Source organism: Dipteris shenzhenensis, chromosome 1 (genome assembly GCF_047967505.1).
Source record: "Dipteris shenzhenensis isolate YYH24624 ecotype China chromosome 1, Dip_SZ_1.0, whole genome shotgun sequence".
Taxonomy (NCBI): Eukaryota; Viridiplantae; Streptophyta; class Polypodiopsida; order Gleicheniales; family Dipteridaceae; genus Dipteris; species Dipteris shenzhenensis.
In genome coordinates, this window is record NC_141596.1 from 54,853,574 (window position 1) to 54,975,826 (window position 122,253).

At 44.5% G+C, this 122,253-nt stretch overlaps 2 protein-coding genes across 4 annotated transcripts; one reads left to right on the plus strand and one right to left on the minus strand.

Moving 5' to 3' along the window:
* Positions 1-23,245: 23,245 nt before the first annotated feature.
* On the minus strand, positions 23,246-27,858 carry LOC147906052 (pentatricopeptide repeat-containing protein At2g39620-like). 3 transcript variants are annotated; one of them, XR_015541207.1, is made up of 4 exons: positions 27,610-27,858; positions 27,468-27,526; positions 23,851-27,374; positions 23,246-23,714 (listed from the first exon to the last, which is right to left on the minus strand). XR_015541207.1 is itself a non-coding variant. In XM_087376239.1 (3 exons), the coding sequence occupies exons 1-3, from the start codon at positions 27,773-27,775 to the stop codon at positions 24,423-24,425; spliced, it is 3,177 nt and encodes a 1,058-aa protein (XP_087232365.1). In that variant the 5' UTR covers positions 27,776-27,858; the 3' UTR covers positions 23,246-24,422. The 3 variants fall into 3 exon arrangements, 1 of the variants encoding a protein (XP_087232365.1); XR_015541208.1 differs by having other exon boundaries at positions 23,246-23,499; positions 23,594-27,374; XM_087376239.1 differs by having other exon boundaries at positions 23,246-27,374.
* A 14,737-nt stretch (positions 27,859-42,595) lies between these two features.
* PRMT6 (protein arginine methyltransferase 6) lies at positions 42,596-118,776 on the plus strand. The gene is made up of 13 exons (XM_087376260.1): positions 42,596-43,600; positions 52,411-52,476; positions 69,526-69,594; positions 69,891-69,926; positions 96,463-96,528; positions 96,914-96,982; positions 97,191-97,268; positions 97,478-97,556; positions 97,716-97,810; positions 113,539-113,623; positions 117,313-117,524; positions 117,646-117,764; positions 117,875-118,776. Exons 1-13 carry the CDS (start codon positions 43,352-43,354, stop codon positions 117,915-117,917), a joined length of 1,266 nt encoding a protein of 421 aa, XP_087232386.1. The 5' UTR covers positions 42,596-43,351; the 3' UTR covers positions 117,918-118,776.
* Positions 118,777-122,253: the final 3,477 nt, after the last annotated feature.

Sequence of the window (122,253 nt, forward strand, 5' to 3'; positions counted from 1 at the left end):
CTGCATAGAACTTGGGATGGGTTCTGAGACATGGAGGTGCATGTAGGTACTCTTTCAAGAAGATTACATCAAAGAGCTTGGGACAGTGCCAATCAGGTTGTGGATCATACTTGCTTATCCAATCTTCACTAATTTGACGCTGACAAAGGTTGGTAGGGAAGTTGTCCAAGGTCCATCCACCTCGAGTTTTCATATTAGGACATTTGCTCCAAAATTCCTTGATGGGGTTACTGGGAAGTGGTATCTCATCAAAATCATACCCATCATTGGAACTTGGCATGGGAGTATAAATTGGATTATCTAGATCCTAATATTCAAAATCAAATACTGTGTCATTTTTTGCCGATGGCAGCACAAGTAGTGTCAGAGGTGATGACGGGGCAGGGAGAGAATCTAGGAACATGGAGGAGAAATATGGAAGAGTATTAGTTGCAGAAGGGGGAGTAGAGGGGAGGGGGGGAAGAACTGGGCAAATGGTTTGAGCAGCTTGGTAATCCTCGAGGGTAGGATTAGCAAGGGAAAGGAAGAAGCTAGGTGTGAGGGGGGGCTCATAAGTTTGTGACTGTTGGGTTAGTTAAAAATGGTGAGAGGCATGAGCAAAGAGACGATGGAGGGAATAGATGTTAGGATGGAGCTCGAGGAAGGTTAAGAGGGTGGTAGCAGCAAGGGTAAGTGAGCTTATGAGGTTGGCAGAGAGATTGGTTAGATATGGGAAGTTGGATGTGAGATATGCCCTGTCATCTTTCAACACTTCTTTTTGCTGGTGCGATGGGATCATCAACTGCATGGGTGGGATGTCAGTTATGTCATGCCTTGCAAATAATAGTGATGGCCTTTGTAGCAATGGCAACAAACCAGCAATAACCGTGAGGGGAGGATAACCTGTGAGGCATACATATGCAATGAAAGCATTCGTCCTGAGTCCTATAAACCCAGCATGTGTAGACAGGAAGAAGATATTTTTCTCATCTTTGAACAAGTCTTGGCAAATTATGCGCATAGTTTTGGTCCCTATGGAACGTTCCCATTTGATTGTTGGATGAGCGGATATGATCCTGATTTGGAGTTGCTTCCATTGGATAAGCAGTTGTGCGTTGAGGTGATCTTCCACTTGTAGAGTAGCCACAAGCTCTTGGTACACCACCGTTGTGCATTGTAGTGGGGCTTCATTGGTGTTGTATTCCATTGCCTCATTGTTGTGTACTAGCAATTGGAGTTTAAGCTTGGATATGATTATCTTTTGGGAGTGCATCTCATCCATTTTTTCTTTGTATTTATGGTAGATGGATGTATATGCCTCCTTAAGCTTTCTCATTTGCAAGGTGACCTTCATTTGTTGAGGAATGTCTTCAGTGGTATTAGACCATTGGTTCAAGACTTGTGCTTGTGAAGTGCTAGCCTCTTTAGCGGTAGCAAGTTGGTTCTTTAAGATTCTGCATTCCCTTGTAAGCTCGTTGATGCTGAAGGCATGTACTGCCATTGTTTCATGTCTTCAAGCTTGTCTTTGCAATCCTGGAGCTCTTCTTCTTTGTGAATTAGAGCGAGTCGAGCTTGTGCTAGTGCCTCTGTCTGCTAAGCATGTGCGGAGGTCAAGGAGTTATAGTAGGTCTATAGGATTACCATTGCTTGTACTACTGTTGTTAGCTGTGTTTGGCTTTGGTGGAGATTGGAGGTCACATCCCTCACTACCTTCTCTTGAGCTTGGAGAGCTTGGTTCATGTGCACTTCTTCTGTGCACTTCTTCTACCTCCTTCTCATCATTTGCACCCGAAGTGCCTTGACCTCTATGGCGATTGCTTGGAATTGGTCTTCGATTTCTGTTGCAGTCTGTCTATCCAATTCTCTTGCATATTCTTCCTTGGCCAAGCTAGTGTATAGTTTGGACATTTGGATCATTTGGCTAGCTTGATGTTGGATAATGACATATGATGATGAGGACTGGCGATACTGCTGATACAAGTGGTGCCCTTGTAGCCATCTTGATGATTCTGTAGTGCTTTTGGGAGGTTGTTCCAATGGTATTTCAGTCATTTGTGTACAATAGTCATAATGTTGACTGGCACTAGCTCCCCTTGTGGCTCATGGACTAGCATGGCATCGATGGGCGGTTATGGTGCTGATGTAGCCTCAGATCTGCTAGTGCTGATCTTGCCTCAGGCTCTAGTTACTGCTATTGTTGGAGATATATTGGTTGCAGTTGTGTACCGAGCTGTAGCATCTCATGGGGCAATTCCTCAATTCAAACCTCCAAAAGAGGCATTTCTTCTAAGGTATGTGCACTTGCCAATGTTATAGTAGGAGAAGTTGGTGATGGCTCCCATAAGAGTGAGAAGGGAATGTCCAACTCCTCAATTGGTTTTGGTGACCAGGACAGAGTCATTTCTCATTCCTATGGCTCTTTCTTGATGATTATAGCCAATAAGTGTGGAATTTTACATTTTTGGCATGATGAACCATCTAGTTTTTTTGTGAAGAAGATGACTAAGTTTTGGATCCAGTCTTGCTTTAGTTTCCTACTCAGCAAAACAAATGTGCAGAGTGGAAGGGATCTATTCTTGCCGCACTTAACCCCCAAGATTGTGGATAGGAATTGTGCTGCTTCCTTGAGGCGATGGTTAAGGATGGTGCAATGTAATATGCCATCCTTATGGATCAATGTGCCCTTGGCAAGGAGAGGTTGTACTTTGAGAAATTTAGCATCGACAAGCCATATAGGGTATTTGGCACCTTGTATTGGGAGTGAGAAATCCCTTTGAATGACTATACTATCAAGGATAATGCTAAGTGGGCTCTGATGTACAGTGATGGTACTGTACTTGCCAACCTATGCACTGCTGGAGTGATACGAATGGAGAAAGTCCTTGATGTATGTGGTCATTGTAGCACTTTCCTCCAAGGATTTTAGGCTCTCATACAAACTGCCCAGACCCCTTTGCTCTAAGTAAGATGTTTTTTCCTTGGAAAGAGCATAAGTCGATGTAGGTGGCTACACAAGTTCTAATGACTGGGCCCCGTCAATGGTTGTGTAGGTAGGTGGTGACTAGGGTGGCATCTGTTCTTCTTGGTCATGCAGTGAATCCTCCTTAGAGCTATCACTCTGGACCACAAATGCCTATCACACTAGTGAAATTCCTTCATCTCTTTGTATGACCATGCTAGGCAGTCACACAATTGGTTTTATAGCTCCTGTCCCCACATTCACCCTGACGATAGTGTCGCGATTTTGCATTGTTAGTTTATCAATTCCCTAGTCATGGAGGAATGATGCTTCGCCTACCCAAAGACGTCCCAATAAGATTTGATAGGATTTTTTGGGGAGATCCAAGATTGTGAATTGAAGGGAAACGCGGACTCCTACGACATTTGTTGACACACCATTCACTATTCCCAAGGGTTTAGCCCGTGAATCATCGACAAGGCATATGTTGAAATTAGCCTTTTGCATTGGTGGGAGGCCCCATTCATTGTAGAGCTTCTTTGATAGGACATTTACACCTGCTCCACCATCCACTATGGCTTGGACTTCATTATATGCCTTGTGGATCAAAGACACAATAATGTTGCGTATGTCATCTCTCTCACCCATCCGCACAGAGATATCTTCGATGTCGTCCATAGGTGGAGGGGGATTTACAAGTTCAATCCATCTTTTGAAACTCTCCAAGAGATTGGGACAATTTCATAGGAGGATTCTGATGGGAATCGACACAGGGCAACTTAGGATGCTAGACAGTGCGGCTCCTTCAAGTTGAACTGGTGGTACATTATGTCGTGGAGTCTATTGTTGGAACAGAGGCTCGAGTACAATATCAATACTTTGTGGGGCCAAGTCATGGATTCAATTTGGTGCTTGCTTCTCAACCTCAAATTGAGCTTGTTTCTTAGTCTCAAATTGAGCTTGTTCCTTTTGTACCCATTGTTGAAGTGCTTGAAAATGAACCTTCTCCACCTCTGCATTTGGGTATGGAGATTCTTTTATTTGAGGCTCGGGAATTGATGTGGATGAGCTCGACTGCTCATTGCTTGGCGGAGGTGGAGGCACTTGTGCTTTCTTTTTAAGAAGTCATCTAGGTTGGATTGGAATGTTAGGGTCCTTGGTAGCCTCTTTCTACTAGTGTGTAATTACATTCACAGGTTGTGATATTATGCTTGTCGGCCCCACACATTGATGGTCCACCCCAATGATGCCAATTGGGACGTCAGGCTTAACCTCTGTTTGTTGTGGGACCTTATTTTTCATGGGACAATCCATACAATGCCACAATCTCTGCAGAGTGGTTGGAAAGTAATGGGGCTACCACAATGAGGGTACTCTGTGATCCAGTGATTTTCTCCACACCCGTAGCACTTTATTGGCACTCGATATGTATTGGGTCAAGCTTCATTTGTGTAGACTGGTATTAGACCCTATGCGCCTTCTACATAGTAAACTGGGTACTCTACTTCATACTCGAATGGCGAGTCTACTTCCTTGGCTTGCAGTTGATGTATTGGAACTGCCTGATGAGCTGGATTTGGTGCTCTTGGATATGGTCATGGATTCGGATTCCTGAGTCGTTGTAGGACTTGTGTCCAAACGGGAACATGATTCAACCTCAGAGTTGGGGACACTTGTGCAAGTGCCGGTTGCCTGTACACTGGCATGGGTGCCAGTTGGTATTGTTGAAGTCGAGGTGGGTTGTTGTGTATATTGAAAATGCAACTATTTTCATCATGGCCACCGACTCCACAAATATGGCACCACAACCTTGGTAGTCAATTTGCTTGTGCAATGATCCTGCCTCTTAGGACCATGCATTCATTTGCTGTGTGATTGGCCATGCAATGTGGACACACTAGACATTTTCTCATCGTGGATAAGTCTAAGGTGGCAGCTAAGACAAGTGAAGCTTTTGTTCCATGGCCTACATCATTTCGTCTTTTAGCTTCATGGTCATGGCCTCAAGGTGATCCTCATTTGATGTTTTGGCAGTGGACTTGGATTTGCCCTTTTTAGAGTGCTTATCTCGTGCATTGGATCTTCCATCATCATTGCTGGTATCATAGTCGATCATGCCATCCTCGATGTCAATGGTTGTCGCATGAGTAGCACACTGAGCGTTTCATAGCTGCTAATCGTTTTCATATCCTTGCGGATTTTCTTCCTTACTTTGCATCAGGGCGTGGGTCACATTTGGCAATTAATCTTTTCATCTTGCCCAGATATGTGTGTACATCTTCTCGATAGCCTTGTTTGATCTTGCTTAGTTAGAGAGTAGGATCATCTTATAGTCTCTCCATTTGAAAGTGTCTTTTGAAGCAGGTCCCTTATGGCTTGCTCTTCCACTAGGAGTTCTAGGTACCATTCAAATGCTTCATCGGTTAAGGCCATGGGAAACCAAGCCACCTTGGTTTAATTGGATTGATCTCCACCCGCTCGGCATGTGGCATCAAAATGCTGGCGGAATCGAGCTGGATCTCCCCTACCATTATATTTGGGAAGTTCCAGTTTTCCCAAGGAGCACCTGCCTTGATTGTTATTATTTTTGTGATTAAAGAAATTGTTAGCCTCTCCATCGAGGTCAATATCCCCATCATCGTCGTGACGGCGTCTAGCCATGTTGTGGTGTGGAGTTATCTTGAATTTCAGGGGGGGGAATTGGGGTCGAGGATTTTCAGAGGCGATGGTTGCAATAGAGTTGTATGCGGATTCAGTGAGCATTGGAGTCACAGGCATTGGCCATAGCTGCATGCAGATTGGGTGAGAGTTGCAAAGGGTGTCTCTGCCACAAGTATGGGTGTTGATGTAGTTATGTTAGGAGGGTTAGTGATGTGTTAGTGTTGCAGGGACCATCATGTTAATAATATGCCTAGGATTGTCTCACGTGTATAGGGAAATGTGTCGATGCAGACAGATCATCAATCGGAGGTCACTACGTAAAGATATGAGCGAATTAGTGCCAAACTATGCCCACGGGGCAGCGCGAATGAGGGAGTGCTAGGGATGCCAAAATGGTGTGAAATGGGCTAGAAAAATGCCCCGTAGCGAGATGTTTCTATGTGTGAAATCTTGTTTCAAACCTTGTCCAATTTGGGTCCCAAACGAGCGAGATATAAAGGATTGAAGTAGGGGTTTTTTGTTTTGGGAGGGGGTTTTTGGTCTTAAGGTTTGGTGTGAATGGACTTTAAGTCTAACTGAGGGGTAGTAATTGACCCTTCTCAATTGACCTAACTGGCTCAATTAGTCTAACTAACCTAACTATCCAATTAAATGTCTAACAGTTAGTCTAACCAAACCTAACTATGGTTCAAACTAACTACAGTGGGCTAAACTAACCACAGTTAGTTGAATCAGACTAACCTAACTATCCAGTTAGTTTAACTAAATAGCAGTTAAACTAACCTAATTGTAAATAACTAACTTAGAGTTAACCTAACTAACCAAGTTAAATCTAACCTAACCTAGGTTAACACTAACCTAACTAGAGTTAGTTAGATGGTTAGCTAAGTTAAGGCTTTTTTTAATATAAATTTATTTATTTATTTGTTTATTTATTTATTTTTATTTTTTAAAATTTACTGAGGGGGGGCCATCGCGCGGTGGGGGGGGGCACAAATGGAGGGGGGGCAGGGGGGGTATCTGTAGTGAGGCTTTAGGCCTTTGAAGGCTTGGAGGTTGCTGAAGGCCTGGAGGAGGCATTGAGGCAGGCGGGAGGAGGTGGCGAGGCCGGTGGTCACAAGGAGACGGAGGCGACGATTGAAGGAGGCAACGCGAGCGTCGCAACTAGCTGAGAGAGAGAGAGAGAGAGAGAGAGAGAGAGAGAGAGAGAGAGAGAGAAGAGGGAGGGGGGGTTGGAAAGAGAGAGAGAGAGGGGGGGGGTTGGGGGAGAGAGAGAGAGAGAGGGGGGGGGGGTGGGGAGGGGGGAAGGGGGGGGTTGGAATGGAGGGGGGTTGAAGGGGGGGGGGGTGGAATGGAGGGGGGGTGGAGGGGGGAATGGAGAGCAGGTGGGTGGGGGGCAGGGGTGGGGTAGGGTGGTGGTGGAGGGGGAGGGCGGAGGGGGAAATGGAGAAGGGAGGTGGTGGAGGGGAGAAAGGGGGTGGATGGAGAGGGGGCTTGAAGGGGATGAAGGGAGGGGGGGGGGGGCGGGGGGGCTTGGGGGGGAGAGGGAGAGGGGGGGGGGGGGGGGAGGGAATGGAGAGGGGTGGAGGGGGTGGTTGGGGGAGAAGGAGTGGAGGGGGTGTGGTGGAGGGGGTGGTGGAGAGGGGTATGGAGGAGGTGGAGGGGGTGGAGGGGGGGAAGGGGGGGGGGGGGGTAGGGAAAGCTAAACAGACAGAAATCCAAAGGGAGGAAGAGATGGTCAACTGAATGCCCTCCAAGTCTTTCTCGATGTAATGGGATTGTTGAGGGCGAATGGACGGTGGGCGGATTGCTAGGTTATCGCTGCGAAAAGGGCTTGAAGTAACTCACCGTGTGAGGATGGGAGTACGATAGTGGTCGATGGAGAGGGAGGAGTGTCTTGCATAGGGCTTGGAATGGGGAAGAGGATGGAGGCAAGATGTTAAAGAAGAAGAAGGAGGGGGTGGAGTGAGTTTTTATAGGAAATGGATGTAGGTTTAGGGCTAAACTCTTAGCTCGGATTGTTGTTCTGTAAAAAGCTAAAATGATCAAAATTGCAAGCTCTACACATTTGTGTCCCCTACCTAGCCTAACTTATTTATCAAGTGACTTCTTTTTAAGAAATAAAGAAAAGTTCTCAAGGTAGTAACCCAAGGTTGATGCTTGGGGTTGATATGCTTGGCTAGACTTGAAAAAAAAAATTACTCTCCTTGCCCTTGAGTGTTATGTTCATGAAAGCTCGTAGTAGTTTATTTTTTACACATACCTGCATATGATTACTCATTACTTAAGATGCTAGTCTCCCTGATAGCGGCGCCAAATATTGGGTCTTTCCCACAAGAGCAGGGTATTCTCAGTATGCAAGGTTCCGAGGCTTTTTGTCACCTACAGATATATCGGGGTTGTTGTTTGTAGTATATGTGTAGCTTAGAACCTCGAGTCGTATTCCGGTGAGAGACGTAGGCTTAAGTGTGGGCAAACATAGTGCATGCATGAGTGAAAGGAACATGGATCATCATGGTTGAGGTAATAAAGGCTTTCGCCTTCATTGGGGTTTGCACAATTTAGGAGGAGTTTAAGGGTTAGAGGGAGGTTCGGGGTTTAGAAGGAGGTTCCAAGGTTTAGAAGGAGGTTCTAGAGTTTAGAAGAGGTTTCAAAGTTTAGAAGAGGTTCAAGGGTTAGAAGGAGGATCCAAGGTTCAACGGTAGAGTACATGGTGGAGAACTCGTCTCCCTTGTAGTTCATGGAGGTTAAGGGTTGAGGAACTAAGGGTTTAGGGGGAGCATAGGAGTGGGAGAGGAAGAAGATGTAAGAGCATGGGGGGAAGGAGATAGAGAAGAGGGAGGAGGAGGAGGGAGGAGGAGGAAGGAAGAGGAGGAGGAGGAGGAGGAGGGAGAGGAGGAGGAGGAGGAGGAGGGAGGAGGAGAGGGAGAGGATGGGTTGCAAGGTTGGAGGAGAGGGGAGGAGGAGTTGCAAGGTTAGGACATGCTTTTGGACGTGGAGTGCAAGGAAGCATGGACACTTGAGACAATTGCTTGGAATACCAAAGTAGAACTCAACACAATGCCCCAAAGAGTGTGGGCTTCATTCCCTTATGGGGTATTTATACAAGTTGGAGAGCTTCTCTCTCTGCATGTAGGAATTGTAAGACATTATCTCGATTCTCTCTACATGTAGAACTTGCATATACATGCAACTGTAGGAGTTGCAAGTTGCATGTTGCATGTAGGAGTTGCATGTAGAACTTGCATGTAGAACATGCATGTAGAAATCGCATGTTGCATGCAGGAGTTTCATGTAGAACTCGCATGTAGAACATGCATGTAGGAATCACATGTAGGACTTGCATGTAGGAGTTCCAAGTAGAAGTTGCAAGTAGAGCATGCATGTAGGAATCGCATGTAGGACTTGCATGTAGGAGTTGCATGTAGAACTCGCATATAGGAATTGCAAGTAGAACTTGCATGTTGAGGATTCCTAAGAGAGATTATTCTTAGCCAATGCAAGTATAAGCGGAGCTTTGCCGCTACTCTACACACACATTCTATACTACCTAAGTCCATGTTGGCATAGAGACAACATGCACCCTATTGCAAATTTTGATGCATCAATGTGAACATAAAATTCTAAGTCCCAATTGGGCAAATCATAGAATAGGGGCTGATGCCAAGACCAACTTAAGGGTCTCGTAGGGTAATTGACATTCTTCTGTCAATTTGTACAGGGGAAATCTCTGCATAATTGTAAATAAATTGGCGGTAGCAGTCCATATGCATAGTGAATTGCTATACACCCTTTGCATTTGTGGGTGGGGGTAATTCCACAATTAGTTTGATTTTGTTGTAATTAGTGGAAATCCCATTCTTGGACACTACATGTCTGCGTATCACCCCATGTTTCATGGAATTGAGGGAGATTTTATAGAGACAACATCTTTCAAATACTAATCTCAAATACTTAAGATGATCATCCCAATTACAGTGAACTAGGAAAACTTCTAAAAAATCCCTCAAGTATTCTAGCTTGAACACAGGAATCATTAGCCATTGGAATGTTGTGGGTGCATTAGTGAGTCCAAAGATCATCACTGCTCATTCCATGGCAAAAGCAGTTTTATATTGATCTTGACATGCTATGGATGCCCAGTTATACCCTGAGAACCCATCCAAGAAGCTATAAGCTTCTTTTCCTATGACTCTTTCCAAGACATGCTGTGTAAAGGGCAATGGGTAATGATCGTTATGGGTTGCAACATTTACCTTCTTGAGATCGACACATATTCTAACCTTGCCATTCTTTTTTAGCACTATAACGATGGGTGAACCCCAATCTATATGCTCGATCTCATAAATGAACCGTCCGTTGATCTGCTTTTGTATTTCCTCTCAGACGATCATCGCATATTTTGGGTTCATGGGATAGGTTCATTGCTGTACCAGTCTAATGTCATCCATCATAGGGATGGTATGTTGCAATACTTCCAGAGGCACACCCTTCATGTCTGTGTACTTCCAGGCAAAATAATATTGAAATTCATGCAACAAGGTAAGCAAGGCTTATTCTTGCTCAAAAGTTGGGTCATCAGCTATGTAAACCAACTTTAGGTCCTCTCCTAGACCTCTTGCCATGTTCACTTCCTTGACCTATTAGCATGTTCTATTAATATCCTGTGATCATGTACCATGTAAGCTTTAAAGTGTTTGGGGACCTGACATTGATCAGTTTCTTCCTCATCCCTGTCATCTTCTATAGCTTGTGGAACAATTTTCTTTCCCTTGTAGGGTGTCTTAGGGTCCTTGACCTTTGAGGCCTTGGTTTTGCGGGGTGGTTTATCCTTTATAGGAGGCATCTCTGTAGGGAAAGCCTCCTCTGCTTTAAGGGAACGTAAGGGGCCCTCTAGTCTATTCAATCAGGCTCCATAGTTTGATGAGAACTCATGATGTGCTATAACGGCACCCACATACCTCAACCCATGAAGGTATGTTTTGACTTTCCTTCTTGATCTTCTGTGGGGGCTCTGAAGACATTTATCATATTAAGGGGTACTACCATGTTTGGCCCCTTAGGCTCATGAGCCGCCATATTGGTCCTCATCTTTTCAACCGCATCTATAGTTGCCAAGTCATGCTCTATATTGGTCCCCGTCTTTTCAACCATGTCTATAGTTGCCAAGTCATACATCCAATTCTGGGAGAACACATGCTCTGGCAACAGAGCGTACTAGTGCTCATCTCGGTCCTCACCTTTATCTTTTTCATGCAGGCTTGAAACACATTCATGGGGGTGGTTCTCTTAGTCATATCTAACACTCGGTCACAAATAGATTGCCGGTCATGGGGCCTTGCAAGTTTGTAGGTCAACCCTCACAATTTTCTTGTCCATGCATGGATAAATAAGGCCCATTCATGTACACTTGCAGCGTGCATGAAAGGTATGCCTAGGATAACATCATAGCCATCCGGTTGCCCATAGAAATCCATCACCACAAAAAACCAAACTCAATAGGTCAAACTGAAGGTCTTGATCATTATGTCCCTTAGGACTCCCACTGGCTGGGCTGTCGTACCATCCGCTAATTTCACAATAGATTGGTGCTTTCCATGTCAGGCTTTCCCTATTTTTTCCAGCACTACTTTGTGATGATACGAACACCCGCTTTGTCATCCAAGATAACTATGGCCTTCTTGTTTTAGCAAAAAATTGAAATTATGGTGTTTATGTCATTACTGTCAAAGTACTAGCCCAGCTTATTGACCGGTATGTTTAGCACATTCAGCATTGGTGTCCACGTCTTCTGGGTTGACCATCTACCCATTCATCCAATTGGAGAGATCTCTCCAAAGGATGGGATTTCCTTTTAGCAGGGCTGCTATGGGCACCTTTATCTCTATAGATAGGAACACGGTGAGCCCAACCACATCTCGTGGTTGACCAAGTGGTTCTCTACCCTTGGACTAAGGTTCTTCAAACCCATTAAAAAGATGTTAGTTCGTCATTTACACCTTGAGTCCAAGTCAAGTGCTCTTCAGACATCTTGTGCCGCAGTAGAGACTTTCCCAACAAAGTGTTGTTTGCAAAATTCTTATCCACCTTATCCAAGGTGGGAAGGGGCCTTGTAGCTCCCTTTGGCACTTGATGATTGGGGTGAATGGTGTCCATATTCTTAAGAGTCTTAAGCTATTGCTCAAATCTCTCCTAGTAATCTTGGATTAAATGTTGTGCCTTAGCCAGGTGTTGCTTCTTGGTGGTCGGGTCGGGGTATTCATTTTGGCCCACTAGGCTTGAATCCTATCTTTGCAGCAAGCAACTATGTCTCACTGGCTCTTACTTTAGACCACGGTTTGGTGGGTTCCATGTTTGACTAGCCGAGTCCTGATGATGTCGAGGTGGAGACTCTTGTAGTTTCTTCATCCAAGCCACTTTCGATAATGACTCAATCTGATCCTTCCCCAATTACATTCCCTTGATCCTTTCCCTTAGACTGGGATGTGGCCATCCTCTTCATATTAGCCTGCTTATGAAGCTCCTTACTCATGGATTTGTCCTAGGCCCTCGTGATCACATGCAATGATATTGAGGATATGTGGCCATTTTCAATACTTAGCAAGTTAATACTAGCTTTTGGGTTGGGAATTGGTCTAGGAGTCCTTCTCATAGGGCATTCTTTATAGAGATGATCCACCCCAAAACCAAAACACAATGGGGTATTCGAATTGGTTGCGGTCGGCCCCAGTGTGGGTTGATCATCCTTGTATGGGTAGTCCCTAAGCAAGTGAGGCCCTTGACATTTATAATAGGCTATGGCCTGGTTAGCAGTAGTTTTGTATGCACACTCACTAGCATGGTGTGGACCTTGGAAAGTATAACACTGGATTGCCAGCCTGCAATTCATGATGTTCATGTCCCTTGCTTGCCGCATTGTGGGAACCGTTTGATACACCAGAATGTACTTCTAATCCTGTATCACATAATGAGTAATATGACTAGTCTGACTAGTCATATTAGATTGGATCACATAATGACTAATATGAGTAGTCTGATACACAAGACTCTTGTAGGGCGATGACTCAGGTGCTCGTAAGCCATAGTCAAGGTCCTCTCACTCGCTTTGTGGCTCCTCGATGATTACCTGGTTTATGGACCTAGACCTGGTGGTGGCAATGGCAAATTTTGAGCCCGAATTGGCCCTTGGTTGGATTGGGGGACTCCTTGTAAGGCTAATTGGCCCTGATTGTATTGATTAGGTGGCACTGGTAAAGATAGTGGTTGCCTTTGTTGGTACATGGGTGGGAGCATTGGCTTAGGGTGACAGCATTGGGAAGTTTCATGGCTGCCCCACCTAGCACAATGAGCATAGTAGCTTAGGCAACGGTACTCATCATCGGGTGGTTTCTTGTGCATATCCCACACCACACATTGTCTCGCCTTTGAAACAAGTGTAGATTACTCAAGCCTTCCCTACCCAGCCACCCTTGAGTTGTTAGGCTACTCGATTCAAACGGTCTATGGCCACTTCATCTATGTTTGTGCCCTTAGTCACTTGGATGCCTCAATAGAAATAATGGTCTTACTGGAATGAGACGCTACTGAAGGAGCAACCGGTGACTTCTCGAGCTGGTCCTTATCCTTCATGTTATCATCCAGGAGCACGGCAATCTTGCTACACAGCTCGAAGGATGTGCGATTTAGGGTGAATATATGATCATGCAACTTAGCATCCCTTAATTTGATGAAGAATCGAGGCAGAAGATGCTCGTCACTCATCCTCTTGTGTGGTTCACAATGGGAATTTAGATGTTTGTGATCCTCGCAATATATTCCCAAAGGGTTTCATGCTCCTTTCATACAACTGATTGATCAAGCTCCACTTTGGGCCACTCGGACCTTCCTTAGGGTCTCCCAGTTGATCTTTTCTTTAGGCCATAGGGCTCTATACCACTGGGCTGCCTTGCCATCAAGGCTAAGCCCGAATGCATTCACTTTGTCTAGGTCACCAATGTCTCCAAAGGTCTTGCATATTTGTTCAAGCCTTTCAATGAGGGAGACACGATCCCCTACACCTAAGAACTTAGTGATGAGCTTAGAGATCGTGACTAGGCAACTATGTGAGGCATCAGTATCCCTCTCCATGACTATTGGATGTGTTTCCCCCCTTCTTAGTGCTTGCACTAGGATCCTCATCACCTCATTAGTGAGTAGGCATGGGCAGAGGTGCTTGAAGGACTGGCACAGTGCCAAAGTTGTTTGGTCCTTGGGATCAATTATAAAGGTTTGTTGGCCTGATAGGAAGTGGAATAGATTGTCTTGGCCTCATTGGACCTGGAGCTGGCATACACGATGCATCTATTGGTCTAACCGGTATGGTCCTTTGTATGGGTATATTCATGTTTGGAACCGGCCTATATCATGAAGCCATGGGGAAGGAAGTGCTATCTGGGGCCCCCCCAAGTTGCAAATAGATTGGGATGAGGGACCAAAGTCCATCTGATTGGTCCTCCATCCTTTAGAACTAGAGGCCAATACCTAGGTACCCAAGGCTCAGAAGCTGTTGTGAAGGAGGGTTCCCCCTCATACAATTGTACGTGCTGCCCTGAGAGTCCCTCAATTGATACAGGTACTTTGTTATCAGGGTCACAATATAGAAGCTTAGTCATGAACTTAACCAGCATGATGTAAGACCTTAAGTGTAAAAAGATGGGTTTTGTGAAAATATAATTTCACAAAGCAGGGGGGGAATTAGGGAGGGATGAGGAGGTTAATTAGAAAATGAAAATAGAAGGGGAACTACAAGGGAAAATTATAGAGAAGGGGGAGGGAAGGAGAACTAAAGAAAATAAGTAGAAATAAAGGGGGAAGAAACCTATATAGAGCCGAGGAGGAGGCAAGGAGAAATGTGTATATAGACAAGGAGGCGGGGGGGGAAAGGCGGGTTTAGATATAAATACTTGAGAGGGGGGAAACTTAGAAATACATATATAGAGAGGGGGGGAACTTAGATATTAATATTTAATTGTAAATATCTAGCATAGGGGGGGTATGTATTAGAGGATAGAGGATAGCAATTGTAGGGTGAGTTTTAGATACAATTGTAGTGAAGTAGGAAGGATAGTGAATGGGGGGGTGACAAATACAATACGTAAGAGGGGGACTTTTGGAAGGAGTTTAAACAGAAAGGAGGGGGCGAAAACTAGCAAGAGATATTTTAGAGCATAATGAAATATTGGTCAGAGGGGGGATTTGGGAGATAGATCGATTAGGAAGAAAGTAGAGAGATCTGTTAGGAATTATAAAAAAAGAAGGTACTTTGTAGGAAATTAAGGGTAAGAATGGAGGGTACAAGCTAGAAATATGTAGAAAACGGGGGGGGATTAGAAATAGTAAGGATAATAAAGTGAAAAAAAACATCTTATAGAGAGGGGGTTTGCTTTTGTTAAATGAAGTTAAAAAGGGGTTTTGTCTAAAGATGTAAAGAAGGGGGGGGTCTAATAATTACACATAAAAAGGGCGATAAATGAAGGAAGCAAAAGAAAAGGGCGGAGGGGGGGAAAACCATCAAACAGGTCTGCAAGTCCAGTATTACGAGGTAGAGGAGTCGGTTGTCGTGCCGCGGGCATTGAGACCCAAGGAATACGTGAGGGAAACTTAGAAAACAAGGAAAGAGGAGAGGGAGGGCGAAACCTCTGAGTCCATTGCGCAGCTGCGAGCTTCGAGGACGAGGCGGGAGCGTCAAACTTGACTTGGAAGCAAACACTGTAGAAGCTTAGTCAAGGTCAGACGGTGCCCGGACAGCAGTCTGAGCGCGTTACCAGAGTCCAAAGTCAGACAATCTCGGGTGGCGCACGAAGAGCCGACATCGAGCAATGTGATGGCCTGGGTAATGGGCAGCAAAAAAAGAAACGGGGACTAGACGACGGCATTCTACAGTCAGCGTAGCGATAGGGGGATTGCAAGGTAGATAGTACGGGAGGCGAGGTGACAAGGGCCAGATAGTTGCGGGCAGACAGCCGCACGGAGGACATAGTACAGAGTAGGGTACCTTTTATAGGCCTGGGGTCGGGGAGGGTCGGGAAAATAGGGGGAATAGAGAGCTAGGTTTTTTAGTTAGCGAGCAGTTGTGGTAGTAAATAGGATTAGGGCCTTTACTTAAAGGGGTTAGGAATAAAAAAGATTTAGGAGTAGTTTTAATTAAAGGGGGTTAGGAGTAGATTAAATAAAGGGGGTTAGGACTTAACAAAAAAAATTGGTAAAATAGGTAAAAATAGGGGAATAGTTAGGAAAAGATTTAGAAAAAAATTTAAAAAATAGGAATAAATAGGAAAATTTAGGGAAAATAGGAAATAAATAAAGAGAAAAATTAAAGAGATATTAAGGAAAAAATAATTAAAAACTAGAGAGAGAGAGATGATGTATTGTAGCTAGAATCCAAAAAGCTACAATACATCATCTCTCTCTCTCTCTCTCTCTCTCTCTCTCTCTATGCCTTGCATTCTTGTTTAATAAATTTGCAAAGGAAGACCTTATAAGGAGGCGCCTTCTGCCCCCATTTGCATGGAAATTATATCTTGAAATTTTCATCTCTCCTCCATTCACAGATCCCCCCCTTCTTTGTTACTACCCTCCCTCCTTGTATACTCTACTACATGATCACGGCCCTTGTAATAGTCCCATGCACAATTGCATAGAATTATACCTCTTAGAAGCTACCCTCCTCATTAATTATTGTGCTTTGTTGTCTAACTTTACTACTTTCAAACATCCCCTCTCTCTCCCATCTGCTCTAGCCAAGGCTACTCTTGCTATGCTCCAAATTTTCCCCCTCTTTAGATAATTTGGGCACTTAAATCGACTGGTTTCATGTTGTCCATCAACCATACTGAACTCTTCTTATTTGTGGACATGGTCTTCCTTGGGGCAAAGAGATAGCCTCTTCAAACCCATGGCATTGCTTATATGAACAAACTACCAAATTGATACAAATCATGGATGATTGCACTACGTCTATCCACCCAACCAAATCTTTGGTCAAGCTACCTCAAAAGATTCAATGTCCAGTTTTGCTCATGCATGCTTTTCCAGGGTTATCAGATCCCTAGATGTCCTTTGCCACATGTCACAATTTGTACCTTCACTAAATGCACCATTGTACCCCCCTCTTGGGATCCCTTCTAACCAATTGCCCATAGGCATTTTCATTAAGTAGGTGTAGTTTGGCTTCTAGCCTTGGAACCACCTAGTCAGTGCCAAAACACCCTCATCAAGGACCTTGACATTGACTTCTTTGACCAATATACATGAATCACTATAAATATATTACACAAGATGGTCCTCTAAAGGAGAATATCGACTGACCCTTCCAAGGTCATGTTACCTCAAGTAGAGTATAGCATTCCTTCCCTCTTGAGGCATCAACATCCTCGATAATGAAATCTGGAAATGCTCTCCACATTTGGCACATGGATTCCTAGTAGGTAGCCTTGGATAGAGGTAGACCATGCCATGCAACCACATCTAGGTTATCTTCTGATTGCGTACTTGCATTTTTCCTCAGTCCAAGATTGTTGGTTTGTGTCTTGCATTGTTCTCTATCTCCTAAAGTGAAACAACACACTCAATTTTTTGCAAAAAGTACTTCTATTAAGTATCAAAGAAAATCATAGGAGCAAGCTCAATGCTGGGAGTACATCATAACAAGTTGTGCCATGCATGAGAAAAACCAAAACTCAAAAAGAGCTAGCAAATAACCAGGGTTGAGGTTGAAAATGCCACCTTAACCCTGAAGGAGAATCAAAGAAGAATGGTGATCCCCTCTAAACTCTAAGAAATATATCCCTCCTAACAGAGGCTGCTCTTGATGATCCATGCACGCTCGCCCAGATGGCCATCAAAGTATGTATATTATCAGTCCATGTACTAGCCAATGTCTGAGAAGGGTGAAACTGGGATCCATCCAATGCCTCTGTACATTTAGCTCTCCAAATATGCCATGTTACAATACTAGCCACAATCTCCTATGAGGTGTCTCTACAAAAGCATGTGCAGCTCTGAAAAGGAGTGAATGAAGCATCCTAGAGAGAATATGACTCTACTAGAAGTGTCATCAACCCTCTGTGCACTCCCTATGAGATGACTAACTGATAAAACTCTCTGATCCTCTAGAAGATTTTTGAAAGCTTTAAAGACCCCATAGGGGAGGCAAGGCCCCTCTCCCATCTGGACCACTGCATATAATACAACATGCCCAATGGCCTACCATGCTCATCAAGTATGCTTTCATTCCACATGATGGGATGTTTATCAATTTCTTCACAAGAGGAGGGGGGAACTCTCTGAAGTGTTCCTCTGAAGCTATGCCAAGCTTTTAGAATGGCTGCCATAAGATGGGGAGAAGGAGATCTAAGATGGGCTGAAGTAAAGATCCATCTAATGTTGTCCATCCAGTCTAATTATGTCCACCCTGTATGTGAGAAACCCAAATCTGTAAAATAGCTTCCATAAGGCCCTCCTCTATTTAAAAGGCACCTGGAATTCTGATATCGACAGAGTGGCCTCTCGAACGAGGCTTCAAAATGATCAAAACAACTAGAAAGTGGTCTGAAGTGGACACCCTGGTGCTAATGCATACTGACTCACCTATATCCAGAGCCTAATCATCAACATAGAATCTATCAATCTGTGCATGGATAGGCATCTGCACCCTCCTATTCAACCATGAAAATAGGAGTGACTATTACTGAGTGTGAAAAGCATCATCATACCAAACATCTCTATCATTGAACTAAAATAAGAATGCATCCCAAGCTTATCTCTCTAAAGAGTGAATGCTGTGTTCTCAGCCTCCTTTTTTAGCTGAAGGCACCTCAACGGAGGCCCAACAGAGCAGTTCCTTCCATAGAAGGACACAATCTCTGCAATGGAGGCCCAAGAGAGTAGTTCCTTCCATAAAAGGACACAATCCCTTGTGATGTTAGGGGCATACAAAAACACCCTTAATTAGTGAGTCACCTAGGTGCCAAAGCTTCTTTAAATGAGAAAATGAAACACTAGGTGCACGTTACAACCCTATGGTATTTCCAATTTATAGGCCACCTTTTAAGAATTAACCACGGTCCACAATATTAGGGTAATAACTTAGCACACTCTCCTGTAGTTGTTAAAGATAGTGTAAATTGCACTATCCACATAGGGCATAGGGGCAAACCCTAACCCTAACCCTAAGGGGTTCACATGGATATCTTCATGTTCATTGTCAATACACTTAGTGTACAAGTAGCTATATCATGTGCACTCCTCTCTCTCTCTCTCTCTCACTTCCGCTATCATGGTATCAGAGCCGATGGTGCTCCACTCCCTTCGTGAGTGTCAAGCTCTCCTTCTGTGAGGCATCTTCCATCGAGAGATAGGAAGCCCTTGTCCGTCGAGGCAGCAAGCCCTTTGTTGAGAGGCATCTTCATTTTTGCTCTAGTTCTTCTTGTAGAGCTCCATTCACTCTCCATTTGCTTCAGAAAGCTCGCCATGTTATGTTCATTTTAGTGTTGCTGCTCATTCTTCATGTTCTATAATTTTTGGAAGGTCCATTTCATGATGCCATTTTAGGTTTCTTTCCCATCTCGGGCTGGTTTTCTCGTCCTTTGGCTATAGCCAAATAGCCACAGCAAATGGTCCATAGCAACTCCGAGTAGCCTTGCTCCTCTTCTTCAAGAATCAACTATGAAGATTGCTCAACTAAGGACAAACAGCGAGCTAGGGCGAGCTTCTATGCTACAACGACCTTACTCTTCAACAATCAACTAAAGGCTAATAGCGGGCTAAGGGGCTTAGCACATGGGAAGAAATAGGATGGGAATGGGAAAAGGTGGTCCCATGCATATTTCTATCCTATTACCATCCCACCATGTGCTAACAGAAAAAGAACTAGGTATGGGTTTAGGAGGAAGAGGACACATGGCATCATTTCATGTGTTTAAGAGGTGGGGACCTTGTGGGGACAAGGACACATGTCATCCTTTCATGTTTTTGAATCCCTACAAAAGGGGAACCCATTCTGGCTACCAAGGTCTAGAGGCCATGGTCCAGGATGGGAGAAAAAGTGGCTACTCCCATTCTAGATCCATCCTAGACCACTTGGTGTAGGATGGGAGTAACAATGACAAAAATATTCCCATCCTAAACCCATGCTAGCCCCATCCATGTGCTAAGGCCCTAAGGCAAGCTCCTAAGCTACAGCACACAAGTGCTCCAAAGACGCGAAAAAGAGGCAGACTACTATCCACAAGAGAACTAACTACGTCCAAAGAAAAGCCAGTCTCCCATAGCCAGCTCTATAGCTTCATGGGCAGCAACCTCCAAGACCACAGTGCATTAATGAAAGACCCAACAACCACCAACGAGCCCCAATGGAGCTCCTAGCATGCAACAACGCCCACTACTCCTTCATCAACATAAGCCATGGCTCTCGCGACTTCATAACGACGCTTCTCCAAATGATAAAGCAACGTCCATCCAACTGGCTTGCCAGCAATAATGATTCAAGTGGCGCCTCTTCACGTCCAACGGCCTTCATGCCTCTAATGCAAGACGACAACATACGACTCCTCAGCAACTCACGTTCTAGCCATCGAGCTCTCAATACAGCTAGCCTCATCTCCATAACGGCTCCAAGCCCTCCATCAGTGACCTAGCCAGTCCATAAGCTCTACGCGAACCTCCGAATGAGAGGCAGCTCCCTCATCTCATACAACAGCAGTTCCTAAGCTTGCATGCACGCCTCTAGTGACTATCTCTATGCCCCAACAGCCTGACGACCTCAGCAAACGCGCCTCCTCCTGAAGCAGATGACTCCAGTCACCACTCCAAGCTCCTGTATCCCCATGTTCAGCAACCCAGCTCCACAAAGCCTCAACAGCCATGCTAAGGTGAAGGATGACCCACAACTTAAGAGGGGGAAATCCATATTATGTACAAGATCGTAACTTATACTCATTGTACATGCTTCCGCTACATAGTCACTATGTTAACATACACACATATTACTCTGATTTCTTTTTAGTTTTGGATGCTAGCATACACACCAAATGAAATCCATGAAAAGTTCTTGTACATGCACCCTCTACTTACCCAGTGCAATTTAAGAGGGGGTGTTAAAGATAGTGTAAACTGCACCATCCACATAGGGCATAGGGGCAAACCCCAACCCTAACCCTAATAGATTCATATTAATATCTTCATGTTCATTGTCATTACACTTAGTATACAGGTAGCTATATTGTGTGCACTCCTCTCTCTCTCCCTCTCTTACTTCCGCTATCAGTAGTCAAAAGCTTAGAGTGTGAAAAAATCCTGAGAAATACTTTTTCTCCTTCCTTAAATTCTCTAAAAGATCTATGTTCATCCGCACACACTTTAGCCCTATCCATAGCTTAGCAGATGTTAGATCTCGCAAGTGCTAGCATCTCCCGCATCTGAACGACATGGTTTGCGGCACTAGGCACTTTTCAAGGTATTCCAAGTGTAGTTGGATTTGCTAGTCTATAACCATAGTTCATCTCAAACGGAATCATTCCTATAGAGGAAAGTTTTCTATCTTATAGGCAAATTCCAATAGTGGCAAACATTATGCTCTAAGCACATCCTCTAAAGTCTAATTGAGTATTTCCGTCTGACCATCCATTTCAGGATGATCCCACTACTCATTCCCAACTCAGTCCTTAGTGCCTCAAACACTACAGTCCAAAAAAGAAATGTAAAATCCATGCAGATAAAATATATGTTTAATAAATAAATCCACCACTTGCAGGGCACTAATAGACTCCCTAGTTGGAATAAAGTGAGCCATCTTGGTAAGACGATCAACCACCACAAGGATAGAATCATATACACCTTGTGTCGTCGTAAGCAAACCAACTATAAAGTCCATGGAAATGCTCTCCCACCTACCTAGTGGTATTTCCAAGGTCTGTAAAATGCTAGGTATCTTCACCTGCTCTACCTTTCTGACTTTACAAGAAAAATAACGTGTCACATATCTTTAACCTATTAACCACAGACACTATGAAAAAAATTTGAGGACACGTGGAGGAAAGCATGTAATGTGTCACAAAGAAGAAGCTCTTGGATGGAGGCTTGGAGAGGGTAGGAGGTGGACATACAAGAGGCTTTGAGTGGGAAGGAGGTGGAAAGACAAGAGGCACCTTTGGGAGGAAGGAGGAGATGGAAGTTCAGCTTTGGGAGGAAGGAGGAGATGGAAGGTCAATGGAATGAAAGGAGGAGATGGAAGGTCTCAAAGTCATGGGTTAAGACTTAGCCAACATTTCAAAAGCCAATCCAAGCATGCAAGGTGAATTGATTAGCAATTTAAGAACCGATCAATGCATGTGTCAAAAAGGACTCTCTCTCTCTCTCTCTCTCTCTCTCTCTCTCTCTCTCTCTCTCTATATATATATATATATATATATCTCCCTCTATCTATCTATCTATCTATCTATCTATCTATCTATATCTGTGTGTGTGTGTTCGCGTCGGGGGGAGGGGGGGTGCACTTGCTATATGCATATGTATATATGTGTGTATATAAATATGTATATATGTGTGTATATGCAAATGTATATATGTGTGTATATGCACATATATATACGTTTGTGTATCACATACGTGCACACATGCTTATTTGTATGTATGCTATAGAGAGAGAGAGAGAGAGAGAGAGAGAGAGAGAGAGAGAGTCCTCATCACAATGATGTCCAAAAGAACACAATGATATGAACAAAATTCTTAAAGCCTCCAAAGCCATATACAAAAAGATCCAATAGATCCACATAGAGCTCCCCTAATAAGTTGAATTGTGTTTGTTGAGTATAGAGCAAAGACAACAAATTCAAAAAGATACAATAGATCTGCATAGAGTTCCCGTAATAAATTGATTTGCATTTGTTGAGTAAATTGGGTTACATGAAACTTGAAATTTTATTTATTGACATTTTAAGATCGTACCTTGAGACGTAGCGCAACGGGTCATTCATGAAAATGCTTTTTTATTTTTAGCCAAAAGAAATCTTGCTTCACGAGATCATGTCTTCCGATACGTAGATCCCAGCTATCATGGCACTGTTGAATGACCCTCTTCGTGAGATCATTCTAACGAGGTACTACTACCTTGCTAATTTGTTTCTACATACCATCCGCTATGCAATCTCTTGCATAGGTTTGACCTTTTTTGGATGCAATCCTATTCCCCGGGTTTAAGCACATGGTTTAAGCACATAAGCCTTAGGCCAAAGGCCCTGGATGAACTCATCCACTTTCTTAGTTTCTCTAATCTAGGTCATTAGAGTACTCTCTAATAGCATGAAACTGATATTATGCATAATGCGCGACAACACATCAACAACTTTATTTACCTTCCCTTTTCAATACCGAATCGTCATGTTAAACTCCTACATGAGTTTTGACCACCTAGCTTGGCGGCCTCTCAAGCCAGGTTGTTTACAGAAATGTTCAAGAGTATCATGATCTACATATACATAGAACTCTGAACCATACAAATTATGTCTCCATCTTTTGAAAGCACGGAAAACAGAATACAAGTCTAAAAGGAGTTGGCCAATTTCATCGAGAGGGAGAAAGCTTCTTGCTTTCAAAGTCTAGTATTTCCTGAAGCTTATTGGTTGGCCTCCGAGTTGGTTGTCAGGGGTGTGCACTATGGGATTCACAATAGTTAACAATTGTGGTGTCAGAACTGCCCATACTCCAATTGTTAATTTGTAGTGTTTATGTCTGTTCTATCACATCTCAGAGTGTATCACTCCGGCCTTGTACATGAAAGCTTTTAACCTGCAAACAAACGTGACTCAAAGCAATGCCCTCTAGTTGCCTTTGCTCAAAATAGCTCGATGTATCCTCAGCCTATCCTGCAACACATGCAGTCCATGAGTTTACAGCTAGAACTCAAAGCTTGTCAAGACACTTCCCCATACCTTTGCATGTGAAACACGCTTGACATACATATCAACCAAATCGTTGCTGACAGATTCTCTCTTTTTGGCAATTTTTGGCATGTACTCCTAGTTTGCTGCTGCATCCTTTTAAACCATGATTGCATTTCAGAGCACCCCTTTGGTACCCTCTGTTTACAGAGTATACCCAATTATCAGTGCATTTTAAAAGTCTCTACTGTGAATTGACAGCTTGTCATACACTTCCCTTGCTTTTGCCAAGCGACACTTAGTATACATATCAAACAGAAGGGCTCTTTCCAATACCTATCTAGCGAACTGAACAGGAACTTCTTGACCCCTCTCTATGGCTCATACGTCGCCAGATGCTTTCAGATGCTTTCAAGCTGCGAACACATGAGAACATTTGGAAACATAACCTCCTGCTGCATCTGTTCAAAACAGTTTCATGCTTCATCAGCAAGCCCTTAATATCCTCCTCTGACTACACCTGTTTTTCCATCATTCTAGGAGAAACAAGAGGGGTGCTGGTTATAGTACTGGCTTCCCTTCAAAAACATTTTCCATTTGTTAAGACACGAATATGTTTGCATCTTTGACAAATCATTGCTCTCTCTCTTTGGGGCAAGTGTAATGGCTGCATGACAGTCACCATAAACCTGAAGAATTTTGAAATAAGTTCTCCTTTAGGTGCATTAGGGATAGCCTATCTTTCTTTGCATCATTGCCAAGATGTCCCACGACACACAATGCAAATTAGAACAAATGAGGGATAGCTGTCTTTCTTGGCATCATTGCAGAAATGCTCCATGACACACAATGCAAATTAGGAACACACGGAACATACCCTTCACCTCTTGTTTAGGGCTGAAGACCTTTTAGCGTGTGCATATATGTTTGCTCTGAGAATGCCTTGTATCCGAGACCACATACGTATTCATAACTGTGGCAAAATCAGTCCAACTCTCTCCTGGACTCTTCCATGCTTCTTCTTTCAATCTCATTCCCTCAATCTTCTTCTTGTCCTCCAGCATGTTAGCACCTGCATAAATGTTAGACATCAAAACATAAGCTGAAGCATTCTGGTCATCCAATTGCACTGCATGTTCAAAGGCCTGTCTTCCAAGCCCCACATTACCCCACTTTTGGCAAGCACCCAATATCGTATGCCACACCACAAGATTAGGTTGGAAGGGCATGTTCTCCACCATCGCTACTGCTGCATCTAGTTGGCCTGCACGGCCAAGAAGATCAATCATGCGAGTATAGTGCTCAAGGGTTGGAATGATGTCATATTCTTTGCTCATGGCCTCGAAGTACTTCTGGCCTATATCTACTAGACCCACATGACTGCATACACTAAGAACACTAAGCCAGGTGACCCCATTTGGCCTTATGCCTTCTCCTATCATTCTTTCAAGCATTTGGAAAACAAGGTTACTTTCTCCTTGCTGGGCATATCCTGCAATTAATGCAGTCCATGACCCTACATCTCGAACTGGAAGTTTGTTCAACATGTCCAGTGCTTTTGCAAGCCAGCCACATTTGGCATACATTTCGACCAACGAGTTGCCAATCAAAGCATCCCTTTCCAATCCCTTTCTGGCAATCTCAATGTGTATTTCTTGGCCCCTGTATATGGCCCCTGTTATGCCACAGGCTTTCAAGCCACAAACAAGCGTGACCGCATTCAGAGAGACACCCTCCATTTGCATCTGTTTGAAACACTCCAATGCTTCTTCACCAGACCCTTGTTCTGCATATCCTGAGATTAGTGCAGTCCATGAGACTGTATCTCGAGCTGGAAGCATGTCAAACACTTCCTGTGCTCTTGCAAGCAAGCCACATTTGGCATACATATCCACCAAGATGCTGCCAACAGAAGGAATTTTTTCCAACCCATTTCTGGCAATCTCAGCATGTATTTCTTGGCCCTTGTCTACGACTCCCGCGCTAGCACAAGCTTTCAAGCCACAGACAAATGTAGCAGCATCCAAGGAGACACCCTCCAGTTGCATCTGTTCAAAACAGTTCAGTGCTTCCTCACCAGCCCCCTGTTCTGCATATCCTGCAATTAGTGCAGTCCACGGCACGACATCTCGAACTGGAAGCTTGTTGAACACCTCCTGTGCTTTTGCAAGCAAGCCACATTTGGCATACATATCAACCAAGCTGTTGCCAACGAAAGTATGTCTTTCCAATTCCTGTCTGGCAATCTCAGCGTGTATTTCTCGGCCCCTGTCTACGGCTGCTATGATGGCACAAGCTTTCAAGCCACAAACCAACGTGACAGCATTAGGAGAGAAACCCTCCTGTTGCATCGGTTTGAAAAAGTTTAGTGCTTCCTCACCATGCCCATGTTCGGCATATCCTGCAATTATTATGTTCCAGGAAACCACGTCTCGAACTGGGAGCTTGTCAAATACTTCTCCTGCTTTTACAAATGAGCCACATCTGGCATACATATCAACAAGGGTGTTGCCAACAGAAGGAGCTCTTTCTAACCCCATTCTGACAATGTCAGCATGTAATTTTTGACCCTTGTTTATGTCTCCTGCACTTCCACAAGCTTTCAAGCTGCAAACAAATGTGACAGCATTTGGAGAGACACCCTCCAATTGCATCTGTTCAAAACAATCTAGCGCTTCCTCACCAAGCCCGTGTTCTGAATATGCTGTGATTAGGATGTTCCATGAGATCACATCTTTAACTAGAAGCTTGTCAAATACTTCCTGAGCTTTTGCAAGCGAGCCACATTTGGCATACATATCGACCAAGGTGTTGCCAATAGAAGGAAGTTTTTCCAATCCTTTTCTGGCAATCTCAGCTTGTATTTCTTGGCCTTTGTCTATGGCACCTATGCTTCCACAGGCTTTCAAGCTGCCAACAAACGTGACAGCATTTGGAGACACGCCCTGCAGTTGCATCAATTCGAAACAGTTCAGTGCTTCTTTGCCCAGCCTATGTTTGGCGTATCCTCCTATTAATATATTCCATGGGACTACATCTCGAACAGGCAGCTTGTCAAACACTTCCTGTGCTTTTGCAAGCGAGCCACATTTCACGTACATATCAACCAATGTGTTGCCAACAAAAGGATCTCTCTCCAATCCCTTTCTATCAATAGTAGCAACTATTTCTCCACCTTGTTCCAGATCTTTCAGTCTAGCACAAGCCTTCAGTAAGGCCACAAATGTATACTTGCTAGGGGTTACACATTCTTCTTCCATTTTCTGATATAGGTTGAGGGCATGCTGTGATTCCCCAAGTTCAATATAACCCATGATGAACGAAGTCCAAGAATGCTCATTCCGATCAACCAACTTGTTAAAAACCTCTTGAGCATTGCACATGCTTCCACATTCCATGAACGTTGGAACAAGGTAGTTCCCGAGAGTTACATGAGCTTCGAGCCCATTTCTGCACATGTAAGCATGTAAGCGCTTTGCATAGGCTAAATTTTTCCTTTTCCTGCACTTCTGCAAGATGCATATAAAGCTTTCAATGGAAGGAAGTTGAGGCACTTGTTCCAAAGACGTGAGTGCCTCCTCTAAGGTCAGAATCTCCCAGCCACTTCTCTCTGGTAGTTTTTGTGCTTTAGATGCATTCACCTGTACTCCAGACGAAAAGCTGGCCTTGCAATTGCTGCCACTCTCCGCTAGGTCCTCAAGCAATCCAGCGTTTGACCGGGCCTGACCACTGCATGCTTTGTCCACGTCCATTCTCTTGATTCGTGACTCCGTTTTCTCGCTGTCTCCAACCCAACCTGAATTCATCCATGGCGACCCCTTTGTAATTATATGATTCAATTCTGGAGCCCTTGTATTCCTCTGTAAGACAACGCACAACAGACTCGTCAGGCTACCAATATGACCAGGTAGTCGTATGCCTTGAGCTGTGCAAATCAGGTTGGGCAGACTTACTTTGCTGTGTCGGTCGTCCCACCGATCTGTGGAGTACTCTTGCCGTGAGCGCTGGGCATCTGCGAAGCATGACCACGCTCAAAACGGATTGCCAGAAGTGCAATAGTGCTGCAAACTGAAATTGGGTTATGTCGTGCAGTACCTGAACGCAAAATTTCCGAGGTAGTTGCGAAACAGACATCCTCCACGGGCTTGGAGATTGGAAAGCTAGCATCTTGGCAAACGATTGCCCCGCTGCCGCCCTGGCTCCCCCATGGACAGGCCATGGCGGAGCCTGGAGGCAGGGGCAATGGAGCAATATACTGCATGCTTCAAATTGGAAGCTATCGGAGGCGTTTTATAGTTCAAAGAAAGGTTCCGCCAAGTGGCAAAAATGTGTGGATAAGTTTGGGCCTCTCTTCCGAGGCTTATAGTTGGTGTGGCCGCTCGGTTCACATCACCCGTTGGTCATTAGGCTTTTAATTTATGCCACCTACGTGTGATTGGTGTAACGGTTGTAGGAGATGGAATGGGCCAATCATATATCAGTTGGAAGAAGGACGGCCAGCCTTCATGGGTCGAACACAAATTTTTTGTATCAATGTCTTGGCTCGTCCCTCCTATTGGGCCAACTAGGACGACCCTTCACACGACTTTTAAGAGGATGGCTAGAGGGTAGTGTGAACCTAGCCTCAACTCAAGCCTCAAAGACAGCTCAGGACCTCGTCTTGGTCACCCTGTATGGGACGTTGTTTGCCACTTATAGATCGCCTCCCCCCCAAACAAAAGAAAATGGTGAGGCAAAATTTTACCTATCGAAATGTGGTCGCTTTTCAAAGCATTCCTTAAGATCTCAAGAGTAAAGGAGGTTGGGAGTTTGCTCACATCAGATGGCTACCCGTGTTCAAATCCCTTAGGATACCCCTTGTTGCTTGTCAACATAGACCATGGGCAGATGCGCCCCTCACAAATGGCCATGGGGATGTGAGGCAAAACAAAATCCCGCCTGCTCACACTCCATCGTGCACCAGAGTGCTAAGTTTAACAAATGTGAGGGGGTGGCCTTTGCCCTTTGCTAAACCACACACTTTGATCCTGGGCTGCTTTTGCTTTAGAGAACCATTTCCTCCCCTCTAGGAGTCCCAACTTTGTACCACAAGGAAGGCACCACTCCTAGGCTATGAGACTGGCTACATGTAGAACTAGAGGGCCGTTGGTCCATTACTCTACAAAGAAAAGTTCATTACCTTGCAAACAATGTCACTCAAAATATTTGTTTCACAAACATGTACACCAAACCTACCACCAACCAACAATGCATTATCCCAATGTTATGTTTTATGATCCCAAATACCTACCCATACCCATACATGTATTCCTTTCCTATTTATAATCCTGCAATCCTCAAGTTGATTTTCACCAAAGGTATAGGCCATCCACAAAAGCCAAAGAGCTAATCCAAATGCTTTGGTAAAGAGAGCTATCCCCAATAAAGCTATGGCTTGGTTGCCAAGAGACTCCAACTAGCTTTGCTACCAATCTGTCTAGAACAATCGATTGAGGGATAGGACCTTCATACTTGAGAGCAAAACATCCTGCCATTGGAGTTTACAGGCCTTGATCCCTACAATGCCTTGCTGGCATAACCATACATGAGTAATGATCGCCCAAAGCTGACACATTTTAAGAATCCATTAGAGTATAAGGAGTCAACCTTTGACCTGAGAGAAGGCCCCCTTTACGTTTCATTGTGGTTACCATCGACTAGCTACATGAGTGCCACTGACCTTGCCATAGAAACTACTCGAGCGTTTTGTCAAGCTGATCCATATAGTAATTAGACAAAGGACAGTAGCTACAAAAGCCACGTAAAATATATGCTTTACAATTGTCAGTTTAGTTCGAAAGAAAGGAAAGCCTTTTGTCCTTTCAAATAATGACGTATTTATCCTCCAGTTTTTTAGAGATCTCAACAACGGAAGAAGGTGAGAGAGAGGGAGAGCCACACAAGTTTTGGTGGCTGCAGAACACCCTAATCTTCTCTGTCATCCATATATATATGTGTTTGAGTATTGTACATAACCGAGGTTAAGATACAGTGGTCTTTAACCCCCACAACCTCCCACTTAAAGGCCAATGTGCCTTTAAGGGAGAACAACCAATGGACACACTATCCAATGCCCATCAATACACGAGAATACTTAAACTACTGACTAGGTAGACTCTTCGTTAGCATATCTGTAGGGTTATCATCTGTATGAACCTTAACAAACTCTATGCGCTTGTCCTCAAGTACCTCCTTAATAAAATGGTACCTGACCTCAATGTGTTTGGTCTTTGTATGAAAGACTGAATTTCGTGCTAGCTGAATAGCATTCATAGAATCACTATGCAATGTTGGTACACTTGTATGAATCCCCAAATCTCCCACTAGTCGATCGAGCCATATAGCCTCCTTGCAACCCTCTGTGGCTGCAACATACTCGGCCTCTGTGGTAGACAAAGCAATGCAATTCTGTTCGCGAGACATCCACGACATTGTACCACCTGCAAAGGTGAACACATAACCAGAAGTGGATCTCCTACTATCCACATGCCCTGCATAGTGTGAATCTGTATACCCAAGTACACGCACTCTCCTCTGCCAAAGCAGATACACATCTCCTTGGTACCTTTCATGTACCTCATGATGCACTTAACTGCCTCCTAATGCCTTCTTCTTGGATTAGCCATATACCGGCTAACAACTCCCACTGCAAATGCAATGTCCAATCTAGTAGCTATCATAGCATGCATAAGACTCCCAACCGTTGATGCATAAGGAACCTTGGCCATCATGGCCCTCTCCTCATCTAATTTGGGACTATCTGCCTGACTTAGTTTCACATATGGAGGCAATGGAGTACTTACTGCCTTCCCCTCCTCCATATTGAAATGCTGCAACACTTTTGTAACATACTCCTTCTGTGAAAGCCAAAGGAGTTTCCTACTTCGGTCACGTGTGATGCGCATACCAAGTATATGACCTACAGGTCCCAAATCCTTCATGTCAAAGGCCTCATGCAACTTGGCCTTCAATGCATCGAGCTCATAAGTGTTCTTGCTAGCAAATAGCATATCATCCACATAAAGTGCTAGGAGAATCAGGCTAATGTCCTTAGCCCTTTTAGTGTAGAGGCAGTGATCAATCTCACTTCTTATGAAACCTTGGGACCGAATGAAAGCATTAAACTTCTGATACCATTCTCTAGGCGCTTGCTTAAGACCATAGAGACTCTTTTTCAGCTTGCAAACCAAATTCTCTTTGCCTTTTCTTCAAAGCCTTCCAAGTGTGCCATGTAAATTTCCTCATGCAAATCCCCATGCAAGAAAGCTGTCTTGACATCCATCTGCATAAGCTCCATATCCTCTGCTGCCACATGTCCAAGTAAACATCTAAGTGTGGTCATCTTCACAACCAAAGAGAAGATCTCATCAAAGTCCACACCCTTCTCTTGCTTGAACCCTTTAGCAACCAAATGGGCCTTGTACTTAGGCACATCATCACATGTTACCTTCATCTTGTAGACCCATTTACATGGCAATGCTTTCTTTCCATGTGGCAAAGAAACCAAGTCCCAAGTCTTATTCTTTATGAGTGAACTCATCTCTAATTGCATAGCATACTCTCACTTGTGCTGATCCTCGCGCATCATAGCCTCTCTGTAACAAGAAGGCTCCTCGCAAACAGTAAACATCACATAGTCTACCCTTGGAACAAATCTCTCAGGTGGTTTAGACACTCTAGATGATCTTCTGAAGGGCATTTTAGCTTGCTGTCCTACCTGCATATCAGCCACATTTGGCTCATCATTTCCACCAATAGATGATCCATCATTTGCCCTTGATTGTGTATTTGTGGGAGTACCTAGTGGCACCATTTTCTGCACATTCGGTGCATGGATAGATTGCTATCTATCAACATATGTGGGTGGATTCACATCCTGGAAAGTGATTCTCCTCAGTTCCACATTCCTCATGGGTGTCATGCATTTTCTTCTCATTGAAGCCCACATCATGGCTTTGTATGATCTTCTTTGCTTCTGGATCCCAGAGACGATAGCCCATCTCTCCACTTTCACCATAACCCAGAAAGATACATTTTAGACTTAGGATCTCGCTTCTTCAAGATCTTTTGGCACATGTGCATATGCCTCACACCCAAATGAGAGTAAGAGGGCTTCTTTTTACTCCATGCCTCTTCAAGAATACCACCATCCACATCACATAGTCTATCCTTGGAACAAATCTCTTAGGCGGTTTAAACACTCTAGATGATCTTCTTAAGGGCATTTTAGCTTGCTGTCCCACCTACATATCAGCCACATTTGGCTCATTATTTCCACCAATAGATGATCCATCATCTGCCCTTGATTGTGTACCTGTGGGAGTACCTAGTGGCACCATTTCCTGCACATTCGGTGCATGGACAAATTGCTGTCTATCAACATATGTGGGTGGATTCACATCCTGGAAAGTGATTCTCCTCAGTTCCACATTCCTCATGGGTGTCTTATGCATTTTCTTCTCATTAAAGCCCACATCATGGCTTTGTATGATCTTCTTTGCTTCTGGATCCCAGAGACGATAGCCCATCCCTCCACTTTCACCATAACCCAAAAAGATACATTTCCTAGACTTAGGATCTAGCTTCTTCAAGATCTTTTGGCACATGTGCATATGCCTCACACCCAAATATATGCAAATGAGAGTAAGAGAGCTTCTTTCCACTCCATGCCTCTTCACGAATACCACCATCCAAACTCTTACTAGGTGATCTATTGTGATCACATGTTTCATTGCCTCAACCTAAAAACCACCAGAAAGACTTGCATTGGAAAGCATGCATTGCAACCTTTCTTGAATGGTGCAGTTCATCTGTTCTCTGCAACTGGATTTTGCTCTGGAGAATGAGGAAACGTGAGCTCCCTCTTAATCCCACGTGTATCACATAAAATGTTGAAAGTCATGAGAGATATACTCTCCACCATTGTCAGTCCATGGGCATTTGAGTGTTCTACCTAACTGATTTTCAGCCAAAGCTAGCCATTTCTGAAATACCTAGAACACATCACTCTTCCAAGCTATAGCAGAAGCCCACACTTTCCTAGTTGCATCATCAATGAATATCACATAGTATTCAGCCCCACCTAATGATCATGTAGGCATGGACCACATACATCCGAATGCACCAGATCAAGCTTTTTAAGCTCTTTCTTTCCCCTTCTTTTATGGGCTGATTTAGTCCGCTTCCCATAGAGACAATGGTCAAAAAATTCAAAGGTAGAAAAACTCAAATGCAATACATAACCCAAATGGCATAAGAGTTTCATTCCATTCTAGATCATATGCCCCAATCGGCAATGCTATAAAGAAGTACTTTTAGCCGGAAAAGTAATCGAGACCAGAGGCTAAAGGCTAAGTATGGCGACGCTCAAGGGCCATAGAGAAAAGGAGATCGTGAGGGCGAAGGGATGTCATAGGGGTGAAAAAGGAATTAGAAGTGGAGGGAAGGAAAAGGGAGACTATGACACAAGGGGAAAAGGAGAGGGGGAGGAGAAGCATGTACATGATAGGAGGTGGAATGTAGAGATGGAGACATCAAGGGAAGAGAACCATACTTTATTTGAAAGAAGGGATGAGAGGGAAATATTAAAATACTAGCTAGGTGGCTTTACAAGAATGAGCGTGTCTCATCAAGGAATAGCCCCTTCCTTTTATAGCCAAAAGAGGGGGTCTCTCCCCATTAATGTATCCTCCCACATGCATGGTGTGTGTGGAAAAGTCTCCCATGTGGGCTAGGCAATTACGCACTCTCAATTGTGTGCGACAACCCTTTGCCTCAATTTCGCACATAAATCAAGCCCCATATCTCAAGTCTATGATACTCCCTTGGTCTCTTTCCAATTTTATAATATGTTCAAACCTCTAGGAGGACAAGTGGAGGGTTGGCACAAGGAATCTTGCCACCTCATCCTACTTTCCCCATTATTTAACTTGCTCTCTTGGACCTTCTATACCTCCCCCACATGGGCCTATCCCATATGGAGGAAATAACTCAATATAATATCCATCTCCACCTATTTTATATTGCTTCTCCCATGGACTTTGAGCCATATCTCACTAAATGCAGCCTAGGTGGAGGGGTGGCACATGGAGGAGCCATGCCACCTTACATTTTATAATATTATTATCATGGATTATGTACAACACACCTTATGGGTCCTCTTACATGGAAGGGTGGCACATGGTCATGCCCTGCCACCTCAACCTTGGGCCCTATGCACACCATAGTTTATTATACTATTGCCACATGTACAAACACACATACATATTAATGCCTTTTTCCTTAGACAATTTTATCCATAACAATACTTGGTTGCTCGGTTATTGCAACAACATGATCAGACACCCCTGATACATGTAAGGGATACAACATTCCACACTTGGCACCTCTTGCCAAAACCATAGAGCCCTTCTGAATTTTCCAACTCTGAAAAACAAAGTTGGTCTGAAAACCAGCATCATCTAGCTGACCCACTGAAGTAAGACTCTTGGCCAGCTTAGGCACACGTCTCACATTTTTCAAAACAAATGCTGACCCATTTGCAAAAGAAAACTTTATGTCACCTACTCCCACTATGTCACCTACATAATTATTTCCAAGATGCACACAACCTGTCTTTCCACTGTCATAAGTGGAGAACCATTCCCTATAGAGAGTAACATGGAATGAAGCACTAGAATCCAAAATCCAATCCTGGGAATATGCATTATCTGAAGTGGTAAGCAAGTCTGCAGGTAGACTAGTCATGAAGAGAATGTCATTGTCACTACTACTATCAGTGATTGCATTAATCTCCTCGATCTTTATTTTTCCTTTGTCCTCCCTTAGACTCTCTTCCTTTTTATTTGCACCCCAATTTACATTCTTTCTCTTATCCTTTTACTCTCTTTTCAGCTTGTAGCAATCCTTTTCCATGTGGCCCTTCTTGCCACAATGATAACACTCAATGTTCCATGCCCTTGATTTGCTACGAGGCTTCTCTCTTTCTTGGGACTTCCCCTTGAACTGTGATCTGCCCCTTTGCACATTTAAGGCTACATCCTGCTTGTTGCCATCCATAGAATTCCGTCTAATCTCCTTGGCCAACAAGCTACCCACATCATCAAAATTCAGTACTCCACCAAGTGCAGGGTTACTGACAATTGTACCGAAGGTATCCCATGAGGATGGCAATGAACACAAGAGGAATATTGCCTTAGTCTTCGCATCAAAATTTATCTTCTGAGCCTAAAGCTAGCTGAAAATAATAGAATTCATTCAAGTGAGAAGAAATGGAGACCCCTTCCTTCATTTGCAGCTCAAACAACCTCTTCATGAGCTAAACTTTATTAGAGGCAGTTTCCTTCTCATAAGTGGCACATAATTTCATCCATAAATCTTTCATAGTTTGCTCATTTACTATAACAAAATAGACTAACTCTGCAAGATGAAGTCTAATAGTAGAGTTTGCTAATGCATCCAACTCATTCCAATCATTCTCATACATATCTGCAGGCTTAGCTCCAATCCTTGCCAACTTCTTTTGAATAAGCACATCCCTTATCGGTTCTTTCCATAAAGAAATGTTTGTCCCATCAAACTCTTTAATGCTGAAAAACTCCAATTTGGCATCAAGCTTTGTGATAGCCACACATGTCACACCAACCATGCCAGACTTAGTGGAAGTCACACAAGAATCTTCCAATGAGAATAAAGAATTATTTTCGCTACCTAACTTTCTCAAAAGCAACTAGCACTTAACAAAAATAGAAGATCTTCGAGACACTATGGTCCTACTCACATTTTCTCCAAAGGACATATATCATGTTATTACGGTGAGACAATGGAAGTTGAGCAAGCTAGAGGATGTAATTGGCAAAGGCACCAGAAAGGTGGGATCAGGAAGGAACTAATGCACGCTCAAGGACCTTACGATGGCAATGTGGATCCCTAAGCATCATTAGCACGGCATCCCACCTTCTCATGCTTGTATCATGATCAACTTCATCCCTCTAGACCCACAAAAATAAGAGGAGAGACCTAAAAGGTTTGAGTCTACAACACCAACAATGAGGCATTCACCAGTAGTAGATCTGCAAGGACCTGCTCCTAAAAAGGGAGTAGTACCACATGAAACAACCGCAAGGTCCACAAAAAGCAAGGCAACATTAGTTCAAGGCCTTGATGGGTTTTCCCATGAGGAAATACAAAACCAGTCCTTCATTAGAGCATTCATTCCAACACCATAGCAGTCGACCTACTCCTAAAAATGGAGTAGATCCACAAGAACCTGCTACAATGGAAGATATTGGAGACCTTAATGAGATGTTGCTACCATGGAAGGAAAATTTTCATCAACAAAGGGTATTCAACCCTGATTACTTCATCAGGGTCTAGGGCCAATCAAAGACACATCAACCCCTAGTATCCCAAGGCCCTCCTTCACATCTAAAACAACAAGTGGTTCTCACTAACAGCTCCAAGGCATGAGTTTGATTGCAGGGTAAATCTAATGACATTGAAATGGGACTGGCCTGTGATCCTCAAAGATTTGTTTTCACTTTCATTTGACTCCAAACTTCATTAGCTAACTCCAACTCCCAATTGAGCCTCCCATTGTAATATCAGTTTTAATTTAGAGAGATTTCCTAGAACCCAAGATGCTATAAACCTCTTCAGCCATAGTCCTCAGTTTAGGAGTTTGTATGGTGTATTATTAGACTCCTCTAAATTTGATGACTCTGACAAAATAAAGCTCCAAATGGTGCCACAACCTTATTGGGTTCAACTACTTCTAAGAAAAGCCCTCAATGAAACATGATCCATAAAATGGATTAAAGATTTCAAAAGAAACTCTTATGCAGAGATGCAAGACAAAATGTCATGCACAACTCCAGATGTTCAAAATGGCATGTCAAACATAGTCTGAAAAGAATCCAATAAAAGTCCCACGCAAAGCAAATATGGGACTTAAGGAGGAGCATGGTAATCTACTAGTACTTACTCCACTAACACTAACACCACTAGGATCTTACATCAAGACCTACTAACACCTTCTTCCTACTAACTCACACCTTAGATTTTTCTTTTTCTTCCTCTTTCTTTGAAAGGTCACAAGTACTTAGCTCCAATCCATCCACCCAACATCTCTCCATTGCAATCAGTCCTACTATGCCATGCCAATTACAGTAGAATGCGGTGCTCCTAGACAAATAGCCATCCTCCAAGCAGTATTTCCACAACAAAGGATCCAGTGAAGTCATATGAAGCACTATGAACAGGGAAATTTTAACAAGTGCACACAAGAATTGATATTCATTGACAACATTCCAACAACACTGTCTTTGTACAATCTAGGGAACTAGATTGAGAATAGGAAGGGGGGATATTAACTACACTAGCTGGCAATGCCATTTGATGGATCGTGGCAAGTCCATAGAGCTAGGATTGTGCCTTGGAGCCAAATTGGGCCCAAGATGATTGTAAAGAAAGAGGAAAGAGAGTGATATAAAGGGAATAGGGTTGGCCCTCCCTTCATAAGGTGGCATGTATAAAAGGCCAAATGGTTGACCTTGATCTTCACTTGTTGATTGCACACATTGGAATACAAGCTCTCCTTCTCCTCTTTGGAGTTGTCTCTTGTTGCCTCGTAGTGCCCTTTGTGAATGCCATGTTATCTTCCCTTCTTCTTCTCCTCCTCTCCCTTCCCCGCCTCCCTCTCCTCTCCCTCTTCTTCTCCTTATGGATTCACGATTGCAACAAGCCTGGAGTCACAAGAGTGACACTAGTGGATGGCATTTGCATGCACTACTCTCAACATAGAGTGGCTTAGAGGAGTACTCCATTGGCATTATTGCAAGGACCCCATGACACGTGAGTCACCGTCGAACTACACATATAGATTTTTTGCTACTACTACTTCTACTTCCATGTCCTGTAGGGTTAGTCCTAGTAATGCATAAAATACTCTTTAGGTATGTCTTGAATTAAGATGGAAAGCAAAGGATGGTTAGGCTATGAGGGTCAGATGGTGTATAAAAGAAAGAGGGGAAGTGTGTACACTAAGCACTATTCACTTCATTCTCACAAAAGGATGCATGCAATTGGATTGATTTTAAATAGAGGTAGATTCGGGTTACCTCCCTACAACTCTAGCGTCTCAATGCCAATCAAATTCACAGTGCCATCTTCATTATGTGATTTCATCGTACCTTGCATCATGGCCATTTAATGTTCCTAGATTTTGAGAAATCCTAGTTGCTGAATTTAGCATCTTCTCTTGCTATGATTGCTTCCACTTTGACCCATTGATCCTAATTTAGCATGTAATGGTTGCTAGCCAATTATGCCTATCTACTCTCTTACTAGCACAAAGTGTGCTTTAGCCTAGTACTCTTTGATCTTCATGCCATTCCTAGGTTCAACATTTCAATGCCATCCAAATATTCAAGAATCACTATCTCATTATCATGATAGTGTTTGATCTTGTATAACCCAATCTAATGTCAATGAACATTTTGTTTCATCACCCCTAGCTTGGCATTGTAGAGCAAGATCATCATGCCTTCTACAAGTTTCTTCTTTTTGGTGTCTTGATCATGCCATGCCTTCCTCCTCTTAGGAATTTACACTATGACTAGAATTTGTGACTAGGCTACACTCAAATGCAACCCCATCAATTTGTCTAGTCAATTGTTTTGTGGTTCCTCTCGACCATTCATATGTTGCATTGCTACCCTTAAGCTGTGTACATGAAATTCAATTGACACTAGTTCCTCCTAACAAAAATGATATTTGGAAAGGCATATGTCTCATGATGACCCTCAGTGCTGGTTGATAGGCCCATAACATTGTTTACAACTTATGATCCTAGTCATTGCAGCTCTTGTTCACAATCTTGTGAAGAATGTTGTGGCCTTTGCTTGACCATCCATCATTGGATAGTAAGTGAGAGACTTGCTATGCTGAATTAAGAATCATTGAATCAATGAAAATGAAGCCCTTGACTTGACACAGCAGGCCACCCAAACTTGCATAATAATTCTCATACAAAAATCTTATTGTGCTTCAAGCCATGTTTTTCCTTAAAGCCTTTGCCTCATCCCATTTAGTGACATATTTAGCTACCACCACAATGTACTTGTTCCCTCCTAGATGCATGGTAAGTCCAAATGGTCCTATGAAATCTAAACCCTTCTTTTGAAAGGGTTCTCATGCATATGTGAAAATGACTAGACTTTGGTTTTCAAACTTTGGTTTGCCTAATTCACTAGCCTATATCACATCTTTTACAATGCTTCATTATATCGGTGTACAATGTACTCCATCATATTTGAACATTTAGTATGTTCTTGATTATGACTGTAATCAAGAATTGATGCCCACAATCCTCACTAGTATTGTCCTTTTTAGGACACATCTTCATAGAATCATATCCCCACCTTTTTTATACACATGTCTTGCAAAATCAATGTATGTTTATAGGATGTAACCGTAATTCTTTGATTCTCATTTGTTGATACATATTTTGGAAATGTGTCTATGGAGAGATACAACATGATTTCCTGGTGCTTGTCTTTGCTCATGCCCTCAACAAACAAACCTTCTTTGGGTAGCTCATCAGTATGTCCTCTTTTGAGCTTTGATCTTTGACGCATGACATATATCCTACCCCACAATGAGACAAACCAAGCTTATGAATTATCTTGAAATTGAACTCTTGAAATAGAAGCACCCACCACTTTTACTTCTTATCACGTATAGAAATGATCCAAAGGACACAAAAGTGTTGCCTTGCAAGTAGCACCAAAACTTCTAAGTACTATACACCATTCCAAGGGATTCCCTTTCAATCATTGAGTAATTACACACACACACAACTTCTAAGTACTATGAAAAGGGGTGTTGTCAAGTCTTACATACATTCACACATGTGCACATTTTCTACACTCATACACACATCCATATAGTTATCGACATTTAGTTATTGACATTCCCCCCCCCCCCCCCTTTCTTTCCTAACTTAATTTTCCAATAAATATACCCCCGCCCTTTCTTTTCTAATTCTGCCTTCTTCCCTCAAAAGGGGTACACACACACACACACACACACACAAATCAACCTCCCCTCGCCCCCTCCCCCCTTTTCTAAAAATTTAGATGACACATTTCTTTATTGTTTATTGATATGGAATTTTTAAATGTAGCATCTTATTTCTTCTTCTTTATAACCCTTGTTATGTTTTTCCCCCCCTCCCACCTAGCTACATCCTCTAATTTCTATATATGTATTGGCTGGATATGCTTACATATAGCATGATACAAGCACTCCCCTTGCTGTCCCCCTCCCTATTTATAATGCTACCTTAACCCACACCCCAATCCAAAACCCCCTGCTTCCCCTAATCGGTCCCTAACAGTGATTGCCTCCGAACCACTCCTTACCCCCCTAATCATGCTAACCCACTAAGCATGTAACCACCCCCTATTTAGTACTAGACCATTAATTTCTCCCTACCCGCCGCCCAACCCCTAACCACCACTGCCCACTCCCCTCCTGCACGTCTTTAATCTACATGCTCTTCTTGATAGAGCATTTTGCTCTCTTTATTTTTATCCATCCTACCACTCCCTATTTTTGGGCTCTAATTTTGGCTGGCTGAACTACTTTGCACATGCTCTTTTATGGCATCTCCACTCACCCTTCTCCTCCCGCACTTACAAACTACAACTCCTCTTGTAGTGCACTCCCCTACGTCTCGCTACTCCTTGGCTAAATCTCTTCATGGTGACCTCTCAGGTCTACACTTCCTCTGTCTTCTCCTTGTTCGTGTACATAGTTTGCTCTTGGTTACTGCTATTGTGTAGCTTCTCTTCTCTTGGCCTGTATGCGGTATCTTCTCTTAGTCCTTGCTCCCGATATTGTCAAGGTGAACTCACGGTTCTGATTTCTTTTCGGCCAGCTTGGCTTTTTTGTGCTTTCCCTTCATGGACCAACTACCTTTGTCACCTTCTACCTTTCTTCTCCATCAACCTCCGCTCAGGTACCCTTACACAATCCTCTCGTCTTTCTGATTGTCTTCTCCCCTTACACTCGGTGGTCTTTCTTGGCACGAGCATGTTGTTTTCATAGTGGTTGCTCTTAACGGCCACCCATCTCTCTCAGCCTTTTCACACTTAGCCTCTTGCAAAAGTTTCCTTTCCAATTGCAGGGATTCCATTCACCACCTTGCTACAGTTCAAGCACACTCGCTCAGGCCTTGCTTATACCCCCTAATTCATGATATTTGTTATATTGTCAATATATTGGCACAATTCATGTTGAAACCAAGGCAACCACATTAGCATGCTTAAAAAGACATTTGTCATACATATGCTATTTAGATGAGACAAAACCAACAACACTATGGTAGAGTAATCAATCAACAAAAGCACTAACTATATCAATTTAAGACAAGGCATACTGATTGTAAAAAACATTCATTACACATAGTTGGACCTATGAGAAAGTGAGCTACAAAAAGTAGGTCATAAAAGGGATGATACGGGGTGTGCATGGACTACAATGCAATGTAGGTACATGCCACATTGGAAAGGGGAGCTGTGGAGCATGCCTAAGTACTTGTGAGCTATAAAAAATGTAGGTTGAGATTTTAAATTCTCTTTGGGACCACTAGCACCAACCTTATGGGGAAGAGGGCATTTATGAGAATTAGAGAATGTGGATGTATGATGGGAATGTGGTGTACTATAGAGGAGTGGGAGTGAAGATTGTTCAGCCGATTGGTAGTTGGTGGAAAAGTTGTGGAAAGTGGTTGCTTGTGAGCTATGGAAAAGGTGAGATAGTACTAGATGGATGTATATAGAGTGTGTGAGTGCATGTGCACAGGTACACGTGTGTGTGTGTTACACACACATGAACGCACGCATGCATGGCATGCATAGACACATGGTCGAATGCGCGCACGCGCGCACACACACACATAAAGAGAGAGAGAGAGAGAGAGAGAGAGAGAGAGAGAGAGAGAGAGAGAGAGAGAGAGAGAGAGAGAGAGAGAGAGAGAGAGAGAGAGAGAGAGAGAGAGAGAGAGAGAGAGAGAGAGAGAGAGAGAGAGAGAGAGAGAGAGAGTAAATAAATAAATTTTGTATGTGTGTAGGATATACATACAAGTAAATAAATATAAATATAAACCTATTTCATGAGGGCAAGGCTTAGGCTTACCTCTAATGGGAGTGAGAGATCATTCATTATTTGGCACCTCTAATGGGAGCATTATTTGGCACCTCCAAGGTACCTTGGTCTATGATGTAGAAGTTATGACGAGATTTCGTGTAAATTTTACCAAAATTGAGTCCTTAATTTGGGCCACAAATATAGTATTTAAACCCTTCCAGTCGTTTTGTTACACACACGAGTAAATATTATGAAATGAATGAGCAGTTACGGTGCACAAGCTTTCAAGCAAAGTTATATGGTATGCTAACATTTTTGTACTTCCCATAGAAAGAACTCTAGCTCTTGGAGTGTGATGCTTTGGTTGTAGTGGTGGGCTTCTCAAACATACTATGGAAGGCTTGAAGGTTATTAGTGTAGATATTTAGACCGTTTGAAGACCAAGGACTATGTGCCCCATCGTTAATGGGCTGAGCCAATCAAGATTCTCCATTGGGGTAGATGGGCGCATTTTACACACAACAGAATTTCGGGTGACTCCAAAAGCTAAGTCAGCTGCTGCCACCTTCTGCCCATAAGAGGAGATTTCTAGGGCGGGCAACCTTGGCAGCCCAAGCTGGGGCACCCATTCCGAACCAATCAAATTCAAGTAGAGTATCGCTGCTTTTATTGCTTAAATGTGACCTGTTTTATTGCGAGGGCGGTGTGCAAACCCGGTGCCGATTGAAGGCTGAGCATGACATGTTTGGGGAGCCCAGAGGTCCCCGGCTCGGGGGGCATTCGATGGGGTGGTGTGTACTTGAGAGGAATGAAGGCTATGTAATAAGTGTTAGGTGTAAATAATGCCGGAGTGTAGATGTGCAAACTACCTATTGCAAAAGCCAAAGTTCCTCCTCTCTTGTAGATAGGAAGAAGAGTAGACCCAAAGGAAACTATGAATGGAGAAAGAAGGCCAAGAGGTTGGTCTTGGGAAGAACAAAAGGCATGAGCTTTGGTAGCTATGGCGACACAACAAGGTTTCTCCCACTTTTGATGGCGAAGAACACGCTCCTTCCGATCTTCTTTTGATATCCCGGCACTTTTCTTTGAACCCACATCGCGCGGTAAATTTTTCACCCTTGCCAGCTCTCCTTCGCTTCACCAGAAAAGCTTTCTTGCAGAAAATCCTCGGACGTGGCTGAAATGCCGCCCCCCAGCTCGAGATTTGCACTGATCCTTCGCGAGGAACGAGTGCCCACCAAACGAGGAGCCGGAGAACGAGCTCGATCAATAAAAAAGGAGGAGATCCGTGTAGTTCTGGAGATCGTTTGACGAGCCAGAAGTGCCCACCACACATTTGTTTGAAGGGATCGTCAAGAACAGTCGAATCAAGGAGGAAGAATTTGGAAGGGAGATCTCCAGTGCAGTTGGTTTAAAGGAGGCGAACCGCTGACAGTGAGAGGTGTGAGCGATCGAGCTCGAACAAAGCATAAATGGTAGGGAATGCTGGCAATGTGGGACGATCAATCTCTCGGCCAGCTTAGAGTGATTTCATAGAGGGCCGTATTTTATTGTTTCAGTAGTTGGCATCAGAAGCAGGGCAGCAGTTAGCATCGGAAGCAGGTGTGAGGAAGAACTTTGCAGCAGAAACTGATCTCACACCGTGGTCATGTTAGCGCCTTCGGATATCTCTATGGGGCACCGAGAACTTGGACCAGACAGGGTCCTTAGAGTAAGAGCACGCGCCGCAAGGAGGCCAAGAGGCATACGCCCTAGGAATGAAATCTGGGGTGGGAATCCCACCACGGTTTCGCCATCCGCATCCGCAGAAGGTGTTGTTTCTGCCAGTTATGCAGAGCAGGATGCAGCTTACTTTAATTCATACTCTCATGTTGGAATTCACGAGGAAATGATCAAGGTGAGGTTGCGAGTTTACTGTCTTGGCAATGTCTTTTAATCTACTACTAGAACAATGGGGGTGTCCGGAGCATTTTTTCCAGCGACTGTTCAGTCTTTCTTCGTGTACAAGTCGCTTGTATTCCACTGTCTCTACGTGTATATCTTGTTTCCTATATTGAGATTCGAGAGAACTAGAGCTGTTTGTGTTCCCCTTCCAAACGTAACAATTACCTGTCTCCCTGCTTCTGTACTTCCTTCTCTTTGTCTTACTTGAATAAATTTTCAAACATTCTATGACATGAGATATATGCGTAAAAAATGACCCAATCTATCAAATAGGCCTGCCCCAGCGAGAATAAGGTCACATTTAATTAATTAGTTGCTGTGTAGGAAGGTGCACACAACATAGTGAACAAGACACTTGAATGTTGAAGAATACTCAGTGAGACGCGCTAACAAAAATGTTTAACATATTACACAATATGTGTACTCTTCAACTACAAAACAAGATCCACGTAGGCAACCAACTACTGCACTAGCTGCAGCCCTAGATGGCTTCACAGACTGAGCAAAACAGACTGTCCAGAATGGCTCCTATATCTGCTGCCTCTTCTTCCTTGCCGTGTGCTTATCTGTGGCTTCAGTGAACTGAACCCAGAAGTGGAGGGATGCCTCCTGCCCCCTGCCTTTCGCCTTTTCCCTCCCCTTGCTGGCTGACCAGGCCCCTAATCTGGGCCGACCCTGCTGCATAAGTATTGGAAAAGAGAAGACAGGAAATCATACCTAGGAAGCTGCATGATTCATATGAAATGTCCAAGCTAACAACGTAAAAGCCAAAATTGAGGTTATGTACCTCAAACCTACTAAAGGGAAAAAAATCGTCCTAACTAAAAGTAAAAATTTCCACAAGGCTTATTCGGATTACACTACTCAATATCCAACAAATGCCTACTGTAGTGACAGTGTGAACATGTACAGAAAAATAGATCAATCAACACAAGAGGTCAGGCCTGAAGCTTTACAGAAAAGCTCAAAATTTTGTTTGGATAATGCCTTGGTGAAAACATCTGCAACATTGCCATGTGTAGGACAATAGATTAGGCTGATCCCTCCTGCATGTAATCTCTCTCTGACATAGTGATAAACAATACCGAAAGGTTCTTCTGCTAAATGCCCAGCACCTCTAGATCTCTGAGCCTGCATGCTCCACTGAGCATATGTAGACCCTCTGTCCGAAGGATCCCTCTGTCCGAAGGATCCCTCCACCTTGCTGTCTGGAACCTCAGCCTAGGTGGGCACCTCCTTCAAGCTCAGTCTGCAGCTCTCCAGCACTCCTCTCCTCCTGGATGAGGCCCAGATGATACTTGCTGCTCCTTGGAAGGCTGCTCCAGGTGATGTCATTTGAGGCCCAGAGCCTCCTCTTATAGGCTCCAGCCCTGCTCAAAAAACCGACCAGGAGAGGGGGATATGGCCGACCCAATCAGCCCCTCCCTGGCCAACTCTGCTGCCTCAAAACCACCCCAAAGGGGGCTCTCAAAACCGGGGTTTTAGGCCCTCTTTTCCATGCAGGGGCCCAGGCCCTTTGCTGGTCTGTGGGCTGACTTGGTTGGCTGGCCCAACCGACCTGGTTGGCTCAGCCCAACCAGCCCCTATATAAGGGCAAAAGGGCCAGCCCCCCTTGCTCCTCTCTTTGCCTCCTTGTGCTGCTGCCAGGGTCCTCCACCAGCTCCATGTAGGTGCTTCTTTCCAGGCCATTGCCCTGCCCATAGCCTTCCGTAGTTTGCTGATGTCAGCCTGCCATCTGAAGATAAGCCACATGGTCTTGCACCACTTTTCTTTGCTGTCCTGCTGCTCTACACAGCCAGGTATGCTGTGAGGTGTGCTGTCCACATGGCAGTCTGTTTGCTGTCCATGTGGCAGCTCTTTCTCTCTGTAGGGATGGTGCCTACATGGCAGCCACAATTCTGCCCATGTGGCATTCTCTCAAACCCTAGGTTCACCCCCCCAATGCTCTCCTCATTTCCAACATTTGACGATGTATCATCTTAGAGTTTGCAGAAGACACGGCCCTTTCTGTGGAGGGCATGGCAACAAGTCTAGAGAGTCTGGGGAGCCCTTGTGTTTTGTTGTCTGGCATCTGGGCTAGGATCAATTGGACCAATTGGAGGATGAGTTTGGGAATGTTCCTGGATTCATCTAGGTATATATAGGATCAATTGGACCAAATCCAGGGGCTTTCTTATAGTGATGAAGGAGGCTGAGGAGATTGCAGACTAGGGGCAGCTTGGGTTTCCGATGGATCGTGCATGGTTAAACTGCGAGGTACTTGGGATGTCGAGGGCATTGGTGTTCCAGCAAAGCAGCAGATAGCTTCCGAACTAGAGTGTGTGTGGTGTAAGCTACTGTATTGGAGGTCGCCCGAACTCTCTTGAGCAGGGTAGGCCCTTGTGGTCAAGCAGGTACATATCCTCCTGCTAGTGTTTTCACAAGGGGTGCATGGGGTAGCTCAGGCGCTTGGTGCGCAATTTCTTGTGGACAAGATTACATGGCACTTGGAACACTAGAGCCAGGGTTGCTTGGCAGTCAGTGATCTTGCCCCAAGCAGACCGAGAACTTGGCATCATTGATCCAGAGATGCCCTGCTGGGCAAGCTAGTTGCGTGTGGTCTCACCCTAGGTTGGAGCCTTGGAAGCTCGTGCTTCAGAGAGGGCTTCTCAGGAACAACCCCCGCACAAGGGGCCAGTGGCAGCAGTCTCATCTGTGGATCTTCTCAAGGCCCCCCTCACAAAAAAGGGCTCACCATTGATGAGGAGTGCACAGGGTGTTGCAGAGTTTGTATGGGAGACTCATCCGCGCTAGCCCACAGTGCCAGAAGGAGTGCGAGTGCCAACCCCTTCTCTGGTATCAGAGCTAGTCCATGACTGAGTTTCCAAAATAGCTGCAGACAGGTTCGCATGATGTGTTTGATGGGTTGCTCCCATTGACAGTAGACACTAGTTCAGACCAGCCAATGGGAAATCGACAAATGCAGCATGAACAGCAGCATGTGAATGCCCTACATCAGGTCAATTATCATTCAAATACACACATTTTTGGATGTTGCTTGGGTTGATGCTGCTTCGATGAGTGATGAGAATGAACATGACAGCTTTGAGGGTCCTCAAGAGCCATGAAGGCAAAATTGGATTTAATCCACAAAAACACATGGGATCTGGTGGAGTTGCCCATAGGCAAAAAGGCTATTGGTAACAAAGTGGTGTGAGGTACCGGTACAAGGCAAGGCTAGTTGCTAAAAGGTATTACAAGCAAAAGGGGATAAATTAAGATGAGACTACCTTTTGATTAGCCTTCTCCTTTAGTGCTAGCCTTCATCATGGCTGAGAGTGTCCTTCACCTCTGGAGTGCCGATAGAAACTTGGTACAAAGACTTCGTATAATTGGAGGCTCAAGTATGTGTGGGTGTGTGGATTTGTACGTGTGAGCTTATGTTTAAACTATGGTCTACTCCCACTGTTGGGCGCTGATGACGTCAGTGGGGATGTCATAGTAGCTAGTCCCTGCTGTGCGTGATGGAGTTTATGGTTTTCAATCTTATGAGTGACTATCATGCGATTGAAACTGCACTATGTTATGTTTTTAGAGGATGAGTTTGGACATGTTCCTGGACTCATCGAGGTATATATATAAGATGAGACATTTTCCCCCACTTCAAGGATGAGAACAATCAGGTGTGCTATAGCATTGGTCACTCATTTTGGGTGGAAGGTGTATCAATTGGACATAAAAACTATTTTTCTTAATGGGGATTTGCAGGAGTAAAGACTATTTTTCTTAATGGGGATTTGCAGGAGGATATGTGAGTCAGCTCTGTGATGCCTAGATAGCAAGGTAAATTGTGTATGTTTTGACAGCAAGTAACAACAAAGTATCTCCTTGTGTTTATATGTCGAATATAGTAGCATGCTTGGAAATCAGTGCTGGTGAGGTGGAAGATAAAACCTTCCAAGCACACACGAGGGGTTTTCTTGACATGGGCGTGTGTAGCCTTATGTGGGAAAATCTCTTCATGTACCTCTAGCTTAGAGACATATTGGTGTTGGAATGGTCACCTCCCCATCTGTGGGCCCCCAAATGAGGAATGCATCGGGGGGGTGGACCATAGGTGGAATGGCCTGCCACATGGACAGCATCTTGGCTGTCACGTGGGCAGGAGACTCATGGTGGAGAGGGGGCTGCCACATGTGCAGCACGTCACAGGGAAAGGGCTGAAGGGGCTGGCACTTGGGCAGCACATGGGCTGCCATGTGGGCGGCACACAGCAAAGGGCAGAGGCTGCCACATGGGCAGCACACAGGCTGTCATGTGGGCAGCTATCAAGACAGGTAGTCTCAGGGAAGAGTCGCCTACATGGTGGGCCTGGAGGCAGGGACTATGGACAAGTATGTGCCCTGCAACAGCAGCCTAGCAGAGGCGCAGCATGGCGTGTATGTACGGGCTGGAACAGGCCCCTGACAGAGGCGTACAGGAGGTGGAACACAGTCTGCATGTGGCGCAACCATTGGCGCCTGCAAAGGGCAGCACATGGGCTGCAAAAGACCCGCGACAGGGCAGCAATATGCCTACACCAGTGGTGGGCTGCCACGTGGCAAGATGCCAGAAAGGGGCAGCCAATGGCTGCCCACTGGATGGTTTACAGACCCATTGGGTCAGTGGGTAGGGGCAGTTTGGGTCGGCCCAAATCTCCCTACCAGGTCGGTCATATGGAGGGCCTTGGGCCCTATAAAAGGAGGGGCCTTGGGCCTCCTCACTCATTCTCTGGAGCATAAAAAGACAAGCAGCAAGGAGCAGCCTACCTAGGCTGAGTACAGGCAGTAAGGTAGAGAGAACCATTGTGGACAGAGAGTCTACTACGCTCGAGGTGGAGCATGCGGGCTCAGTGTTCTACATATGTCGGGCAGATAGTAGAAGTACCTTGTGGTAAGATCAAAGGACCACGCTCTGGTGGGACTTTGGATCTCTCTCTTTTGTATTGTGTCCATAGCTTTGGATGTAAATGTATTCTTTTGGTGGTTTCTATATGTGGCTGGATCATTGTCTATTTACTAGTCTATGTTGGAATGGTCACCTCCCCATCTGTGAGCCCCCAAATGAGGAGTGCATTGGGGGGGGGTGAATCATAGGTGGAATGGCCTGCTACATGGACAGCATCTTGGCTGCATGGGTGGAGAGGGGGCTGCCACATGGGCAGCACCTCACAGGGAAAGGGCTGCCACATGAGCAGCACATGGGCTGCCATGTGGGCAACACAGCAGCCTGGCAGAGACGCAGCATGGTGTGTATGTACGGGCTGGAACAGGCCCCTGACAGAGGCACACAGGAGGCGGAACAAAGTCTGCATGTGGTGCAACAATGGGCACCTGCAAAGGGCACCACAAAGGCCCTTATATAGGGCCGGAGAGCCAGCCAACCAGGCCGACCAGAAGGTTGGCTGGTTAGGGCTGGTCAGACTGGCCTAGTCGGCTTGCATAAGGGGCTGGGCCCCTGCATAGGAATGAGGGCAAAAGCCCCAGTTTTATGGGCCCCAAGGGGGTGGTTTTTGGACAGACCAAGTCGGCCAGGGAGGGGCTGACTGAGTCGGCTATTGCCCCTCTCCTGGGCGGTTATTTTTGGCAGGTCTGGGGGCTATATAAGGAGGGCCTCCAGGCCCTCATGTCCCATCTTCTGGAGCAGCAAAGCAGGAGCAGCACATACCAGCACACTTGGAGCCTATTCTTGGAGGACCAAGAGAGTTGGAAGGCTGCAGACCTAGCTCAGCAAGGTGCTGCCCACCTGCTGATTCACAGGCACTAAGTCTGCAACTGGCACTGAGAGAGTACTGGTAGATGAACCATAAGTGGTTGCGGTGGCAGCAGGTGTTTGTGTTCAGATAGATCTACTCTCTAATCCATTGACAATACCCCAAAAATTGCGGGACACCAACAGGTGGTGCTCCAAGTACGACCACATGGGATAGTTGGTACCATGAAGCTTGTCTTCATGGGCAAGCATTCCAAGAGATTGATGGTGAGCCATTGCAACTAAAAATCCCCAAAGAAAAAGAGTGCCTCGCAATGTCAAAGCCTCAAGGCTACAATGCAATTAGTTGGCTGCTCCAAAGTTGATTGCAAAACCTGCAAATCTGAAAATATCCTGCAATCTGCCAGCAATAGATCCAAAATCCCCAATTTCAGAGGTGAAATGGAGTCAAAAGAGGGCAAATACTGCAAAAGCCCCAAAATGTGACAAAAAGGAGCAAATGTCACAGCAAAATCTGCAAATGTGACACAAAAGCCCCAATTTCTAGAGCAAAATCTCCTCAATGTTAATGCAATGTGCTCGAAACCAGCTTCCGACAGGTTGTACGGATTCTTGGTAGTGTCGTGCATGTCTAGATCTAAGCACAAAATCCCCAAAAATGCTCAAAACCAGCTTCTGGCAGGTTGTGCGGATTCTTGGTAGCGTCGTGCATCTGTTCGTACAGGTCCGTACGACGTTCATACAGTTGTACATACTGGTTCGAAATGGTGTGGGGTAGTGTCATTTGTAAGCAGATAACTCAGGAATTTCAAAAAACGTCGACATCAGACTTGAAAAAATCAAAAGACAGCCGCTAGACTGTTTTTCTACTCCAAAAGTAGGTTTCTCGTGACGAAGTGAGGCACCGTACTGAACTAGAGAAAAATGGCAGGTAGGAGCAATGGGAGGCTGAGTAATGAGCACGGGGGGAGGCAGGTAGGAGCAAGAGAACCTGCTTTGATACAACCGTTGGGTGCGGGAAGCAATGGAATGGGAGTGGAATGCAAGGGAGCGTACACAGCTGAAGGAAACTGAGAGTACTTGCAAATGGATAATGAGAAAGTACAAAGGGGTGGCCTATATGGCCCCAAGTCAACCATATGGTTGATGAGTGAAGTCAACTCTATGAGTTGACCTTACCTACAAGGCACATACTAGGGCTAGGTGCTAACAAGAAGAAGCCACCGGTAGGGGGGAGGGGGATTAATGGCCAAGTCTGGGGCGTTCTGAGCCCGACGAGTGCGCTGAAATGGTGGCTGAAGTTGGCTATAAATAGTTTTGGTCTGGTCAATTAGACCGAGCCTAGTCAAACAGGATATAGGGCTGGCTGAACATGTTAGAAGCTTGTCAGCCTTCCATTAGAGAAGTTAGCTAGCAAATTGCAAGGGACAGATTGAGTTCCCCTCCCTCTATATAAAGTGGGCACTAGGCCTCTCATTCTACACTTGCACAAAGCCACTGAAGCTTAGAGGAGCATGCAGCCTCAAGAAGTACAGGGCAGGGTTTTGACAGTAGGTTAGAGCCTCACTGAAGAGACATGGTAGCTAGCTAGGAACGGAATGGAAATATGGAAAGCATAATGTAAGGCAAAATGGAAAGGAAGGAAAGTACAAGTGCAAGGCAATAACCAAAATACTCACAATGTATTGATAGCTTGATGTTGACTGATATATTGGATAATAGACAAGTACAACAATATATAGTGTGCCACTAGACTCTAGAAAGTCACAATGTCTATGGGATATCTCCCAATATGACACGTGGCATGTCTAGGACTCACTGGACTATAAAACCACTAGTACACTCATTTTTGACTCACTTTGGCTTCATATTCCAACACTCACACCGAGGTACATAGGCAACAAGTTGCTGCAGTAGTTGTGAATGTGAGGGAGGTGACTTCTGTATGAGTTGTTATCCATTTTGATGCAAGGTACATTAGTATGTTTTGGCTATTCGTTACTGTTGTTATGTACTCCAGATCTCTCTTTGTGAGTTTATTCTTGTGCACACCGTTGTCAATTGAAGTTGGATATACATCATGTTCTTTTTTGGTTCAAACGCTGTTCAAGATTCTACCATTGGTTCGAGAGAGGTCTAGCAAGGTATCAAGTTGTTACCTAGATTCTCCAACACGTTATCTTGTCTATATTTGCTGTAAGCGCACTATCTAGCAGAGATACCCCAAGGTACACATCACTTTTGTGCCTCTTCCGAGAGAGGTACTACAAAGTGTGAGACAGGGCCTTGCTTGACTTCAATATTGCTTGAGAAGCCCTATGAAACCATTCTTGCATCCTACCTAAATGCTTATATGTCTCGACCATGACAACTGTATGGTTTGGGTTACTTGTATGTTGTTTATTCTCCTCCGCTGGTGATTCTGGACCATATCGAAGCCGTTTTTGAAATCTCTGAAACAGTAATATAAGCATTCTCCCCGTGTAACCAGTTCTCTTCCACAAGGACATGTAGAGTGACCAACGGTACTATGTGCTTTGTGGAGACCGGTTTTTTTGGGGTGATCTTCTATCCATTGGCTGAATTTCATCAAGTCTTTGCCATGCTCAAATTAATCATAATGGTTTTGTAGTTGCCTCTGTTTTTCTTATCCCCCCCTTTGTGGAGTTGTTTAATCCAACCTTTTTATCCATTTGGATGCAACCCTGACGCATGACTGAAATTCAACATGTCTCTGATCCATAAAGTTGCTATTCCTCTCACCCATTTGATCATGGTTATTTGAACATGATGTATCTCACCCATTCGATCATGGTTATGTGAACATGATGTATATCTGTATCCTTGTCTGTTTGCCAACTTTCATAGAGCGTCACCCTCTTGTAAAATGCCCCGGCATGTGTTCTAGGCTGATGTCTTGTATGGCCTCCGCATACACAAATCAAGAAGAAGAAGAAGCAGGAGAGAGAGAGAGAGAGAGAGAGAGAGAGAGAGAGAGAGTAAAACATCTCTTGTTCTGACTTGGTTTTGTAGGATCGGACTCGAACTGAGACTTACAGAGATGCCATATTTCAGCACTCCGATCTCATCCGAGATAAGGTGAGATGCATGCAAATGTATTGCTAGAAAGAAGAGTGATGTGAGATGCATGCAAATGTCTGCTAGAATGAAAGAGTGGTGCTTAATCATTTAAAAAGTTTTATTTTGGCCATCTTTGTATTACATGGTGACCTTGGTGGTGAATACATACATACACACACTACACGCATACATACATAGTCATATACATATACATGTTGGAATAGGGTTGGTCACCTCCCCACTTGTGAGCCCCCAAATGGGGGGGTGGGACCATAGGCTGATAGGGTGATACATGGGGCTGCCACATGGGCAGCACATGGCTGCCATGTGGGCAGCAGAGAACAAGTGAAAGACCCTAGCAGAGAGAAGCCTCCACGGGGGGAAAATCTGGGGGAGAATTCCAGAGGCTGTCCACAAATGGAAAGGTCAGAGATATGCAGGGATTCCAGCAAGCATTGACTGCGTGGGCAGGGAGGATGACATCAGCAAGGCATGTGGCCTGCACGGAAGATTGTATGGAAGGCTGACGTGGTAGGACGGGCTTGGCAGGTTGCGTGTTACGCTCAAGTTGAGGCAACATGACCTCGGACGGGTCAGTCGACATTTTCCTTTAAAGGATCAATGTTTTTATTATATTTGTTTGGGCTTCACGTAAATGATAAAAAAGGAATCAAGGTCAAGGTCCTTGGTGAGGGTGACATGGCACAAGACTAGGTGGATCTAAGGCTAAGGGGTCTAAATGCATAAAATGTGCTAAGGGGCAAATGATTTAATGATATCCAAAGAGAGGGGTAAATGATGCATTGAGGAGATGCCCTCAAATGTAGACATGTGGCATACTAGATCCATCTAGGGAATTCTGGGGCTTGGTGGAATTTGCAAGCTTGAGCCTTCACGTTGTTGACTATTCTAGAGGTTTTGCTACCACCGAGGTTGGCTGGGAGGAAACTGAATATGCCTACCCCGTGATTGTTTGTTAAACTAATCGATGAAGCGAGTTAAAGTGAGTGATCGTAATATTTTGGTATCAGAGCCCTGGTCGCAAGATTGTATCGGGCTGTGGGAGTTGGGAGCGACGCTTCGCTCAGAGTGCAAAGAAGAAATGCACACAAAGTTATACGGGATCGGATTCAAAGACGAAAGCTGTTTCTGGGCTTTGTGACGGGAATCTAACGAGTTGTTGATGATTTGAAGCAGGAGTTCATGACTGCAAGCAGAGGGTTATTGTGTCGTTACGGGACTTACATGTGCTACTTGAAGGGCGCCTGGAGTTCGATACCAAGGTCCATTTGTTTGGTGGAAAGGAGTTGCGTTGGATATTAGAGTGGCGCACGCGCAGGTTTATGAGTGGTTACCTTCAGGGCTCCTTGGCATTGCAGGGACTAGATGTCGTTATATTTTGGTATTTTTCGTCGTTGATTTGAAGGCGTGGAAGATGAGATTATAGGAGCCTGTGAGCACAGGTTAGATTTGCAATTACTTATATTGTGATTCCATTGGTAGTCGGGGCTAGTGCTTACGTATGGCAATTTGATGGTAAGTGGTGCGCTGACGATTCTTGCCCTTGCCCTTGTACGGTGATGAGAGAGTCTGTGAGCGGTTCATATATTTTTCTTTGGTAATTCAATAGCTCTGCAAAGTTCGTGCGTTACGATGGACAAATGGTTGTGTTAGTCGTGACAATTCTGCTCAGGGCTTGACTAATGGATTTGGTAGCCTGCTGAGATACGTGCATTTTGCTGTGAATGAATATTGAGAAGCTTGGTTACATTTAGTCATATCAAAAGATTAATGACTGTGTTCACGAAGACCTGCCTGGTCAGCAGTTGCCAAATTGACGTCATATATTGAAACAAGAGAAGAAAATTGGGTTCCAAGACAATCGCATTCAAGAAGTCGATTCTGAGTTATAGATCGAATGGTGGCTAGCAAGAAGAAATTATCAGGGAGCATCTTCCTCTGCTTTTCTTGAATTTTGGTATTTCTAGTGCTATTTCAGATTTTATTTGTCTTTAGTTTGGAGTTCCTGCTCGTTGTATTGGGTTCCAGATTTGGGAGGCATATTGGATTGATTCAAACATTCGGTTATATGCCTATTATGCAAGGGATATTTGCAATTTAGGTGTACAGGAGGTTCCCTAGTAGTATAGGGAAAAGTGGTTTTGGTTGCAGTTGATATATGCTCGGTTAGCTGTAAATTTGGGAGTTGGGCTTTCGATTCTGGATACAATTTAGGTGTGTTAAAAAAAAAAAACACCCGTCGACCTAAATGAAAGTAGATGAAGAAGCTTCTAGGGTGGATCCCGTAGAATCGGGAGTCTGGCCGACCCCGTACGTGTTGCGCCCAGCAGGCCATACACTATCTGGTAGAATTGCATTATTGGAGGATGCCTTGCAACAGATTTTAGCACAACAGTTACAAGCAAACGTAGGGTAATTTGAGCTCAGGAAAATGATTCATAGTATGTCTACTAGACCATATCGTGAAGAGAAGGGTAAGGCTCCAATGGAGCCTGAATCTAGTGTTCATACGGTCGAGCCTAGGAGGGCTAAGGTGCCTAATATTGCCAATTATAGGCCAAAAAAGTATTCTGGTTGGATTTCTGATCGTAGTTCCGATATCATAGAGACCTGGTTACACAAATGGGATGAGGCCTTCGCCATTTGTGAAATCAGGAATGATATGAAGAAAATCCGCGAGGCAACCCATATGTTTAATGAGGCAGCGGATAGGTGGTGGATAAAACAGCAGAAAGATGGAGTGGCATCCACTACTTGGGAGGGGTTTAAAAAAGAATTTAGAAAACACTTCTTACCTCCTGACGAAGCATCTTGAGCTTGGGATTAGTATTGAAACCTTTGTTAGAGAAATTTATTAGTGGCGGATACATTGATAAGTTCAGAGAAAGTGTAATGAAAGTTTATGAACCTCTACCTCAGTCAATCCAGGTAAAAGATTTTATCTTTGGATTGAATGATGGGATCAAGATGGAAGTTCGGGCTAAGTATGCGAACACGCTAGATGAAGCAATTGCCATAGCCATGAACTATGAGGATGCAAAAGGGAACAGACCAAGTGGGTTTGTGCAGGTTAGGACTTGGTTTGAGTACCCGAAGAAAACTGGGTTTAAGGAGAAGTGGATTAGCAAAGGGAGTGCCTCATAGCCTAGTGGTCAAGCCAAGTAGGCGGAGCCAGTTGAGACTCCTAAACCAAGTACCACCATTGGAATGAAAAGAAAAGTAACACCAATGGTAGCCCGGGCTTGGTCGAAGTCTTCTTTGAACCCAGAGCAAAGAGAAAAAGCGAGGAGAGAAGGCTTGTGTTTTGGATACCTTCAGCCTCATCAGTGGAAAGATTGTCCACGAAACAAGGATCGTCGGATGGCTGAGATGGTGATCTCAGAATGCGACGTGGAAATGGAGGGAAGTCTCAGAGTAGAACAGATGCAGATTCAGCTAGCAGAATCTTCTCAAAGGTCAGTACTTGTTTTGTTATGCGTGTCTATTGCTAAGCTAGTAACTAGTGCACCTGATAATATCCTGTCAAAGCCCGTAGCAACGGGGTATACAGCCGCCTTTAATGATACGGAGTTAATTAAGATGAAGGGGCAAGTAGCCAATCATGATGTCATTGTGTTGTTTGACTCAGCGTCAACACACAATGTAATTAACTCCAAGCTTGTAAAGACTAGCCCATCTGACTACGCATATACAATTAAAATGGCGGACAAAAGTTCAACTGAACTATGGGACCAAAGGGTTACCCAGTTGGAACTTCGAATTTAGTACTATGCTGAGAAACTTGATTTTGAAATGACAAAGCTTGCTCATGCAGACATAGCCTTGGATAAGGCTTGGCATTCTAGGAAGAATCCAGCCATCGATTGGAAGAAGCACATTTATCAATTCAAGATGAATGATGTGTTGTATGTCTTACGAGGTGAAAAAGATATACCTCAAGGACCGTTGGTTTTCGTAATGGAAGTTCGAAAAGCTCAAGAAGAGTTTTTGTTTCTGTGTATAGCATCGGTAGAGACGATTGATCGTTCTTCGGCTAGCACTGATGTTGCCCAAAATGGAGAGATGGCCAAGCTGGCTGATCAAATAGTAGAGGAGTTCTCTAGATGAGTTACCTTATGGGTTACGTCCGGAGCGGAATGTTCAGCATAAGATTGAACTAATCGTGGGGGTAGAACCTGTGAATAGATCTCCCTATAGGCTAAGTTTTACCGAAGAAGCGGAGGTACGAAGAAAACCGGTAAGACTTGAATATTTAGGATTCATTATTACTCTTGAGGGGGTAGAAATGGTTCCAAAGAAAGTGGCTGCGATACTGACTTGGCCAATCCCTCAGAGTTTGACTGCTTTGCGATCATTCTTGGGATTTGTTCAATTTTATCGAAGGCATATCAAAGGATATTCCGAAATAGTATCGCCATTGATTGATCTGACCTCAAATAAAGTACCTTTTATATGGGGATAGAATCAACAGGAAAGTTTTAACACCATAAAACAAGCTGTGGTCTCAGGATCGGTGTTAAAAATAGTTGATCCCCAGAAAGTGTTTTTCCTTGAAACCGATGCAAGTGGCATTGCGGTAGGAGCAGTTCTCCTCCGAAAGGGAAGGCCATTAGCCTTTGAAAGCAAGAAGCTTTCTCCCTCTCAACGAAATTGGCCAACTCATGAATTAGAGTTATATGCTGTTGTCCATGCTCTGAAAACATGGAGACATTATTTGTATGGGTTAGAGTTTTATGTTGATGTTGATCATGATACTCAGAAACATTTTTGTAAACAACCCAACTTGAGAGGCCGCCAAGCTAGGTGGGCAGAACTCATGCATGAGTTTAACTTGACGATTCGGTACCAAAGAGGTAGATGCATTGTCACACATTATGCATAATATGAGTTTGATGGTATTAGAAAGTGCTCTAATGATCGAGATAAGAGAAACTCAAAAGGTGGACGAGTTTGTCTAGAGTCTTTGGCCTAAGGCTCATGTATTCAAACTCGGGGAAAAGAATGACTTGGCATCCAAAAAAGGCCAAACTTATGCAAGATATATCATAAGAGATGGTATGCTGAAAAGAAATGGCAAGGTAGTAGTACCTAATCTGAATGATCTCAGACAGAGAGTCATTCAACAATGCCATGATAGCCCATGTGTGGGACATCCAAGAGTCGAGAAAACATATGATCTCGCGAAGCGAGATTTCTTTTGGCCAAAAATGAAAAACCATATTCATGAATATGTGACATTGTTTTTCATGTCAGGTAAGTAAGGCAGAGTAGGTGAAGCCACCCGGACTTTTACAACCTTTGGAAATACCACTAGGTAGGTGGGAGAGCATTTCCATGGACTTTATTGTAGGTCTGCCTACGACACAAGGTGGACATGATTCTATCCTTGTGATAGTTGATCGTCTTACCAAGATGGCTCACTTCATTCCAACTAGAGAGTCTGTTAGTGTCCCGCAAGTGGGATATTTGCTTTTTAGACATATATTTCATTTGCATGGATTACCCAAATTCATAGTGTCAGACAGGAATGTCAAATTTACCAGTCATTTTTGGACTGCAGTGTTTGAGACATTAAGGACTGAGTTGGGAATGAGTAGTGGGGATCATCCAAAAACGGATGGTCAAACTAGGCAGAGACAGCCCCTTGAGTCGATGAAGAAGGCAGCCAAGGAGAGGTGCGGCCTGTTGAAAGAGGTGAGCGCAGCAATGGTGGGCAGAACTGAGCAAGAACAGCAGCGGCTGGCAGAAATGGCGCACAGATCTGGCAGAGAGATGGTGGGGCAGAAAGAGGCGGCTTGATGTGGTGGCGCAGAGAATGGCAGGGCAGACAGGAGCAGCCCGTTTCGGAGATGATGGCGACCAGCTGAGCGGGGCAGAAATCTGAGAAGAGGCGGCTCCTTCAGCTCACGAGATCGGGGTAGAAGCAGAGGATAGCTGGGAGAGGTGCGGCTATGGCTACAGTAGACTGAGGGGAGATAAGAGGGATCTACATGGCTCTGATACCCATGTAGGAATATAAAAGCTGTTAGCATTATATGCATCTCCTGTCTACAGTGTACTTGTGTGCACACTGCTCTGAGTGAGGGATTCTTTGTGGGTGTGCCCGCCCCTCGTGAGGTTCTTTCATTCCCGGTTCTACACTTGTATCTGACACTATTTTCCATCAGTCGGAGGCTATTCCTACACTCAGAGGGGGCACCCACGAGACAGGGCCGAGGCTGGCCGACCAGCTCCCACGCAGCAGGGGGGCCAGAGGGGGTAGGCTGGCCGACCAGCCCCTGGCCGACCAGGCTCTGGCCGACCAGCTGGTCGGCCCAGTTGGCTGACCGACCAGGCTGGTCGGTCTAGGCCATCTGGCCGACCCTCTTGGCCTTCCCTATAAAAGGGTCTTCCTCCTTCCTCATCTTTGCACTTCTTCCAGCAGCTCCTCAAGGCTCTTGTCTTCAGCCTGCTCCTGGGATCCCCACCGGAGCCTCCCCTCAGCTGTTCTGTTGGCTGCCCACACTCCCTCTGCAGATCTTCTGGTGCAGCTCCTCCAGCCTCCTCGTTCCTAGGCTCTAGCCTCCTCGCCTCAGGCTCCTCGCTCCAGGCTCATCCAGCCTCCTTGCTCCACGCTCCTTCAGCCTCCTCGCTCCAGGCTCATCCAGGCTCCTCGCTCCAGGCTCCTCCAGCCTCCGTGCTCTCAGGCTCCAGCCTCCTTGTGCCCCTATCCTCTGCTCCAGTTCAGCCCCTTCTGCAGCTCCTGTTTCTCATCCTGTTCAGGACTCCTTGTATTACAGTTGCTGCCCTGGTTTATGGGCTAAGTTACAGCAGATCTGTTTGTGGCACATCTTGTTGTCTCTAGTATTCTCTGTGTGATTCTGTAGCTTCAGTTTGCTTACATCTTCCGTTGCCACTCTTGACAAAAGCAAGAGCTAGAAACTAGAAAACTAGAAGTAAAATAAGAACAAGATTGAAAGACAAAGAGTTACCTTGTAGATGAGTGTAGGGGAGTGCTTATGGGATAATTGTAGAAGTGCCACATGGCACACACTCAAGACACAAAGACCAAACTGAGACTAGACAAATGTAGAGTAGGGAAATAGTACACTTAGTGTGCACTTATCTCCAACACAAGAGAGTATGTGCACATGGTAGCAGAAGATGATCGGCTGGAATGTGAAACCTTGCAATCAGAACTCACATAGAAGAATACACACATGTGATTAGTAATATGAGATCTCAATAATGGAACTAAAAATGTGGCTAGAAGAAAGAACCATGGTTACAATGACTGCAAATTCAGTCCTCTTGCATATTTAGTTTGCGGACAGAGTTGTATAGCATGCACATGGATGAGAGCGGCTCAATTCAAGAGCACATCACCAAGATGAAGGTGGTGAGAGATCAACTCTCCGCTGTTGGTCAAAAGATGGATTCACCAAGGATGGCTAGGCTTTTGCTAGCAATCTCCTCAAGAGCTACAAAGGTTTTTCACAACCATGATAGCAAGACAGTGGTTGGCTCTTGTGACTTTTAAGGAATAGTGCCTTTGCTTCTGTAGGAGGAAGCTTGGGAGGAAAATTACAATGAATGGACAACAAGGTCTTTAATGTTCAAGACAAGAGTAAAGGCACAGGTAAGGGCAAGCTTGGTGATAATAAGTCCAAGAACAAAAAGAGGAATAAAAAGACTGATGATAATGATGAAGAATCTTCTTTCAATGGGAGCAACCTTAATTACACATTCAAACCTTAGTAGCATGCTATGGGGAAGAATCTTTGATTAATATTTCTCAGGTGATGGCAGGTTGCTAGGAGGTGGATATGGTGAAGCTGTTGAAACCTTCATGGAGATAGGGACATCTGTAGCTGGAAGGAGTGTAATGAGACCAAAAGATTGCCTTCTTGAGAGCTCCTCGGGAGCTCATTGTCGAGGTTTTTTGGAGATACACTTTGGTTGGGAGCACTGGGGTCTTGGCTGCGGACTATGCCAAAGTGAAGACATGTTGAAACAGACTAGAACAAACACTTTCTTATGATAGGGAGCAGCAGGAAGGTGTGTTGGCAGGGTACCATTACGAAGCCTGCAGAAGCTGTAGGAGAGTGATGCAGGCGGAAGTGTTTTTAAGGTGCCATGAGGAGGTAGGAGAACAATTCTGGGTGACACATGGTTCTACACTTAGTCGGCCAGATTAGGGCAGGCTGGTCAGTTTTTTGACAGGCCCCTAGGCCTATAAAAGGAGAGGCACTTGCCTCATTTCATCATCCAACAGTTCAGCAGAACAGGCAGCAGACAGGAGCAGCCAGAAGACATTTCCTTGGGCCTCATCTTGGAGGTGAAGGAGAGTAGGAGGTGTGCTGCAGACTGAGCTCTCAAGGGCTGAACCTTGGCTGTCTCTCAGAGTAGCAAGGTGTTGTGATCTGGACGGAAAGTCCACTTACGCTCGAGGTGGAGCACGCGGGCTGGAGTCTAGAGATAACTGGCAGATAGGAGGACCTTGTGGTAAGATCAGAGGACCACACCATTGGTGGGACTCTAGATCTCTCTTTTGTATTTTGTCCATAGTTTTGGACGGAAATATATTTTGGTGGTTTCTCTATCTGGCTGGTTCATTGCCTATTGATGAGTATGCACATCTAATCTATGTGACGCACATTAAGTAAAGAAGTTTGTGATTCCACACCCCACACACACACAGTGTGAGCTCCTGGGCATTACTATAAGTCTTCCGCTGTGTGTACCCTCTGTTGGGTCATTTCTAACATGGTATCAGAGCCCAAGTAGGAGGCTCACAGGTGTGGGAGCCTGAAGGCAAGGACCTTGTTGAGGGACGACCGTGATTCAGAAGCTCTTGGGAATTGACTTCCACGACTGGAGGATTGTGCCCTTGTGAGAATGAGGGTGACTTAGGTTCAGTCAGGTGTGTTCAGAGTTCTAGTTTACTGAAATTGAGTTTGGTTGACTTTGCTGTGTGGTATAAACAGCAGAGATGTCGACCTCTACAGCCTCTTCAGCCCCTACTTTCCCTTCCTCCAGTTTTCTCTCATTCACTAGCCCTAACTTTGGAGAGTCTGGGAAACTGGACGGGACCAACTACTTGCTCTGGAAAGTGAAGATCCGGAGTCATTTAGTGGCTCGGAAGTTGTGGAAGTTGACCGTCGGAGTGGAGTCAAAGCCAGAGGACATGGTGGACAGGAAAGGGGAGATAGTCGTGGCAATAGACAGAGAGGAGCTCAAAGCTTGGGAAGACAGAGATGCCCATGTCCTGGCATTAATCATAGGGACTACGGCGGACTTTGTTCTTCCACATATCCAGCTGGCTGAGACGTCAGTAGAGGCATGGGCTACTCTGAAGGATTTGTACGAGACGGATAACACCTCCCAGATTTTGCTTCGTCAGCATCAACTCTACAATCTTAATATGGAAGAAGGAGATACGGTACATAGCCATTTGGCGAAGGTCAAGGTGGTGAGGGATGAGTTGGCGGCAGTTGGTCAGAAGACAGACTCATGCCATTTGGCCTTGATGGTACTGAGGAGATTACCTCGAAGTTTCAAGAGCTTTGTTATAATTGTGACAGCAGGACAGAGGACCAAACCTCTGACGTTTGAGGAGTTGGGTCCATTATTGCTACAGGAGGAAGCTCGGGAGAAGCTCTACAACGTGGACAAAGATGACAAGGCAATGTTGGCGAAGGATTCCATTGGCAAAGGAAAGGACAAGCCTTACGGTGGCAAGTCCAAGAAAGAGGACTCTGACGATGAGGGGACTTCTAAGAGAAAGCAGAAGAAGAAGTGCTTCTACTGTGATACGCTAGGACATTTTGCAAAGGACTGCAGAAAGAAAAAGGCGGATCAGAAAAACAAAAAGGAGTCCGACTTAGATTCAGAGGGAGAGGCTAAAGCAAATGTGGTAATTAAAGAGTTGTTCCTGGTGACATCACCGAGTGTTACCAAGGTCAGATATGTTGATTCAGAAATCACAGTAAGAATGTCTGATATAGAGGTGTGGGTCAACGAGGAGTCAGATGCCTTTGTGAAGGTGAAGGACAGCATGGAGCGCTTGGAGGTGCATGGCTGTTGACACTAACACGAGGGTGGATTCCATGGAAGGCCCTAGGGTCTCATGGTCAGATGGATGCTGTACATCAGAAGGGGACAGTACAGGATTACACAGGCTTTTGGTGGGTGCCTCAATGAGGTACAGGGTTTGCTTTTAAGGCAAACACACAGGCAGTACAACAGTCTGGTATGTACTTGATATTTTGCATTTGAGTCTTTATAGCATGCTATGGAGAGACTCTGCGCTTCATTTGTCTCAGGTGATACGAGATTGGAAGGAATTGGCCTTCTTCGAAGGTAGAAGGGGAAGTATTGGTGCTTCTTCAAATCTCGGACGCAGATTGCTAGAAGGTGATGGACAAAGAGTACTGAAGCCAGAAGAGTACCTGCTCGAGAACTCAGCAAGAGTTCATGGTCCAGGTTATCTGGAAATATTCATTAGTTGCAGACCTTGCCAGAGGAAGGACGGGTTGAAACAGACCCTCAGAGCATGGTGCCTGGAAGACTCTAGGTTGTTCACTCATTATGAGGGGGACAACTGGAAGATCGTGACGGTTGGATTGCTTGAGTTCAAAGGTGGGAATGTGACTGAAGGAGGTGGTGCCAAGAGGTGCTACCAAAGATGGACTTGTATACTAGGATGGTGTGCGGAAGTGGAACCGGACCTGGTGGAGCAGGAGCCACTGGATGAAAAGCTAGGAAAAGATTTCGACATCGAAGAGTTCCAGAGGACTACGACCAAGGAGTTACTGGAGCATCGTTATCGACGTGTTGGCATTGGGCCGAGATGTGTCGGTGAGAGGGGGTGTTGGAAAGGTCACCTCCCCATCTGTAAGCCCCCAAATGAGGAGAGCGTGGGGGAGGGAGACCTAGGGCAGGATGTGCCCAAGAGAGAAGAAAGAGAGGGGGCTGCCACATGGGCAGCACCTCACAGAGACACGCATGGTTGCAAAGGACGGAACCTGTGGAAGGAGGATAAGGCGGGGACAGCAAGCCCTAGATCTGACCTGGCAGGGCACGATGACGTCAGCAGCAGTACGGTTCAGTACGGCGTTGCACACGTGGCTGGAGAAGAGCTTGGCAGAGGGCAGAACCAGCAGCAGCAGGGTGAACAGGCGCTGACATGGCTGGGGCCTGGTGGAGCAGCAAATGAGGCTGCTAGTGGGTAGTGGCATGCTTTATATAGGCTGGGCCCTTGCCTAGATTGGAGGGCCAAAAGCCCCAGAAGTGTGGGGCCAAAAGCCCCGGGTTGTGAGCCCTTAAGGGCTGGACCGGTCACAGTCTGGTCGGCCAGATTAGGGCAGGCTGGTCGGTTTTCTGACAGGCCCCTAGGCCTATAAAAGGAGAGGCACTTGCCTCATTTCATCATCCGACAGTTCAGCAGAACAGGCAGCAGACAGGAGCAGCCAGAAGACATTTCCTTGGGCCTCATCTTGGAGGTAAAGGAGAGTAGGAGGTGTGCTGCAGACTGAGCTCTCAAGGGCTGAACCTTGGCTGTCTCTCAGGGCAGCAAGGTGTTGTGATCTGGACAGAAAGTCTACTTACGCTCGAGGTGGAGCACGCGGGCTCGAGTCTAGAGATAACTGGCAGAGAGGAGAAGGACCTTGTGGTAAGATCAGAGGACCACACCATTGGTGGGACTTTGGATCTCTCTCTTTTGTATTGTGTCCATAGTTTTGGACGGAAATACATTTTGGTGGTTTCTCTATCTAGTTGGTTCATTGTCTATTGATGAGTCTGCACATCTAATCTATGTGACACACATTAAGTAAAGAAGTTTGTGATTCCACACCCCACACACACATTGTGTGAGCTTCTGGGCATTACCATAAGTCTTCCGCTGTGTGTACCCTCTGTTGGGTCATTTCTAACATAGAGATGATGAAGTGGAACGATAAGAATCGCACTAGACTAAAGCTCAATAAACAATTACTTGGTGGCATGCATGAATGAATGATGACCCGCAATGGAGAATTAGAGTACCAATGTCTACTTGTGTGTTTTGTACATTGTGTGTGTGTGTGTGTGTGTGTGTGTGTGTGTGTGTGAGGTGGTAGTGAGATCTTCAGTTCTAGTGCCTCTTTTCTGAGGTGACTATTCTTGTAATATATTCAATCAAAGCTTTCACTATAAAAAAAAGTGTGAGGTGGTAGTATGACATGCTAGCTCAAAGTCAAGAAATAAGATGGTTGCCATTGTCATATGACCAATGCATGCTTGTCGTCAACCTATCATTCCGATATGCCGCCTCCTCACAGTCTCCCTCACAAATTGTCCGAGCTTGTTACAATAGAAACGTCATTTCTTTTTTTTGTCTCCATTGCTTGGAGACGTGTCACTGTCTGAATAATCTTTGTGCTCCTTGGGCTTGTCCTCGCTGGGAATTCCTTTGTCTTCACCTTGTTGTTGAAAAGGTCACCTCCCCATTTGTAAGCCCCCATATGAGGAGAGGATGGGGGGGGTTGGAGCTGGGAACTGATGGAAGGCCACATGGGCAGCATCGTGGTAACCATGTGGGCAAGGACCAGAGAAAGAGAAGAGCCTTCTGGGAACCTGTAACAGTACGGAACAGATCTGCCATTAGCAGCAGACTGTACGGCTCTTTTGGAAGGTCTGTAGGGCCTTGGAGAGACAGGAACAGGTGCAGCAAAGGGCAAGATCAGATGTGCCAGGTTAGAGTAGCACTAGGTGCTAGTTTGGAGCTCCAGACAGAGGCAGACAGAGGTGAGAAGGTACAACTGCAGTATGGCAGCATGGCGGGATCCATGGGCAGGGATACGACCTGCAAGAGGTCCTGAAGATGGTGCAAACAGGGTGGGTCATCCTCTGTCAAGGGCGGGCTGCATAGCACAGCTGTTGGGTGAGGTAAAAGACCTGCAACAGACCCCAAAGGAGGCAAAAAAGGGAGGCATGGCAGGAGCCAAGGGAGGGGCCTTATATAGGCCTCCCTTGGGGCTCAAAAGCAGCCCAAAAGGGCAGACCTGAGTCAGCCAGTAGGTCGGCCGTGAGGGCCCTCAATTCAAGGAAAGGGAGGGCCTGAAAAGTTGGCCCAACCCCCCCTCAAAAGTTGGCCCATTCAAGGGGGCTTCTAGCCCTATAAAAGCAGGGGCATTTGGCCCCATATCATATCCAGCAACCAGCAAGTTTTGGGAGCAGCAGGACACTGACCCTCGGGCCTACATCCAGGAGGCAGAGGAGACCCAGAGCTGCTGCAGACTGAGCTCATCTAGGGCTGGAACCTAGGCTGTCTTCTAGGGCAGCAAGGTGCTGAGGTCTTTGGACGGAGAGTGTACATACGCTTGAGGTGGAGCATGTGGGCTCGAATCTAGAGATATCCGGCAGATAGTAGAAGTACCTTGTGGTAAGATCAAAGGACCACGATCTGGTGGTACTTTGGATCTACCTCTCTTTTGGTGTGTCCATAGTTTTGGACAGAAATATATTGTTTTGGTAGCTTCTATATTTGGCAGGATTATTGTGTATTGATGAGTCTGCACATCTATGTGATGCACATTAAGTAAAGAAGTTTATGATTCCACACCACCCCACACACACTGTGTGAGCTCTTGGGCTATTCTGTCAGTCTTCCGCTGTGTGTACCCTCTGTTGGTTGATTTCTAACACTTGCGTGATGTGAGACAATTCTCATCCTTTTCATACTTTCGTTTGTGCTAGTTGAGATTGAACACATAGGACCAATTCTTTGGATGATGACTCTTGGCAATCTTCGTATCAAATGTAGCAAGCTGCTACTTTATTACAAATCTTCCATGCCTAAAGGTGGCATTACAGAATCTGCAACCTTCCTGCTTCTCCAACTATTGAAGGAAGGAGCCCCTAGGGTGCTTTGTTTTCAAATAAGTGTACTTTGGTTAGGTTGGTGTGGGGTGTTATTTCAGTTTTGATTTCTATCTTGCAATGGCCTCTAGGGTGCCTATACCCGACTTTGGTGAAGGGGGAAAGTTGGGTCAAACTATTAGCTTTGGAGGTGAATATTCGGTGCCATATGGTGGCAAGGACGATGTGGAAGGTCAAGCCCTAGGACCTTGTTATTGGGAAATTATTGTGAGTATTGCAGATCTATATGATCTTGAGGAGGGGGGAGACAACAATGCCAAAGCACTTCCGAGTGACGTTTGATTTCATGATCTCTCATATTTCGTGATCTCTCAAATCCAGCATGTGAAGATTGCATTCCAAGCGTGGATCATTATGAAAGGCGGCTAAACCAAACATGGACTAGTTAGTAGCAATTGGTCAAGAGATGGACACCTATGCATTGGCCATGCTTCTCTTGAACAAGATTCCACAAAACTTTAGAGGCTTAGTAACTCGCATCATGATAGTAGAATGGTCAAGGCCATTCAGTTTGAGGAGGTAGAGATGTTGTTACATGAAAAAGTAGGAGTGAAGATGTAGCAAGCACATGTCCAACAAAATTGAGTAGTTCAATCTTGATGCTAGCATATCTAGACTTGATAGTGCTTGGAGACTTTAGGATTTGCTCGGTTAGTGGATTGGCAATGTCCCATTCACTGCATGCCAAGGTGATGAGGAGGTGCACTCACATGTTTGGCATTGCTTGTCGTGGTGATGAAGGGGAACTCTCAAATGTCCTTTAGGTTCTAGGCCTTTGTAAGGAGTTTGCCATTAGGTCAAAAGACATAGGAAAAGTTGTGAGGGACCAAGGAGGTAGACTTGTACAAGGTCATAGCTATATTAGGCTAGGATCGGGTGAATCACCATGAGTTGAGGTGTGATGGCCTTGGGTATTGAGATGTATAGGAAGTCGATTGGTCAGGTGGATGGACTTCCATCAATGGCATACACTCAAATATAAGCTGTGCTTGCTTTGATGGCATGTTCTTGGAGGCGGTTTCACGGATAGCTAATTCCTGCCTTGTTGATGGACTCTGATATTGATGCAGAGGTGAGTTCAAGATCATGGTCAGGATTAGTATTTTGACTCATTTTCATGGGTGATTTCTGTCACATGTTTTAGGTGATTTCTCTAGATATTCTCAGGGCCTTGGAGAATGCTTAAAAATAGACAAAGAGGGAGACTAGGCAAGGGAGACTAGGCATTCCATGCCTCTTGTAGGATTGAAGTGTAGAGGTGTAGTCTTCAAGGAGATTTGAGTTTCTGTCAAAGACAATTGTCTATGAGGCTGTCCTAAGGGTTCCTAGGTACATGAATCTAGAGATTCATAGCTTGAAGGTTTAGAGTTGGAGACTAGTGAGCGATTGATAGAGGAGGATATTCGTCTTGGCCCTAGCTCACTTAGCAGTTTTGTAGCTAGAGACATTTGGATGTAGATTTTGGGCTTTTGCATGTAGACTTGTGTGGAGGATATCTATGTGGACCAGTCCACAATTATTTCTTTACCCAAGGAGAGGATAGAGTGTGCGTACCATATAAGCTGAAATAGGCCCAATTTGCTTGGTACCATATGATCAAAGAGGAACTTTACCTCATGTAGTCTGTTGGGTTCTAGCTTGTTCCTTGTTTCAGAGAAGGGTACAAGGATGGCCATCTTGTTGTCAAAGGATGACTTGTTCACTAGTTGTGATCACACTTGAGTGACCTTGAATTGGTAGCACAAAGGTACTTAGTCATAGCGTAGATACATGTAGGCATGTGACTACTTATCATACAAATTGGGGTATTCTGATTTTGATTGGGATACCTTATGGTTGCTAAAACTTTGACACAGTCTAGAGCCCGTCATCATGAGTTTGTGATTTTATGAGCTTAGATGGATTATGGACAGCTGCGTGGTGATTTTGAAGGACCTGGTGTTTCATGTTTTCATGGAGGTTCCATGCCATGTTAGTGCCATTTTTATGATCTAGATGTTCAATAAGCTTTTGTACAGTCTATAGTTGACTTTCTTTATCAACACTGCAAGTGATGTTATTTTTCTGATGCTATCATATGTCTGCATGACGTTGTGGTTAAAGATTCACAGATCTTTCGATTCTCAGCTTCTCTCAGATGGTACACAGTCTACCAGTCAGTCTTTGATCCAAGAGGATTTGCAATCCAACAGCACTACCACTCATGTAGAAAGAGCTTCTACAAGACAGCTTTTTATACAAGCCTTCCATACAAGTTTTGTTAATAAAAGAGAGGGATTAGTTTTTTGCTTCATCTCCCATCACCACTACATGTACAGATAACACAGATATAGAGGGTCTTGACATTTAGTGAGCACCTCTGACATGCTCATGGGGGGTCTTATCAAAGTGAAGAGGGAGCACCTCCTATGATGCGTGGGCATGGGCCAGTTCATATTGAGAGAGTGTGTTGGAATTAGTGTCAATGCTGTATCTATGGGCCCCTACTTCCAGATGATAAGGCATTATGGATTTGTAGGGCATCAATTGAGATGTGCTTACATTTCACATGGGGGATGAGCAAACTATATTGACCTGCCATCTTGTTTCCCATTTGGGCTGTTTTGGACCTACTTGCTGGGCAAATTAGGCTAAGGTATAGGACCTTTTGTAGGCCCATTGGGTGGCCTGTTTAGGGCAGGATCTTGTTGGCCATTTGTCAATTGGTAGGTTGGTCCATTCATGGTTCTAGGTGCTGTCTAACCAAGTTTGGTCTGTTTGGGTCTGGATCTAGTCGGCCAGTCGGGGCTTCGTTCAGCTGGTAGTTCAGCCCCTTCATGGTTGTAGTTGGCTGTTTAACCAGCTTGGTCGGCAGTTACAGACTGGCTGGTCATCCAGTCTTGGGGGGGAGACAAGTCAGGCGACAGCACTCCCTTCTTTTAAAAGGTGAGTCTCGCTGTCGGATAGTATTTCAGTTTGGGTCATAGGAAGCTTCCCTTCTAATTGTCATGTAAGCGAACATTGCAAACAAGCACGGGTAAATTCTTTGGCAGAAGGAGAATTTATATGTTCAGATGAATTGTGTATTCAGTCCTTGTGCCAGATTTGTTAGATTTTTCAATTTATTAATTGGTTATTTCTTTCTGATTGGTGATTGGTTTGCAGGTGGTTGTGGATGTAGGATGTGGTACAGGAATTCTTTCGATATTCTGTGCCTATGCAGGTGCACGCAAGGTATGGTTGGAGAATTTTTTATGAATGTTGGCCCTTAATGTCTGATGAGAGCACATAGTTGTGGATACTTATTTGATTTTCCCTGTAAATGTTTGGAAATGTAATCAGTTACTGTTGAGGAAATGATTCAAGATTTAGGAGAGTAGAATATAGGGAATAAGCACCAAGGGGGAAGAACCTGTTGCATAAGAGCATACATGAACTAGAAACCACATGCTGTTTGACCTATTATTTTGGAAAGCCTGATGTGTTTCTTCATTAATGCCACATGATTAATTTTATTCCTTTGCTTGTAGGTCTATGCTGTAGATGCGAGTGACATCGCAGTTCAGGTACCTTTTCTACATTTAGGCTAAACCTGCTTTAGGTGGTATCAGAGAAAACCTCAGGATAATTCAGATAGATTTGCAAATTTTGCTATAAACTGCTAGTTGGTTTTTGAAGTTCTCAATGTATGTTTCTAATGGTTTTTTTCCTGCTTGCTTAATGTTGGTAAGTTGGTGGAAAATCGAGCGAGTAGACACCTACTTTTGTATGGTTTGTGGAAAATTGAATTTGACAATGGGATAGATACCTGAATTCAATGATTTTCATTAATTTGAAGGATTTTGTCACGAGATGGTTTATTGGTGGTGTACTGCATTTGGTAGTGCGTGAGCTCCTTCTTAAAGGCTATTACAAATGCTTTAGGAATTCAGGCAGCCCATGCAATCCACATTTGATGGATAGTACAAGTAAGCAAATTGTGCATTCATTGAAAGCCCACAAGCTTTACATTATTATGAATTTTAGCTGTATGGGCATTGATGGTGATAGCAGGTATCATAAGAAATCCTAGTAATCTAATATTATTTTGTGAGCTAGGGACCCAAAAAGAGACTGTAATGATAACAGAGAACAATAATTCTTTATTGGATAGAATGTCTGAATGTTGGGATCCATACAATGAGGCCTCTTTCTTAAGTCTCACTTGAAGAGGTGTGTTCTCTTGTGAACGGTGCAACCCGTTATGAGAGGGTACATTATAATGTATAAGTAGAAGTGTCCTCCTCCTACAATATGTGTTGTCGTTGGAAGAGTTGCGACTCTTTGTTGTGCCTCATGGGAATGAAAGGGCATACCCTTCCTTGAGTGTCCATTCATTCAATCCATCTTTAAGGTTTAGGAAAGGAATTAGTCATGGATCGTGACAAATATAGAAGGTACCGATTGTTATCATGGCTGCCAATGATTAGCATAAGGGATTGTTCAAGCTGTATTAGTGCAGATTGATAGAGCTGACAAATGAGCACTCTATATTGTGGATTGAGACTATAGACATATGACTGGACTAGAGTGCTGACACTCTTGTAAGAAAATGTATACTTTGGAGATAGATCATGGGCTGATTTAAGATGCTGGGGACAGCAGCATCAGCAGGCACTAGGAGAGGCCCCTTCATTGATCGTCGGCCTGAGTTATTGATTGGCCAATCGTTTTGTTCATGGTGGGCTTAAGTGGCAAGTTGCTGAAGATAATTGTGTCATCAATTCAAAATTATTTGAGGCAGATACGCTAAGGGTAGCATCGATAACATCAAAGGAACCATGAACACATTATGGGTTGGTAGATTAGGGGCCACATTGAATGATTGTTGCTTACCAAAAAAGCCTGGATTGTGTTTGCAGGGAGAAAATTGCTGAATCGTTCATTACATCATCACTTGTGTGCATCAAGGTGGTGCTTGGGCATTAGATTGCAATGACAGCAAGTGAGCATTTTTCTTATTCACAAAGATGACTTGCAATTTGTCTGGCATCATGATTGCTGGATGTATATGTAAGTGAAGCTACGGAGAAATATCTTGATTCAGAGATTATTCAAGGACTAATTGCAGGTATGGGCTTGGGATAGACCGGCAGGCCAAAGCAATTTCATAAGACTGTATTGATGGGCAGGGGCTGAAATGGTCAGTATAGTTGATGCCATTTTGCAGTAACACTTGGGAAGAATATGTGCAACTGGAAGTAAGATTCAATCTATTTGCTATTAAGTGTTGATTTTGTTAGGGTCAATGCCCGGCCTGTGAACCCACAAATGAGGAGGACTAAGGGGCTTGTCATCTGTAGAGGGATGGGGGGATTGAGAGCAGCTGTGTGGGCAGAGAAAGGACTGCCACAGTGGCTGAACAGAGGGCTGCCATGTGGGCAGCAACAGTACATCTTCTAGCCAACAACTAGGGCTCGCAGTGGCTCGGGTTCAGGGCAAGGATTAACTTGCGGCGAGAGAGCTAGAAGGAGATGAGGTACCAGCGGTAGTCTTAGACTTGTTGAAATTCTTGTCCCCCTTGCCTTTGCCATTATGGTCAGTGGCAAAGGCTTGATCTGCATTCATGGAGGCAGCTCAGTTTGCTCCTGCAAAAACAACGTGACAAGCTGATCAAAGGTATAGTGGTTGGGGTTACCCATGGCCACCAACCTCAATGTTGTAGTTAAGCCTTGATAAGAATCGGGAAGGCCACTTAATGTAGTGGACACAACCTGAGGATCTGGCACAATCTCATCAATATTAATGAGCTGCTCTCTATACTCCTTGATTTTGGTCAAGTAGTCATTTATGTTGTCCCTTCTTCCATCCTGACACCATCCAACGGTTTGCAAAAAGGCAACTCTAGTCTCATTCGTGATCTGGTAAAGAGATGCCAATTGATCCCATGCAGCCTTTGCTGTCCTGCAAGACCAATTATGGGGGACGACACACCTCTTCATGGACAAGGCAATCAAAGTGTGTGTTGTGCATCTCCTCGATTCCATCGGATCTGATCTTGAGCACGAGGAACTGCGGCAACAATGGTAAACGATCGTTGGCCTCAGGTTAGTCGGCCAACTCAAGTAAGGTCCGAGTCATTGGACATGGATGACACAAGAACTACCACCAAGAAGCCTAGTGGCATGACCCTGAGCATCAAGGAAGAGCTGGTACCTGCCACGCCATGGAGCCAATCCCTTGGCAGCGGTTTTGCAGGTTCCCAGGTCGGAGATGAAAAGCCGATTCGTTGGAGCTGACTTGTTTGGAGTCTTATGTTACTTAAGTCAGGAGTCTGGTTTAGAACAAGCTTTTACTCACTTTCTCTAGTATGAGCCTTTGGTTGTGTTTTGCCATTGTCTGAGTCCAATTAGAGCCTTGCTGCTCAGAAAGCTTGCTAAATGGGAAACCCGATCCAGTCAACGTGCTTTTTTGGATAAAGGTTGCTCTTCCAAGCAATTTTTTAAGAGTTTACACTACAAAAGACGGGCTGCCAATATCTGTCGGATCCGTATGCCTGATGGTTCTTGGTCAACATCTCGTTCAGAGCTTGTTGATTTATGTGTTCAGCACTTCTCCACTCATTTTGGGCATGTGGTTTCTTCTTGGGTCGTGTCTGCACGTCAGCTTGTTTTGCAGCATGTTCATCCAATTCTATCTGATGCTCAGGCTTTGAAACTTGAACATCCCTTCATTGAAAGGGAATTGTCTGATGCACTGAGATCCTGCGGCAGATGGAAATCTCCAGGATGGGATGGTCTCACTATTGAATTCTTTCTTGCATTCTGGGATCTTCTTAAATTCACCTTGCTGCAAATGGTAAATATAGCATGGCAAAATCAGCAGATGTCTGTGTCATGGAAGAAGGGTCTTCTCAAGCTGATTTCAAAGAAGCAGCTATGTGATTCACTTGGTGATTGGAGGCCAATCATGCTCATGCCAGTCATTTACAAGATCATTGCCAAAATGATGGTTGATCGGATTAAAGGTTATTTGCATGATGGGTTGCATCCCTCCCAATATGGCTTTGTTCCACGTCGCCATATCCAGATAACATTGCCAATGCTTATATTGGGATTACATATGCCAAATACACGCAGCAAGATGTTCTACCTCTTGCTAGTCCCTGCTATGCATGATGGAGTTTATGGTTTTCAACCTTGTGAGTGACTATCATGAGATTGAAACTGCACTATGTTGCGTTTTTAGAGGATGAGTTTGGGAATGTTCTTGGATTCATCCAGGTATATATTACAAAAGCCTTTGACGCAGTTCAATGGGATTTCATCTCACAAACTATGCGAGCTTTGGGATTTGGACAAAAAATGTAGCAGGTTATTTATTGGCTTTACAGAGATAGCAATGCAGCTTGTATTCTTTTTGGGGATATCTCTGATGAGTGGACTCTTCGTTGTTCGGTCCGCGAGGGATGCTCTCTCAGTGCTTTACTGTATGCCATTGCTACTATCCTATGCTGCAATATATTGATCATCTTGTGGCTACAGGATCACTTCATGGCTTGGAATTGGATGCTAATCGTAGCATGGTTGCTCAAGCTTATGCTGATGATTCTTTCTTTACCCTGAAGAATACGTCCCATGATCTTGGTGCCTTGATGCAGGCCCTCTCTGTTTATGGTTTGGCAGCTGGTCTTTATGTTAATTTTCAGAAGTCTAAGCTACTCCCTTTGCATTCCAAAGACTGGCATAGTCTATTATGGCCCAGGGATATCATTTCACCTACTTAGTTTGTTCGTCATCTTGGTTACCCTTTGGGGTGGGAACTCACTTGCCGCCGACAACAAATTGACTGGGTTTTGGCTAAGCTTCGGGCAAAACTTGAGTATTGGAAACTGACAACTTGGCCTTTGCACGTTCGTCTTCAAATAGTGCAGTCCATCCTTGTGGCATATATTCAAATTTACTTGCCATTAATCATGTTCACTAAGGTAGATCTTACATCTTTCATGTCTGTCTTTATGGAAATCTTCTGGCGATCCAAAGATGGCAGAAAGAGTCTCAGGTTGCTTTTAATGCATCACATTTGTTCTCCCAAGATGCATGGTGGATTGAACATCACGAATATTCATGTGCATATTCTTGCCTACAGGGGAAAAATGTTGCTGCAATTTCTGCAATGTGATCAGCCTTGGGCTCTTATGATTAGGACTCTGGTCACTCATATCAGTATTTTTGCGTTTGGTCATTGGCAACTCGATCAATGGGATTTCTTTTTTGGCTGCACTGATGGCACTTTGCCTGGCTGCCCTTTTGTCTCCCACTTGTTTCTTGACTGGAAGCATGTTCTTTCTCATCTTGAATGGAATGGATGGCAATCTTTGCTTGGGAATTCTTTGAGAGCTGAAAGCATTCACTGGTCGAAAGTCTTTCAGCCTCCCTTGGCTTTACAGGAACCTCGACATTCCTACTTTGTCTCGTTTAAAGGCATCACTTCGGTTGCTGATGGTATAGATGATGCTAGTATTGTGCTCCCCTTTTCACTAGCAGCCACTACATATGGATTGGGCTCTCATTATTGTCCTTTGTGGTGACAAATTACTTCTATGCTTTCGCCTTTTGTTCCGATTCCTCCTTTGGAACTCCAGGACCGGCTAGAAGATTGGACTTTGACTTCTCCAGGGTCCTCTTTTTGTCCTTTGAGGCTATCTCAGATTACTGTACCTGCATTGTATAAAATCCTTTTGCCTCAACCTTGGGTTTCACAGAGAGGTGATTTTGTTTGGCGAATGCATCGCCCAGCCAAGTGGTGGAGGAAAAGATTACAGTAACTTTGGGCCTATAAAGTACTGCTTCAGCAACAGGTTTTCTTTTGGCGAGTTCATTTGGGAGTGTTTCCATCTGGAAAGCTATTAGCTCATCGACACATTGCTCCTGCACTTTGCCACAGATGTTCTGCTTCTTTGGAGGCTGTGTCTCACTTGTTTTGGCATTGTTCGTGCTCTCGTGAGTTTTTTTATCTGCTTCAACAGTGCCTGCGAGCGAGATTCCCATCTGTTTCGTTTGAGAAGTTATTTTGGCTATTTGGGTTTCATCCATCCAGACCGGAGTTTCATCTTTTCTTCGTTTGGGTTCGCTATTGGGTACTATGGACTTTATGGACATATAGGAATTGTAAAGTCTTTGGTGATTTTAATTCTCTGTTTGGCTTTTTTAGGCGTTCTCTGCAGCAATCTTTCTTTGATTGCTTGCAGACTCGCTGCATAGATCATGAGGTCTTTTTGGCATATACTGAAATTTTCAGTTGATGTAATTGTAGCACCTTGTTTTGAGGTTGCTACTCATATAATATAATCCATCAAAGATTTCATTAAAAAAAAGGAGTGTCGGTGCCTCAAGCGGAGGTGAGAGGATGTCACCCACTAGTGGTTGCACAAGCACGTTGTTGCAGCTACGATTGTTTGTATCAGGCCAAGGAACTTTGATAATACAAGCATTGGTTTGTTGCATATCGGTTTTGTTATTTTGGTACTTTGCAATACTGGTATTTGTGCACACACCTATACATCCGTCTTCTTATAATTTCACCCACGTGCCACCGGAGTGCTATTTTCGTCCAAGCACTTTTGCACCTGCACGGAGCACCATGCACGGCTCAATGTTAGGTACCCAAGTACTAGGTCGAATACACGGCTATGTGCGCAATGACAGTGATGACATGGAATGAGTGGGCATCGAGCTCCAGTTGGTGATCGGGCCACCACAACCGGAGTATCGAGTCCTACTTGAGGTGGGATGGGACGACCACAATAAAGAATCCCACACGAACTGGTTGGTCCTAGAGTTGTAGTGGGGCGACCATGACTAAGACCTCATGACTTTGTGGATCTTGACCCAGTCCATTGGGTACTAGTATGACCAAAGAGTCCCAAGCCAGTGTTGGCTAAATCAAAGGTTGCACAACCTATTAAGTTGAAGTCCCAGGGTGTTGATGACAAAGATCCTCACAGCCATCTTGCAGATTTCCTTCGGGTCTATCACACTAATGGTGCCATGACCAAGGAGGCGTATATGAATTACTTCCCTTGCACTTTGGTGAAAACTGCCCAACGATGGTTCAATCAAATTCAGATTGGTATTTCTTGGATTGCAACAGATGTTTGAGGCTTTTCTCAGGAGGTTCAGACAAGAAATCAACGAGGAGGATGTCCACATCAAGTTTGGTGAATTGAATCAGAAAAAGAACGAGTCCATTCAAGATTTTGTCTTGCGAATGCGAGCCTTCATCATTCAGTCGAGCACACCACCTGATGACAAATCTCTGTATGCTTGGTTGACTACATGTTGCTTCCAACTGGACCTGCGTTCCTTGGAAATTGTCAATCCGACAAATACATATGAAGAGTTGTTGAATCGAGCAGTAGCCCGACCTGCCAAATCCAAGCCCAAAAAGAAGGATGAGGAGAGTGATGAGGAGGATCCTCGTCTAAGAAAGATAAGCTGAAGTCGAAGCTCAAGAAGGCCTTCAAAGAATTGGGTATCCAAGGTAAAACCTTGTCCAAACAAGAAGTGGTTCTCGGCAAGGACACACAGAAGATGAATGTCGAACCGAGTATTGCAACATTTGTACCAAGTTTGGGCATGATGATTCCAAGTGTTGGTATAACAAAAACGACAATGTGGATGTAATTCAAGTGACACAGGATACCAAATCCAAAGATTGGAATATGAGGGTCTTAAGGAAAAACATAAAGCTAGAAGATGAACATGCGCTCCAAGTTACCTAGGTAGTGCTCAAGGATTTGTAGACCATATGCAGGGGGGTGCAAAATGAGCAAAGATGAAGTCCGCTATTCCGTTTGTTATTGCGGTCACTGTCGTGCTAGAGCAGCTGTGACAGGAGAACGCCACTCTTTGAGGGAAGGTGAACACCGTGGAACAAATCCAGGCATTACTGCAAAAGCTATCTGCACCTGAGGAGAAGCCATCCAAGTTGGCCCGACGTAGAGGCCCCGATGACGACAAAGACAGAGTCTCCGGATTGGGTGGGCTGAGGTTGACCTTGCAGCCCAACACCAGACCTGGTACGCTGGGCACTTCAGCAAAAAACAAGTGGATCACAGACCATGATGGTTAAGGAAGACTTGATCCCAACCACCAAGCAGGCTATAGGGAGTGACTCGAAGGAGAAAACGATGGCCTAGGCTTTAATGCCATTGATCCCGAGCTTTGCCCTGTGCCTTTTACTACTGATGGGTCTTCTTCCTCGTGGGTGGAAACACGTACTCAAACATCTCCCTTGTACCTTGTTGAGATAGTTGTTCAAATGTCCCCGAAGCAACTACTATTAGCAGAGTCCCTTTGGCACCAAAGGTAATGCCAGTATTACCGGTACATGATGCCAACGGCTTATTATGCGTTGTGCTTGGCACGATATGTTTTCCTATGTCCAACAATACTTTGTAGTTACCCTTGGTGCAAGCTATTGGGTCCAGCTCATTGCTGTGCCTGGCACGATACATTTTCCTCTGTCCTACCATACTTAGTTACCACTGGCGCAAGCTATTAGGTCCACCTCATCTCCTCTGCATGCATATCAACCGCTATACTAGGCAGAGCCTTTGGGTGATTTACCTGCAAAGATTTCCATATATAACCAGGCTTGCCATGGTTTTGACAGGGTAGTGAGAGACAGGGCACACATCGCCAAAGGACAACATTCACAGCCGAGCACTAGGAGCTTATGGAAAGGATACGAATACTATCCGAGCCAACGATGGAAACATTGCCTATGTACTATATATAGTTATTATGCTTGCTTGAACAATTGATGGGATCTGCAGTACTGGAGGCCACAAATATGTGGAACGGATTGAGCCTCCCTCCCAATTTAAAAGATACAGAGTTAAGTTTGAGAAATAGGCAATGTAGACCCCTTAGCAGAGCAATGGTCAAAAGATTGGCTTCTATAATCGGAAAGAGCCAATTGACATTGGCTCATTGTATCCTTGGCCACCAGCATCGACTCGCGGCTGCCTAGATCTCCTATGAAGGTTGGTCTTGCCTGATGCATCGGAGGCACCTTGTCCTTCCACAGCCCCTATACTTTGCCAGCCTCCTCTGCAACACCAATGCCCAGTTCCTAAGAAACAAAAGATGACTTTCAAGCTTCAATGCCAGAAGCATTTGGCCACCTAGTTTTGAACAGAGACTTGGTCTTACCTGACGCATCGGAGGCACCTTGTCCTTCCACAGCCCCTATACTTTGCCTACCTCCTCTATCTCTGCAACACCAATGCCAAGTTCCTAAGAAAGAGAGACGACTTCCGAGGTTTGGCGATGGAAGCCCTTCATTTGGCCACCTAGTTTTGAATAGAGACTTGTCCATGTGGGTTTGGAGCTGTGAGGACATCGTACAAGTAAAGTCAAGGCGAAATGTTGGCCTCAAGTTACTTGGCCAACCCAAATCAAGTCCAAGTCATCAGTCATGGGTAATCTTGGAGTTACCAAGAGAAGCCAAGTGGTGCGGCTTGGAGCATCAAGGAAGAGCCAATATAGACCATGCCATGGAGCCACTCCTTGGCAGTGGTTTTGCAGGTTATTAGTTCTGAGATCAAAAGGCAATTCACTGGAACCGACTGGTTTGGAGTCTTAGGTTACTTAAGTTAGGAGTCCGGGGTTAGAACAATCTTTTCCTCAATTTCTCTAGCATTAGCCTTTGGTCATGTTTTGCTCTTGTCTGAGTTTGAGTAGAGTGCCGAGTCGAGAGTCTGTCACCCATGAGTTGTTGTATGATCATGTTGCAGCTATGGCTATTTGTAACAGGCTAGCCTTTTGATAATACATGCATTGGTTTGTGGCATAATGGTTTTGTTTTGGTACTTGCGATAGTGGTATTTCTTCACACACTCATACGCAGGTCTCCATACGCTCAACCCATGCAGCACAAATTCCGTGATCTGACGTCTAACTCCTACAACCAAGCATTGAGAAGGTCCTGCATACCAGTGCACCCATGAGTGCAAGAGATAGCAGCTTCCACCCGAGCAGTGTTTTCGTCCAAGCAATTTTGCATCGCACGGTTCACCAAGCACTTGGTACACCGGTCAACCGAGGGTGAGGAGAAAAGACCGTCAGCAATGATCCAGATATGGCACGGTACAACCATCTGTGGCAATGGATGCCTGAGACAGGTCCCACATCTGTTCCTGCAACAATACCCCAAATATTTCTGGCAACCAAAACCATGGACGACCACATAAGATAGTTGTTGCCATCGAGCTTATCCTTGGCTGAAATCATCCCAAGGAAATCATTGCTTGCCATTCCAAATTCCCAAATATAGAAATGTGACTCTGCAGAAATACAACTGCCCAAGCCTCAAGGCTATCACTGCAATGAGCTTGCCGCCAAAGGCACAAATCTGTACATTGTTTGCTTGTAGGTATCTGTACAAGAGAATACCCAGGGCACAAAGGCCAATGCAAAGCTATGGGAGGAAAAGCCCCAATTTTCGACAAGCCAAAGTGTGCAAAATAGAGGACAAGGCCCTACTAGGGACTCTGAAACCAATTGACTGCAAATTTTAAAAGCCAAATTTGAAAAGGGCATTTGTGCCAAAAAAGAGGGCAAAGGCAACTGTAGCAACACACAGCCAACTATGGTCGACTGTACAGGCTATCCAGATCTGAGTCCTTAATGTTTTAGACTGACCTGAATGTCAGATCAAAGGCTCCAAATCTTGCACCAAGCTGTCCAAATTTGGAACAGAAGTTTGCAGACAGCAAAAGCTCCAAATTTTGACTGCAATGTTGAGTCAACACAGTCAAAGATGGCAGCCATTTGTCCCCAAAATGTCCAAAATCGAACTGTGCAGGCCTGTAACACTGGAAAATGGAAACCCACTGCAGAAGAAGCAAAACAAGGTCTGCTTACGGGAAATCCTTACAACCGTACGGACTGTCCGTACAGTAGCAATTTGTACAGCCAGGTAAGCGACTGCAGGTCGCGGGGGCTCTAAACAGGTACAGATGTACAGTGGTTTCTGACAGCACCTGTACAGAGGACCCCCGACTGTACGGACAGGTACAACAGCTGTTCGTGGGGGAGTGCCTGATCCGGCCACGGGAGTGGTCGCTGGACTGAGTGCAGACATGGCCTGGGCCATTGTAGGGTGGCTGCTGCAGCAGATAGTCGCACAGAGAAATGACAGACCAAGTTGTTAGCATGGCGACTGCTCGGCATGGGACTGCAAATGAGCTGAAGGCGGCACAGATCTATACAGACAGAGGTAGGAGCTGTACTTGCTCCTAGATAGGACTAGGACTAACTGTACTAATTGTCCTATTCTAGCCTATAAGGCTCTTACCAGGGAATGCGGCAACACACACAAGGTATTCATTCATCCAGCTAGAGTGCCTCTTAAGATCGTGCTTGTGGTTAAGTACTTTGAGCTTGGATTGTGCATCTTGGAATTTCACAATCAGATGCCTTTGTCAGTTCCCTTTCGTTCCTACCTTGGAGGCAGCTTGCCATTGGACGGCAGAGATGTGCATTGCTTTTTGGAATACATTGTTGAGGATTGCTGTCATGTCTTCCTCCTCGCTCTCTTCCACTCCCACAGTTCGGAGATTCAGAGCATGCACTTTTGCTCTTACTAATCTCTCAGGGACGTTGTTGTCTTGCAATTTCCAGGTCATCTAGGTTGGTGATGATGTCCTGATGCTTAGTTATCTTGATGTCCTGCATTTGTTCAGTGTCTCCCTGTTCTGGCTTTCTGTTCACTTCGTGCATGTTCTGTTCTATCTTGTCGAACTTTGAATAATCTTCTTGCACTTTTACTTTCAACTTGAATCAGCTTCTGAGAGAGCTCCTTCACCCTTTGCTGTGGTTGCCTGAATTCTTGGGTGAGCAGTGTGTTAGTTTTTGCATTGCCTCATGCACTTGTCCCTTTGTAGATTTGTAGTAACGGCAAAGGGGGACATGAAGCCCTTCGCTTTCAGTGGGGGGTGGGTCTTCGTGGAGTAGAGCAGAGTATCAAGTCCGTGAGGTACAAGCATTGTGAGCAGCTGCAGGGCAGCAATGGTGTCCAAAGTAGGACCGAGAGAAGCTGTGTGAGGACTGCCACATCAGCTAACCAGAGGGCTTTCATGTGGCTATTTCAGGGCAGCCATGTGTGCTACCCAGGCCAGCAACTTTTTTTTTTTTGCGCAAAAAGTAGTGCTAGTTATATTACTTGAAAGCGAGAGTACACGAAGGCCTAAAGGCCAGCGGGCTGTAATCACAAAACGGATTCAGCCCGAGGAGTCAAAATGCTAAATACAAGCCTCTTAGGGCATAATCATCAGAGAGTGGACAAACAGCCACGGTGGAGGGGCGTAATGCCACTGAAGACTCTGAGTGGAGTGCTAGAAGAACAACTCCCGGTGGTCCCAGTCGCGAAGGAAACGTCGTCTCTTTTCCTTCCCTGCCCGGGACTCTCCCTGAATCTGATCCCACTGACCCTTGAGCGTGTGAATGATCGTGCTCCAGATGTCTGCTAGGGTCTGGGTAGTAGAAGTAGTCTGGGCTCCTACCGTCTGCGCGCATCTGGAAGTCTAGATATGCCAGCCTGCAATGCTCCCTATGATCTCCCAAACTAGGTGCCGAGGCATCGCTCCTGCATCTGTCTCTGTCAGATGCCAAGGGAAACTATCCATGTATGCCCATGCCCAGGTGGCCTGCGTGATGCCTAGCTCGGGTGTAACCCTCGCTAAGATCCCCATGATTCCCTTCCAAACCGTCTGCGCATGCGAGCATCTCCAAAGGCAATGCTTTAGGGACGACGACTCCTGAAAACACATCTGGCAATGCCCCTCCTGCTCCATCTATCTCAGCCAGCTGCCAACTGGAAGCCCCTTGTGTGCCCCTTGTGTGCCACCATCCAAAGGAAGTAGGAGATCTTCCTCGGACGCCAGCTAGCCCAAAGAGTCTTCCAGAAAGTGCAAAGAAAGACCAAGGATATCCCTTGGGCATACCACCTATGTGCCTGTGTGGGTAGCCCTCGCTGGAGAGCCCCAAGAGCACGCCGACCCGTGCGTGCACTGTAAGAAAAGAAGGGGGTAGGGTTCTCTGAGGTCTCCGATGGTGGCCAACGCCACTCTCCTGGGTCCCACTCCACCTCTGTCAAGGAACGGCCTTCCCATATCCAGAGTCTCCAATCTTGGTCCTGCATAATCAGGGGGTCTATATGCCACGTCTTCCCTTGCAGCCCTACGATGCGGAGGCGCTGCCAGGGAAGCTGGGGGTCAATCACGGCCTCTCTGCTCTGTAGGCGACTGTCATCAGTGATGGAGAAGAAGTGTACCGAGGAGTCCGAGAAGAGGCCTGCAACCACCAAAGGAATGCCTCGTGGAGTGAACTGTCCTAGCCACCTCTCATCTCCCGGGAAGAGCTGTCCGGTGACTATGGGAATCCTCCAACCTGCAGGAATGGCAGCATCAATCTCCGCTCGCTGAGCCTGGATCCTACGTGCCGTACCTACTTCTGCTACCTACTTCTGCTGCCAGCTCGCCTGGGCTCAGCTGACTGTAGACGTCCCTCCAAACCCGGAGCGAGCGCGCGGGCCCATGCGCCCAGAGCGCCCAAGGGATATGGGATCTCTCACCAAGCTGACGACCTGTAGCATCTGTCACCTGGCTGCTCCAGATCAGGGGCTGTCTGTCTATCTCCTCTCGGCAGCTAGGGGGAACCTGGGAAAGGCTGTGTCGCAACTTCCTCGAGACCGAGATGAGGCTACAGAGGAAGGGGGAACGGGGCTGAGTCAAAGGAGCTGAAGTGAAGATCCATCGGATAGAAGGCTGCCAAACACCCCCTCTCTGGGGAGTACACGCACTGAGACCATGCTATAGCAAGAGCTTCCATGTCTGCCCTCCTGGGGTCAGACCGCGGATGACTAGCTTGCCAAGAAGTGCCTGACTCAGCAGTTCTGGATCTATGATGCCGAGGCCGCCCTCTGCCTGGGGGAGAATGACCGTCTGCCAGGCGACCCTAGCTCTGGTGGTGCCGGAACCGTCTGAACCAGACCATAGGAAGTTCCGCACCAGTCTCCATTGCTTCCATTGCTGCTTCATGGTCTTGTCTTTGAGTCACCTGTTGGCCTCCCCACCACATGGATGCCTCACACCAAGAAAAAGACCATGGGGTCACAACTGAGGAGGAAGAGGATGCTATGCAAGAAGATGATGAGCTGGCGGAGCATAATGATGGAGTTCTTGCCGGTCCTAGCCTCCATTCGACGGAAGCTTGCTTTCTGGAGCACGGCTCGGCTTTCCTTGGCAGGCAGGGCCCTTGTGGTCAACCAGGTCCTTCTTGCCACTGCTTGGTATGTGGCCTCCTGCTGGTGTTTCTCCGCCTGCCTTTGAGTGACATCAGTAAGTAGGTGGTCATCCTCTTCTTCTGCAGATCCATGAGTGTCTTCTCCAATACCATCATTGTGCTCAGCCATCCCATCATATATGTGGTCATCCTCTTCTTCCACAGATTCATGAGTGTCCTCTTTAGTAACATGTCGTCTGTCCTCTAGGGATCAAGCGAAACCCCAGGAAAATACCCCACTGTGAGTTGGCTCCTGGATCCGTAAGAAAACCAACTGACTTATGCCAGTTGATTTTCGCTCCAGCCGCAAGGCAAAAAAACTCTAGGGACAGTCTCACACGCTCCAGTGACTCGACATCATCCTGCACATATAGGGCTGTGTCGTCTGCATACTCGGAGTCCAAAAGCTCTGCATTATCTCGAATAGGGAGATGCATCCCGCGAAGACCAGTGGTACGGGCTCGAAGGAAGTGGGTCATGGCCTCCGCAAAAAATAGGAAGAGGTAGGGCGCTAATGGACAGCCCTGACGCACCGAGCGCTCGAGTGTGAATCTCTCCCCCATCCTGCGGCTAATGATAACCCGACTAGAGGCCGATCTGTAAAGGCTAGCAATACCTCTGATCCACTCGTCCGAGAAACCAAACCGAGAGAGTGCCCAGGCCAGCAACTATGCCTGGCAGTGGCCCTGGTTTAGGGAAAATGTGCAGGCTGGTGGCAGCAGGAATTGGCACAGAAACAGGCCATTGCAGTCTGGTCAGTTGGCCATTGCAGGAGGGTGGCCTGGCAGTGGTCAGTTGACCATTGCAGGAGGGTCGGCCTGGCAGACTAGTCAGTTTGCCAATGCAAGGGGGCGTTGTGCCTATAAAAAGAACCTCCCCTGTGGGGCTCCTCAGAAGTTGACTTTGCAGGAGCAGTTTGCAGTCAGCCAAGGCTTTTATCCAAGGCACACTAGAGTGCATACCAACAGTGTATTGGATAGCATCTAGATGTGCATAGTGCATTGAACAGTGAGCAATAAGACTCAACTGTACTGAGGCCTACGAGAGGTATGTTGTGATCTAGGAGTTATCTACAGCAGGGCGGCTCATCATACAGAGCTAATTTTGTTTACATACCTCACCGACTGTAGTCTGTAGGTGTTGGTACATGATTCGACAGGTTTCGCACTTGAATTCTAAATTACATATGTTCCTTCTTGGCTGTACATCTCAGTATTCTCTGCAGTGAGATTAAGTGGTTATAGTATCGTGGCATATCTTCCACATTAGGATGTGAAACCGGCCTCTAATCACTCAGAGGGCAGTGGAACTAAACCTTTAATCACTTCAGCACTTATTTACAGCTCACAAAGCATATATCACAACCATTAACCATTGCATGATTACCATTTGGCATTTACCCATTTGTTCACAAACAAAACCACTGAAAAAGGGATGGAGACTAGAATGCCCCTTCTCAACAAACATAGACAAGTGCACCCGATTGGCCCCAAACACCGTGGCGCCCCTTTCGGTATTTCTTTATATTTCACAGTGAAATGATTACAAGTTGCTTCTGGGAGACCTTCCCTGCAACTGGGCATGCAGCCCCAATTCGCTGAGCCTTCGCAAGGCTTTCAAGCATAGAACACCATCACATAAGTGCACTTAACCCATAGGCTCAATCCAAAGGCATTCTCTTTACCGAGTGCAATTCCATTGGCTGTCCAGATGCAATCACACTGCACTCCAGCTGCACTCTCTTTGAGTGGTTTCCAGACGGCATTCACAAAGCTTTTCAAAGCTCCAAAATAAAATCAGCAAAGTACCTAACCAAAGAATGACTCATGTAGCACTGCCTAGGCACCTGTGAACCAGGAAAGAGGCGGCACACGAGGCCAACCAATAGCTTATGGCAAAAAGAAATTGCAGCAGAAAAATCACAACTCACCAAGCCTTGAAAACTCGAACCAAGTCCTCAATCGCCAAGAGGACATAGTAGCCAATGCCCAATTGCATGCTCAGCCAAAGAGGAATGCAAAGGCATGAAGAAAGAGCATTTACAAGAGCCGACCAGCAAGAATTTCAAAAAAATGCGGAAAGAAGTACTTCTATCGCGAAGAAGTGGGAGTTCTTGGGCTCAAAAGAAGCGTGCTTCAAAGAGGAATGCATTGAGAAGGTATTGGAGAAGTTTCATCGCTGGAAAGTCCTCCAAAACTGAGAAAAACCAGTCAACCAGCGCGTGGGATCACTAGAAATTCAACAGAAAGCTGTAGCTTTGCAAGAGGAGAGGCCTAGGAGCCTGTAGAAGCAAAAAGGGCCGGAAAAAGCCACTTTTGCAAATTCGACCAGCAAAAGAAGTGCTCAGCTCTGCCCGTTCTACCAAACGCACGGAGGGAAAAGCATATCACTGCGAAGGGGAGGCAGAGGGGAAGCCATTGGGCCAAACGGAAGTCAAGGAATCCAAACGTGTGAGGAGTTATGAAGAAAAACGGAATTTGGCTGAAGGAGTTCGAAAAACCAGTCCAAAATCAACAAAGGGAGAAGATGAGAGAGAAAAGCACACATGTGAAGTTTACAAGGCCCAGGAAGGTCCAATAATGGCAAAGGAGCATGTAGAAGGCACTAGAGCCACCTGGAACTCGAAGGGGGTCACTGAAGATACATGGCCCTCTAGGGGGCCCATTAAAAATGCCACGTCATCATTTTCCAACAACCACTCTTTTAATTCCTTGGAATGCCTTTGGGCCTAGGGATTAATTACGCTTATATGCTAGGCACCATGCCGCGTTTAATTGCACATTATTAAGCCTACTGTTGGACTTTTAAATCCAAAGTTGTCACGGTCTTGTAGTACATTAAAGTACTTAGAATTTCATGCCTCCGTGACATATCCCTCTCTTGAAAGAGCAAAGCACAGTCTGCTGTCCCAAAACACAAGAGCGAGCATGAAATATAGCTTGAACGAGTATACAAGAAAGCCGCAATTATAGTATACTAAGACAGTGAAAATATGGCTAGGAGAGGCATGCATCCATCCATATACACTGCTCAAAATCTATGTGATCCTCGGCGATCAATAGTCAAGATGCATCAATATCATGAAGTCTCACAGCAGAAATACTGTTAGCTCAGTATCTCGGATGAAACATACAGTGTCATCAAGCGATCTCATGAAATCACGGTGAGCCCGTCTGTACTGAGGGAGTGGAGGCGCTACCTCCCTCTCGAACACTAGGTAATGCTTCAGACGCTCGCTCTGCTGAACTACCTGTAGGAGCCTGGACCGCAGTCGGCTCGAACTGGAAAGCGTCGGTGAATCTGCCAGTTCACCTTTCTCCATCCATTTCGCATTAAGTGATGGGTAATTTTAAAATTTTACCAAGTTACCAAGTAGCGACGGATAACTTTACCCTTGAGCTTTCTATCTCTGTGTGCCAAAATTTGCTCTGGGACCAGAAGTTCATCCTGTTCTTCCACTTCACGTTGTATCTCATCATGTAAATCCTCGGGAACATCTTCATGATATTGCTTTAACAAGCTCACATGAAAGGCATTATGTATCTTCCAATGCGGAGGCAACTTCAGCCTGTAAGCTACCTCGTTTATCTTTTCAGAAACCTAGAATGGACCATAGTAACGCATGTTCAGCTTTGTGTACAACCTTTCCTTGCCTTTTTTATTTTTCAGCCTTGCCTTCTGAAAACGCAGCAAAACCCAATCACCTTCTATGAATACCAATTCCCTGCGGTGCTTATTTGCTAATCTTTTGTGCTTGTCCTGACTTCTTTGCAAGGCATATTTGATCTTCTTGTAAGCCTCTTCAAGGCTTTCCACAAAGCGATCAGCTTCGAAGATTTTCTCTTTTGTATGCAAAATGGGAGGTATCTTCCTTGCACCTTCCACTATTTCAAAAGGTGCTTTACCTGTGGATGTGTACACCGTATTATTGTAAGCATATTCCAGCAAAGGCAAATAATGCTCCCATTTGCTTTTGTGGTCTCAGACGGTATTTAAACATATCCAAGATGGTAGAGTTTTCCTGCTTCGATTGTCCATCAGACTGAGGGTGAAAAGATGACGAAAAATTCAGCATAGTACCCATATTTTCAAACAGCCCTCTCCACTGATTGGATTCAGGCATCCCATGATACTTGAAGACATGCTGCAGAAACAATTTGGCCATTTGATCTGCTGTAATTTTCTTTCTTACTGGCACAAAGTGGGCTTGTTTGCCAAACCTGCAAATTATTGTCCACAATCCATCATGTCCAGTAGGAGAACGTGGAAGATCAAACACAAAATCCATAGCTATGCTTTGCCATGGTCTATTCGGAATTGGCAAAGGGCGTAACAACCCAGGTGCCTTCTACCTGTCAAACTTTACTTTCTAACAAACCATGCATGTTCTCACATATTCTTCCACATCTTTCCTCAAAGATGGCCAATAAAAGTATTGCTCCACTGCTGTAATTGTTGCTGTAATTCCCCTATGTCCTGCATATGGAGGAGCATGACTTTCCATTCTGACTTTCTGTTGCATCTGATTAGTGACACAGAGTCGTCCATGCATCAAAATGAAACCCTCTTTCAACATATAGTGATCATGCCTTTGACCATCAAAAAGCTGATCATAAATAGTTGAAAAATCAGCATCATTAACATACTAATCTTTCATCACATCTAACACATTGTTGTAAGCAATGCTCACTGCTGAAACATTGGGTTTCTTGGAGACTGCTTTAGGCTATGGTTTCCTGGAAAGTGCATCAGCCACGACATTTTTGTTACCTTGCACATGTACAATTTGAAAATGAAACATTGAGAAGAAGAAAGCCCATCTCATGTGCTTTTCAGATAATTTTCTCTGCGTGAGAAAATATCTAAGTGACTGATGATCTGTCTGTCATAAAAATCAGCTCCAAGAAGGTAATGTTTCCATGTGGTCAAAGCATGTATCATTGCTAACATTTCCTTCTCGTATGTTTGCAAGTACAATTCAGCATCTTTGAGAACTCTACTCTCATATGCAACCACTCTGCCATCCTACATCAAAGTGCCTCCTATGCTGTTCCCACATGCATCACAAGTTACAGCAAAGGGTTTTGCAAGATCTGGCAAGATAATAACGGGTTCAGAACACAACTTTTGCTTCAGCTCTCCAAAAGCTGCATTTTTCTTTGGTCCGCACTGAAACGGTACAGCTTTCTTCTGTAAAGCATGCAAGGGAGAAGCAATTTTTGCAAAGTACTTTATAAACCTCCGATAGTATGAACACAACCCGAAGAAGCTTCTGACTTCATGCAGATTTTTCAAAGATGGCCAACTCCTTATGGCCTCAACTTTTGCAGGATCCATCTTGACTCCATCCTTTGACAATATATGACCGAGAAAATGAATCTCATGCATGTGTTTATTAACAACTTGTGTCTTTTCAACTCTTAAAACACAATAGTGAGATGTTTCCTGTGCTCCTACTCATTTTTAGAGAACACAATGCGGTCATCGAAGAAAGTGCCCACAAACTTTCTGTGTGCTCTAAAAATTCTGTCCATCATTCTATTGAAAGTGGCAGGTACATTAGTCAAACCAAAAGGCATCACAAGAAATCCATATAAGCCAAATGAAGTGCAGAAGGCAGTCTTGTAGACATCTTCAGGCCGTATCCTTATCTAACGGTATCCACTTTTAAGGTCTATACGACTGAACATTGAGGAACCTTCCAACCGATCCAATATATCATCAATGCGTAGAATTGGAAATTGTGACTTTATTCAAAGCCCTATAATCAATACACATTCTCCAACTGCCATCCTTCTTTTGCACAAGCAACACAGGGGAACAGTAAGGAGAATTACTTGGTTGTATTAATTCCTTTTCCAAGAGTTACTTCACTTGTGATATTACCTCTTCCTGTTGTGCCTTTTTGACACGATAGGGAGGTATATTAGGTGGTGAGCTTCCTGGAATTATATCAATTTGATGATCCTTGGGCCTCTTGGGAGGTAATTCTTAAGGAAGTGCATTTGAGAAACAATCTTGAAAATCTGAAATAAAAGCAGCCCTTTCTCTATCTAAAGCAAAAAGAGTAGAGCCTTCTTGAACTGGTTGACTGTCCTCTTTCACAAAAATCAAGTACATTGAAATATGACACTTTTACATTGGAAATACAAGAAGCTAAAACTATAGGGATGGACTCCTCTTTCAACTTTACATCAAGTACATGATTTTTGCCTCTATGAGTTAAAGAAATCTTCTTGTTTCTCATCTACACATCAGCCCCCACCCTGTACATCCAAGGCATCCCAAGCAAAGCATCACACTCTGGCAAAGGCATAATGTAGAAGTCCTCTTCATCCTGATATCCCTGGATATGCATCCTCAACTTGCCAATGATAGGAGTGACAGGTGTGTTGAGTTCAAGGTTGGCCATATCACACATGCCAGATGGCCCCATCTCCTTAGGCTTGATACCAAGCCTTCTTGCCATATCAGGAGTTATGAAATTCGCCTTTGCCCCAGAATCAAAGAAAAACAAACAATTCTGATTTTTTATTTTTCCCCATACTCTGCACATTTGAGTCTTTTTCGTTTCCTCTTCATCATTTGCATGTGGCAAACTCCCAATTACATCTGGAAGAAGTCCTGCGGAAGGTTTAGGCCTTTTGCCCTTCCGATCAGCCTGTTTATCACCATTCTTATCATCATTTGACCTATCTCTTTTCTTGGATGGGCAATCATAAGAGCGGTGTCCCTCTCCTTTGCATATAAAACATTTGTTTTGCTCCATGAGTGACTTTTTCTCTTCATCAGATAACTTGGTACGGGGCTGTTTATTAGGCTGTCCACGCCTTTGACCAGCTTTGAATTGGGCTTTTCCTCCCTTTTGAAACAGTCGTTTGCCATAATTTTTATTTTCAGATTTGATGTCCTTATCCTGGTTTTTGGCAGCCTGTTTGCTGTCTTCTTTCTTGCTGTCCATAAAGCCCAAATTCTTCTCCTGCATCCGTGCATATGCTGTCCTTGCATTCTTAATTAATTGAGTCATAGAACCCACCTTGGTTTTGATGCAATAATCACATAACTCACTAGGCAATCCACAACAGTACCTCTCTATTTGCTCTTTCAAAGAAACATGCCTGTAAGAGCTCAATGGTAGCAAAATATCCCAAAACCTCTTGGTGTAATCATCAAGAATTTGTATGACAAGTCATGCCAGTGTGAAAGTACTTAACTTCAAAAGTTGGAGTAAGCCAAGTAGAAGAGAACACTTGCTTAAATTCCAGCCAAGGAGCAGGTGCATCTCCATGAAGCATAAGGTTGGTGTACCACTTAAGTGCATTGCCTTTCAAAAATGTGGCAACCTTCCTCATCTTGGATGCTTCTGTAAACAAACCCCCAAGAAATGTAGCATCAAATTGTTGAAGGAATGTGAGGGCTTTGTACCTGTTCTGTACTCCATTATATGTCTCAAACTCGACATGAGAACCACCATCGTTAAATTCTTTATATACATTTGATATTGGCTATCCCAAAGATGGCTGTATTTTTGCAGCATTCCCTTCACTAGGGAGAGGGCTGAACATTAGGCATGGGAGCATATGTTGTGGCTTGCATGTCTGGCTGCATTCCCACATTGTCATAGATGGCTTGCTTTCTATACCTAGTTGGCGGTGAAATCAACATAGCATCAAAGATAGAACCTATACCAAAATATTCAGGTTGCTGCCTCAAATATGGTTGAGGTGGCTGAGCCACATTTATGGACTGCACATTATTATTTTGAGGAGTAGAAGTACCCAAACCAAGGCCTTGTGTTGGCTGCTCATACTGTTGCATTGGCTGTACTTTTTGTACCTCTTTCTCAAGTGCTCTTTTGGGGGAATCCTCTCTCTTGGAAGTCACTTTTTGAGTCATTTTTGATGGCTGTCCCTCATGGGAAACTGATGCATGAGTGTGCGGTCCGCCATGAGAAGCTGATGCATGTGTGTACTCACTCTTTCCGTGCTTGTGCTTTCTTGATTTCTTCTTCTTCTTGGCATTTGTTTGCACAATCTGAGCCAAATTTTGAGTCAGCTGAGTCAAAGCAGTCACTGCACTTGCAAACTGTGCATTAAACATGGTAGCATCCTCTGACTCACTGCTAGAACTAGTATCACCGTTGAGCTCAGTTGTAGCTTCATGTGTAGCCTGCCCAAAAGGCATTTGTTGTGCTCCCTGCAGCTGTACACTAGCTGGATCATTAAGGCTTTCCTACCTTCTCCTTTGAGGAGTTGTGGAGTTCTCTTGCTCATGGGTACTCACCATGTTTATGGTTGTAATATTTAGCTGTCAAAAAGTGCAGCAAAGGAATCCTTCCACAAAACTACCGAGGCCCACCTCTTGAGAGAGTGTGTGGTATCCCGGCAATGAAACCAATGAAACCGGCCTCTAATCACTCAGAGGGGAGTGGAACTAAACCTTTAATCACTTTAGCACTTATTTACAGCTCACAAAGCATATATTACAACCATTAACCATTGCATGATTAACATTTGGCATTTGCCCATTTGTTCACAAACAAAACCACTGAAAGAGGGATGGAGGCTAGAATGCCCCTCCTCAACAAACATAGACAAGTGCACCCGATTGGCCCTAAACACCATGGCACCCCTTTTGGTATTTCTTTATATTTCACAGTGAAATGATTACAAGTTGCATCTGGGAGACCTTCCTTGCAACTGAGCACGCAGCCTCAATTCACTGAGCCTTCGTAAGGCTTTCAAGCATAGAACACCATCACATAAGTGCACTTAACCCATAGGCTCAATCCAAAGGCATTCTCTTTTCCGAGTGCAATTCCATTGGCTGTCCAGATGCAATCACATTGCACCCCAGCTGCACTCTCTTTGAGTGGTTTCCAGATGGCATTTTCAAAGCTTTTCAAAGCTCCAAAATAAAATCAGCAAAGTACCTAACCAGAATGACTCATGTAGCACTGCCTGGGCACTTGTGAACTAAGAAAGAGGCGGCACACGAGGCCAACCAATAGCTTATGGCAAAAAGAAATTGCAGCAGAAACATCACAACTCACCAAGCCTTGAAAACTCGAACCAAGTCCTCAATCACCAAGAGGACATAGTAGCCAATGCCCAATTGCATTCTCAGCCAAAGAGGAATGCAAAGGCATGAAGAAAGAGCATTTACAAGAGCCGACCAGCAAGAATTCCACTGAAAAGTGCGAAAAAAAGCAAATCTGTCGCGAAGAAGTGGGAGTTCTTGGGCTCAAAAGAAGCGTGCTTCAGAGAGGAATGCATTGAGAAGGTTTTGGAGAAGTTTCATCGCCGAAAAGTCCTCCAAAACTGAGGAAAACCAGTCAACCAGTGTGTGGGACCACTCAAAATTCAACAGAAAGCTATAGCTTTGCAAGAGGAGAGGCCCAGGAGGCTGTAGAAGCAAAAAGGTCCAAAAAAAGCCACTTTTGCAAATTCGACCAGCAAAAGAAGTGCTCAACTCTGCCCGTTCTACCAAACGCACAGAGGGAAAAACATATCATTGCGAAGGGGAGGCAAAGGGGAAGCCATCGGGCCAAACGGAAGTTGAGGAATCCAAACGAGTGAGGAGTTATGAATAAAAACGGAATTCAGCTGAAGGAGGTTGAAAAACCAGTCCAAAATCTCAACAAAGGGAGAAGATGAGAGAGAAAACCACAAATGTGAAGTTTAGAAGGCCCAGGAAGGTCCAGGAATGGCAAAGGAGCATGTAGAAGGCACTAGAGCCACTTGGAACTCTAGGGGGACCATTGAAGGTACATGGCCCTCTAGGGGGCCCATTAAAAATGCCATGTCATCATTTTCCGACGACCACTCTTTTAATTCCTTGGAATGCCTTTGGGCCTAAGGATTAATTACACTTACGTGCTAGGCACCGTGCCGCGTTTAATTACGCATTATTAAGCCCATGCTTGGATTTTTAAAACCAAAGTTGTCACGGTCTTGTAGTACATTAAAGTACTTAGAATTTCACACCCCCGTGACAAGGATGACTTATGTTCTTATGTGGTAATGCAAGGTCATTGGTCCTCAAAATGGTGTCCGGTCTAGAGACACATGCTTAGAGGGGTGTTTTCCAACAGAGTTGTATCCTCCCACAGTTGCTTGGCGGTAGTGAATCATGCCATGTATATGGGCCTAGAGATGGGCTAACCAACCACACACATTTTGGCATGCTTGTGTGGAGTAAGAACTGCCAAGTGGCTCTAGGCCATGTCAAAGCGGTTCGGCCTCAAGGGTGAACTCACCTACCAATGACAAGTGTTTGGCAGGTCTTGTCAAATGGATAGTAAATTCACTTACCTTTAGCCACCTAGCATACTTATAGAGCAAGTGGCTGCACTCTTTCCCACTCGAGTTGTAAAGCATGCACTAGCATGCATGAGAGAGAAGAGTGTTACAAGAATCCTGCAGCCCTTCCTTAGATGAAGCTTAGATTTGCATGTACACTAGATAAAGCTGTGAGTACATCCAGCACTAATAGTGAGCGTTACAAGAATCATACAGCCCCTCCTTGTCCTCCCTATCCCTCGGTTCTTCCTTCCTGCACATGTCCAAGCATAACGTCATAGTATCTATAGCAGTTTCAATTTATACAGACTCTACTTCAAATCAGTAAAACCTTCTTATGCTCTAAACTCATAACTCTCACTCCGGGCAATTCTAAGTACAGGTGGCCTTTAAAGCTTGCATATTGAAAATCCGGAATTTGGAATTATCTGCCAGGGAATTAAAAAAGTAGATTAAGGAGAGTTTGAGATTTTCCCAGAGAATGTTAGCAGTTCGAGGAATTGATTACCTGTTTGAGATGAAGTTAAAACACCACATTGTGATGTAAAAGTTGACATTGTGTGAGAAATATCTTTCGCGGGTGCAACTTTCAATAGAACATAAAAAATCTGCATTTGTACGATTAGATATATTTTAGTTGTTGGGTTAGGGTTGGTCGCCTCCCCACTTGTGAACCCCCAAATGAGGAGAGCATGGGGGGGCAGTATTCAGACACAGGAAATCAAGGGAGGATATACTTGCCAGTTGGGGCACTCTTGGAGGGCAGAACATAGGCGAGTTTGCCACGTGGCTGTCCATGCTTGGAGAAGATCAGACTGCGCAGAGAATCTATCAGAGAACAGCTGCGATGAGGCAGGATTGATGTCATCTGCAGTACGGATCTGCGTCAGCACTACGGACACATGTACGGGCCTGTTTGGAGTGGTTCCGGGGCCTGGAAGAGGTCCAGACAGATGCAGTTGTACAGCAGCAGGGTGACGCCCTGATTCATGGCAGATTTGGAAGGGTAAAGGCCTGGTTGCACGTGGGTTTAGCCTGGGCCAGTGGCAGCCTGCCACGTGGTCAGGCTGGGCCAGCCAGCCGTCAAGTTTTGTGCCCCCACAGGGGGATTAATGGGAAGGACTAAAGTTGGGTGGGGGGACTGATTGGGTCGGCCCACTCCCCCTACCCAGTCGGCTGAAATGGGGGGGCTACCAGTCCCTATAAAAGGAGGCTTTTGGGCCTCATATCTCATCACCCAACAGATGGATCAGCAAGAGAACCCAGCCTTGGGCCTACATCAGGAGGCGAAGGAGGGGACCAGAAGCTGCAGACATAGAGCGACTGACTACCCCAGCAGTAAGGTGGAGGGATCACTGGACAGAGAGTCTACATAAGCTTAGAGGAGCATGTGGGCTCAAGGATCTAGAAGGACTCAGACCTCTTGTCTATTGTATCCATTTTTGGATGGAAATATACTTTTGTTGGTGCTATATCTCTCTTGGATCTTTGTCTATTTACTGGCTTGCACACTCACTTATGGTTGTGAAGTACACACAAGTAAAGAAGTTTGATTTTGTAGTGAAACACTTCCACGTTGTAATTCCTGGGGATGCTCTATCAGTCTTCCGCTGCGGGATATCCTCTGTAGGGATTTGATTTCTAACACTAGTTTTACAAAGGTATATTTTTCTATCATCTATCGAACATGCGAATTCTTGGAATTTTTGGTCCAAGTTGTGATCAGCGCTGTTCAACTATATCAAAATATCCTTCATGGGTGCATAACTTAAAATTCTCAATAGAACATCACAAATCTGAATTTGTAAGATTAAATATATTATAGTCTTAACAAAGGTATATTTTTCTATCACCTTAGTGGACATGCAAATTCTTTGAATTTTCCTCCATGTTTTTCCTTTATGGACAATACTTTCTGCTGAAATTTGAAAGAAATTTGTACCATTCATTAGGGGATAGGTTCATATTGACATGGTTGACCCATGGATGATGACATACCATTGCTGGAAACAATCCAGTTAGCTTCTTGCATCGTGCAGGTGTGAATTTCTTTTGTTACATGAAGTCCTTTGTAGTTATAAACCGACCTTTTTAATTACAATCATATGGATGGTTTTCTAGTGCCATGATTGACTGCATGTCTAGTTTAAGAAGTTACATATATGTAGCTACTGGTTTTCACATAGGCACATTTATTCATTTCACATCATCTTTCCAATTTATTGTGGTATGCATGTGATCGTGCGGGTGCCCACATTGTATGGTCCAGAATGACATCTTTTACTAGGTTTGGACTTCCAAGATACATGTGGATTCAAAGGAAATACTTGATTTGAAAAGCAATGCTATAATCAACGTCAAATTGTAAACCCCTTATCTAGGCCTGCCTTATTGGGATGTGATGCCTTTAATTAGGCTAGTACTGTTTCCTTGTTTCTCTTTCTTAGCCAACTGTTTTTCTTCTTTAACAGGCAAGGGAGGTGGTGAAAGCAAATGGACTCTCAGAGACCATAACTGTTCTTGTTGGTAGAGTCGAGGTAACATCATACTTTTATTGTAAACGTGTAGTGGTTGCTTGCTTAATCTCCGTTTTGGGATGAGGGCTACCACAAAATCTGGAATGTTTGGGATTTTTGTGAGAAGGTATTTCATTTTAATGCAAAGGGTTGCTGCAAGAAAGCATTCCGTTTGTGCTTCCTTTAGTGTGAGGTGGTTGTGTGCAGTAATACTTTCTGGCATATTTATTTTTGGCTCATTATTGGTAAAATTTATTACTATGTGTCAGAAAAGATATATGTTTGTTTTAGCTAGGTGTGCTGAATTCTTTGAATTTAACTATTATTTGGACATGATTTGCATACCTGCATATGATGAAATATTTTGAGGGATAATGATTGTTTGTTGACATCTCTGCTGTGACAGGAAGTGCAAATAGATGAAGAAGTTGATGTTATCATTTCAGAATGGATGGGTTATATGCTTCTTTATGAGGTACCCTGCAATTCTATTGCTTAGCTCTGCTAATCAAAATGTCTATGTGAAGGAAACAACAGTATAACAAACCATGAGTAAGAAGATTAGGTTGGAATTTCTACATCACCAAGCACACAGTTAGCATCTTCTGTTTATTTGTGTAATCTTTGATCACCATAATTCTCTGCTTGTGCTTGCCTTTTTTCTTCTTGTTCCTCCTGTATAGAGCATGCTTTCCAGTGTTATTTGTGCTAGAGACCGATGGTTGAAGCCTGGGGGCATCATACTACCTTCACATGCAACGGTAGGGGTCATTCGATCTGGTTTTCATTTTTCTCAATTTCATCCCATTTTTTAGCAATTAACTTAATCATCCAAACGATTCCGTTTTGATTTATGCTTACTTTTAGGATCTATTGTAGGAAAGTTCCTCCTTGATGCAAGCATGGAAGGGAATACAATATATGATCACTGCTAATACATTTTAATCTTCTGTTTGCAAATTTGTTGCAGTTATACATTGCACCCATCACAAATGCTGAGCGGTATGCTGAGAGCATAGACTTTTGGCGTAACGTGTATGGTATTGATAGTAAGCGTTTCAACATCACCAATGCTTACAGCAATGTTGCTACTGCATTATATTTTGCCCTCGTGAAGTGGTGACAAAACAACCAAAAGATCATGTGAGAGAGTCTCTCTTTACATTGAAGCCCTTTGATTTTGATATAGATAGTGGCTATGAATGTAGTGTCAGCTATGCTTCCACTTGCGAAACAATGCTCATTCGAGGAGCCTTGCATCGAGTCAATCTCAGTTGAGAATGTTCTATCTTGGCCTATCCAGGTAAGTGCATGCAGAGACACATCAAAACACACAGAAGAAAATATTTGTTTTATCATCTTTTTTGTGTCTACACCAGGGGATTACTTCATTCTTCCTTTCAATGGGTTTCTCGAGGATGATTGAAGCATCTAGATGCCTGCTTTTGCAAACCTCTTGTGGAATTGTAAACTTTTGAGAAACTATAGTTTGGCAGATCCCTGACATGCTAGAAGATGTACTCTTCCTGAATTACAGCTTGGAATGATATGAATGATTGAGATCAGTTCCTCTTCAATGCATTGAATTTTGAAAAGAGACCATGCCCTCTTTACGAAAAATAAAATAAAAATTTGGATCTCCTTAAAAAATTCTCGTCAGGCATTAGTTCATGAAATATTCTAAGGTTAACGTTCATGAAAGGTCTTGAAAGTTGTTGTTATTAACTAGTGAATGTTTGAGAGAATTAAGACTTGTATAGTCTGCATGGATTTATGTATACTCTGTCAGTGGAGCCACAAACCATTAGGTTTCAAAGATGAACCTACTTGTTAAAGTTGACTTTATACAATCCTATACTTGGGGCTCATATGTTAGATAGCTCGCAATGATCAAGCAGCAGAAATCTAACCAGGACTTGGCTTTGACTTCTCTGGAGATGCACTTTGTGATCAGCATTAGCTGTTATCATGACACTCCCTCTGGAACTTGCCGCTGAAAGGCAAATGTATACGATTAGCCTCTGTGGTTATTAAGAGGGATTGTCATGAAGATTGTGCATGTTCTAGCTCACGACCGGCTTCTCATGGAGGGTGGGGTGGAGCGGGTAGGGTTGGCAAACAAAGCTCTTTGTGACCTTGAGGGGTGTGAGATCTGTTGGACTTAGAGGGGGGTTTGGAGACCAATGGCTTCTTTGCGGAGTCTTTCCTTTTACTACACTATGTACTGCTTCTGCCCAGAAATCTTTGGGAAGCTCTTTGCCATCCAGCATTTACCTTACCATTTTTATTATGGATCTGTGTCATCTTGTTCAACAACATGTATCCACTTGCTTGGTAATATTTCTTTTTGTTTTTCAATAGTATGCTTATTAAGAAATGAAATGTTTTCCTACTGTTCAGTTACGGTCAATGGGGACTATGTCTAGCATTTGAGGGTGGACCCCCTTGCTTGGGGTTATGGGGGCATTAGTGACCCATAAGAGTGATGGCCTCTCCTTGAGAGGGACATCTGGAAACGATACCCCACCTGTGTACCCAAACATGGGACCAATCAAATGCACAGATTGCATACTGACCTAGGAACCATTCAAGAGAATGTTCCCTGAGCTTTGGGTGTGGGCCTAGCAGCATGCCAAGAGTAATGGAGATACAAGATAAGACGACAAACAAATGAGCTCAATATGGCTCAATTATGACCTTAGAGTATGTCAGTAGATAGTCCAAGCTGTTAGGAACGTGTGCGTGCGATTAGAATTGAATTCTGACAACTTTGAAATTTTAGGGTTTTTGGGAGTGACACATGGCAGAATGCCACACGGAATCTAGACTGGCATGTCAGTCCACCTGTCCCACACATGTGGCAGCATGTATGGCAGGGCATGCAGGCCAAGTGTTTGGCCCCAAATCTGGTAGATTTGGGTAGATTTGGGACAGGTTGTGGGCTGTCCTCTTTGGGACTGCAGCCCACCAAAATTTTGGGACAAGTGTCCACCTTCCACTCTGGGCCGGGGGGGGGGGGGGGGGGGCTTGAGCCTATAAAAGAAGGCCTCTCCCCTTCATTCCCTACATGAAAATTCATCACTTTTCTTCTCCCTCCTTTTGGTTGATGCAGCAGAACCTCTCCAGCTCCTTGGGTGCAGCCAGCTTCTCCCTAGGCCATTCTCTAACCTCAGCAGCACTTTATCTCTCTACAGCAGCACACACTCTCTCTACAGTTCCAGCCCCTCCTCTCCAGAAATCTGCCCCCTCTCAGCTCTTCTGGAACAGCAGCAGCATCCTCTCTCCTTCCCCTAGCTTGGAGCAGCCACAGCCCCTTTCTCTCTCTTGCTGCAGTCTTTCTCTCTCTACTGTTCTAGCCCCTTCCCCTTGCAGAAATCGGCCTTTCTCTGCACCTCTGGAACAGAAGCAGCTTCTCTCTTACATCCTTTCCCTTGGGGTCAGCATTGGCACTCTCTCTCTACAGCTATCACTCCATAAAGGCTTTCTCTCTCTAGCCTACAGGCTGTTTTTCTCAGCTGTTCTCATTCCAGCCCCATTTCCACACTCTCCTCACCCAAGGGAGCTTCAGAGGCATCAAGGACTTCATCTACAAAAGGGTCAAGTCACGAAGGGAGCATGTATTGTCAAGTTTATCTCATGTTGTTTCTACTATCTTTCTAGAAACTAGTGCTTGCTTTTAATGTTGGATGTAAGTGGTGATTGTTTCAGGCTTCTTTCTTGTGGATTGGGCAGGCCAAGAGTTGAAACCTGAGCTTGGAGTCCTCCTTTCTGTTGTCTACCTTGTACATATGCTCTTGAGTCTTGTATGTAGGTCCTAGGCTTTCAGTGAGTTCATTGGTTTGGATGGTGCATTGCACCTTGGTCTTGTATCTCCATTTTCAAGAATAAAGTAAGCTTGGATAAGGGGGGGGGGTTTGTCTTGGCCCCTTAATCATATTGCAATTTCCAATGATGTCACTTTGTGTTTAAGCTGTATAAGTCTTAATTCCAGCTTAATTGCAATCGCTTAGGTTCAAACATATATGTTTGGTAACTCGCAATCATTTCATTCAAGCGCCTCTGCAAAATCCGTTGTCTGAATTGATAGAAAGCACCGAGTAGTTTACAATCCGTTCTTCATTCTACTACTTTACTCTGAGATATAGTAAGTACTGTAGTAAGCTGACACTTGATCCCTCTTGAGCTATGAAGCTTTATTAATTCTGTCGACAAGAATTCTCCTCCTCTATCTGTCCTTTTAGCTTTTATTTCTTTCTAGTTTCATTTTCCACAATTGCCAGCATTCTTTAAATTTGTGAAACACGTGAGATCTTTCTTGAGAAAGCAATGTCAGTTTTGACTATTAAAATTATCTATGAGGTTTAGAAAATGAACTGCACCTCCAAGTGATGTTGTAGACATGTCTCCACAAATATATGAGAGTACCAGTTGAAGAATATGGTTGCCTTGCTTGCTTGCTTGCCCTCCGATGGAGTGCTAACAAAGGCTTCATACAAATGTTATGTGACCCTCCTTTGATTCAAAGATGAAAAATGTGAAGTATTTCTACTATGGCAAGGCGCACTATGCTAAGGAATGTATGAAGAAAGCAGCCAACAAGAAGGATGGCAACGAGAAGCCCAAGGAGTAGACCAACAGCAACGGCAACATTGTCATTGCTCATCATCGAGGAGATACCACTGATTGCCAATGTGGTAACTGAACGAGAGGATGTCTAGTATGTTTGCCACCCTGCACATTACCAAGAAGTGGGAATAGTGCAGTTCCATGAGAGCAGTGGATCCTAGGTCATCAGTCATAGTTGATGACAACTCAACGTGTCTAGTGGAATGAATAGGCAGCAGTGTTCCAGGCGAGACAGATGTACTTACAGATTGTTAGCACTTAGCCTTGGTATGGCCTTGTAGGCTAGTCTTAGGACCTAGTCAACCCTTAGGTTGACTTCATTGGTCAACCATTTGGTTGACTTAGGGGCCATATAGGCCACCCCTTTGTACTTTCTCATATCCATTTGCGAGTACTCATGTTTGCTTCAGCTTGTTGTTTGCTCCCTTGCATTCCACTCCATTTCCATTGCTTTTCCTGCACCCAGCAGTAGTATCAAAGCGGGTTCTCTTGCTCCTACCTGCCTCCCCTCATGCTCTCCCATTGCTCCTACCTGCCATTTTGCTCCAATTCAGTCCTATGCCTCATTTTGTTGCCAGAAAGATGTTATGGAGCAGAAAAACAGTCCAACAACTGTTTTTGGACTTTTTGAGACTATAGAAGCTAGTGCCGTGGCTGAATCTGTAATTCCTGATAAACATCTATGGCATGAGAGATTGGGAACTTCAACAATTTGGTGAAGACACATTTACATGACATGGTCATAGATCTTCCACCCATGCATGCACTTCAAAAAGATGTATGCGAGGGCTGCTTGTTGGGCAAAATGCATAGCTTTCCATGTCCCAAGGATGGGACCCTTGGTGCATCCAAAAAGTTGCACCTCGTACATATGATGTGTGCGGACGGATGCGGACCGCATCACTTGGGGGGTACTATTACTTTGTTACTTTTGTAGATGATTCAGAGAATGAGAGTGGGCTCTTGACAATTTCGCACTAACAAGGGGGGTGAGTACATGTCCTGGGAATTTTTTGACTTTTTAGCAGCCCAGGGTATCATTCATCAGTGCATAGTGCCATACATTCCGCAACAAAATGGGCTTGCAGAGCATAAACAAAGAACATAAACAGAAATGGGCCGCTGCATGCTTAAGGGAAAGTCTTTGTCCAATAAATTCTGGCTGGATGCAATTATGTGTGCCAACTATATGCTCAACCGGGCACCCACTCGGGCATTGAAGACCATGACTCCCTATGAAGCATGGACAAGTCGTAAGCCTGTCATTTCTCGCATGCGGGTGTTTGGGTCTCTTGTGTATGTGCATGTACCCTCGTGTAAATTTTGCTGATAATATGATCATGGATTTACCAAAAAAAAAAAAAAAAAGTATGTGCATGTACCCTCTCATGAGGCATAAACTTGATGATAAGGATGTCAACTGCATCTTCATTGGCTACAACTCACAAAGCAAAGGTGACAAGCTGTTTTAACCTAGCATAGGCAAGTGGTTTGCCTGCTCAAGAAGGCCCTTTTGAAGCAGGCACCCCGGGCATGGTATGCCAAGATCCATGCATATGTGACAGCCCATAGCTTTTAGAGCAGCCATACGAAAGCAACTCTTTATGTCCGAAAGAGTGCTGCAGAATTTTTTATTCTCATTCTTTATGTGGATGACATGCTTGTCATTGGGCCAGATATGGACAAAATTGCAGATTTCAAAGCTAATTTGCAGAAATCATTTGCAATGACAGACATGGGCCGGTTGCACTATTACTTGGGCATCCACCAGTTTGCATATGTTGAGGGGGTATAATGATGAGTCAGTCCAAGTACATTAGACAGCTCTTAGACCGCTTCCAGTTTGAAGATTGCAAGCGAGTTTCTACGCCATTGGAGCCTAGATTTCGTTTCTCCTCCGAGGATGGGAGTGCACCCTTTGATGCCACCCTTTATTAGCAGGCTGTAGGATCCCTTATTTATTTATGTCATACCCAGCGTGATCTTCAGTATGCCGTCGCCCAATTGAGCAAGTACATGCACATGCCTAGTACACAGTACCTTACTGCCTTGGAAGACATCCAAGGGTGAAGTCTCACTTTGAGCTATGTCTGCAGCAATCAGCTCCTTCTGATCCTCCTGGATGATGGGCCAAACCTTCTTGATCTGCTGAAGTCTTTTTCCTTATCTCCTGGGTGATGCATAGGCAGTCATCTTTAATTAGATACCTATCTTTCAGGGACTAGTGACTGATAGACTACCCCTCTTGCATTTACTGTAACATCTCACCAAAATCTGCATCATTAGTATATTGCTCCCTCATGTGTTCCAAATCCCGATGATAAGCAATAGTCACATTGTTCACCTGGGGTCTTCGAGACAAGGCATCTACCACTCTGAGTACCCCTCCATTTGATCACTCTTCTCTTATTTCTAACTGCTCTCCTCCTCATGGGATCACTTTGTCTTGCTGTAATTCTCTTTCCAGCCCTCATTTTCTCTTATTTTCACCTCTTTTTCAAGAGTGAATCTCTCTGCTTGCATTCAGAGCTTTTTTACTGCTGTCCTTTCGGGCTACATCATTGGGTAAGCCATTGTTGCATTGGTTCTTTCCAATTTCTGCTTCATTTGCATTTTGGAGAGGCCTCGTGTTGCCTTTTGGGGATTTTTCTTGCAATAGGTACACCTTGGGACAATAGAGTCTCTTGCAGGGATAAGCTTTGAAGCTTGAACATAATTTTGTCACTTGATTTTGAGAGGTTGCCTTTCTCTCATTTGCTTTGCCAGTTGGTGCATTTGTCTTGAATTTCAGCACCATGACTAGCAATAAGGATGATTTGTTTGGGATGCTTGGGGTTGATGACAAGCTTGATGGCACCAATTATCCCATGTGGTCATACATGATGGGACATGTTTTGATTGCCATGAATCTATGGCATATTGTTTCAGGCTCTGAGGCCAGGCCTACACATAATGCCGCTTCTGGTGTTGCACCTATTGCTTGGGGTTCTTCTTCAGGTGATGGTTCTAATGCTACTTCTAGAACCCCTGCAGCTACTGTTACAGGTGCTTTGCCTCCTACACAGGAGTAGATTCAGTGGGATGGTCGTGATGCCAAAGCACATGCCTTGATTGCTCTTTCAGTGAAATGGGTATTATCTCTTACATCCAATCTTGCAAGACAGCTAAGCAAGCATGGGATCAGCTTGCATCTTTGTATCAGGTGCGGAATGAGGCGAGGGTTGCTTATCTCCACAAGCAATTGAAAAATTTAAAGCTTGATGAGGGTGGAAACATGGATGTCAATCTCACTAATATGAAGGATTTGAAAGAGCAATTGGCCAACATTGATGAGATTATACCTGATTCTCAGCTTGTTTCTAATACCCTTGATGGGTTGCCTGATTCTTATCAAGGCTTTGCTACTATATTGAGGTTGGTTGTAGGGGGTAATGCCAATCATTTCTCATTTGACCAGCTAGTTGTTCTTCTTCTTCAGGAGGAGCAAAGTCGTGCGAATCGCAATGCTTCTATGGCTAGTGATCAAGCGTTTGTTGCCCAGCACAAACACAATGGCAAAGGCAAGGTTTCAGCTGGTAAACCCCCTCATTCCCTTGCTGATCATTCACATGGTGCCTCTTCTTCAGGGGATAATAAAAAGAAGAAGAGATTTAACTATTGCAGGGAACCTGGGCATGATATTTCTGAATGTAGGAAGCGCATTGCATCTGAAAAGAAGAAAGAGTCTGGTCTTGTAATATCTGGTTCTTCTAGTGTAGAAGATCGACATGAGTCCACTAATTTAGCACAAGATCAGCATTGGGATTTCTTGGTTACATGTCAGTATAATCCTGATGTTCATGATGCTTGCATGGCAGTTTCAGATGTTCATGATGCCTGGTTCTTTGATAGTGGTGCTAGCAAGCACATCACTTCCTGCAGGAAGTTATTCAACTCATTAGAGCATACATCTAAGGGGGGTAGTGTCACATGTGCCAATAATGCATCATATACCGTGAAGGGTATTGGGCAAGTTGCTCTTACTTTTGTCTCTGGTGGTGTTGTCACTCTAGAGAATGTGCTTTATGTTCCAGGCACTCCCAAGAATCTCATTCCTATTTCAGCCATAGCTAAATGTGGCTATCAGGTTCTTTTTTATGGTGTTAGGTGTGCAATGTATGATGCTACACATGCCTTTACCATGGTGGTCTTGACTGGCACATTGACTAGAGGTCTTTATAGACTTGATGCTTATGATAGATGTTTGGATGATGATGCTGCACTTGCAGATGCACATGCCTTTGCTCTTGATTCTACCATGGCAGATACTCATTTGTGGCATGAGAGGTTTGGATTTTCGCCTTGAAATCCAAATCTGAAGTTTCTTCATGCTTCAAGCACTTCATTGCCTTAGCTGAGAATGAGAGTGGGCTGCACATTGCTCACCTTAATACAGACTGGGGGAGTGAATACATGTGAGAGAAGTTTGCTATTTTTTTTGGCTTCCTGTGGCATACATCATCGATGCACGGTGCCTTATACTCAACAGAATCCTGTGGCTGAGCAGAAAAATAGTTCAGTGATGGAGATGGCCAGGTGCATGTTGAAAGGCAAACATTTGCCTTTAAGTTGTGGTTGGATGCGGTCATGTGTTCTAATTACATCTTGAACAAATGTCCCACGAAGGCATTGTAGACTATCATACCTTACGAGGCTTGGACGGGTCGTAAGCCTCGCATTTCTCACACGAGGACTTTTGGATGCTTAGCTTATGCTCATGTGCCTTCACAGACACCCACTAAGTTGGATGATAAAGCTGTCAAGTGCATTTTTATTTGGTATAGCTCAAAGAGCAAGGGCTATAAGCTCTATCAATCCCACATGGGCAAGTGTTTTGTCAGTCGGGATGTTGTGTTTGATGAATCTTCCACTATGCTTTGCTGGACTATCAAAAACAGCCGGTTGTTGATGCCCATATATTTTGACAGCTTGATGCCTTTGTTTCTATCTGATGCCCAAGATGATGTTCCATTTGAGGTTGTGCCTCCTCCATCTGTTGGTCTTTTGCAACCACATGTGCAGCTAGATATTCATCTTGATATGCCTCTCATTGATCAAGACCATTTGCACAGGGCTCTTGACCAGGAAAGAGAAGAGCCCAAAAAGGTACCCCATTGGCTCCTTGACACATTAAAAGACATCAAACAAGATACTCCTCTGCCAGCCCGTACTAGAGCAGCTGTTCGGAAAGAGCATGCTAATTTTGTTGCTTATGCTTTGATTGCTATAGCATCCAATGAAGGGCCATTATGTCATCATGATGCCTTTCAGAATGATTGTTGGTTAAAGGCTATGCAAGCTGAATGGGATTCTATCCATCAAAATAACACTTGGGAGTTCTCCTTGCAAGAATGCCATTGGAACTAAGTGGGTTTATAAAATCAAATGGAAAGCTGATGGTTCAGTGGACCGTTACAAAGCCTGTTTTGTTGCTAAGGGCTATGCTCAGCAACATGGCATTGACTTTAAGGAGACTTGTGCTCCCACTTCAGGATCACTACTATTCGCATTGTTATTGCCTTTGCTGCCCACTTTCATTGGGAGGTACATCAGCTTGATATCAAGACAGCTTTTCTTCATGGGCATTTGCAGGAAGAGGTCTATGTTTGAGATTGAAGGTTCTGAAAGCAAGGTCTTGAAAAAAGCCCTCTATGGATTAAAGCAGACACCTCGGACTTGGTATTCTAGGATTCATACTCATTTGCTCACTCTTGGCTTTCACAACAGCCCTAGAGAGGCTACCCTTTACATCCGCAAGCGTGGAACAAATTTGCTGATTTTAGTCCTTTATGTGGATGACATGGTTGTGACTGGGACACATGCTAGCAAATTGCAGATTTTAAGCTTGATTTGCAGCAGACATTTGCTATGTTTATTCTTGGTCTTTTGCACTACTATTTGGACATCCGATTTGCTAGCAGTGAGGGGGGTATTTTGATGTCACAATCCAAGTACTTTGGACAGCTTTTGCAGCGTTTTCAGTTTGAGGATTGCAAGTGAGTATCCACACCATTAGAGCCTGGTTTTCACTTCTCTTTTGAGGATGGCAACGGTACATGTGATGTCACTCTCTATGAGCAGGCAATTGGTTGTTTGATTTACCTATGCCATACGAGACTGGATCTACAGTATGCTATCTCACGGTTCACGAGATATATGCACAGCCCATCTATGCACCATTGGCATGCAGTGAAGCGTGTTTTCAGATATCTCAAAAGCACACAACATTTAGGCCTTCTTTATGGGGCTGATACTTCACCTGTCATGCATGGATTCATGACATGGATTCACTGATAGTGATTGGGCTGGTTGTTCGGACACTGTGTCACATAGTGGCAACTGTTTTATGCTTGGTACTTCATGTGTTTCTTGGTTTAGTAAGAGCAGAGTATAGTTCTGTGAAGCTGAGGTCAAAGTAGCTTTTACAGCTACAGTGGAGTGTGTTTGGCTTGGGAAGCTAGTTGCAGATATTTATGCATGTTGAATTGCTCCTACCGTCATCCTGATAGTCAGAGTGCTTTGGCTGTTGTACGGAATTTTGTTTTTCATGCTCGTACAAAGCATATTGAGGTTCACTATCACTATGTCAAAGAACAATTATCAGCAGGTGATATTCAGTTGTCTTATGGTCCCACGAAAGACAACTTGGCAGATCTTTTTACGAAGGCTCTACCTTGACCTAAGTTTAAGGCTTTTCGGCAAGCTTTAAACTTAGTACCTTTTGTAACTCTGTACAGTCATAGGTTGCTATATGCCTACTGGACGAACATGTGTAACCATGACATTAGATATTTAGGTATCCTTAGCCAAGTTCAGGATACTTCAGCCCATACCCTGAAGGGGGGTTTGTAGGCCATTCTACAGGCTATCCATAGGTGCCACTTATTCCTTGGTATGTGCCTTGTAGGCCTAGTTATAGTCAGTTAGGACTATTGGTATAGTTAGTACATGTGCCACCTAGGTTAGTTAGGACACTTAGTCCAGTTAGGACAGTTAGCCCTAGGGTTTTGTTATGTTCTCAGTTTTGCAGCAATCTATTACAGCATCTCATTTTCCTTCTTCTTACCTTCTTTTTTGAGCTTCCATTGCTTACCATAGCCAACAGATTCAAACACTCATTGTTCCACCATGGCGTACTATTTCACTCTTGGCTCAGCTGCTATCACTTGGAGTAGTAAGAGACAACCGTCATTAGCCTTGTCTTCCACCCAGGCTGAGTACCGTGCTGCATGTTCCGCTACTTGTCAGTTTGGCTCTGGCGGTTGCTCGGACCTCTTCACCAAACCCTTGGCACAGCAACGGCTTGGCGATCTTTCCAGCTCCCTCAGGATGAATCATGATCGAGGAGCTGAGAGGGGGTGTTAGAGTTATCTCCTGTCTGATGAGTGAGGGCCTTGGTTGTGGCTCTGCCTGCCCATGTGAGAGAGTGCTAGGGCCATTGTTGTGGGTTTGCTCGCTGCGGAGAGGTAGAGGGGGTTCACCATGGAGGCTATTTCCTACACGGACCTATTTGGGCTGTTTGCCTTTGTTCTGGGGTCTCGGTGGGGCCGCCATCTGATGTGGAGGGTGCAGGGGTCAGCAACGTCCATCTCGGGCCTGCTAGAGGCCTGTTTGGAGGCGCCACCAGTCCCCCTTGGGACTGCCACCAGGCCGCACGTGTGCGCCTGGTTGGTGCCTTGTTTGGCGGGCCACTTGGGGCCCCTTGCCAAGTCTGCTACACCCGACCTGGCTGGTCGGTTCTGTCCAGGCCAGGGTCGGCCCTATAGTCAGCCACCTACCCCCCCTCAGTCAGCTGTTTTGGGGCAGGGGTGGCCCTATAAATAGGGCTCCCTCCCTCCCTCCCTCTCTCCCTCCCTCCCTCCCTTGTTTGGCATCTCATCAGCCAGGTGTTCTCTCATTGGTTGAGGTTTTTCTCCTGCAGTAGAAGAGGTTTTTCCCGAGATCCTTGTGCAAGTATCTCCTGGTTTTCTTGTTTTGTGAGTGTTTGCTGTTTTCTCTCCATTGTTGCTCTGCACGGCTGTGCTTCTCACACTTCCAAGGTCCCCAGAAAGTGGGGAGACTTGTGACTTTTATCTTCCACAAGGGGTAGTTTGTTCCCTCAAGTTTGCCCTTCCAAAGCTAGGGATGGAAAGGTACTCGGTCGCTTCCATTCCTGCTCTCCTACTTGCTGGCAAGCACATAAACAAAAGGCTGAATACTTGTGGTCTAGAAAACACAGCAAACAGTAAATACCTCCTCTGCTCAATGACTGACTGGATCTGAAGGGTCTTGCTGTCCCGTCTGATGCAGATCCACTTCACCAGGTAAGCCTTCTCGAACTGGGGTGATTGTCGATGACCTTTTATGTGGAGAAGCATCAACTGTGAGTGGACAGATCTGTGATATTCTTCAGGTTGATTCTTGTTCGTGGCTTCAGATCTAGCATTAGTGGAGCAGCATCCTGCTGTCCATGTAATATAAATTGTGAGTGCACTTTTGTATTAATGTTTTCTCAAGTGGACCTCTCTATTCAATTATGGGTTGCCAATTGTTGTCTACCTCGGATTAGAGTGTGATATTTCATCCATATACATGTGTGTACATCTTGAATAGGATCTAGAGTCCCTAGGTGTGATCTCTTCTCTAACACTTATACACTTCTTATAATGGACTAGAGGCACCCCTTTCATCTAGGGTAGCTGTTGAACTTTGAACCTCCTCGCTCAGTTGAATCTTCTCGCTCAGTCGCTTTGAAAGTGCTGTGATGTCAAAAATTGATATTTTTTATTTGGCATTGGTATTGTTTTCTTCTATGTTTGATAAGAGTTTGAGTATCAAGTGATAGCTTAGCGGCTCTCACTTATTTCTATTTTCTAAGATATTGTATGGGATTGAGAGGATGAGTGAAATGAATCATTGTAAATATCATGTGTATGAATGATAAATACCTTGGTATGGGGTGAGAGTTATTTGTGTATGGGATATTATGGGGTTTTTAGAATATAGAAAGAGTGAGTTATATAAAGATGTGGGTTCATGTCCATGTGTTCGAATAATATAAGAGATATCACATGCCAAGTGTGTGGAAGGCATATGGAGGAGTGTGGAGTTAAGAGAAATCCTTCTAGAATTCTTATGTGGAATAAGGAGGATGTGGACATATGGAAAACAGAGGGTCTCTATGGGCTCCATGTGGGGAGACTCTTGACTTTCTCAATATTTTAAGAGTCTTAAGCATCTTTTGATAGGACACATGGCAAGAGTAGCCAAAAAGGACATGGATGGTGAGTCGTGGCATATGGGCTTATGTGATTGATGGGGAAAGGAATCTACAGGCAGCAATTGTAAATGGGTGTAGGAGGGTAACAAAATCTCCATAAAAGGAGCCCTCCTCTCCCTTGTTCATCATCTCTTCCACCATTAGGTCTCATGTTGCTGTAGCTCTAGTCTCCTCAAGCCTCTTCCATGAGTCTTCTGTCGCTCTGGTAGATATTCTCTTATATAGACTCTTGAGTCCATCTCTCTTTAGTTTATTCTCTCTCTATGAGTAGTCTTGGAGCTTTCGCTCCCTCTTATATGTATGAAGCCTCTTCTTCTCCCTTGTGTTTGTAGTATTTTAAGTTGCATTGGAATGGATTCTCACTCTATTGGTAATGAAGATTACTTGAGGTTGTCTCTCTTGAGTGTCTCTTCTCTTTTTTTTTCCATTGCTTTCTCTTTCAAAGTACTCAAAAGTATTGTCTATTTGGTTGCTCATTGCGCATACATGGTTTATCTATTTCCCAAGCCACAAACGGAGCTCTTTCTTCCCTCCTAGGCGACCTCTATGGGACTTGGATCGTTGATGAAGTCTAAGCATGGAGGTAATATTCTCCCAAGTCGGCACCAGTAGAAGGAGTAGGTGTTTTTCATGACAGTTGACCCCCTGTCAGTATTTTAGTCATAAATTTTTGCTCGGTCGTCCGATTTGGACAAAACTTATATCAGTGCGAAGCTCTCTTCAAGGAGTATCATTCTATGTCTTCAGTTATAGTATTAGAATTCAGACAAAAAATCTATGACTCTCTGTGTGTGACTATTTCTTTTTCAGACATTTTTTATCCCCATCCAGTAAACTGCCCATATCTTTCCGACCACTTCTCTGTTTCTTTTGCCACTGGCTTTTCTGTTTCTAGGCCCGTGACAGAGATTTCAAAAGCTTGGTGAGTCAACTCAGCCATAAATGTGATATCTTCATATTTTAAACACTGCAAATTTTGTAAACGAACTGGTTGAGTTTGATATCTTCCATAATATTTTTAAACTTTTGCAAATCATTTAGATTCTTTCTTTCATTCCCATCAGAGAGAGAGAGAGAGAGAGAGAAGTAGAAGTAGAAGTAGAATTTATTATCGTCCTTGAGGGGCCAAAAATGACCCATGGGACCTAATCCTCAGTACAAAAAATCTCCTCCGATGTGGAGGGGTCAAGAGTTTTTAAGTTCTTGACGATACGAAAAAAGACGAGTGACAAAAGACCCCAACGCTGCCGGAGAGGCAGTGCAGAGAACTGATGAGAGCTGTGTGGTGTCTACCAGTATGTGCTGGTAATCATCCCTGATATGTACATATCTAGGGCACTGTAGGGCTACATGTGCCTCTGTCTCGATTGTCAGTGATTCACAAAATCTGCAAACTCTGGCATGTCGTGGCAAATTCAGCCAAGCTCCTTTCTGTATGGCCAAGGTATGTGATTGTGTGCGAAATCTGGCAATATTCATGCGATAGAGAAGAGGGATGGGAGTGTTGATGGAGGCTGAGCAGAGGCATTGTTAGAAATGGCCCAACAGAGGGCACACACAGTTGAAGACTGATAGTATTGCCCGAGGGCTCACACAGTGTGCATGTGGGGTGTGGAATCACAAACTTCTTAACTTATTAGCATAGATGTGTAAGCTAGTAAATAGACAATGCTCAGAGACAAATATAGAAGCAACACTTTATATTTCTGTCGGTCCAGAAACTAGGACAGGATACAATACCAAAAGGTCCTACTACAAGCCTGGCACTTCTAGATCTCTGAGCCCGTGTGCTCCACCTCGAGCATATGTAGACTCTCTGTCTAGATCCCTTCCACCTTGCTGTCCTTCTGAATGTAGGCCTAAGGCTCCCCCTTTGCTGCTCCTGTCTGCTGTCTTGAGGGCTGCTCCAAGTGATGATTGAATGAGGCCCAATGGCCTCTTTATATAGGCCCCAAGGGGCTGGCAAAAAACGGACCTAGTAGGGGAATATGGGCCGACCAGACTGCCCCTCCCTACCCGACTTTGTAGTCTGTTGATTGGCCGACCTAGGGCGGCTCTCTTGGGCTGCTGCCAGGCCCTAAGGGCAGCCCATATAGGGCCCTACCCTTGGGTCCTTCTAGGGCTGGATGGCTGCAACTGTTCCGCCATCAACAGGCCCTTCTTGCAGGCGCCCTTTCCCTGCCATGCTGCGCCATGTGCTCCTGCCCTCTGCCAGGCTCTCTCCAGCCACGTGTGCAGCGCTGTACAGGTCCGTACATCAGCTGACATCAGCACGCCCTTCACAGGGCCCTGTTGCAGGCCGTACGCTTGTCTTTTGCTTTGACAGCTGCCCACATGGCAGCTCATGTGCTGCCCATGTGACAACCGCAATATCTCTAGGTCTACCTCCCCCATGCTCTCCTCATATGGGGGCTTACAGATGGGGAGGTGACCATTCCAGCATGCATCTGATTTCATGAATGATGACCAGCATAGAGGTTTTATTTGATCTTGGTAGTATTCTAACTTGGTCTTCCTTTCTGCTGTCAGCCATTGAGCCCATAGGGTGCATAGTAAGGACAACTGGAATTCTTGGAGAGAGAGAGAGAGAGAGAGAGAGAGAGATTTTTCCTGTTTTTTGGTCGATTTTGTTTCTTGATTTGTTTGCTTATTTTTGCTTAGTCACCTTCTTCTTGTCTTCTTCCTTTCTTGTTTTTTTTCTCTTTTGTTCCTTGGAGGTATTTTAGTAAGCACTAGGTTTGCCCAGGAGATTCCGTGGGTCTTTAGAAACTAAGTATAGCTGCTTATGCTTGGGCACTGATGACGACAAAGTGTTGCTTTGCTTGCTAAGTATGTCTTCCTTTTGTTTATTAAAAAAAAAGGTTGCCTCTTTTTCTTCTCTTTCGTTTTCTCTTTTATTTTCTTTGTAGAAATTTGGACTTTAGAACAACAAAAATCTAAATTTGTACGATTGGATATATTCTAGTCTTACAAAGGTATATAGATTATCTGCTTCAGCACACTAAGTCACATCTTCCAGCTTTGATATTGACAACAAAAGGGACTTTACCTGTAAAAAGTATAATACTGTGCTAAAATATGTTTATACCAAAACTTTCTGTTTCCAGGTGAAGCATATTGACTGCAGCACTGTGACGGTGCAAGAGTTGGAGTCTGTAACTGCAAACTTCAGTGTTTCTTCCATGATGATGGGTAAAGCCCTCTCTTTCCACCATTTTATCAGAAAATTGTGAGGTTTTAAACAGCCTGTTTGAAATTCTATCCTGTACATAATGGGATAACTAAAGACTCAGATCCTTGGGTAACTTTGTAAGCCATCTCGTCATGTAATAAGGTTACACGAAGAAGTGGGACGTGCCAAAGTTAAATCATGAACTGCAAACGGTGCTCAATTAGCAAGGAAGTACGCATTGCTGATTTAAACAGTTATATGTATCTAGATGAATCCAGGAACATGCCCAAACTCATCCTCTAAAAATACAACACATGTGCAGCTCAGTCTCATGACAGTCACAAGGTTAAAAACCATAAACTCTGTTACATGTAGTAGGGACTACTACTATGACATCACGACCGACGCAATCAGCTTCCAACGGTGGGTGTAGACCATAGTATAAGCACATGCTCTAACACATACGGATGCGTTGAATGTGATAACGGATATCACACATGTTGAATGTGATATGGACTATTTATCATTTCAGTGTTAAGGTGGGCAAGCACATGGTCGAATAGAAGCATGGTTGGTCATTCATTATGCAAAAGGCTCACTTAGATGCAATCCAGCTCCAAGAGCACGAGGGGGTAAGCTCAACTCTATATTTTTCATGGTTTGAGAATGATGGCTATAACCCATGTACTCATGATCATATGCTTGATTTAGTACAAGATTTCCAATGATGAAAAAACTGAGGATTGATTTCATGGAACAAAGGGCAATGATCTTCCTCCTCTTGTGCCACTTTAGTAGAGAATGTTAATAATCACAAGAAGAAGAATGACAATGGTAAGGGAAACCCGAATCCGTCAAAGAAGCACCAAAGGAGAGGAGTTGTAATGATTACTTACGTCAACTCTACAAATAATAAGAATATGACAAACAGAACCGTTTTTACTACTGCCATTATATTGAATCTGCAAATCAAGTACAATCAAAGAAGGAAGATGTTGGAAGTATAGGGTCAATGGCAAATGCCCATGCGCCACTTGTAAGCCCCCAAAGAAGGAGAGCTCGGGGTCTTGACACCATAGGATGTATGAGGGTAGATGAATTAATAGGGGGATGGGCTGAGGCTACCATGTGGGCAGCAAGATGAGCAAACAAAAATCCTGTTTGGTGTCACTTTAGGGCAGCTTTAGAGGCCTCCCTGGCCAGCAGCAAAGCCTGGCAAGCAAAAGGGCTGCAGAATAGGGAGAATGCTTGGTCGACATCAGCAACAGCAGGAACTAGGCAGCATATACCGATGTGAGTGGTTGGGTAAAAGCAGGTAGAGAGGGGCTGGAGGCACAGCAGGCTGGAACAAGAACCAGTACAAAGGCGCCTAGCACAAGGCCTATAAAGACAGTAGCAGGTAGGCAGACCTGTCTGCTAGTTGGTATTTTACCGACTGGGTCGACCAGTCTGTTGACTAGTTGGCCAGTCTAGAAGGGTTATCTGACCCTATAAATAGGTGCTTGGGGGGAAGACACTTATTCCAAAAATCCCACCTACAGGTCACAATTTTGGGTGAGGAGCAGAGGGAGATCAAGGGATCTACACCAAAAGTTCTTGCAGGGCAGAAGTCCTAGACACCATGGTGCAGAGGTGGATCAGACGGAAGTTGCTCTTTCTATGATTGTCCGGACGACTATAGATTTGGTGATGCCTCATATCCAGCTGGCAGATACGGCACAAGAAGCATTGACGATCTTACAGTGTCATTAGGAAACCAAAAATTCTGGGAGAATCATCTTGCTCAATAATCAATTGTTCACCAGGATAATGGCGGAAGGAGATTCAGCCCATGACCACTTTGTAAGAGTGAAGATTCTTAGGGATCAATTGGCAGGTTAAAAGGTGGACAACAACTAGTTAGCCATGCTGTTGGTTAGTAAGCTTTTGAAGAGCAATCAAGGGTCGTGATGACTGTCACTATTAGAGAGTGGACGAGGCCAATCTGTTCAAGGAGCTGGGCCCCTTGTTGCTTCAGGAAGAAGTCGAGATGAAACTGTACGACAAAAAGGATGATGACAACAACAAAAAGGCTCTGATGGCCAAACACAAGTATGGCAAATGGAAGCTTATAGAAGAAAAAGGATGCCAAGAATGATGATGGGGGTTGTAGGTGAGTCTGCTGACTCCTCTTGCGGGGAGGAGGCTGACTGGCGCTTTGTCCGCTCCCTTGCCCTACGTCTAGCTCATTGTCTCTGCTTCTTACGAGTCCGCTTGCTCACCTTCTTCTTCCCTTTCACCGAGATCCACTTGCCCTTAGAGGGTGTCACCTAGGGTGTCTGAGACTCTTGCTAGGGCTGTTTGGGAGACCGTTGTGCCCTCTCCTCATGCATCTCTCGTTGTTGACTGTGTCGAACTTGTGAAGGATGGGACGGATGTCGTGTCTACCCTCTAGGACAATCGCGGACTAGGTGTCCCAGCTGTTTGCACCGTAGGCAATGCCTTGGGAGCCTAGAGATATCTGACCTTTGCCGAAGTGAGCCCCCTTCCAGGGTTTCAAGAAGAATTACCTCTGGGAGGGACTTTGGGTTCTCCACGACTATCCTTAGTGTGGGAACCCCCTCGTCTGCTACTATTGAAGCTGTTGTGGCCGGAGGGGTCTCCAACATTGTACCAAAAGCCCCTCCTATAGAAGGAAGAATGGACCTATACTCCCTCGGGAGCCCCGGGAAGTGGAGCGTCACTAGGAAGCAAGGGACATTGAGTGTCGTGTCCATATCATCCACCGTGAAACCGTTGTACCAAGGGATAAGGTAGACAAAGTGTGGACCCAAGTGGGCTCTGCTCCACGAGGGCGTGTGAAGTGGCTGGACAGCTCAGCTGAATGAGAAAGACACCCCTCCCATAGATAGTGACCTCCTGGATATGGTCTCCCTCTAGAGCCAAACTTGCCTGAAGCCACTCTCGAATATGCCTCCTCGAAGGTGGCAGCCCAATGATCCGTCCTACTACTACTCTATCTTGAAGAGATTGCACTGCATGCTGAACCTGTTGTTTGTTTGAGGGCGAGAGACAAATCTTAACAGCTTTGGGAGTCGAGGATGCTGCCATGAGAGCTTCTCTGGCCAGACCAAGGGGCCGCCGTCAAGATACCACTCCCCGATTTGCCTTTCATAATATATTTGCTGACTAGGGCCAGTTAAGAAAAGCTGCATGAACTCATACCATGATATTTGCAAGGCTTATGGTCTTGTGTATGTAGATTCCAAGCACCTTTTTTAAAATCTTGATTGACACTCAGGTGGCAATGTGATATTCGTGCATGTGGAAAATATGTAAATATCATCAGTCTACAGAAGTAGCTTGAGCCAGCATACAGCCACCTGTAACATTATAATTTAGGGTTGAAGACCAAGAAGAGCTTTACATGATTCAATTATTTTTCTGCATGGGCTGACCTCTTTAATCAAACTTGGAACTGGCTAAGCTTATCCGTAGAGGTGTTCATGTTCCGAGGAACTTTAATTTGTCTGCTGGTAAGGGCCCTTGTAAGTCTGTGAAGCTGGCATTGCAAATTGAAATGGGCAAGGACACACAGGCGTGGGGAAAAGGATAGATCATAGCAGTTCTTAGAATGGTGTTGAAGTGATGCTTCTGGAATTACATCATTATGTGCATTTTTTGAGGGTGTGGCTGTTTTGTGCTGATGCAGTGTTTTAATGTTTTTCAGCATCCTTGCATGGATTTGCGTTGTGGTTTGATGTCACCTTTGGTGGTTATGCTTCATCTACAAGCGATACACAATCAGAATCTTCAATGGACAGCAGCCTCTCCGGTGATTTTCATGGTAATGGTGTCCATCATAGGAGAAAGCGGGCAAAGGCACCAAATCAAATAGTCTTATCAACAGCACCTGAAGAAACCCCTACACACTGGCAACAGGTTTTGGAGATTAATTACTCATGCACAAATTTTATCCTCTGTATTCATTTAGCAGGCTCACATCCATTAAATAGAGCAGCCTTGGTGGTGCAGTAAAGTTTCTCCTTTTTGTTTGTTTCAGACAGTACTTTACATTTATGATCCCGTAGAAGTAAGGCAAGATCAAACCATTGCGGGCTCAATAACCCTCTCACAGAGCAAAGAAAACCCTCGGTTCCTGAACATACATTTAGAATACACGTAAGCAAATTTTATTTTTTATTCACTGTAAGAACTTTTTAAGGAAGACCCCTAAAATTATTACATGTATCCAGTGTTTGCTGTGCTGATTGTGTTGCTGCTGTTTGCAGTTGTGGAGGGCGATGTTTTGTGAAGGAGACAGTCATGCGATGACAGCAAAATTAGCTTTGATCCATTTTTATTCTCTATACTGATGTTGGTGCACCAACGCTTACTGAAAGTAGCACATGGCCTGCTCAAGTTTTATGTTTAGATGTGCTCTTTCCCTTATCATGGGGAATCCTGAATCAGTTGAAAGTTAAAAAGCTCAAGCTGCAAGTGCTTATAATAGTGAAAAGATGGCTATATCTAGAGTACAGCAGCTTAGCAGGAGGAATTGGTGTGCCTATAAGTGAAATGACAAGTCATACGGAACTCATTTTTGCATGCATCTAATGGTGCTTCACATGTCTCAAATATGAGTCTGAACAAGGCCAACATGAAACAAAGCTGCTCTGATGCTGATATAATGAATGGCTCATCCCACGTATCGGAAGAGCAGGAGGGAGGTTGGACTAGGGGCTTCAGTTTACTCTTTGTAATACTGTCACATTGACTGAGTTCTTTTGATCGAGAATATACGTTCTTAGGAGGCACTTGCTCAGAAGAGCTAATTGACCACCAGTTTGTAACTGGACAAAAGAACAAGCTATCTGCTAACTGATTTTTTGAGCTGCACAATGTTTGGCCTTATAATCCTAGAAATGGGATCAATGTATTGTTATATGACTATGTCCGTCTACTCAATAAAATTTATTTCCATTAATCCTAGAAATGGGATCAATGTACTGGTATATGAATGTTTCACTTTATCAAACCACACAAAATTCTGCTCATTCTGTTAGGTTCATGCTATTGCAACTTCAGCTCTCTTAAATGTGCAGGCTGAAATGAAAGCCTAGAGACATTCTGTACAGGATGCAACGGCAGGGATCTTGGTTTTGGACTATGACAGTATCGTTTCAGAAATATAGTTGGGCACACCAATTCTATAAATATTCATGGTATTTCAAAATCCCTATGTGCAGACTGATTGTGTTTGTATTGCATCTTGTATACAGTGTTCACCTATTAGTTTTGTAATGTGGCTTCATATCATTTACAGCCAGCTTCATCCTGGTTGTCATGTTTTATGACTTTAGCAGACAGCAGTTTTGCATGAGGATATGATACTCGTCTGTTGTGTCTTGTGGCTTATTGAATGCTTTGTGATAAAGCAAGGGCTTTCAAGGGGGAAATGTCAAGTTTTGTAAAAAAGTACAAATTCTCATAGAGCATTTGTCATGAGCAGTCAAAGGTGCTTTAACCAATTGTGATCCTTCAATCTATAAATTTATATCCCAAACGTCCTGCAACTGGGAGTAAGTGACTGCTTTGCAAGAGCTGGTGCATTACATCACATAGATTTTTGCATCAACTGTGTTTATTGCGTTATGGAAGATTTGAAGTTGCAAAAACAGAAGCTGAATCTAGTTAAAAACATGGAAGTTTGGAGAGTTGAAAAAGTCAGCTATACATTTGTTGTTGTCTGTTTGGAATTTTGGCTTGAAGCCATAAAATCTAGTCATTTGTCAGATTTCTTTCAAACCCATTGCCTTGATTTGTAGAGACAAACCAATAGCTTGATGACCATCTGATCTCTATGGGCACAGTGATAATGTGTGAGTATAGTTTCGCAATGTGAACTAGTATGCCTAGCAAGCTTATGTGCAATGAACAAAAGGAACAAATAGAGCCATTGATACAAGACATAACATTGGGTCCATCATTACCTAATGACTGTATTCTATGGGTATCCATAGGTGCCACTCATTCCTTGGTATGTGCCTTGTAGGCCTAGTTATAGGCTGTTAGTACACTTGGTACAGTTAGTACATGTACCAATTAGGACACTTACTCCAGCTAGGACACCGTGTCCTAGGGTTTCATCGTATTAGGTATACTTTGTACTTGTTTCAACATTGCAGCAATTCATTTCAGCAGCTCGTTTTTACTTCCATTGCTTCATTGTTTGAGCTTCCATTGCTTGGCCTAACTTATAGTGGTATCAGAGCAGTTCAGGGACCTTTCCCCTTAGCCATGGCAGCTTCCCCAAGCTGTTGGAGGCCTATTCTCTCGCTGGTCAGCACATTTCCCAAGGTGTCTCTGCTAGTTGTGGGAACCCGAGGCTGCTCCAAGCATTTTCATCATCAGAAATCACCTTTTTGGGACTCCTGCAGTATAGGCGACTCTTGTGTGTGCATCTGTTGCTGGTTTTTTGCCTTCCTACAGAATTTCGGAGCTTTTACAAGGTCTGCTGCAGCTGCCATTCCACATGTGTGAAATTTTCCATCATTCGGAGCACCTGTAGGAGCCAACATAGAGTTTGGAGGCCTGTTGTATTACTGAGTGTCTACAGTCACTGACTTTAGGGCTTGGAGCATGTTGCTGCTGTCTGGAGACTTTCCTTGAGCCTTATTGCCCTCATTTGTTGTTTCTACACAGGCTGCGGGTTTCTCTCCTCTGGTTGTTGCTGCAGTCATTTCCAGGTCTTCTCTTGCTTGTGGGAGCACGTACTCTTGCTGTAATGTCATTTTCCAGCCTTCTCTTGGCATCCTGCATTGCCATTTGTTGTCCATTTCACCTCTCCTCCAAGGGTGACTACTTGTGCTCGAGTTTGGAGCTATTTTCTTGCTCTAATTCTGGTCTACATGGCTTCTTAAGCTTTTACTGCATTGGTTCTTTCATTTCCAGCAAAACAGTCCTTTCTTTGTTTCATTAGCATTGTGGAAAGGCCTCGTGTTGCCTTGGAGGGCCTTTTGGGAATCTTTTTGCAACAAGGCCACCTTTTAATAGCCACACATTTGCAGTGAAAACTTTGAAGCTTGTGCAGTAACTTGCCTTTTGGATTTAGGAGTTTGCACTTCTCTCATTTGCATTGTCAGTTGGCGCTTTTGTCGCATTTTTGCACTATGGTTGGCAATAAGGATGATTTGTTTGGGATGCTTGGATTCGAGGACAAACTTGATGGCACAAATTACCCCATGTGGGCTTACATGATGGGGCATGTCTTGGTTGCCAAGAATCTATGGAATATTGTTACAGGCACTGAGGTTAGACTCACTAGATCTCCTGCTTTTGATACATCTAGTACTACATCACCTTCATCTGTGGTGATGGGTCTAATGCTACTCGTGTTGCAGCTCTCTTCCACTACGAGTACTTTGTCTCCTACTCAGGAGCTGATTTCATAGGATGGACGTGATGCCAAAGCACATGCATTGATTGCTCTTTTAGTGAAAAGGGTTATTATCCCTCATATCCATTCATGTAAGACAGCTAAGCAAGCATGGGATCAGTTTGCCTCCTTATATCAGGTGCGGAGTTAGGATTGAGTTGCCTATCTCTACAATTGCCTATCTCCGCAAGCAGTCGAAGGATCTAAAACTTGAAGAGGGTGGTAATCTGGATGCCTATGTCACGAGTGCGAAAGATTTGAAAGAGCAGTTGGCAAATATTGTTGAGGTAGTCCTTGATTCTCCGCTTGTATCCATCACACTTGATGAATTGCTTGATTCCTACCAGGGCTTTGCTACTACTTTGTGGTTGGTTGCAAGCAGCAATGCCAACCATTACTCCTTTGACCACTTGGTTGTCCTTTTACTACAGGAGGAACAAAGCCGTGCTAATAGAAATGCTTCTATGGCTAGCCATCAAGCCTTTGTTGCACAGCATAAAAACAAGGGCAAAGGGAAGGTTTCAGTTGTTATGTCCCCTCATGCACATACTGGTCATTTCCATGATGCATCTACTTTTGGGAAAGAAAAGAGATGTAAATTGTAGGAAACCTGAGCATGACATTATTAAGTGTAAGAAGTGAATTGCATCTGAAAAGAGGAAGCGGGAGTCGGGACTTGCAATTTATGGTGCTCCCAGTCCAGATGACAGACATGAGCTAGCTAATTTTGCACAGGATCGGCATTGGGCTTTTCCTATTACTTGCTAGAGGAATTCTGACATTCATGATGCTTGCATGATAGTTTCTGACGTGTCTGGTGCTTGATTCTTTGACAGTAGTACTAGCAAGCACATCACTTCGTCCCAGAAGTATTCGGCTCACTTCTATATGCATCAAAGGGGAAACAATTACATGTGCCAATAATGCATCTTATTTAGTAAGAGGCATTGAGCAAGTTGCCATTACTTTTGTATCTAGTGGTCTAGTCACTTTAGGCGACGTATTTTATGTATTAGACATCCGCAAAAACCTCATATCCATTTCAACCATAGCTACTATGGATATAAGTTTTCTTTGATGGTGTTAGGTATGCAATCTATAATGCTATAGGTCTTTACCATGGCGTTGATTGGCACATTGACCAGAAGACTCTACAAACTTGATGCATATGAGAGATGCTTGGATGATGCTGGACTTGCAGATGCAAATGCTTATGATATTGATGCTCCTACC

Bases quoted from the DNA above. Each gene is read 5' to 3' on its own strand.
- PRMT6 (XM_087376260.1), top strand. From the start codon at position 43,352: ATGTTAGCGCCTTCGGATATCTCTATGGGGCACCGAGAACTTGGACCA. The intron at 52,477-69,525 runs GTGAGATGCATG...ATTGGTTTGCAG, and splicing joins CCGATCTCATCCGAGATAAG to GTGGTTGTGGATGTAGGATG. The intron at 69,927-96,462 runs GTACCTTTTCTA...CTTCTTTAACAG, and splicing joins CGAGTGACATCGCAGTTCAG to GCAAGGGAGGTGGTGAAAGC.
- LOC147906052 (XM_087376239.1), bottom strand. From the start codon at position 27,775: ATGCAGTATATTGCTCCATTGCCCCTGCCTCCAGGCTCCGCCATGGCC. The intron at 27,527-27,609 runs GTACTGCACGAC...CATGCTTCGCAG, and splicing joins CTCGGAAATTTTGCGTTCAG to ATGCCCAGCGCTCACGGCAA. The intron at 27,375-27,467 runs GTAAGTCTGCCC...GTTGTCTTACAG, and splicing joins GGGACGACCGACACAGCAAA to AGGAATACAAGGGCTCCAGA.